This window comes from Papaver somniferum, chromosome 9, assembly GCF_003573695.1.
Source record: "Papaver somniferum cultivar HN1 chromosome 9, ASM357369v1, whole genome shotgun sequence".
In the NCBI taxonomy this organism is placed as follows: Eukaryota; Viridiplantae; Streptophyta; class Magnoliopsida; order Ranunculales; family Papaveraceae; genus Papaver; species Papaver somniferum.
The window spans coordinates 114,805,133-114,949,311 of record NC_039366.1 but is presented as its reverse complement, the minus strand read 5'-3'; the positions used below and the strand labels follow the sequence as shown (position 1 = coordinate 114,949,311).

Here is a 144,179-nt window from a genome sequence, read left to right as displayed (position 1 = left end):
TCCCCAAAAAATTAGGGTTTCGAATTAGGGTTTTGTATTTTGTTGTAAGCTATAAAAGGGAAGTGATGTAGGATGTTAAAGGTTGTTCTTGGTTAGACGAGAAACCCCCTAATTGGGTTAATTTAATTTGATTTCACTGTTAATTTTTAGGGTTCTTCTTTTGCAATTTTCGTTCACTGTTTAGTAGTTTAAATGTTGTGTTGTTCATGTTAATCATGTGTTGTTCCATCTGTTTTCTCATGTTCTGAGTTCACTGCTGAGGCTCAGATGAAGCTTTAGTGGACTGTTAGATAGTGGAATGCTAGGTTAGAGCCTTAGTGCAGTGTGTTGATTGAGCAATGGGAAGAGATTGATGCTCATAGTGCCTGTGATTGATTGTTCTGTCAAAAGACAGTCAATGCTAGGGGCAAACTAGTGAGCAAATTAGTTTTCCTCCCATTCTAGATGTATGCATAGGATTTTCAACTCAACCTAGGATCACATTGTTTGGCTAGGACACAAGGGTGGATTCAAAGCCTTAGCTTAACCCACATTTTGTTTTCACAGTCACTTGCAACTTAACTGTTTTTTTTTTTGCACTTCACATTTTGCTGTGCACTGAAGTCAGTGCACTGTCTCCCCTGCCCTTGGCTTAGGCCTTGGTTCCATTGTTCTTTGTTTAGTTTCATTGTTCTGTCACCTTCTCATAATACTTTTGTGTTGTTTGCTTTTGCCATTGTAAATTTTCATCCTTTTGCCCTGTGTTGCTTCCATGTATATACCATTGTCACTTTTTCTTTGTACATGTCATTGTAAATGCCATCCTTGGCCCTGTATGATTTAGTGCCCTATCTGCCTAGAGCCTGCTTTACCTTGTCTGCCTGCACAGCTCCTGCTCTCCCTTTCCCTGCTGAGCACCTGCCCTTTGCACTGCTGCTGCTACTACTTGCTGTTGCTGTGCTGCTGCTGTGCACTGCTTCTGCTGCTGCTGTGCACTGCTTCTGCTACTGCTGAAGCCCAGATTCATTACAAAAGCCCACTGTGGACTTAATCAAAGCCCAGGTGAAAAGCTAAAGCCCAATTCACAGTCACTGTTAGCCCAAGGCCCAGTGCAATTCAAAAGACCAAAAGCCCATAAGTTCACAGTCAATCCAAAAGCCCACTGAGCCCAAAACCATTTCATTGTTACAAAAACCCACTAAGCCCAAAGCACAATTAGAAGCCCAATAGCAATTTAGAGCCCAAATAGCTAGAAACTCCAAACACTCCCAATCTTTGTGGATCGACCCGTACTTGCACGAGCTACAACTGACGACCGTGCACTTGCGGTATTACTGTAGGCCCGTTTCATTTCGCTTCAATTTTATACGCTTTCCCGGGCCCACCACTGCTTCCCTTCTTCCTTCTAGATCGTCCAATCTCTCTAACATCATGTCTGTTGTGAGATTTTTCTCCCATGCTTCGGTCTTTGTGGTTGGCATGAGGATCTATGTTGGGATGACTGCTTTAGCTCCATAAGTGAGGAGAAACGGGGATTCCCCAGTGGAAGATCTTCTTGTTGTTCTGTATGCCCATAACACATTATGCAATTGTTCACACCATCGCCCCTTATGTTCGTCTAATTGTTTTTTGAAGATAAGGGCGAGGGTCTTGTTAGTGGCTTCCGCCTGTCCATTGCTTTGAGGGTATATGGGGGTGGATTTGTTCTTCCTTATTTTGAAAGTATCGAAGACCATGTCTATGTTTTTCCCCTGTAATTGCTTACCATTATCAGACACGATTTCTGCTGGTATGCCGAACCTGCAAATGATGTTCTGGAATATGAAAGTAAACACATCCACGTCTCTGATCCTGGCTAAGGCTTTAGCTTCCACCCATTTACTAAAGTAGTCCGTGGCTACTATCAAAAATCGTCTTTTCCCTGACCCTTCGACGAAAGGCCCGACGATATCTATGCCCCATTTTGCAAATGGCCACGGGCTATCTACAGAATTTAACATTGTTGCCGGCGCGTGTATCTTTTTGGCGAAGCGCTGACATTCTTCACACCGTCGGGACATCCTTGAGGCATCCTGTATCATTGTGGGCCAGTAATATCCTTGCGTTTTTGCTTTGTCGGCTAGTGATGTCATGCCGCTATGATTCCCTGCGTCACCATAATGGATGTCGTTTAGAATTCGATGCCCCTCTTTCCGGGATAAGCAACGTAGTAACGGTCCGAGGAAGGATTTCTTGTACAGGACCCCATCCCGGAGATCATATCTTCCTACTTTGGAGAGTATTTTCCTAGCTTGTTTATGATCCGCGGGTAAGCTTCCATTTTCGAGAAATGAATGGATCACCATTCTCCAATCATCTTCGTTGCTGAAGTCTTCGTCTTGATTTGATCTTGACAGGATATCTTCTTCGTCAAAATCGTTATGGATGTCTTCTCCTACCTGGTCTTCGATATTTTCTTCCACTGTATCTTGATTGGTAACGAAGGAGAATTGAGATGCAATCGAAGGCTCGTATACCCTTGTTATTTTAATAGCTTCGACGTTTTTATCCTTCAGCATGGATGATATATATGCTAGGGCATCCGCATGCCTGAGATCCCTTCTGCATAAGTGTCGGAACTTGATGTTCGGAATTTGTGATGTCAATGTTTGGACCAAGGCCATGTAAGCTGAGGACTGCTTAAACAGAAACAGAAATGTCCGTGCGGATCGGGTTAGTTTACGAAATTCATTACTCCAAGACAGAAAAAAAACTGCCCGAGGGCCACATAGAACTTTTAAAAATGCGGTTTCATTGAAGGTATGTGGATACGTGAAAGGATCCCTTTGAAAATGCACGTAGATATTTTTGAAAATTTTCAAAAACCCACCGGAAAGACAAGTCCGTACGAGATCTAAAAAATGTAAATCCATGGATCTAAGCAATAAATCTTTTAACCAGTTTGAATTGCTTCGACAGATACTGCCAGAGCTAATGAAGTAGAGCAATCATATGCTAATTTAATATGAAATCACAGGATAAGATAAATCTTTTACCGGGACGAAGTCCCTGTTTCTAGCGCCAAATTGTGAACACGTAAACCACGAAGGCATATATATGTTCACAAACAATGTTCGCACTCTAGGTACCGTCTCGCACTGATAATACGATTGCATTGATTTTTTGGCTCAAAACCCTCGGGTTTATCATAGCCTCATCTAATAACATCACGAGGGGCGTTTACGCAGGGGAAGATAAAGAAAACGAAGTATAAAAGTAAAACTCAAGGAGCGTTAGGCGAATATAAAGTGCTGAAATGCAAATAAGACTGGGATTTACGTGGTTCAGCACTAAGGCCTACATCCACGGGGTTGTTGTTTCACTATATACTTGATGGTTACAGGGATAGTCGAGTGACTTTGGAGTTTACATAGGTCTGTATACTGTAAAGGACTAACTTACACTCACAATCTCTCTCTCTCCTTCTCTCCCTGATTTTTCCGCTCCCCTCACTCTTGGTGGAGAGGGGGTATTTATAGGGTTAGAGTGTGGGACCCATTTCTGAGGGCCGTTGGAACCTTATCTTCTTGTGTTTTGTGTCCATCACGCGGAGGTCTTCGTTCATTACTTGATCACGCAGAGCCATCCTCGTTCGTTCCACGGGTTGATCGACACGTATACTGCTCAGAGTATTTAATGCGGGTAGTTGAGGCGCCTGCTCGTGTCAGACAAGTATCTTCTGCCCCTGTCACGTCCATGTCAGTTAACTTTCTCTTCACCGTTGATCTTAGCTTCTTTTGGGGATGAGATAAAGTAACTCTTCGGGAGTTATTTGGTGCTCCGCAGTATATCGTGTTTTCGGTGCATCTTTTAACTTCTGCCCTTAGATTTGTTCGGGCAAAGATCCGACGTCGCCGGGATAGGCTTCTTGGCTATGGGCGTGTGTCATCGTGTTTTGATGACTTTTCCTGCATGCTCTCCACGTATCTTCCTATATACACGTGTTCGATGATGAAATATGTACACACAAACCCCACTAAATTATAGCACCAATACAAGTCTTTCATTGTCATGAAATTATACCCAGCTGCAACTTTTATTTCCGACTGATTGGCATATGATAAATTCACTAACATCAACTCCAAATCAAACCCATTTCAGCTCCAAACTCGAGTTTCAAAACCACCAAAGCACAACGGCTTGTCCTTGTTCTTGTTGTTGTTGAATTCCTCTGCAAACCCACTTTAATCACCCACACAAATCAGGGCAGCAACAGCTTCAGTTCTTCCATGTTTCTGGTCCAAATCACCAACAAAACCATCGATATGAACCTGCAACTCCCTTATTTATTCATTACTCTCAACCTCTGCTGAACAGCCACAAACCCCACAGCTCGATCTCCGGCAAACGACAAGCAGAAATGTAGCGTCTGCTATTTTGAAATCATGAAGACTCGATCCCCTTTCTGCTTATAGACCTAATTTTTCTCCTCTTCAGTTGCACATGTGCGGTATTATAGTGTTGAAACACATAACCAGTGACAAGCCCATGACTTAATCATCCAACCCAGCTGCTTGTAGGACACATAGTATGTGGTTATATTTCCTTAGGCCCTGAATGCATAGTTGCTGAAAATCAGCGTCATCTCCTGGTTCCCTGCACCAACGTCCTTGGTCTCCAATTTATTGGCATGGCTCTTTTGCTGTTCTTTGAATTCTTTCACCAACAACAACCGTCATTTATTTCTCAAATTCACTTCTTTCCTTCAATTTCTATACATCACTAAAGCTTTCATGCTTTTCAGCGAAAATTTGCATCACTAAAGCTGACATCCTTTTCAGCGAAAATTTGCATCACTAAAGCTGACATGCTTTTCAGCTAGAGATGAAGAAATAAAATCAAATAGTGAGAAATAATCCGCCTTCGACAGCAATTGCACATGAAATGACACTTTTGCCATGTTTCTTCTTCTTTTGTTCCAAATGACTCCAAAGTACCTAAACACTCAAAAGAAAACATAAGATACATATTTTACAAGAAAACTTAACAAAGAAAGGATAAACAATAGATAAATATCAAGGTGTTTAGACACCTATCAAATTCCCCCACACTTAGACTTTGCTAGTCCTCGAGCAAATTAAATAAAATAATTCAAAATCATACATACAACTCCGTCTTTTCGAGGTTATGGTCACACTTAGCACGTATAACAGAGGTGTCCCTAGTGGACGAGTTAAAGTCTCGTGAAGGTTTACAAGTGGTATACCTACAAAACCTTTTACTCCAAATTCTAACTACCTGTGAAGAATCTATGAATGAATCCAAAATGATTACAGGAGGAAGTACCCTAATGTAAATCCAATTCATATATAAGTAAATAAAGCTCTACTCAGAAAGTTGAACAAACCACAATACTTGGAATCTAACTAACCACAATCACACATGAATAGATTAAGAAGATGGATATAGAGGTAGATGTTTGCGAATGTTGACTAAAGTCATTGGTGTTTCCCATATCTGTCTGAAGGTCACCGCCAAGATGAACCTATGACCTAATGGATTGAGATACTGGTCTGAATTCTAATATCAACTCAGTTGGCATATACAAGGGAACCAGCAGTCGATAATCCTAATTCTAGATCAACTCAGCTGGCAAATACAAGGGAACCAGCGGTCGATTTATTAATTGAACAATAATAATATTAACTTTTTTTCTTTTTTCACTTTTTTTCTTTTATTTTCGAATCGACAACATGATTAGATCTTTTGGATCCAAGCGCATGCTTCTTATCAGCAGATTACATGGTAATTCCCATGGATCCTGCATTCCACGCTTGTTTAGGCGTCGGAGACAGGGAGAACACACACATATTGCTATCCAAGTGTCATTTTTTTTTGTATATAAACTCTGGTTGGTCTAATTGGTCAGGTCCTTTTTTTTAGTAACTCAATCACTCTATTTCATCCTAGCAGTAATAACAGTTCGATGTTAGTGACCCATCAAATCACTTAGAGAAACAAGAAAATATTGCAAAAATAAAAACAGAAAGTGATATGGTGACATTCTGAGATATGGTAACAACTATCATGTTATTTCTAATACCTGAGCTCTGTCCGTCCTTTAGTTAATGGGTTCCTCAACTCCTGCAACCAAGATGGTTCCGTCCACTTATATTGGTAGTATCATCCTAAAGGCACAAGTTTCTAGATTTCAGAGTTTATAAAGCAATTTTTTTTTCTAATTGTTTTTTTTTTAACTAAAGACATCAACTCTAGAAACATATAAATGCTCCCCCACATTTAAACTTTACATTGTCCTCAATGTAAAATTTAGTCATTCAAAGTAAAGTTCAAGGTGGGAAATTCCACAAATGATATGCAGAACAAGAAAAATAAAGATAAAATGCTTAAAAATAAAAAGATAAAGATACAAAACCGGTGGGTTCCACTTAGCGCTTGGTTTAAAGTCGTCATCCCGACTTTCTACTCGCACACATCCTTAGCCAGCATCAGTCTCCTCAATAGCAAAACATGAGTACACATCACTTGGATATCTCATCACCTCAAAGATGTTGAAGTGAACGATCTCTCCGTCAAATTCCATTGTCAACGTGCCTTCAAAAACATCTATTTTAGTTCTAGCGGTTCTCATAAATGGTCTACCCAACAACAAAGGTGTAGACGAGGATGAGTTTTCATCACTCATATCAAGAACATAGAAGTCTACAGGAAATATAAGCTCAATGACCTGCACCAAAACATTTTCAACAACCCCTTTCGGGTAGACATTAGATCTATCAGCAAGTTGAATAACAACGTCGGTAATTTTGAGAGGACCAAGATTTAAAGATTCATAAATTGTAGCGGGCATAACACTAATAGACTCTCCTAAATCTAGCAAAGTTTTTGTAAACCTTGTTTTGCCAATTGTGCAAGGTATAGTAAAACTGTCGGGGTCTTTTAATTTATGTGGGAGTTTCTTTTGAAGATATGCCTAATCACTCTCCCCCACACTCATGACCTCATTACCAGTCAATTTGTGCTTGTTAATGCACAATTCCTTAATGGAATGTTCACTTCAATCTTCTTGAAGATCTCCCACATCTCTTTGTATAACGTATCCTCCTTTGACTTTTCAAACCTGCTAGGAAAAGGTGGAGGAGTAACATAAGTAGAAATAAGAGGTTTTGAGTTAGAATTGTTACCGAATCATCCTCTTTAGGGACTGCTTCGTCCACTTCTTTCTCTAAATCACGTTCATGGGACTCCGGTGATGCTTCCGGTTTCTCTACTTGTTTCCCACTTCGCAACTCAATAGCATTGACAGTCTCCCTAGGATTCAATGGTTGCGAAGGAAGTTTTCCAGCTGCTTGTGCTTCCAATTTGCTCACGGTAATAGCTAGTCGACCCATTTGTGTTTGCATGTCCTTCATAGCCATCTCCGTCTTTTGCTTATCTTGCACCATTGTGTTGAGAATGAGATTCAACTTGTCATCTATACTCATGCCTTGAGCATCTTGTTGCGGGCTTTGAAAGAATTGGTACCCACCTTGTTTATTGAAATGCGGATTGGTGTTAGAGCATTGCTCGGTCAAACTCGCATGTGCTGCTATCTCAAGCATGTTTGTCAAGTTTAGTTGTCAATACTATATGTCTTGATTTCTATACTACTTATAGCTAAGTCTCGATTTAGGACAGTTTAGTGTAGTTGAGCTCCAAACTCCATGGCGATCATCTTACGAAGAAGAAGAACTACTCAAGGAACCAGTGGAACTTCATCCGACTAAAAGGTATGTGGAGACTTGAACTTATCTATCACTCAAAAGTCTTTCTATCTCCTACTCTTGAGACAAAGTCGTATAAGTATGATAGTTTTCATACATACACATTTGCTATTTTGAGCCGAGTTTACTCGCCTATCTTTTTCTCGATATATGTGTTGGTAAGCTTTCGCTTTAACCACTTTTCATCTTAACCCGTGACAAAATTCATGATGACGTTTCAATCTTGAAAATATCTTTGATGACGATAGTTGTGAATAACAACTGTTATAACATTATAGAAGAGTGTTTCAATGATTGAAATGTAGAGTTGAGATTGCGTAACCAACTATGGATATTAGCATATATAGTGTATTCGCGCATTAGTGTATAAATACATGTGCCGAAAACCAAGTGTGTGCATACGATATTGGTGAAGGAGACAGGTTAGGTACGCGTACCCGTATGCGTACCAGCGGAAGTTTTCGAACCGAAAATTTCTGCTGAGTTTGTAAGTTTGCAAACTATTAAACCAGTCACCTTAGGTACGCGTACCCCACAGAAGTTTTCGACCGAAAATTTCTGCTGACTTTCTAAACTCAAATCTGGTACCTGTGGTACACGTACCCGTACGCGTACCCAAGCTTGTTATATTTCTCAAGTCGGAAGTTCATGAACTTAAACAATAATCAATAAGGAATGCGATCTTTGCAAACCGTAGATATATTGTTCATGAATTGATTCAAGTGAATCAACCCGATTTTGTTTTAATTGTGTCTATTCATAAAGACCTAAGCCAACTCTTCAACTAGTTCTTATGAGTCATTCGAACTAGTTATGTGAAGAAGATGAATACGGTTAATATGAAAGTACTCATATGGCTAACCATTGAGTAACTATTTGTGAACCAACTAAGTGTACACGTTTAGGTACGGTTACTCAAACCTAAATGAAATACATTTTATTTGTGTGTGACAACCTAAGTTTCGATCTAACGGTTGAAAAATATTAGTCTGGTTAAATCAGGTTTTTCATCTAACGGTGAATATTGAATGCTTTGTTACCGAGGTAACTTGGATTGCAAACCATGATTTGAAAACTATATAAAAGAGACATCTAGAAACTGGAAAAACTAATCCCTACACCTCATATGTGATACTAGTTGGTTTTGCTAGAGTCGATTCTCCTTTAACCTTAGGTTTCTTCTCGAGACCCTGTAAGTTAACGACTGAAAGACTTTATTGGGATTGTGAAGCCATATGAAACTACTTCTCTTGTAGTTGAGCGATCTGATCTTGTCATTTTCTATCGTACGAATTCAATTGAATAATTTACTTGAGATTATATCTTTGATAGGGAATATAATTGAATAAAAAGAAATCACAAACATCTTCGTCTCATCGTTTGTGATTCCGTAATATCTAGTTTCGCTACCATACGATTTAGATTATTATGAGGTGATTGATAAATCTAGGCTGTTCTTCGGGAATATAAGTCTGGGTTATCAATTGGTTCATGTTCACCTTGATTTTGTCTAAAGACGGAACAAAACTTTTAGGCTTATCTGTGGGAGACAGATTTATCTATCATCATAGACTTTTCTGTGTGATACAGATTTGTTTATTAAAGTCTTCGATTTTGGGTCGTAGCAACTCTTGGTTGTGGTTGAGATCAGCTAAGGGAATCACCTGTGTAGTATCCTGCTGGGATCAGAGACGTAAGGAGCGCAACTGTACCTTGAATCAGTGTGATATTGATTAAGGTTCAACTACAGTCCAGAACAAAGTTAGTTTGTAGTAGGCTAGTGTCTGTAGCGGCTTAATAGAGTGTGGTGTTCAATCTGAACTAGGTCCCGGGGGTTTTCTGCATTTGCGGTTTCCTCGTTAACAAAATTTCTTGTGTCTGTGTTATTTCTATTCCGCATTATATTTTGTTATATAATTGAAATATCACAGGTTATGCGTTAAGATCAATCAATTAGAATATTCAACCTTTGGTTGTTGATTTAAATTGATTGACACTTGGATATTGGTCTTTGGTACCATTCAAGTTTATCTCTCTAGTATTTGATAAAGACTCGCAGATTTCTATTTTCTTGAGTAAAGATCAAATCGAGAGATTGAGATATTAACTCTTTGATATACTTTTATCTAGATTGAGTCTGTCTGTCTAGTTGATTCTCTCGAAAGTATATTGGAGTTAGTCCATACAGATTGGTAATCGAAATATTGGGTGAGTTTGTTGGACCTCCGCTTTTTCAATTGGTATCAGAGCAGGCAAACACGTTCAAGACCTCAAAAATCTGTGTTTTCGGCGATATGACTCTATGGAAAAAGGTACTATCTCTGATAAACGCATCACCAGAAATAAAGACTTTCTAATAGGTCTATCAAAGAGAGAGACCCGTCAATCTCGGTTATGGACGAACCTAGTGTTCAAATGAAACAGACCAGCACTGACATGTGTTATCCTGATGAATCTAACTCTGTTGCTCAAGAGGAAACAACTAGAGAGAGTAAATTAATTCTAAATCTTGTTAGAATTCAAGCTGATAGATTCGAACAGTTAAAAAAACATGTCAATGTCCTTCTTGGTGTAGTAAAAGACTGTGGCTCCCGTGAAAAGGCTTCTTATAAGGAAAAACCTGAAATTCGATCAATTTGTATCTTACTTAAGGCAAAACTTAAAAAGGATGCTTCAGAAATTGAACATCTCTTGAGTAAACTCTCCATTCAAGAATGTTCAAAAAGGCCCTCTATACCATCTACTTCTACAAAAACTGAAAGAGCTCCAGTTTCAGAAGTAACTTCAGATTCTCTTCCCACTCAAACTGATCGACAAGGTATTCACACATCAATTGGAAGAGAGAAATCTCCAAACGATAATGTTAGGTCTACAATATCTAATCACTTCTGCGATCAGAAATTGTGTCTCTTTTGTGAATCAAAAGGGCATAGAGTGTAAACGAGGAAACCCAAGTTGAAAAACAAATCGTTAATTCAACTTCAACACACCTTAGATTTGATTCTTAAAGGTGTAACTGACATTCGGATGTCTAAACCAATTGGTTTTTGTACACGTCTTGTGTTTCCTACCAGGAAAGTCAATTCAATGAGTTCCTCAAATGTACAAAAACAGAATAGACATGTTGACAAATATCGTCCAAGAAGAACTCATATTCTCTCTCCTGTCAGAAATGAAGATAATGATAACCCTGATGTGAAACTTGCATCAAGTGAAGAATGCAGATATGAGAAGATGGATGACAACCATAAATTGATTATTGAAGGATATAATGAAATCATCAACAGGCTGACTACCCCATCTAGACAACACTCATCAGGTAAGAATCCTCACTATGTATCGTATTATGATGATAATAAGTTTTATGATAATTTTTCACATCATGAAAGCCTTCCTCCAAAGTACATAAGGAAGAGATTTAACCAAAAATAATATTCATTTGATGAGCTAAAAGCTCATACTTGTGCCACTTAATCACAAGGTTGAAATCTCTCGCACAAAAAATTTTGGTTGAGAGATATGCTCAGGTATACTTGTTGGCAATAGTATTTTCGGTTTCTCAAGCTATTTTTTTATCGTCTTTAGCATGAGTATCTTTGCGAAAATGCTTGCACAAGTATTTGTTTTTACTGTGATCAGTTTTGTTTTTGTTTTCGTTAAACTTGGTGTTACTCTTGTACTCTAAAATTGCTTCTCTTATGAGACATTTCTTTTGGAGTCTTTTTTATTCCCTCAAGTGCAAAGAGTTTTCTTTAAAGTCGTGTGCAAACGACTCTTGTCCTTCGTTTGGGTCAAGATTGATCTCGTACGGGCTACCCATGTGTCTGGCACGAATCAATTAAGGAAACCCTAAAAAACTTTGAAAAGGCGAGGGTACCCAAATATACCTCAATCTAAAACTTTTCCTACCTATAAGTCCTTTCTCCGAAAGTGATTGTCTATGGAATGAGTCGAGACAATACAACTAATCGATTCACACTTCTTGTGATCGTCTATGGATAAAAGATCGAGACAATACAACAACAAAGTATGTTACTTGATAAAAAAGTCCGGACTTAACCAAGCACAATAGGATTCGCTTATCAAGTAAATAGGAATTAACGTTTGTGTAATTTACTTTAATTATAATAAAACAATTATAATGCGGAAATATAAAGTAAATGACACGGCAAGATTTTGTTAACGAGGAAACCGCAAATGCAGAAAAACCCTGGGACCTTGTCCAGAATTGAATACTCTCAGGATTAAGCCGCTACACAAAATTACACCTAACTTCGTATAGTTGAGACCAAGCAACTAAACTTATAGTTCACCTAGTTCCGTCTGTATTCCCACGCCTCCGACCTTAGTCACGTACTTGGAACAATTCCTTTGGTTCGTATTCCAAACAGTAAAGGAACAACAAATCGGTTTGGTATCAACTCTATTCAACCAAGTGATATGAGTCGGACAAATGCTCTTCCGTTTATCTTAACATAAACTCCTTCGTCGGTTTCTTAGATCTATCTTATGTTCAATTACCGAAGTAATCGTTTAAGATTAAGCCAACAACACTATTAATCCAAAGAATTGTGTTGATGTCGATCTAATCAATTAATCAATCCAATATATCACAAAGATAAACCGATTATTAATTGGATCCTCTTTTACCGAAACAAGTATTGTGCACACCAAAGATTATGAACCCACAAATCCGAAATCTTCAATATCTTCTTTGTCTTAAAATCTTCTTAGATCTTCAATAAACACCTTCACACAATCAATTTAATCTCTTGTGATCAATCACACACAGAACGGAGTCTGTTAACAATAGATTATCACAATATCATCTTTACAACTAACAACAATCTAAAGATCCCTGTCGAAACTCTGAACTAGTTTGAGTGAATCTTATATCAGAAGAGAAGATTCTCAAGCATAAACAAACTAGGTGCAATCAAAGTTCAACCACCGTTAGTCAATCAAATCAAAGAACACAAAAGGTAAAACGCAATTATCTAGTTTCCCACCAACGGTACACTCTAGAGCTTCTCAATCCCAAAGAAGACTTTAAACTGAGCGATCGTAAGAGATTTCGCCTAATTTAGGTTACTCTCCTCTCCGAATAGGCGGCTACACCAGTAACAACACAACAAAGAGGAAGTCTGTTGTTATGAAGGATTAGTTTGCAAGAAAGGCAAACTTCAAGTATTTATAGACAAGGATGTTTGGACACCAAGGAATTTCCAAAACCAAAAATATTCTCAAGATATTCATTAAAGCACAAATTCGGTTTCCATAATTCCTGGAAATGCTCTGTCCAAAAATAATGATCGAAATCTCTCGGAAAATCTCTAATTAGTAAATGCACATTACTAATTCTTATCTCCCTACAAAATGAAGTTAAATACCTTAATTAAAAGATTCTTGACTTATTTATGTTTCGATCGTGGGATTCTCTTCCCTTAGCTATTAAGGAATAACTTTGAGCAATTAAAGAAATAAATATTCATAGCACGTGTTCAAAGTACGTCAACATCTTAACTTTATAAGTTCTATTTCACACTTACACCCTTGAAACCGATTTGCCACACTTCCAAACAAGTTTAGAATTGGTTCATCTAATTTTCAAGAACTATGTGATTGATCAAATAACATTTAATCACAAGCATGGGTTTAACGGTTCTACCAAAACAAGTTTTGGTTCTACCTTCCATGTGAGTATTGTGCATAGTCACACTATATTTCCAAAATTCGGTTGACTAGGTACTAGGATCTTCTCCCCACATATATATGGTATCTAACTTATATGTGTTGCACATGTCCATAGGATCGGTTCCCCTTTGCCTAAAAACGTGTTCCACATGTCCATAGGATCGGTTTCCCTTTCTTCTATAAACCTTGTTGCACCTCATACAAGTATCGGTTCCCCTTTGTGATGTACTGCACCTCTTACTAGGATCGGTTCCCCTTCCCCATATTTGGTCAGACAAAAAAATCACAAACCCGATCATACCATCTCAGGTGATTACTTAAGATCGGTTTCACTAACAAAAGTCATACCGATACATAAGTCAGACCCTTTGTGAATATTTCTACCAAGAACACAACAAGTCGTGAACGGTTATACTCAATCACACATATTGGTTGTTCATAAGATATGCAATGAATAACAAAACCAATAACGCGTGGCGATTTCCTTTTCGATTCACAAACAAGTTTATGAACTTACTTCCTTAGAACACATGTAAAACATTGTTCCCTAGGATGAAATCCTCACCTCATACCCATACATAATCACAATAGCATTCAAATGATTATGGCGATGTCTTATCTACAAAGTTTAATGGTTAAGCAATAAACCTCGTATTGTATTTCTTAATACTAAGTCTATCTAGAGTTTAAATATGCTTCGCATTTTTGTTTTCAATATGCACGACTTGAAAGATACGTTAGGGAATGAAACAGTTCAAGTCAGATATCACTAACCTCAAGTGGAAGGATGATCGTTGTCGTTGTAGCTCCTTGCTTCTTAACATCTTCAAGTCTTCTCAATACTTATAGTCTCAAATCCTAATACTTTCAAGCTAACCTATACGAAGTTGACTCTAGTACATAATCAAGCGACTCTTAACATGAGTTTTGATTCACTAAAATATGACAACCAAACTTGACATACCAACGCTTGGTGGGTTCAACCGAGCTATGCTCTAACAATCTCCCCCTTTGTCAATTTTAGTGACAAAACTCTTACATCATATGGATAAACAAATTACAATAATTCATTACACATATGCTTGATTCCCGAATTCAACAACACAGTAAACTGCTTACATTCAATCCTTGAAAATGCCGTTGTTGATATTATAATAACAAAGAAAATATTCCTCCTAAGGAATATAGGTATATATTCAATCCGCAGGTCTTTGTTATACCAATTCATATGACATGTTACTCCCCCTTAGTCTGTGCTTTCACTCTTTCGTTTAGATAAAACGTTTAAGCACCAATGTTCTTTTCCTTAGCGATACCAATCAATATAAAATCAATGCCAGTATCACTTGTTTACTCCATATATTTCTCCCCCTTTTTGTCACAAAATGACAAAGAAACGAAAAATAAAGGACAACACGAAAAGAATCTTACAAATCTCAAAAGACTTGCAACCTGTAGAGTTAGGCATGAGGGTTCCACACATCATGTTCTGATAACCAATATCAAAACCGAAACTACAAGTAGTTTTATTTTGATATGTTACCAAGGAAACAATTGTCCGAAACAATTTTTCCATTTTAGTTTAGCAAACCAAAAACAACTAAGCACCTTAGTCCCTTTGCTAAACCGATTGTACAAAAACAATCGCTTAATTCGATAAGACCAAAATAAAGATAACTCTATTTTTCTCATCAGGTTCTAATTATCCATAAACTTAGACCTTTCAATTTTCAACAAGACAAATACTAGGTTAGTTAACTAGCATTTCTTGTTAAGGCATTCGATTAGACTTGAATAACCAAAACCTCACTTCGATAAGTCTAACTAAGATCAGAATTAACTTAGTTTCTCTTATCCGGAATCGAATTGGACTAAACAACTCATCCCGTACACCTTTTATTTTGTTATGCCATAAATAATTCATACAAGCCAACATAAATTAAATTGCATAATTATTCACCTCAATCGGAAGCAATTGAAACAACATAGACACTAAAAGCACCGCAATTGCACCGAAATTTTGTAAGCCTAAACAATTGATACCACTCAATAAAGCAAGATAACAAAGTTTTTCTTAACCGGAACCAATTGAATCACACACATCCACACACACATCATGGAATAAAACATCAATTGAACCGAAATTTTGTTAAGCAAAAGCAATAAATATATATGAAATAAACTCAGGCTTTTCTTAAACAGGAAAACAATTAACTGACAAGATTGTTACCTCAATTTCGCATCCACTTCTCCAATAGATTGCATCTTCGTCCAGGGAGAATTGATATCGAAATATCATAATGTTGTTCATCCTTATGCCAAAACAAAAGAATAACAACAACCAACCTTACAGAGAAAGGTTGAAAATCGGTTTTAACAATTGCAAGCAAAGTTAAAAAACCGTCGAAACACATATGCTTTTATGCTAAACCAAAACCGATTCAACATATTGTGACTTTTATGCCTAAACACATATGCTTTACAATTCTTCGTATGGGGACCTCTCACTAGGATCGGTTTCCCCATATTGCACCTATCACTAGGATCGGTACCCCAAGTGTTACTTGTGACGGATCACAAAACTAAAATGTTTTTGACACAACTTTTGCATATGATGTCCGAATTCAGTGATTTTTGGCTCGTTTTAAACCGTAAAAACAAGAGATACACATATATGATCAGTAGATATAAACATCATAAACTCAAATTACCGTTTCTATTAAAACCTCAAATATAGATAGAGAAAGTATGAGTATAGAAGAAAGAAAATCTCCTAAAGATGTTAATTAGTCATATAATAACCGAGAGATCATGTGCTCAGTTTCATGTGCTTCCTCTCCTTTCAAAAAAGTGAGCACCAAGGTGAATATGCACATTCTAACACAACTAGGTTGTGTTGAGTTGATCCTTGTCTTGTTCGTCACGAGTGACTAAGACAGAATCATCATTCTTGACATCTTTCTTGGTTGTTTTCTCTTGTTCCAGTCTTGTTTTTCTCCTTTGACTTGTGATGAAGAGTGTCATTATCACAACCTTTACTAGTACAAAAGATTTCAGACATAATGTCTTTCTTTAGTCTTTCAAGAAGACTCTTGTAATTATTGTCACCAACAATTAACAGTTGAGAGTCATTCTTGTGACTAACTTTTGGTCCCTTATTGGCTATGGAGGACTTAGGGACCCATTTAAGTTGGGTTTCGCAGGATCAGCTTTCTCCTTCATACCATTAGAATCATTGTCCTTTTGAATATTTTGCGAAACACCCTTTCTCCAATTTGGAACATCAGATCTTGTTTTTGCATTTAAAAAGTCATCTCTCTTTCTATAATTGGGTCTTTTATGAAATGACCTTGTCGAGTGATATGCAAAATTTGAACTATCACTATAATAATTCTTTTGCCTAAACTTAGCATAATACCGATCTGAGTTCTTATGAGGAGAAAACTTAGCCAATTCGTTTGATACAATAGAAAGTGCATCTTGCATCTTACGAACTTTCCATCCCATTGCAAGTGTCCTTTGTTACCACTAATAACAATGCTTAGTATAAATATACGAAATATGATTTTTAATGTCCCTTTTTGTGGATCCTCTTGCATTGGAGCTCGCGAGTTTTCTTCTTCTTATCTTTGTTCAACATTATTGGTTTCTTGACATTAGCAGAAGTGCTCTTTGATTGCTGCTGGTTGAACACAATTCTTAGGCTTGACTGGTTTTACTTCTTTACAAGAAATATGAGAAACTTTTACATCGGTGGAAGCCTTTGGTTTATAAGAATTTGTAGCTTTAACTAATTTATATCTTTGCTAATATTTGAAGCATTTATTCCCTTATAGCCCAATCCTCGTGTATCACGATGATTTCTACTTGCTTCTAACATTGAGGTTAAATTGGTTGAGCTAGCATTGAACTTTTAAGGTCCAAATTTTCTTCTTCCAACATCTTGATTTTATCAAGAGCACTATCTAGATCAGCCTCAAGGTATTTTTCTCGGGATAGATATTCACCTTCTTTCTCTTCAAAACTCTTTTGTTGAGAGTTAATCCTTGCTTAAGATTCAGCAAGTTTCTCTTCCAAGGATTGAATCTCCAAGGAAGATGTATTCTTGAGAGAATCTAATTCCGTTGTCAATGAGGAAATATCATGAACAAGTTGTTCATTTTCATCTTGCAAACAACCTAATTCTTCTAGAAGTTTTCCTTCTCTTTTTAGCCCAAGAGTGAGTTCAGTTGCACAAGAGTCAAATATTCTTTTAACTCTTGTAGCTCGGAAGTTTTTACACTCATATGATCAACCTTTTATCTCCTACAAAAGATTTTTCGACTCGAGGTCCTTGATCATCAGTACAGGACTTAACTTAATCTCATCTTGAGAATATTCAGAAGTATTTTCAACTGAGCTCGTAGAACTCGATGAGGATGTCCCTTCTAAGCATTTTTTAAAATCAAAACTTCCAAAGTCTTGCAATACGTTAACTGAGTCCTTCTTAAGTTTTCGCTTTCGCTTAACTTTTTTTTGACTCATATCTTATAGGTTGGATCGCATCAAACACAGATTGTTAGATCTTTTCGTGTTTGCCTGCTTTGATACCAATTGAAAAGGCGAGGGTACCCAAATATACCTCAAGCTAAAACTTTTCCTACCTATGATTCCTTTCTCCGAAAGTGATTGTCTATGGACTGAGTCGAGAAAATACAACTAATCGGTTCACACTTCGTGTGATCGTCTATGGATACAAGATCGAGACAATACAACAACGAAGTGTGTTACTTGATAAAAAGGTTCGGGCTTAACCAAACACAATAGGATTCACTTATCAAGTAAATAGGAATTAACGTTTGTGTAATTTACTTTAATTATAATAAAACAATTATAATGCGGAAATATAAAGTAAATGACACAGCAAGATTTTGTTAATGAGGAAACCGCAAATGCAGAAAAACCCCGGAACCTTGTCCAGAATTGAATACTCTCAGGATTAAGCCCCTACACAAAATTATACCTAACTTCGTATAGTTGAGACCAAGCAACTAAACCTATAGTTCACCTAGTTTCGTCTGTATTCCCACGCCTCCGACCTTAGTCACGTACTTGGAACAATTCTTTTGGTTCGTATTCCAAACAGTAAAGGAACAACAAATCTGTTTGGTATCAACTCTATTCAACCAAGTGATATGAGTCGGACAAAGGCTCTTCCGTTTATCTTAACATAAACTCCTTCATCAGGTTCTTAGATCTATCTTATGTTTTAATTACCGAAGTAATCGTTTAAGACTAAGCCAACAACAATATTAATCCAAAGAATTGTGTTGATGTCAATCTACTCAACTAATCAATCCAATCTATCACAAAGATAAACCAATTATTAATTGGATCATGTTTTACCGAAACAAGTATTGTGCACACCAAAGATTATGAACCCACAAATCAGAAATCTTCAATATCTTCTTTGTCTTCAAATCTTCTTAGATTTTCAATAAACACCTGCACATAATCACTTGAATCTCTTGTGATTAATCACGCACTGAACGGAGTCTGTTAACAATAGATTATCACAAGATCATCTTTAGAACTAACAACAGTCTAAAGATCCATGTCGAAACTCTGAACTAGTTTGAGTGAATCTTATATCAGAAGAGAAGATTCTCAAGCATAAACAAACTAGGTGCAATCAAAGTTCAACCATCGTTAGTCAATCAAATCAAAGAAAACAAAAGATAAACCGCAATTATCTAGTTTCCCACCAACGGTACACACTAGAGCTTCTCAATCCCAAAGAAGACTTTAAACTGAGCGATCGTAAGAGATTTCGCCTAATTTAGGTTACTCTCCTCTCCGAATAGGCGGCTACACCAGTAACAACACAACAAAGAGGAAGTTTGTTGTTACGAAGGATTAGTTTGCAAGAAAGGCAAACTTCAAGTATTTATAGACAAGGATGTTTGGACACCAAGGAATTTCCAAAACCGAAAATATTCTCAAGATATTCATTAAAGCAAAAATTCGGTTTCCATAATTCCATGAAATGCTCTGTCCAAAAATAATGATCGAAATCTCTCGGAAAATCTCTAATTAGTAAATGCACATTACTAATTCTTATCTCCCTACAAAATGAAGTTAAATACCTTAATTAAAAGATTCTTGACTTATTTATGTTTCGATCGTGGGATTCTCTTCCCTTAGCTATTAAGGAATAACTTTGAGCAATTAAAGAAATAAATATTCATATCACGTGTTCAAAGTACGTCAACATCTTAACTTTATAAGTTCTATTTCACACTTACACCCTTGAAACCGATTTGCCACACTTCCAAACAAGTTTAGAATTGGTTCATCTAATTTTCAAGAACTATGTGATTGATCAAATAACATTTAATCACAAGCATGGGTTTAACGGTTCTACCAAAACAAGTTTTGGTTCTACCTTCCATGTGAGTATTGTGCATAGTCACACTATCTTTCCAAAATTCGGTTGACTAGGTACTAGGATCTTCTCCCCACATATATATGGTATCTAACTTATATGTGTTGCACATGTCCATAGGATCGGTTCCCCTTTGCCTAAAAACGTGTTCCACATGTCCATAGGATCGGTTTCCCTTTCTGCTATAAACCTTGTTGCACCTCATACAAGTATCGGTTCCCCTTTGTGATGTACTGCACCTATTACTAGGATCGTTTCCCCTTCCCCATATTTGGTCAGACAAAAAAATCACAAACCCGATCATACCATCTCAGGTGATTACTTAAGATCGGTTTCACTAATAAAAGTCATACCGATACATAAGTCAGACCCTTTGTGAATATTTCTACCAAGAACACAACAAGTCGTGAACGGTTATACTCAATCACACATATTGGTTGTTCATAAGATATGCAATGAATAACAAAACCAATAACGCGTGGCGATTTCCTTTTCGATTCACAAACAAGTTTATGAACTTACTTCCTTAGAACACATGTAAAACATTGTTCCCTAGGATGAAATCCTCACCTCATACCCATACATAATCACAATAGCATTCAAATGATTATGGCGATGTCTTATCTACAAAGTTTAATGGTTAAGCAATAAACCTCGTATTGTATTTCTTAATACTAAGTCTATCTAGAGTTTAAATATGCTTCGCAGTTTTGTTTTCAATATGCACGACTTGAAAGATACGTTAGGGAATGAAACAGTTCAAGTCAGATATCACTAACCTCAAGTGGAAGGATGATCGTTGTCGTTGTAGCTCCTTGCTTCTTAACATCTTCAAGTTTTCGCAATACTTATAGTCTCAAATCCTAATACTTTCAAGCTAACCTATACGAATTTGACTCTAGTACATAATCAAGCGACTCTAAACATGATTTTTGATTCAATAAAATATGACAACCAAACTTGACATACCAACGCTTGGTGGGTTCAACTGAGCTACGCTTTAACAAACTTCTTCCCTAAGAAACCTTTAAGTACTCGACCTATTGAGTTATGTAAGTCACGTACACATACTATAGGTTTTGGGTTGTCAAGAATGTTTCTTCTTCATCTAACTATGGTGATTTTGCAAAGGGATTTCTTGAGAAATGTTTCAGTTTCGAATCAAAAGGGAGGAAGAAAAGAACTCTGGTAGAAGATGGTGCACCCAATGCCTCATGCTACTATGCATACTCACATCAAGATGTTGAGACTGAGGATATGGTTTTCTGCTGAAGTGGTTCATGATTCTTAAATATTTTGAGAAAGCAAAGCTGCAACTTGTTGATACTATGAAGGATCTTGATGTGATTAGAACTGAGTTGAAAAAGGTTACTACTGACCTTGGTCTCATAAAGTCACATGTTAAAAGACTTCTCAATGAGGATATTTCTCTGAAGATGCAGTTGATGATATGAATCGCAAGTTCAAAGGTCTCGAAACCCGTGAAGCTGTCGAACGTGAACTTTGATGCAGCTTATGATCAGTTTTCTGGAAGACATTGTTTTTGTTTTTATTTTTCTAGGAAACTTCTTAAGAGAATTTTTATTCTTTTTTTGTTAATAAGGATAACTAGGGTTTGGAATAGCCATTATTGTGAGTACACATAGTTATGTCCAACGTTTTCATCTTGCAATGTTTTTAGATTATTTATTTAAATTCTAAAGTGATTTGGAAGATGATGTTTGCAGTATTAATCTTTATGGTTTATATATTGCAATATGTTATGGGATATGTGTGTTTGCATCCGTGAACTATTATTGTCCCATACGATTCAAAAGTTATCTCTTTCATATGTCGATATGCATGTATTGGTACAAGATCGATGAACTTTTGACAAACAAAGTTAAGACTATTATGTCAATTATTTGATGGAAGATAGGTTAAAATCTTTTGTTTACAAAGATTATGTCTATTATATGTCGTTTGCAAATAGTGGTGAAGATAGAATGAATCTTTGTATATTCCGCAGTATTGATCTTCCTTGATCCATATTTTATGTATATAATGTGCGGCTCCATAAGTCTTCTTATGTGAGCATTTCCAACTAAACAAATTATAGATTCGTTTATGATTAATTTGGTAGTGTATTCCGATTAAATTAATCTTGGGTTTGTGATTAGTTTAATTGAGAATTTTTGGATACAAAATCATTTTGTGGTTTTTGGTGTCCAAAGAAATCCTTTTTTTCTTGTAAAAATAAGGTCGCTCTTGTTGTTCTTTCGGGAATGACATCAAATGGGGGAGAGTTATTTTGAACTTACGCTTTTTCCATATCTTTGTGGGGAGTGCGGTTGTGGAATATTTTAAGGGTTATCTTGTATCTTTAAAAACTCCTTGATGAATGCATTTAGCTTCGGCTTTATGATTGCATCTAAACAAGTTGATATGTACTTTTCTTTGGTCTTGAAGCATCTCCGTGGAAATTTCATTAGGATCCCGTTTCCGTACCTTTGCCAATTTTATTGACAAAAAGGGGGAGAATTAATATGTAGTTCACACTACAAATACATATGGTTTACGTGTTTTACGGATCATTATGTAAGGGGGGGTGGTTTTCATGTTGAGATGAAATTATTGACTGAAGGGGAGTGATACATATCACCATAGTATTGTTGTTGAAGTTGTGATATAAGAACTTTAATACTGTGTAATAATACTATGACATTGTATAACAATGATCGAGAGATTTTTTTCTCATTATTATGGCTACGGATCTTCAATAACTATGATGCTGAATTGAACATCTATGGAATCATGGGAGTACTTGGAAAAGACGAAGTTTTCGAGTAATGTTGAAGCACCAAGGAGATCAAGCATGTGGACGAGAAGGTACAAAGTTTTATTTATTTTTTAATCCATATGTATTGGTAGTTTTGCCACTAAAATTGACAAAGGGGAAGATTGTTAGAGCATTGCTCGGTCGAACTCGCATGTGTTGCTATCTCAAGCATGTTTGTCAAGTTTAGTTGTCAAAACTATATCTTGATTTCTAGACTACTTATAGCCAAGTCTCGGATTAGGACAGTTTAGTGTAGTTGAGCTCCAGACTCCATGGCGATCATCTTATGAAGACGAAGAACTACTCAAGGAACCAGTGGAACTTCATCCGACTAAAAGGTATGTGGAGATTTGAACTTATCTATCACTCAAAAGTCTATCTATCTCCTACTCTTGAGACAAAGTCGTATAAGTATGATAGTTTTCATACATACACATTTGCTATTTCGAGCGGAGTTTACTCGCCTATATTTTTCTCGAAATATGTGTTGATAAGCTTTCGCTTTAACCACTTTTCATCTTAACCCGTGACGAAATTCATGATGACGTTTCAATCTTGAAAATATCTTTGATGACGATAGTTGTGAATAACGACTGTTATAACACTATAGAAGAATGTTTCAATGATTGAAATGTAGAGATGAGATTACGTAACCAACTATGGATATAATCATATATAGTGTGTTCGCACATTAGTGTATAAATCCATGTGCCGGAAACCAAGTGTATGCATATGTATGCATACGGTATTGGTGAAGGAGACAGGTTGGGTACGCGTATCCGTACTGAAAAATGGGGTATAACAACCACACCCAATATTTCGATTACCAATTTGTATGGACTAACTCCAATATACTTTCTAGAGAATCAACTAGACAGTCAGACTCAATCTAGAGAAAAGTATATTGAGGAGTTAATATCTCTCTCACTTGATTTGATCTTTACTCAAGCAAATAGAAATCCGCGAGTCTTTATCAAATACAAGGATAATAACTTGGATGGTACCAAAGACCAATATCCAAGTGTCAATCAATTTAAATCAACAACCAAAGGTTGGATATTCTAATTGATTGATCTTAACGCACAACCTGTGATATTTCAATTATATAAAGAAATATAATGCGGAATAGAAATAACACAGATACTAGAAATTTTGTTAACGAGGAAACCGCAAATGTAGAAAAACCTCGGGACCTAGTCCATATTGAACACCACATTGTATTAAGCCGCTACAGATACTAGCCTAATACAAACTAACTTCGATCTGGACTGTAGTTGAACCCTAATCAATCTCACACTGATTCAAGGTACAGTTGCGCTCCTTACATCTCTGATCCCAGCAGGATACTACGCACTTGATTCCCTTAGCTGATCTCACCCACAACCAAGAGTTGCTACGACCCAAAGTCGAAGACTTTAATAAAAAAATCTGTATCGCACAGAAAAGTCTATGATTGGTAAATCTGTCTCCCACATATAGACCTAAGAGTTTTTGTTCTGTCTTTTGATAAATCAAGGTGAACATGACCTAATTGATAATCCGATTAAGATCGTTGCACTTCTCTTGCAGATGTAGCAAAACTACTTCTCTTGTTTTGCTACTATACGATTAAGATTGTTGTGAGATATAATCTCAAGTCAATTATTTAATTGAACTCGTACGATAGAAAATGGCATGATCAGATCGCTCAACTACAAGAGACGTAGTTTCGTCTGGCTTCACAATCCCAATGAAGTCTTTCAGTCGTTAACCTATAGGGTCTCGGGAAGTAACCTAAGGTTAAAGGAGAATCGACTCTAGCAAACTAACTAGTATCACACAGAATGTGTGGGGATTAGTTTTTTCAGTTGCTAGATGTCTCCTTTATATAGATTTCAAATCAGGGTTTGCAATCCAAGTTACCTTGGTAACAAAGCATTCAATATTCACCGTTAGATGAAAAACCTGATTTCTCCAAGCTAATATCTTTCAACCGTTAGATCGAAACTTAGCTTGTCATACACAAATGAAATGTGTTTCATTTAGGTTTGAGTAACCGTACCTAAACGTGTTGTAGATGGTGTATTTTCGACAATGGCTAAATCGTAAACCCATAATTATACGAACCTCTGATCCATCAATCAGACGTGAGTATTGAGACAGGGTCTCTCATCGAATTCTCAACGGAGAGTACTTTCTCAGAGTACATGTAGATATGTAGTCTCACGACTGGACAACGACATATCTCATGAATACTGAACACTTTCAGTGATTATTTCTATATAGTATCACGAGATGGACGGCTCCTAGACAGCTTGCTCTGCTAGTATAGAGCGATAACGTCTTCAGGAACAAACAACGAGTTTACCCTGACTATATAAAGGATATGACTTACCGACAAGCTCATATCGGGATAATTAATGCTCCTAGACAGCTTGCTCTGCTAGTATAGAGCCACAAAGTTAATTATTCCTAATTAAGATTAATTCTGCGTGACATTCACTACTGAATTCCCAGAATAATCTATTATTGCTCCTATTCCATGGTCGAATCCACGACTGGTCCCATGGAATGGCAATAACAATTGCTCCTTTATTCCATGGTCGAATCCACGACTGGTCCCATGGAATGGCAATAAACAATTGTTCTGATTCTATGATCGAATCCACGGCTTGATCTCATAGAATAACAATAACTATATTATCTCATTACTCGATTTCATGATCGAATCCACAACTGGTCTCATAAATGGTAATAGATAAATCTTAATTACTCTGATTCTATGGTCGAATCTACGATCCCATGGAATGGTAATGCTCACTTTATTATTCTGAATTCGTAGTCGAATCCTCAGCTGATCCTATGAATTAATAATAAACATCTTATTACTAGTTTTGTGAATTATTCTCCACTGAATTCCACAATTAGTAATAAATAATCAACAACCGGGCGTCTGAGCTACCTCTAAGTAAGCCCCGATTCAAATGGTGAAAGTGTATTCAACGACGATACACTAACAGTCACCGCACGAACGAGTATTTCAAAATACAACGAAACGATGAACCTATGCAAAATAGGGAAGAAAATAATAAATAATTAAAAATATTGACCAGGGTGGGAGCACGGACACACGACCGACCGACCGTGTCGTGGTCAATCCCACGCCAGTTTTATATTTTTAATGCATTTTTATTATTTTCCATGATTTGATGAAAATTCTCTCATTTTATCAAATCTCCTTCGTCTCGAGGAAACTCCTCGGTTTCATGGTATTTTCATAAATCGTAAAAATAATATAAAATTAAGGAAAAAGTGTGGGGTGACCATTGGCCAACCGGCCATGCCTTGGTCCCAGCCGGCCCCACACCTCACGGTTCCTCATTATTTTATTATTATTATTATTTCTCTAATTTCATGAAAAAACTCCTTGATTTCATGGTATTTTGCCAAATCATCAAATAAATAAATAAAATTATGAAAACTTGTGGGACCGGGCCTAGCGGCCGGCCATGCCCTAGCCGGTCCCACACGCCCCTTGTTTTATTATTTTATTTTTTTTTCCTTGAATTCATCAAATTCCTTGATTTCATGGTATTTCTCTCAAATTAGGAAAAATTCCCTCAAATCATGAAAAATACTTAAAAAATAAAAAATTATGAAAACTTGTGGGACCGGCCCTAGCCGGCCGCCACGCCCGGTCCCACACGCCCTTGTTTTTATTATTTTAATATTTTTGCTTCCTTGAACTCATGAAAACTCCTTCAATTCATGGAAACTCCCTAAATTCATCAAATTTCAAAATTCATGAATTTTCATAAAATCATCAAAATATTATAAAATTAAGGAAAAGGCACCACGGGACCGTGGTCACGACCGGCCGACCATGCCTTGGCCTCGGTCCCACGCCTCCTTATTCCTTATTTTATAATTATTTTCCATCATCTCATGGTGTTTTCCTCAGTTTCGTCGAAACCCTAATTTTGGCATATTTTCTCGAATGGATGCTCAATTGCACGCAGAAAATATCAAAATTCTCAGGACTGAGACACGGACGCCTTGGGGACACGAGCACGCTATCTTGACCACCAAGATTGGCTCTTTGGCTTACAGAAGCCGGTCCCATCAAGTTTCACAGTTTTGACCTAATTTGCACAATTGCACGTATTAGGTCCAAGACTCTTCCAAACACTTTGGATTTTCATGAAGTGATCATCAGGCGGTCACGTGACTACCCAGGGCCGGTTTCATGACCCCATGGTCGGTCCCTCACTCCGTCATAATTAATTAGGTTTTCTCACCTAAGGCTCAGACGAGCATTTTCGAATAAATGATTAAACCAGCATTTAATCATTCTTTCACCAACAAATCGTCAACTCTTCAGGAGTTCTTTGTATTTGCTCACGTGAGCATATGGACACTACATGGTTGATCCACGGTCCCATGTAGTCGCTCCCTCCTTCGTCCCATGGTTAAATTCTGACGAACCATGAATTGATCATCAATTGATCAAATTAGGGTTTCTGAATCCAAGGATCATCATTCCAGATTCCAACCTTAATAATTTTACGACGACCTCATGGTCATTAATTTTATTAATTATGCTCGGTTCAACGACCAGTATTCTAATTAATATTTTTGGTACGCTGCCAATAATCCATCAGATGAGCAACACATGCTCAGACGATCAAATATTCAACAATTCATCACATGAGCAACACTTGCTCAGATGATAAATATTTGCTCAAACCAAGGAATATTGGTTCAACAATCAATATTCAACGATCCATCGAATGAGCAATACTTGCTCACTTCATCGTAAGAACTATACCTCTGTCTCATGACATGTTCAATCATGAGTTTCAGAACATCATGTTCAACTCAGCAACTACATGGACTCATCGTCCCATCAAACCACGAAGTCATCAATTGACTAACATACCACGAGACGTCAATCGTGTCACTTTGGGGGGATATCACTTAGGGTTTTGGTCTGGCGGTCTACGGCACGTGTGTTCAAACACACGATGGAATGTGAGCAAGTCGTGCAATCAGTTGAAGGAATTCACGAGGTAGTGGGTGGAAAATCGACCAAGTCTCCACACGTTGAGCAACTGGTTTCAAACACGATCTCCACTTCCCCACTCCTTGATTCCATCAACTGTCACACTTCATGGGTCATGGTGTCTAAAATTCCAGCAATATAAATAAGTCTCTGAATCATGATTGAATCATCATCAACAGTATCATCAATCTCACGTCTCATCGACAACACGAGATCATCAACTACTCTCAATTGAGCAATTTCAATCATTCAGAGCTTATCATATTCAGAATTCACACACCCACAATCTTTGATTACCATTGATTCCACACATTTCCCAGCTTCCCTCCTACAGATCAACCCATCCTCTCTTGTGACCGAATTTACTCTGGAACGGTCATTGTCTTGATTTAGGCCGGAGTACTACAGATTGATCTCTCGAATCTAAAGCACCCCCTTTGCAGCGGTGCATCTGTGTGAGGTTTAACATTTCGCTCGGTTCGAGGAGTCTCCTCCGTACGGTCGTCTCCTCAATTCCTTAAAAACCAGCAAATCGTTTTTCCCCATCTACAGATTGGCGACCACAGTGGGAGATCATTCTCTCGGTTGCAATCTCACAATTTCACAAGATGGTTGATCTCAGGTCAGGTTCAGTTACGAATCCTAACACAAACCGTGCTAGCACTAGCAACAACAACAATCAGAATATCCCGGAGACAATTCCGACCTCCAACACTGATGGTGGTGACATTACTCCTCCTCACGTCGAAGGTCATCCACTGTCCGGACGACACCCTGAAGAAGTCAGAGGAGATCCACCACCTACCATTGCTGATCTTATCAAAGCGCAGGAGACTCTTGCAAAGAATCAGACTGACATGGCTGCTACACAGAAGGAGCTGTGTAATTATCTCAAAACTCTTACTGACAAGATGTCAGAGAAAACTCAAGAGAAGGGAAAGGAGAAGGAGAAATCCTCAGACGACGATCCTGAAGTAATTCCAATCCATACAGTAGAAGACGACGAAGTCCGCAAAACTGCTGCAGACAACTCATCAGCGAAGGGATCATCGAATTTCATCACTCGCGAGGATCTGGAGCACCTCTTGGAGAACCGTGGAAAAGACAAAACATCGCATGTCCATCGTCATCAACCTCCTTATCCTGCCGCTACGCAGAGGATTCCACTCCCCAAAGGTTACGTTTCTCCAACCTTCACCTTATATGATGGAACTGGCAATGCTCGGGAACATGTCTCTCGTTTTCTCGAAGCCCTGGGAGAACATGAACATAATCATGTCGTTCGTCTCAAGGAATTCTCAAAGTCTCTGAAAGGCAGAGCATACACCTGGTATAACAACATCGCACCAGGGACTATCAACAATTGGGGAGAAATGGTTAACGCATTCTACAGGAAATACTTCTTCGTGTCAGAACAAGTCACCCTCTCCGACCTTGGAAGAATGTTTCAGAGGGTCAGTGAAAATCCCAATGATTATGTGAAAAGGTTCAGAGTCCAAGCCCTGGATTGTCATGACCCAAACGTCACGGAGCAACAACTGGTGGACTTGTGCATCAATGGCATGCTCCCGGTCTACAGGGCCTTGCTGGAGAACCTTCGATTCCAGACTTTCTCAGAGCTTCACGAAGCTGCGAAAGGTCGGCAACCACTGCACCCGCTCTTTTGGAAAGAGCAAAGTCTACAAAGACTGAGGATTCAAAAGACACTCGAGGAAGCAGGCGTTTGATCAACAAGCAGTACAACCTGCAACCTTCAACAAATGCTGTCGCAGAAGGGAGTAAGCGAAAACAGAACCACAACACACACAAGCAGACTTCCTCCACCCCTTCAAAGGCACACAAGAAGGAGAATTCGAAAGTCCCTCCTCAGCATACGGAAGATCCAGAAGCACCTGATTTTCCCTGTTCAATGGAAGAAGTTAATGAACTACTCGATGCCTGGATCCAAGATGGTGCAATCAAATTGCCTTATGTCAAGAAGGAACCAACTGAAGAAGCCATGGAAAATCCTCGGTATTGCCGCTTCCATAGATACGTCAGCCATCCCACAAGTGATTGCAAAATTTTGAAGCGCATATTCAAAGAAAAGGTCGAATCAGGAGAGCTCAACCTGGGGACTGAGGGAGTACACAAAAAACCCCTCCCAGTCAGAACTTTTACCATCTCTGAACCTCCTGTCAAGGAAGCGGTCCAATCTCTGATCGAACATGTCTGCGAGTTGTTGTATCTTTCGAAAGCTCAAAGGAAAGACATGTTTGCTGCACTGAACCACATCGTGTCCGGAAAACTGCTGATCCAAGAGACCACCACCGAACCTTCAGCCACCGACAAAGAAATGTATGACTGGGGACTGCTCACCACAGTGCACATTAAAGGAAATGAGTTCAAGAGGGCGTTCGTCGATGTTGGTACCGCTGTCAACATCATCCCTTTGAAAACTCTCAGAGCTGCTGGTATTACTCGACAGGAAGCCACCCACGCTCCCATAGCAATCAGGGACCACGAAGGAATCTCCAGAGACGCATACGGCTTCATCACTCTCAAAGTTACGGAAAGATTGATCTGCACTGAGGCCAAGTTTTTCATAATCCGGGAAGACCCTGGATACGACATGGTCCTTGGAAGAACTTGGATTCATGCTGGAAGGATAACGATGCCTTCAACACATCCTGTCATCGACAAGGATTCCGAGTCGAAGACGAAGCAGAGGACGCACCACGTTTGAGCATCTGGAAGAAGTAAAAACTCTGATGGGACTTACGCAGGAACTTGGAGAAAATCCGCACACCTTTGTCAGAAGGTTTCGAGCTCAGGCAAGTCTTATTCCTCCTCATGCTCCAATATTACCAATGTTCAGATACGCTACTATGGTCCAGGGACTTCTCCCCATGAACAATTTAGCAGTCATCAAAAGCTACGAGTGGGTAACTTCACCTCAGCAATATTACACCCAATGGTTGGGTTCAGAACTTCTTCAAATCGGTCACTCCATCGAGAGGTTTATTGTTGAAGACCTGGCTAAGCATGATCAACACTATGCTGGATACTCTCTTCCGCGCGAGTGTCCATATGTGCCACAATCGTGGAATTCCGTCAAACAGGGAATTCCGAATCAGCGGAAGATATTCAAGGCACGATCGACCAAGCCTAACAAGTTTCATGAAGGGACCTGGTTCTCAAAGCAGTTCAGCGCGGTCTTCATTCTACAAGGAACTCCAATTGGGAAGGACCATTCATGGTCGCTAAGTCCGTGGCCGGAGGATACTACAAATTGATCAACACAGATGACAGAACCCTGCCAGTAATTCACGAAAATTGGCTCAAGGCGTTTATCTGAAATTATTGGACATTTGAGGTATTGGGCGTTCGAAGCATTCATGGCGTTTGGATTTAACATTTAGGATTTTCTTTCATTTGTATTTCAATTCCTCCAAAACGTTTGCAATACTTGCAATTAGTATTTGAATTCAGCAATTTATCAAAATTCAGTTCATATTTCGTAAAAGAAAATCTCTATCAAATCTACAAGAAAATCCTTAACCATCAGTCAATCCAAAACCATCTAAATATCAAAACCCAAGTATAAACCTCACATCTCTCAGAAGTTCAGAAGTTCAAGAGATAATCAAAGGAAATCAGCAAGAAAAGGCTTTCGCTCATCAGCATCCTTCAAGATTTGCAAAGCCGCCCTCTCCTTGTTCAACTCCTCGGTCAGCTTGGAAATCTTGTCCTCCTTCTCCTTCACAGCATCATTGGGAAAGGGTATGTTCTTCTCACATGAATCCTTGATAACGTTTATTTGCTTGCGAAGCCATTTCACGTTGAGGCCAAGTCTCTCTGAATTCTCCAAGTTAAACTCCCAATCAAAGAGTATATCTGGAGTCACAGTATTCCTAGGTCTGGCACGCATATCACTCACGACACGCAAGATAACGCCTACTTGCATGGTTAAAGCATAAGCACGCCCAGGATTCCTGTCAACGATCATGTGGCCAAACTTCTTCCATATTGTCTCGTACAAGCGTGCATATCCAATGGGAACGTTGAATCCACCGATCAGTTCATGATATGGGAGTGAAGTGTCAAATGGAGGATCGAAAGCAACTCCTGCAGTTGGATATTCATACACTATTATACGGTTCTCAGTCACTGGAGCGGCTTCCACAACCAAAGCAATAATTCCTTCGGTATTCTCCGTTGCTGTCTCGGTTTCTTCTATCACTGAGGCAACAACCATCTGGGTTTCCATAACATCAGTAGCGACCTTCTCATGGCCTTGAAGTGCAGGGATGGTTGTCTCTTCATCAATAACTCCAGAATGGTTAGAGTTATCATTGTTGGCTCCAGTATCCTCAACTTCGGTATTTAGCACCTAATACGAAGATTACATGAGGTTAGAGTCACGAATCCAAAGGAGATTATGAAAAACAGTATACCATCAAGGCAACATCATCAAGGTTCATCATAATACATTCAAGGAACGAGCAAATAACATAAAAGTCATGAAAACACGTTTTACGATGAGTCCGTCTGAATAAACTGAACTCTGCTCTGTACTAAGAGACGAACTGGGACAATATACAAGGAATTTGAGGATGGGTCATATACCATTCTCTTCGTATGGATGTCCTCTTTCATGAAAACTGATGAACGAGCAAGTAGATGTGGCCAAAATATCAAGTGATGCGCAATCTGAAAAAGTCCTGGAAGTCTCCTGGAAGTTTACTATTTCGCCTTTTTCAGGCTCTGAACGTGCTCAAAACTTAAAAATCTTCTTTAAAACTTGGAAATTTTCCGGGCTTGAATTTGCACATGCAGATCATCAAAATCCGATTCCGGACGAAGATTCTACGACATTTTACTAAAAAGCTGGGTTCCGAATTTTCTGACGACGAAATTTGACTAAGTTTTCATATACGCACATGGATTCACATTCATTCATTCAAAAATCAGCACTTTTATACTTCTAAAAAGGTACAGGGTATATGCTTACTTGAGAGGTATCCAAAGCATTCAAGGAGTTGGGATTGTCCGTGTCAACGATGGGAGGATCATTACTTTCATTCGGCTCCAAATCCTTGGCACCGCCTGTGTCTCTATTCTCAAGAGACGGTCGAGTAGCAGCACTCTCCATTTCCATAACGACATCCTCCTGGACATATTCTCAAACAATTAGCGTTTCATCAATAAAGCATCATAATCGAACATGTGAAGAGATACTTACAGCTTCTTCTTCATCGCTCAAGTCAGGAATTGCTTGCTCAGAGGCGGAGAACCGAAGACCATCAATACTTGATGGAGCAAAATTCTGCAACGGAATAACAATATCGGTTTCAAGATCCTAATAATATGGGCGAGAAAGAGTCACAACGAGGAAAATATTGGAAACTCACCAAAGCACCAACTGGGGACTTTACGGTATTAGGTAACAGCTTATAACCTTTATGCCTGCCTTCTCCGCCATGAATAACCGCCTCAGTCTCTGAGAAATCTACACCGATTCGAGGTCATATTACGACCGTCCTGTGGTGAAATCCAGTAATATAATCAGAATACAGTTCTATAATTTCGTGAAGATTATATGAAGAAACATACCTGAGAGCATCCTGGAGACGACTTTCGTTATCACCAGAAATACTTCAATCTTGGTCGACTGGAATCATCTCAGCCGAAGGAAGATCCTTGAATGGAGGTCTGGGAAATCTTACAAAGCCACGCAAACGCCCAAGTTGTGATCCCAGAATTCTACATAACCTGGGGTTACATAGGCGAATCTATCAGAACCAGGAAACCAGTAGCTACTCCCTTCCACGTGAGTATGATCCAAATGAGTCCTGAGTTGCTCAACTGATGGCTTCCTTCTCCGTATGGTTGGAACACACTGATCCATACCCATTTGTCGAGCTGCCTATCAATATTATACTCCTCCACTGAAAGCTCTCCAAACGTGGCTGATAGCAAATGACCAGGGGTGCAACTCAACATGAAAGATCTTCGCCATCACTCAGATGCGCACCAGATCAAACTCGTGCTTTCTCCAGTATTGAAAGTCATCGGCTGAGAAATATAATCAGGGACTGACACCCACGGGCGAAAATTGAACTCAGATTCTTCATCTAACACATCAATGAAGCGTATTTTAGAACGAGGCTGCTTTGTGGACCAACGCATGATCCTAGCATTATCTTTCTCAGGGAAAGTATGGCGCGCATCAGTATTCGGTCCTTGCAGAACATTACGTGGAATAGGCGCATAATTCTTAAAGTGCTCCCACATCAAAGCTTGAAGAAACATCGTGTTGGCATAACACTCAATCTTCATAGAGCCGTTCGACACACTGGAGTCTATAATCAAGGAGTCCAGGTTGTAATACAAGGAGCCTAAGAACAAACTACCTATCGGAAGTTGCTCACCTTGAGCCATCTTAATAGCAAAGGGAATCACAAAAGGCTTCAACAAGTTTCCATGTCTTCAAAAAGTCTCTGGACAACCATAAACATAAGAAAGCAGCAATGGGTAACATACCGTCGATGGGTTTATCAGAAACCTCGTCTTTGGGCCACCAGTGTGTCAACCAGGAAGCATAATCCTTTACTACCAGCCTTATTCGCTTTCTCCATTGCAGCTGTCAAGACATGAGAAACGACGGTCTCCTCATCTGAAAGATCCCCAAGGAGATTGCCCGTGATTGGGAGATGCATAGGGCTGCCATGTCTTCCAAGGTAATGGTGAACTCTCCCCATCTACATATGAAAGTGTGAGTGGGGATGAACCAGCGAGCAAACAGAGCCACAATATCGCTTGCGTCGTGAAAAATGAACAACTCTCCAGAAGCTTGAATAGCTCTCGTCACCTGCGCCTGGTCAAGCATAGTTCTCACATGAGGAAAACCCAACATATGCCTCGCCCAGCCAGCAAATTTCTCCAAAGGTCGTCGAGAAATCTTAAACTCTATGATTGATGGGGCGAAGATCCCTCGTTCAAGGAAAAACCGAATCACTGTCTTAGGAGTCACCAATTTCTTCTGAGTAACAGTTCTGGGATTTATCAAAAGACGATACGCTGGAGACCTCAAATGTTGATCATCTCTGGAATATCTTCTTTGAAGAATGCATCATCTATGTTCGGACATTCTTAATCCCAGGGTTTCGTCTTCGTGTCCCCCAACAGAAGTTTCATCCATGCATGTCTCATCTCTAGAGATATCATCATCAACGCAAATCTCTTCCCTTGAGGCGTCGTCAGCTTGGGAATTGGTCATCTTTGCTGAGTAGCTGAAAAGGTTCACACTACATTCTACTTCAGTATGCCGTCCAGATATAAATCAAGGAAATACAAGCAAAAATGGTAATTCTTAAATCTTACCTTTTATACTTCCACTAACAATAGTGATAGTAATGCTAGAGTTAACACCTCAAAATCGTTCGTCTCTTCGAAAACTGCAAAAACGAACGAAACTTTATTAATTTCCGAAACTGATTTTTCATGAAATCACGGACACAATTTTCATAATGTGAATATTCACACAACTGACCTATGAAGTTTATAACAATAAAATATTTCATCATAAATATATTGTCTATCTTCGAAGGTTCCTCAAAACACACGCTTTGATTTTTCGAAAAAAGCAGCAATTAATGCAACTTGCATACATAAACTCTCAAGGATTTTATTTAATGAAAACAAACTCATGAAAATAAAATATATCATCATATTTTGCACAATATATGTCACGGCTGCATATATATATAAAAAACTATTTTTCCTTCGTATCGTCGTTATTTGTCTTTAAAACGAAGGTTTATTTCAAAATACTGTGAAAGCTCACATCTCATACATATGATAAAGTTTTGTATTTACATGAAATCTCATAAGAAAAATTTATCACTGGACACAAGTTCATCATATGAATTTTCCTTCGAGTCGTCGTAATTTCCTTTAAAACGAAGGATTATTTCGATTTCGTGAAAATTTACTCCTTTTATGAAAACCGTGGTACACATGAGAAACTCATACACTAAGTTTTATCACTGGACCTAAGTTCATATATTAAAAAAAAAATCTCTCCTAAATCAGGGATTATAGTTAGTTTTCAAAACTAACGATCGAACGAACATACGTTTTCAAAAACGAGGGTTTTTCATAAAACTCACACCAATATATACAACATGTATATGGTTTCATCATGACCAAAACATGAACAACTCATGAAGGTCAACATCACAAACATCAAAAAAAAAAAACGCACGCACCTGGTCGGCCGGAAGTTGGCCGACGGCGACGGCGGCGACGATCAGGTGGCGGCGCAACTTCAAGCTTCTCCTGCTGGCGTGAAGGAGGAGAGGTGATGAGAGCTGGACGTGGAAAAATTAAAAAAAAGGATTAATTCCTTTTATACAATTTTTTTTATTTCCAAAACCTAATTTTCCAAGGATTTCCTTATTGGGCCGGTCCGCGAATCCTAACCGACCACGACTCGTCGTCCAAACCAGCGGTTCAACACCAATTTATGCTCATCAAACGACGCTTCAATCATGACATTGAAGCCTTCATCAAGTCGTGGTTTGCTCATGCTCTCTAAATCCGGTAACGTCTCAACTTACGACTAAGTTCAATTACTGGTATTATTATTTATGGCCGGAAAATCACCATTTAATGCTGACTGAGGAACACAGCTTTCCTCAGTAAGCAGAGACTTAATGTAGATGGTGGATTTTCGAAAATAGCTAAAATCGTAAACTCATAATTATACGAAGCTATGATCCAGCAATCAGACGTGAGTATTGAGACACGGGTCTCTCATCGAATTCTCAACGGAGAGTACTTTCTCTCAGAGTACATGTAGATATGTAGTCTCACGACTGGACAACGACATATCTCATGAATACTGAACACTTTCAGTGATTATTTCTATATAGTATCACGAGATGGACGGCTCCTAGACAGCTTGCTCTGCTAGTATAGAGCGATAACGTCTTCAGGAACAAACAACGAGTTTACCCTGACTATATAAAGGATATGACTAACCGACAAGCTCATATCGGGATAATTAATGCTCCTAGACAGCTTCCTCTGCTAGTATAGAGCCACAAAGTTAATTATTCCTAATTAAGATTAATTCTGTCGTGACATTCACTACTGAATTCCCAGAATAATCTATTATTGCTCCTATTGCATGGTCGAATCCATGACTGGTCCCATGGAATGGCAATAACAATTGCTCCTATTCCATGGTCGAATCCACGACTGGTCCCATGGAATGGAAATAAACAATTGTTCTGATTCTATGATCGAATTCACGGCTTGATCTCATAGAATAGCAATAACTATATTATCTCATTACTCCGATTTCATGATCAAATCCACAACTGGTCTCATAAATGGTAGTAGATAAAACTTACTTACTCTGATTCTATGGTCGAATCTACGATCCCATGGAATGGTAATGCTCACTTTATTATTCTGAATTCGTAGTCGAATCCTCAGCTGATCCTATGAATTAATAATAAACATCTTATTACTCAGTTTTGCGAATTATTCTTCACTGAATTCCACAATTAGTAATAAATAATCAACAACCGGGCGTCTGAGCTACCTCTAAGTACGCCCCGATTCAAATGGTGAAAGTGTATTCAACGACGATGCACTAATGGTCACCGTACGAACGAGTATTTCAAAATACAACGAAACGATGAACCTATGCAAAATAGGGAAGAAAATAATAAATAATTAAAAATATTGACCAGGGTGCTGGAAGCACGGACACACGACCGACCGACCTTGTCGTGGTCAATCCCACGCCAGTTTTATATTTTTAATGCATTTTTATTATTTTCCATGATTTGATGAAAATTCTCTCATTTTATCAAATCTCCTTCGTCTCGAGGAAACTCCTCGGTTTCATGGTATTTTCATAAATTCGTAAAAAATAATATAAAATTAAGGAAAGAAGTGTGGGGCGTGACCGTTGGCCAACCGGCCATGCCTTGGTCCCAGCCGGCCCCACACCTCACGGTTCCTCATTACTTTATTATTATTATTATTTCTCTAATTTCATGAAAAAACTCCTTGATTTCATGGTATTTTGCACAAATCATCAAATAATAAATAAAATTATGAAAACTTGTGGGACCGGGCCACTAGCCGGTCCTACGCGCCCGTGTTTTTATTATTTTAATATTTTTTTGCTTCCTTGAACTCAGGAAAACTCCTTCAATTCATGGAAACTTCCTAAATTCATCAAATTTCTTAAAATTCATGAATACTTCATAAAATCATCAAAAATATTATAAAATTAAGGAAAATGGCACCACGGGACCGTGGTCACGACCGGCCGACCATGCCTTGGCCTTGGCGATCCCACGCCTCCTTATTCCTTATTTTATAATTATTTTCTATCATCTCATGGTGTTTTCCTCAGTTTCGTCGAAACCCTAATTTTGGCATATTTTCTCAAATGGATGTTCAATTGCACGCCAGAAAATATCAAAATTCTCAGGACTAAGACGCGGACGCCTTGGGGACACGGGCACGCTATCTTGACCGACCAAGATTGGCTCTTTGGCTTACAGAAGCCGGTCCCATCAAGTTTCACAGTTTTGACCTAATTTGCACAATTGCACGTATTAGGTCCAAGACTCTTCCAAAAACTTTGGATTTTCGTGAAGTGATCATCAGGCGGTCACGTGACTACCCAGGGACGGTTTCATGACCCCATGATCGGTCCTTCACTCCGTCATAATTAATTAGGTTTTCTCACCTAAGGCTCAGACGAGCATTTTCGCATAAATGATTAAACCAGCATTTAATCATTCTTTCACCAACAAATCGTCAACTCTTCAGGAGTTCTTTGTATTTGCTCACGTGAGCATATGGATACTACATGGTTGATCCTCAGTCCCATGTAGTCGCTCCCTCCTTCGTCCCATGGTTAAACTTCTGACGAACCATGAATTGATCATCAATTGATCAAATTAGGGTTTCTGAATCCAAGGATCATCATTCCAGATTCCAACCTTAATAATTTTACGAAGACCTCATGGTCATTAATTTTATTAATTATGCTCGGTTCAACGACCAGTATTCTAATTAATATTTTTAGTACGCTGCCAATAATCCATCAGGTGAGCAACACATGCTCAGACGATCAAATATTCAACAATTCATCACATGAGCAACACTTGCTCAGATGATAAATATTTGCTCAACCCAAGGAATATTGGTTCAACAATCAATACTCAACGATCCAGAGAGTGAGCAATACTTGCTCACTTCATCGTAAGAACTATACCTCTGTCTCATGACATGTTCAATTCATGAGTTTGAGAACATCATGTTCAACTCAGCAACTACATGGACTCATCGTCCCATCAAACCATGAAGTCATCAATTGACTAACATACCACGAGACGTCAATCGTGTCACTTTGGGGGATATCACTTAGGGTTTTGGTCTGGCGGTCTACGGCACGTGTGTTCAAACACACGATGGAATGTGAGCAAGTCGTGCAATCAGTTGAAGGAATTCACGAGGTAGTGGGTGGAAAATCGACCAAGTCTCCACATGTTGAGCAACTGGTTTCAAACACGATCTCCACTTCCCCACTCCTTGATTCCATCAACTGTCACACTTCATGGGGTCATGGTGTCTAAAATTCTAGCAATATAAATAAGTCTCTGAATCATGATTGAGGGATCAACATCAACAGTATCATCAATCTCACGTCTCATCGACAACACGAGATCATCAACTACTCTCAATTGAGCAATTTCAATCATTCATAGCTTATCATATTCAGAATTCACACACCCACAATCTTTGATTACCATTGATTCCACACATTTCCCAGCTTCCCTCCTACAGATCAACCCATCCTCTCTTGTGACCGAATTTACTCTGGAACGGTCATTGTCTTGATTTAGTCCGGAGTACTACAGATTGATCTCTCGAATCTAAAGCACCCTCTTTGCAGCGGTGCATCTGTGTGAGGTTTAACATTTCGCTCGGTTCGAGGAGTCTCCTCCGTACTGTCGTCTCCTCAATTACTTAAAAACCAGCAAATCGTTTTTCCCCATCTACATGTATACACTTGGTTGGTTCAAAAATAGTTAACCGAGGTTAGCCATATGAGTACTTTCATATATACCATATTCATCTTTCTCATAACTAGTTCAAATGACTCATAAGAACTAGTTGATAGAGTTGTTCAATTGCTTAGGTCTTTATTCATAGACACAATTGAAACAAAATCGGTTTAATTCACTTGAATCAATTCATGAAAAATATAGCCATGGTTTGCAAAGATTGCATTCCTTATTGATTTATTGTTTTAAGTTCATGATCTTCCGATTTGAGAAATAATCAGCTTGGGTACGCGTACGGGTACGTGTACCTTAGCTACCGGATTTGAGCTTGGAAACTCAGCAGAAATTTTCGGTTCGAAACTTCCGTGAGTACGCGTACGGGTACCTATGGTGACTGGTTTTCCAGTTTGTAAATTACAAACTGCAGCAGAAGTTTTCGGTCAGAAAACTTCCGCCAGTACGCGTACGGGTACGCGTACGCGTACCCAACCTGTCTCCTTTACCAACGTCACATGCACAAGTGCACACAATTGGTTTCCGGCACATGGATTTATACACTAATGTGCGAACACACTATATATGCTTATATCCATAGTTGGTTACATAATCTCAACTCTACATTTCAATCATTGAAACATTCTTCTATAATGTTATAACAATCGTTAATCACGACTATCGTCATCAAAGCTATTTTCAAGATTGAAACGTCATCATGACTTTCTTCACTGATAAAGATGAAAAGTGGTTAAAGCGAAAGCTTACCAACACGTATTTCGAGAAAAAGATAGGTGAGTAAAGTCGGCTCGAAATAACAAATGTGTATGTATGAAAACTATCATACACTAATCTGTCCTAAACCGAGACTTAGCTATAAGTAGTCTAGAAATCAAGACATATAGTTTTGACACCTAAACTTGACAAACATGCTTGAGATAACAATGCATGCGAGTTCGACCGAGCAGTGCTCTAACACGTACGCGTACCAGCGGAAGTTTTCGAACCGAAAATTTCTGCTGAGTTTGCAAGTTTGCAAACTGTTAAACCAGTCACCTTAGGTACGCGTACCCACAGAAGTTTTCGACCGAATTTTTTTTCTGAGTTTCTAAACTCAAATCCGGTATCTATGGTACACGTACCCGTACGCGTACCCAAGTTGGTTATATTTCTCAAATCGGAAGTTCATGAACTTAAACAATAAATCAATAAGGAATGCAATCTTTGCAAACCGTGACTATATTGTTCATGAATTGATTCAAGTGAATCAAACCGAAAATTGTGTTTATTCATAAAGACTTAAGAAATTGAACAACTCTTCAACTAGTTCTTATGAGTCATTTGAACTAGTTATGTGAAGAAGATGAATACGGTTAATATGAAAGTACTCGTATGGCTAACCATTGGTTAACTATTTGTGAACCAACTAAGTGTACACGTTTAGGTACGGATACTCAAACCTAAATGAAATACATTTCATTTGCGTGTGACAAGCTAAGTTTCGATCTAACGGTTGAAAGATATTAGCTTGGTTAAATCAGGTTTTTCATCTAATGGTGAATATTGAATGCATTGTTACCAAGGTAACTTGGATTGCAAACCCTGATTTGAAAAATATATAAAGGAGACATCGAGCAACTGGAAAAACTAATCCCCACACCTCCTGTGTGATACTAGTTGGTTTTTCTAGAGTCGATTCTCCTTTAACCTTAGGTTTCTTCTCGAGACCCTGTAGGTTAACGACTGAAAGATTTCACTGGGATTGTGAAGCCAGAAGAAACTACTTCTCTTGTAGTTGAGCGATCTGATCTTTTCATTTTCTATCGTACGAGTTCAATTGAATAATTGACTTGAGATTATATCTCCGATATGGAAAGATAAAAAGAAATCACAAACATCTTCGTCTCATCGTTTGTGATTCCGCAATATCTAGTTTCGCTACTATACGATTTAGATTATTGTGAGGTGATTGATAATTCTAGGATGTTCTTCGGGAATATAAGTCCGGGTTATCAATTGGTTCATGTTCACCTTGATTTTATCAAAAGACGGAACAAAAATTTTAGGTTTATCTGTGGGAGACAGATTTATCTATTATCAAAGACTTTTTTATGTGATACAGATTTGTTTATTAAAGTCTTCGACTTTGGGTCGTTGAAACTCTTGGTTGTGGGTGAGATCATCTAAGGGAATCAAGTGTGTAGTATCCTGCTGGGATCAGAGACGTAAGGAGCGCAACTGTACCTTGAATCAGTATAATATTGATTAGGGTTCAACTGCATTCCAGACCAAAGTTAGTTTGTAGTAGGCTAGTGTCTATAGCGGTTTAATATAGTGTGGTGTTCAATCTGGACTAGGTCCCGGGGTTTTTCTGATTTGCGGTTTCCTCGTTAACAAAATTTCTGGTGTCTGTGTTATTTCTATTCCGCATTATATTTTGTTATATAATTGAAATATCACAGGTTGTGCGTTAAGATCAATCAATTAGAATATCTAACCTTTGGTTGTTGATTTAAATTGATTGACACTTGGATATTGGTCTTTGGTACCATCCAAGTTTATCTCTCTAGTATTTGATAAAGACTCGCAGATTTCCATTTGCTTGAGTAAAGATCAAATCGAGAGATTGAGATATTAACTCTTTGATATACTTTTATCTAGATTGAATCTGACTGTTTAGTTGATTCTCTAGAAAGTATATTGGAGTTAGTCCATACAGATTGTTAATCGAAATATTGGGTGAGGTTGTTAGACCCCCGCTTTTTCAATTGGAAACTGCCACTTGCTTGTTGGCGTAGCTGAAATTAGGATGATCATGCCAACCTGGATTATATGTGCTGGAATATAGGACATATCTTGGCCTTTGCTGATTTTGGTACATAACACTTGCTTGCTCAACTTCTTTGGTGTATGATGGTATTACAGCCGATGTTATTTGTTGCATCATCCTCTCCATGTTACCCATCCTATATTCCAAATGTGAAGAATCACCAACTTCATTCACTTTCCTTACCATTGGTTCATCTCGAGTGTAGAATTGTTGAGTGTTTGCAGCCATGTTCTCTAACAACCTTGTAGCTTCAGCAATGGTCTTGTTGGCGAGTGCACCACCACTTGCGGCATCGATCAAATTTCTATCATTAGATAGCAACCCCTCATAGAAATATTGAATCACAAGTTGATCGCTGATTTGGTGGTGTGGATAGCTAGCTAAAAGCTTTTTGTAGCGCTCCCAATGCTCATAGAGAGTCTCTCCCGATACTTTCCTAATACCACAAATCTCCTCGCGAATCACAGCTGCTTTTGATGCCGGAAAATATTTCTCAAGGAATAACTTCTTCATCCCATTCCAAGTGGTTATACTTCCAAGGGGTAAGTAAAAGAACCATTCTCCTGCAACATCTATAAGGGAGAAAGGAAAAGTTGTCATCATAGCCATGTCGGCATCTGCGGTTTCTTGCTTCAAACTAGTCACAACATGAATTTGGGCAGCAAGTGAATCAATTGCGGCTTCAACTCAATGGTTCCATTCAGCTGAATACATAAAGGTTGTTGGTCAAGGTTTGGAGAAGTGAGCTCCTTGAGTGTTCTTGGAGCAGGTGGACGACCTCCCATTGTGTTTTCTTCCTCTTTGTCCGAGTCCGAGAATTCACTTGGTGAAGAACGAGGAAGTGGAGTATTCACTGCTCGAACCAAGTCTTTTAGTAAAGTGCCCAAACGAAGACGTATATGAATTGAACTTGGTTTTCCCTCTCCACGCATTCACCAAACAAATGGTACCTGAAATAAGATTTCTAAAAAAATGATTTAATAAACAGAAATTGTAACTAAAAACAAAAATATAAACTAAGAATAAAAATAACAACTAAACTTTTCACTGCCTCCCCGGCAGCAGCGCCAATTTTGACGAGGTGTCAAACTCCCAAATAATATTTTCTACTTCTCTTTACACTAGTAAGTAATATAGTGAAAGCAGATTCGTCTCAAGGGAGGTATGAAGCAAAAGTTGTTATGCAAATACTCATAGCAAAGATGATTTTGTGATTCAAAAATTATGAAAATTGTAAACTGTATTCAAATATGAGATGGGGTTGATTAAGGATTCATTCTAAACCACGAAATATAAACCTAATTGACATATAGCCACGTTCTTCGCATTATCTCGTTACTAACAATCCTAGGATAATTAGTACGCTCAACTATCCCGTTATTAACTCCGAAGTTCACCGGACACGGAAGCGCTCGACTACCGGATTCTATTTATTCAAGTTACCTAGAGGTACGCTTACTATGTATGATTCAAACAAGTGCTCTAAGTTTTGTGATATAAGATTGTTCCTAATGATGAATTCAAAAGCTTGAATCACCTAATAGTGTCAATATCTACATACGGTACTTAACAAAGTCTCATCATCAATACCCATATATCGCTACTTGTGTTTATTTGCTCTAGACAATTACGGGTCGAAGAAAATCTAAACTAGCAATAAAAATATGGATCAATCATTCAATTTCGAACTTAAACAATTAACACATAACTCATAAACAATATTAGCATAGTAGAAATCAAACAATATCGGAAATAATGGCGAGAAAACGACCTATTGCATATCAATTAGAAATCTATATTCCGGGCTTTGAAATCGTCCTTAATCAAAGATAGGTTTAGCTCCTCATAATAATAACAAAGGCTTAAATATTGTTTAAAAAGAAGAAAAGAGAGTTGAGAATAAACCCAGGCAGCAAATCAGTGTTGCTGCCGTGTCTTCTCTGGGACTTTAATAAAATAGTTCACAGGCGCCTTCTCCCGTGATCCAAAAGTTAGGGTTTTCAGCAGTGTTTCCGAGCTCCTTATATATATAGCTCTGCACCTGTAATTTCGTGACCTCAACAGACCCAACCATTCACAGCATACACAAATACATGTTGGCTTCTAAAGCAGGTCCAAGCCAATGCCAAACGCGACCAATGAATTATGTTAATCTCAGCTTCTAAATCGCGTCCTAGCTGCTGTCTATAAGCTCCCGTATACTGCCTGGAACCATGGCAACAACACCAGCTCTTTTAACTGACTTCTCAGCACAAAACAGACCTAATTCAGCACCAAGTTGACCACCAGAACTCAGTCCACAAAATCTGCAGCAACCCTGGTTAATGCTCAGCTTAATAACTTTCCTAAATCAACTCCAGGCTCGAGCCAAAAATACCAAACATCAAGCCATATTTGTCTTGTTCTTTCAAGCTTCAAACATCTCTCAAAACCCACAACAAATACCCACCTGCTATCACTGAATTCTGTACACAGAATACTTCTTCCTTGTCTTCATAACCAACAGCTGCAGTATCATTATCATCTTCCCTTCACTGTCGATTTCTAAACCCACAACATCCTTGAATCCCTTACACTCAGCTTTAAACTCATAGCTCACTATCAATTGAGATAATGTAGTTGAACAGCTGCAACAACAGCTTCCTTGTCGCCTCTATGAATTCCAATCTCAGCCAAACCATTAACATCATATCAATGACACAGACCCATACTTCCACCAGTTCAAGCTCTAGTAAACACCCATCAATCTCAGGCCACAGTAACGTCTTCTTCACTGATTTCCGGCAGCAAATCAAGCTCAAAACTCAACCAAAACCCCACTGAATTATAGCACCAATACAAGTCTTTCATTGCCATGAAACTATACCCAGCTGCAACTTTTATTTCCGACTGATTGGCATAAGAGAAATTCAATAACATCAGCTCCAAATCAAACCCATTTCAGCTCCAAACTCGAGCTGCAAAACCACCAAAGGACAACGTCTTCTCCTTGTTCTTGTTGCTGTTGAATTCCTCTGCAAACCCACTTTAATCATCCACACAAATCAGGCCAGCAACAGCTTCAGTTCTTCCATGTTTCTGGTCCAAATCACCAACAAAACCATCGATCTGAACCTGCAATTCCCTATATTTCTTCATTGCTCTCAACCTCTGCTGAACAGCCACAAACCCCACAGCTCGATCTCCGGCAAACGACAAGCAGAAATGTAGCGTCTGCTGCTTTGAAATGATGAAGACTCGATCCCCTTTCTGCTTATAGACCTAATTTTTCTCCTCTTCAGTTGCACATGTGCGGCATTCTTGTGTTGAAACACATAACCAGTGACAAGCCCATGACTTAATCTTCCAACCCAGCTTCTTGTAGGCCACATAGTATGTGGTTGTATTGCCTTGGCCCCTGAATGCGTAGTTGTTGAAATCAGCGTCATCTCCTGGTTCCTGCCACCAACGTCCTTGGTCTCTACTCTCTAATTTATTGGCATGACGCTTTTTTTCTTTTTTGAATTCTTTCACCAACAACAACCGTTTTTTATTTTTCAAATCCACTCATTTCCTTCAATTTCTATACATCACTAAAGTTGTTATACTTTTCAGCCAAAATTTGCATCACTAAAGATGACATGCTTTCAGCCAGAGATGAAGAAATAAAAGCAAATAGTGAGAAATAATCCTCCTCCAACAACAGTTGCACATGAAATGACACTTTTGCCCTGTTTCTTCTTCTTTTGTTCCAAATGACTCCGAAGTACCTAAACACTCAAAAGCAAACATAATATACATATTTTACAAGAAAACTTAGCAAAGAAAGGATAAACAATAGATAAATATCAAGGTGTTTTAGACACCTATCACCAAGTACCAAAGCATTTAAAAGGCTTAGCTCCATCATTTGCATCATGATTAGTATGCAAAATTATAGGACTATGATCAGACGCTATTGGACTTAAGTGTGAAACTCTAGCATTAGGAAATGTTGAAATCCAGTCTGATTGAGAAGAGGTTGGACAAGAGAATGGACAAGAAATTAACAAGCAGGTTTACTATGCCAGCCACTATAAAACTATTGCTCTTTACAACGGATCTGCCATTGCCTACCATACTTTGCATTTGTTTCAAGAGCATATTCCTTGTGCGCACTCTCTTGCATTTCGGAAGATTTTGTTTTTAACGGTTGAAATGCCGTTGATTTTCGACGACTGATTTTCAAAATAGTAAATATGGTGGAGTTATACATTTCGAAATGTGCTCATTTTTTGTGAGTATATAGAGATTTGTAACATGAATATATCCCTAAAGCATTAACTTCAATTACGCTACCGTTTGGTTTTTGTTAAAAAAAAATACGGTCCAAAATGTGAGATAGTGTGAAAACAGTAGTGTGAAGGGATCCTTCCTATTTTTTAAATTAAAATTTGTCTTACACGTGTTATAACTTATAAGAAATAATTCTTTACTATCAAACAATGTCTTTATTTTTCATTTTGCATTTATAAAACTTTACACTTGTTATCTAGGCCAAAAGATGAGAAGTTAAATGAGACACTAAAAGAGAAACAAAATGAAAGGTACTGGTATAAACAGAACTTCACTTCTCTAGAAAAGGTAAGGAGAGAAATTGGATATATAAATTTAGAGAAGACAGGTTTTGTTAGGTTGGTGTGGATGCTGGAGTTATAGTTTGGAGACCATGTTTCCTCCACTGAGAGTCGGGTCCCTAACCTCACAAAACTTCCCCAGAACTGTGGATTAACAAGGTGGTTACTTATGGTGTGGGTCCCGTCTCTTGTGAGAGGCGGGATAGACCGTGAGATTCAATCTAAAACCTCGTTGAGACTAACTTGAGGCATATCCATTAGGAATGAAAGTCTAAAACCTTGTTGTGCAAGTTCTTTGGTAAAGTCAAAAACAAATTTTTGCATCTTTCGAAGATTTTTTCGGAGTCAATGGAACTAAGAATCAAAGACAGAATAAGTTAATCAGAAAAGCTTAGGCAAGATAAACAACGATAAAATAGAAGAGATCAAAATGAAATAGAGCTACCTTGAAGTTGGTGCAGTTTGGGGAGAACGCTTCTACTAACAAACATGGTTGTAAAGGGGAAGATCAGAGAAAAAGAAGAGTTGGAAGAATAAAATTTAATGAAGTAAATATTCTGAGGGGTCGTTGAAAATGTTTTTATACCCAAGATAACCAATTGGAGTGGTGAGAGGTCATCAACGTAGTGGAATTAATGACATGTTGGTTACTCGAGAAAGAAATAAAGACGTAGAGACGGTCATGTGCGAAAAAGACAGAGACATGGCGATGGTTTTAAAACTGCAAATTTCTCTTCCCATCCTACGCTTGTTCGGATGATAAGAGAAGGGGTAAAATGTGTGGGCAGAAAATCACATCACCACGCGGAAACATCGCCTAGCATGAATACGAGAGAGTTACGTTGGCGGTAAATACTGAATACATCTTTTAACAACACTTTTTCTGTTTCCTGGATAGCTACCAAGCGTGCGAGATTGAGACATATGGAATACACTAACATGGATATACATTTAAGTTTGAAATGAGTATTTAAGCATTTACTGAAAAAACATAACGGTCAGATCGTAAATCTACAGTCTGATTAAATAGGTTATGAAAGGTTATACGATGAGACACAGAATATTAGTGACAGCTTCAGCGAGTACTGATGGGATAATTGGATAGTGAAGATGAACCCATCTGAAAGTCAACTACAGTAGAAAGCCTCTCCGAGAAAGCCAGCAAGCGAAGTGAGTTGTCCTACACTAACCAAATTTTCATATAAATGGAATCGTAAAGAGTGCAAGAGGGGTTGATTTTTTTAGAGTTGAGAGCGTACTGAGAAAGAGAATAGTGGAGAGCATTTTTTGTGACGCCCACAACTATGATACCTGCTTAGCTAATAGGATTACTGTTATAGCAATGCTCGATCGAACTCGTAAGCATTGCTATCTCAAGCTTCTTTTTCAAGTTTAGTTGTCAAAACTATAAATCTTGATTTCTAGTCTACTTATAGATATTCTTAGAGCATAGCTCGGTTGAACCCACCAAGCGTTGGTATGTCAAGTTTGGTTGTCATATTTTAATAAACCAAAACTCATATAAGAGTCGCTTGATTATGTACTAGAGACAACTTCGTAGAGGCTAGACTAGAAAGTCTAAGAATATGAGACATACAAGTATTACTCGAAGACCTGAAGAATGTGAAGAAGTAACGAGCTACAACGACGACATCATCCTTCCTTTTGAGGTTAATAATATTGACTTGAACTATTTCATTCCTAACGTATCTTTCAAGTCGTGTTATATTGAAAACATAATTGTGAAGTTTTGAATGATTATTTTACTCTAGTAGTTAGACATACTCATATGATCATAGTATTAAGGAATTAAACTACGAAGTATAATGCTTATCTTTTGAACTTTGTAGATATGACATCGACATAATCGTATGAATGCTATTGTGATTATGTGTATGGGTAAAGATGAAGATTTCATCCTAGGAAATAATGTTTACATTTTTTTAAAGGAAGTACATTCATGAACTTGTTTTATGAATCGAAAGGGAAATCACTAGGCTTATTGGTATTGTTATTCATTGCATATCTTTGGATTACCAATATGTGTGAGTTAGTAGGACCGATCATAATTTGTTATGTATCTTGGTATAACTAATCACAATGCCTGACTTATGATTTGGTATGACGGGTTTTGATTAATTAGTGTAACTGATCCTAAGTAATCACCTGATATGGTATGATCGATATTTGTAATTGGTGTGACCGATCCTAGTAATTGGTGTGACCAATCACAAAAGAGTTGTGTAATCGATCCTTGTAATTGGTGTAACCGGTCCTAGTAATTGGTGTAACCGATCCTGGTAATTGATCTAATCGATCCTAGTGACTTGTGTAACCGATCACAAGCAATACCATGAGTATATGGTAACCTAGCGATGTACCCATTCCACTAATACAGTCCAAATCGAGTTCTCCTTGACATATGACCACTTCCACCTGATGATCATGAACCTGACGGATCTGACGTTGTTGCTCCACTAGCACCCGATAAAGTACCATATACGTCCTGGTAATTGACGTAACCGATCCTGGTAACTGACGTAACCGGTTCTGGCAACTTGTGTGTCCGATCACAAGTAATCCATATTAAGGTATAACCGATCCTAGTGATTGGTAGAACCGATTGAACCCATGATTTTGATTTGATATTTGATCAATTACATAATTGTCTTGGAATACAGATGAACCAATTCTAAACTAGTTTGGAAGTGTGGTATAATCGATTCCAAAATTGTAAATATAAAAGAGGATTTAAAAAGAAAAGATGGCAACATACTTTGAACACGAACAGTAACTCTTATCCTTTATTGTTCAAAGTTATTCCTTAATTATTCAAGGAGATCCCCATCCGAAATAAATTAAGAATCTTTTAATTAAGGTTGTTAATTTTATATGCTTTAATTACCAGCAATTAAATGCATATCTCTAGAAAATAAAAATTAGTATTGTGCATTTACTAATTGGAAATTTTCTATTGAGAGATTTCGGAAAATATTGGACAAAGCATTTACAGGAATTATGGACACTGATTTGGGTATTTATTGCATATCTTGAGAATAATTTCGGTTTTGGAAATTCCTAAGTTTGCATTTCTAGCAAACTATCCTAAGAGCCATGCAAACTTCATCTTTTTGTTGTTTCTAGTGGAGCCGTCTATCCGGAGAGGAAAGTACCCTAATTAGGCGAAATCTCTTACGACCGCTCGATTAAAGACTTCTGTGAGATCAAGAAGCTCTACGAGTACCGTTGGTGGGAAACTAGATAATTGCAGTTTATTAGTTTTCGATTGATTTGATTGACTAACGTTTATTTAACTTTGATTGCACCTAGTTTGTTTATTCTTGAGAATCTTTTCTTCTGATATAAGATTCATTCAAGCTAGATCGAAGTGTCGACCGGATCTTTAGAAATGTTTGTAGATCTAAAGACAACTTGTGATAATCCATTGTTAATAGACTCCTTCTGTACGTGATTGATCACAAGAGATTCAAGTGGTGTGTGCAGGTTCAATTGAAGATTAAAGAAGATTTGAAGACGAAGAAGATTTCTTATTGGTTTCTCATATCTTTGTGTAGCACAAACCTTGATCAGTTGGGATCCAACTAGAATCGGATTTATTCGATTGTTTAGTTGCGTTAGATTGGCATGACTTTATATTTTCTTGTTGGATTCTATATTGATTGATTGCAAATCTAAACTCTGCTACTTCGGTAGTTGTTGGATAGATTGATCTAATCAGGCAAAGGAGTTTATTAGATTAAACGGAAGAGATTTTGCATATGACTTGAGATATCTTTATCTGGAAAGAATCAAGGGTTATTTTGTTTTTGGTACTCAGGTTTTGTCCAGGTTTTGAGTTTGGTTTAACATTTGTCCAGTTTGGTGTTTGGTACTTGGAATTCGCATTGACTTCCGTTGACCACGTTAAATCTTGACTTTTGTTTATAAATTATTGATAAATTTATATAAAATTAAAATGTGAAACCAGATTACAATCATACCCTTCACTTTATTAAAATTTACATTACATCAAAACCATTTAGGCAAACTCATCTTCTCTTAACACATCACCGTCTGAGCCACCACCATTTTGGCACCCATTTTAGCCAACTGAACCACATCACCACTGCCTGCTCACTTTCTTAGCATAAAGCTCATTAGCTCAGCTAACCTAAAAATACATCTAGTCACATCAAATTCACAACCACAACCTCTGAAACCTAACTCATCCACCATCTATGTATCAATCAACCTCAAGCTAGGTCATTGCACCACCAACTCAACAGACTCAGATCCATTGTTCTTCTCTGCAGCAAACCACACCACTTCCATATTTCATTCCTAACAAAACCCATCTTCTATTTAAATCAACAACAACCCTATCTCTCCATTGCCATTATAGTTTCATGACTCTTCTCAACCTCAGAAATTAGATAAACCCACAGGAACAACTCTAATCTTAAACCATTTCTCTGCCAGAAATTACCCATTTCTCAATCTTGAAATCAAACTCCAACCATCAAAAACCGTAATTTTCATTCTTAACATTAACACAACCATTTTCACCTCAATTACAGCAAAATCATATAACAATTCGTCATGTCACTGCCATCGACTGCAAAACGTCATCATAAATCTTAGCACCATTAATGGAAACCACCAAGATGCTAACCCCTAATAACAATTAGTCCAGAAGAAAACTAATTGTATATTCATCTATCTTCTTCAAATACGATATGTAAACCATAATTGAAACAATGGAAAGGAAAACATATCACATATACAAATTCTCAATTCACTTCCGTGATGATTTTTGACAACAACATCCCTAATATCCACCAATTCCTTCCCTAATTCAGAAAAACTCTAATCTCCCATCAGCTTCTACAGTATTTCGAACCTTCAAAAATAACGATTTGGTTCAATTTTAAGATACGTACCAATTATAAATCGTTCAATTATAAATCCAAGTTTCAATCTCAACTCAAATTCAAACAAGAGATAGAACCCACAAAATTGTTACTCCACAATGAAATTGATGTTCAAATTAAAAACCCCAAAACCCAAGATAATACCAATCAGACGTTCCTGATAATGATGTATTTGTATGATGCTCCTGATGATGTATTTGGTGCTTTTAGATTCTAATCAACAACCAACAGTACCTTTACGAGTTGAAGCATTTTAAGCGACAGTGCAAAACCACCCCATGTTTATTTGATTTTGGGAAATCAACATCTATTTTTTGTTGTTTTTATTTCTTCTGATTCTTCTGTTAATCGCAGTGGTGTGGTGGAAGTGAAGAGGGCGAGCGGTAACTGGATCGGTTTTCTGGTTTTCTGAGATTAAAGTGGTTTCTTTGAGGGGTAAATGAGTAGAATACTTGATAAATAATAGCAAAAGAGAAATAGAAAATAGAAAACTAAAAAATAATTAGGTCAAATAAAGTCAATCACAGTCAACGTGGAATCCAAGTACCAAACACCAAGCTGGACAAATGTTAGTCGAAACTCAAAACCTGGACAAAACTTGAGTACCAAAAACAAAATAACCCAAGAATCAATAGAGTTGTTACCAAACAGATTTGTTGTTCATTTACTGTTTGGAATACGATCCAAATGAATTGTTCCAGTGTGTGCACTTATTGATGTCTGAAGCGCAGGGATACTGAAGAAACTAAGTGACCTAGGGTTAGTTGTTTGGTCTCAACTATACGAAATTGGTTTAGATTTCGTATAGAGGCTTAATTATGAGAGTATTCAATTTTGGACTATGTCCCAGGGTTTTTCTGCATTTGCGGTTTCCTCGTTAACAAAATCTTGCCGTGTCATTTACTTTTCCTTTCCGCAATAATAATTTTTTTTATTATAGTTTAAAGTAAATTACACAAACGTTAACTTCGTATTACTTGATAGTGATCCTATAGAGTTTGGTTAAGTCTGAACCTATTATCAAGTAATCACACTTTAATTGTTGTATTGTCTCGATCTCGTATCCATAGACGATCACACAAAGTGTGAATACTGATTTGTCGTATTGTCTCGACTTTGTCCATAGACAATCACTTTCGATAAAGAGGACTTATAGTTGGATATTTTAAAGATTGTGGAGTACCCTCGTCTTTTCAGCTATGTCTCGGATTTGGATAGAATGTGTAGTTGAGCTTTAGACTTCACGGCGTTCATCGACTGAAGACGAAGAACTACTAAGGGGAGCTTGTGGAACTTCATCAACAAAAGGTATGTGGAGACTTGAACTCATCTATCACTCAGAAGTCTATTCTATTCTATCTCCTATTGAGACAAAAGTCGTATAGCTTTATCGACTTTACACTATACACATTTGATATTTCGAGTTAAGTTTAACTCGCTTATATTTTTCTCGAAATATGTGTTCGTAAGATTTTTGCTTTAACCATGTTCATCGTTATTCTTGACGAAAGTCAAAAGATGATCATGTGAAAATCACCTGGTAACATCTTACAGGATTTGTGTGAGACAGTCATTTGGTGTAGGCTCGGAATATTTCGTATTGATCATTCGATCATTTGACAATTGCTTATAAGCTAAGATTTTGTGTGAGATAGCTATATATTGTCGTCTTCTAAGTATGTTTCAATGATTGAAATGGGAGTTAAGAGCTAAAACCCATGTATGGAAACATTACGGTTTGTGTACTTAGTGTACGAATTGTTTTGACGAAATTCAGGACCGGAAGTTTGCATACCCGTTTGCAAACTTATTCAACTGTTTAAGTCAGGGTACTTAAGTTTGCATACCCGTTTGCAAACTGATTTAACTGTTGAAGTCCGGGAACCAAGTTTGCTTACCCGTTAACAAACGGTTTCAACTGAATTAGGTCCAGAGCTAAAGTTTGTGCACCCGTTTGCAAACTGTCGGCTTGTGACCAATGTCCAGAACTTAAATTCGCGTACCCTTTTGCAAACTTAAGTGGTTCTTAAATCGGTTAAGTATGATTTTATACTCATGAACAAATACATTTATAAATTAAGGAATGCAATCTCTGCAAACCGTGGATAAAATATTCATGAACTGATTCCTTTGAATCAATCTGATTTTGCTTCAATTGTGTCTTGTATACTTCTATGAGAATATAAACAATTAAAAAACTCTATGAGTAACATAATTAGATTCATTTGATTGATTATCAATTGATCTATAAGTGTTGAGATGAACAAGGTTAAGAGAAAAGTGTTCATATGTCTAACTTCGGTTAAGTGTTATTGAGCCAACTTAATATACACGTTTAGGTACGGTTACCCATATCTAAATAAAGGTATATTTCATTTGTGTGTAACAATCTAAAGACCATATAACGGTGGAAAGATATTAGCTTGAATCTTAAATCAGGTTTCATTTAACGGTGAATATTGAATGCTTTGTTACCAAGGTAACATTGATTGCAAACCCTGATTTGAAGACTATATAAGGGAGAACTCTAGCAACTAGGAAACCTAATCCCCACACCTCCTATGTGATACTAGTTGTGACTAGAGTCGATTCTCCTTTAACCTAGGTTTTTCCTAAAACCATTATAGGTTAATGACTTAAAGACTTCATTGGGATTCTGAAGCCAAACCTAACTATTTTCTATGTAGTTGCGTGTTCTGATCTTACGTGTTCTATCGTATTGACTAATATCTTCTCTAAGATTTTCTCGAGATTTATCTCTGATAGGTAAGATATAAAAAGTAATCACGAAGCTCTTTGTCTCATTCTTTCTGATTCAACAATAACTTGTTCTACTACCATATAGTTAAGTTATTGTGAGGTGATTGATATTTCTAGGTTGTTCTTCGGGAATATAAGACCGGGTTATCAATTGGTTCCTGTCACCTTGATTTATCAAAATACGGAACAAAAACTTTGTAAGTATTTCTATGGGAGACAGATTTATCTATTCAAATAGAGTTTTCTGTGTGAGATAGATTTTTTTTATCAAGTCTTCGACTTTGGGTCGTAACAACTCTTAGTTTTGGGTGAGATCAGCTAAGGGAATCAAGTGCGTAGAGTCCTGCTCGGATTCAGAGGTGTAAGGAACGCGACTGTACCTTAATCAGTGTGAGATTGGTTAGGTCTCAACTACATTCCAGTCCGAAGTTAACTTGTAATAGGCTAGAGTCTGTAGTGGCTTAATACAGTGTGGTCTTCAAATATGGACTAGGTCCCGGGTTTTTCTGCATTTGCGGTTTCCACGTTAACAAAACTTTTGGTGTATGTGTTATTTCTTTTCTGCATTATATTTTCTATATAATTGAAATATCACAGGTTGTGCATAGTTCAATCAATTGGTAAATCCAACTTTTGGTTGTTGGTTGAAATTGAATGACGCTTGGATATTGGTCTTTGGTACCATCCAAGTTATTTCTCATATTGATCCGGCTCACAGATTTCTATCTGTTCGATTGCAGATTGATTTGAGAAATTGAGATATAACTCTTGGATATATTTTCGTTGATTGAGTCTGACTGTCTAGTTGATTCTCTTGGAATTATATTGGAGTTAGTCCATACAGATTGCCTGAACGAAATATTGGGTGTGGTTGTTAGACCCCCGCTTTTTCAATTACCACCTAATTGAAGCATCAAATATAGATTATCTATTTAATTAAGAATCAAACCTACAAAAAAAATACTAGTCACAAAACAAACCCATACGATCTAATATCATATAACTGAAAGTATCTCGATTGATATTGATATATTAATATCTAATATCATTTACAGATTTAACAAAGAGTACATATATAAAATATACATAAACAGCTCTAATTCAATAATCTTTAAACTAAAGAAACTAATATCCTCGCGCAAACCGTTTCTTCTGATTACTGTAACTGAAGTGGGAACAAGTGAGCACATCATCTGAAAAGGGGTAGCCAATGGAAACATACATATCTTTCAAGGAATCACCAATGTGCTACTAAGATATAAATAATTACAGTACAAAATCAAGAGAAAATATTAAACACCTCTGCACATAACACAACAATCGGTAGAACGTACATACGAGTAGTTCCCCCAGATATCAATATGTATATATAATATTGCGAATACCTCTGATAAATAATATTGCAAATACCGGTAATAATCTTTTGTTTTATCTCAATTTTCATTCTAGCATGTCATTAATAGTTTTATATCCAAATTGGTCATCGAAGATGTAGGAAGAGTGGCCGAAAACTGGTCAGAATGTTACCTGAAAAATCAACTCAGATCATCGGTCAACTAGCGGTCAACGGTCAGACTAACGGCAAAGCTAACGGTCAACGGTTAAACTAACGGGCAACGCCAACGGCAAAACTAACGGTCTGCTGTCAACTAACAGTGAACTCCCATGTTAAAGTCAAGGTCAAGTCTTGGTCAGAGATCAAGGTCATGTCAAGGTTCACACTTTGGTCAACTGGGTCAAGTCAGGTGAATCGGTGAGTCAGGTCCAGTCTAACTGATTTGACTCAGTCAGACAAACTAAGTCAGATGAGAAAAATGCTAAACAAATGAGTCGACTAAGATGACTAGGATGACTGGCTCAAAGCTTAAGTCATCCATACATGCCATAGGCCAAGACATTGTACTAATGAACCATAAACTAAAATTCCATCTATGGATACACTTCTTCCACCTCAATTCAACAATCACACTTTTTAAACTTCAATTCAGGTAACACGATACCTTCAAGTTAAATCTCTACCATCTCATTTCAACTCAACTTCTCTGATCATCTCCATGACTGCACCACATAGATCAGTTCATTCTCTCATTCATGCCTGTGTAAACTACTATTATCAGCTGAACAACTTCAAGTGCATACTCACACCAACTGACTCAATATCAAACAACTTACACAATCAATAATTTATAACTTCTTTCATCTCTTTCTCATTCTTCTCATACCATCTGTAACTGCAACACAGCTTACTCAACCAACACCATGTTTCTCTAGCTGTACGATAATTGAACATCAATTCCATCCATACTATATCTTACCTTAACAACAGTTCTCACAACATTAACTCCACTATTCATATATCCTCAACACTTCTTGGCCCAATAAAAAAAATATAGCTTCATCTTCTCTCATGCTTGAATTTCAACTTCAACACCTCAGCAACCTACGCATTTGCAACCCATCTACCACCAGATCGTCTCCAACTACAGTTGCAATATAAACTCCCATTAATGACAATCTCATTCCCTGTTTTGGTATGAAGTTTGTACCAAATCTCTCAAACAGTAGACAACCAATATTTCTACATCACACCAGCAACTCCCTACACTTCTTCTCAGCTTCAGATAGGTCTTCTGACTCATAATGAACAAACATAAAACTCATGATGGATCGTTCAATAGAAACAACACCAGCAAGATACTCAACTCCAATACCTTCTTATGAATTTCTAACTCATGCCTTATTCCTTCATTCAATTCCTCATAGACCCATACTTCTAATTCTTCTCTTGATCCATCTCAATTTATCAATCACATTAAAACAACAACAGACCATCACATACAATACAAATCAGAATACAGTCACCATCCTCAGTTTCAACTAAAATTCAATCTGAATGCAATTTCCTACTTAGTTCTATTTCTTTCTTGTCATTCGGCTTAATTATATTTCTTTCTTGCAAAACCCTAAATGCAATTGCCTACTTAGTTGTTTGTTACTATATTTCACTAAGAGGGACCCTATAGGAATTTAGACAACATCCATAAATATTTGGATATAGGTTCAACTATACTGATTTATATTCCATCAGATAAGTAAGTCTCCGCACAAATTTCGATTAAAATAGATAATGACTCTACATATATGTAAAGGTACTAAATAAGTTTCTAAATGAATTTAGTATCTATCATAATTGCCAACCTCACTATCTTTCCAATGTTGGATTGATTACGAGTTCATAATTTAAAACAAATATCCTCTAATCTCTGTCAGCTTCTAAATTATAATTTAATTGATTTGATCTACAATTATTACTTCATAATACACAAGCACAACAAGAAAATCGATCAATCAACCAAATGAATCTTTTACTTCTTTGTGGATTTTATTAAGATTTATCTCACAATCCCAACCTGGTTCTAAACTAATCTATTTATGTAAATGACACTGAGTACTATCTATTGTTTCCCATGTAAGATCTAATTATAGTGAGCTCTGATAGAAATTTGTGACCCCCCAACTATGACACCTGCTTAGTTAATATGATCACCACCTAATTGAAGCGTCAAATCTAGATTATCTATTTAATTAAGAATTATACCTACAAAAAAAACTAGTCCCAAAACAAACCCATACACTTTGATATTATATAACTGAAAGTCTCTCGATTGATATGAAAATAATAATATATTGTTTTACAGATTTAACAAAAAGTACATATATAAAATATACATAAACGTCTCTAATTCAATAAGCGTTAAACTATGAAAATTGATATCCTCGCGCGCACCATTTCTTCTGATTACTGAAAATGAAGTGAGCACAATGGAAACATATATATATATTTCAAGAAATCACTAACATGCTACTAAGGATAAATAATTAAAGTATCCTTACCACTGCTTAAGTCGGAAGCGAAGATATCTCAAGTCATACGCAAAGGCTCTTCCGTTTAATTTAATAAACTCCTTTGCCTGGTTAGATCAATCTATCCAATAACCACCAAAGCAGTTAAGTTTAGATTCGCAATCAATCAGTATAGATCTCAACGAGAAATTATAAAGTGATGCCGATCTCACGCAACTAATCAATCGAATAAATCTGATTTTAGTTGGATCCCAACCAATCAAGGTTTGTGCACGCACAAAGATATGAGTACTAATAAGAAATGTTCTTCGTCTTCATCAAATATTCTTTAATCTTCAATAATAACCTTCACAACACCACTTGAATCTCTTGTGATCAATCACACACTGAACGGAGTCTGTTAACAGTGGATTATCACAAGATGTCTTTAGATCTAACAACAGTTCTAAACATCTCGTCGATACCTCGATCTAGTTTGAGTTAATCTTATATCAGAAGAGAAGATTTTCAAGAATAAAAAAACTAGGTGCAATCAAAGTTTCAACAACCGTTAGTCAATCAAATCAATCGAAAACTAATAACATTGTTATTATCTAGTTTCCCACCAACGGTACTCGTAAAGCTTCTTGATCCCACAGAAATCTTTAAATGAGCGGTCGTAAGAGATTTCGCCTAATTAGGATACTTTCCTCTCCGAATAGACGGCTCCACCGGAAACAACAAGAAATGCAAACTTAGGTAATTATAGACCAAGGATGTTTGGACATCAAGGAATTTCCAAAACCGAAAATATTCTCAAGATTTGCAATGAATGGAAAAATTCGTTTTTCCTAATTCCAATAATTGCTTGTCCAATATTTCTGAAATCTCTCAATAGAAAATCTCCAATTAGTAAATGCACATTACTAATTTTTATTCTCTAGAGATGTGCATTTAATTGTTGGTAATTAAAGCATATAAAACCAAAAACCTTAATTAAAAAATTCTCAATTTATTTCAGCACAGGATCTCCTTGAGTACTAAGGAATATCTTTGAACAATAAATGATAAGAGTTATTGTACGTGTTCAAAGTATGTTGACATCTTTTCAATGTAAATCCTTATTCATATTTACATGGATTTACATTCTTGGAATCTCATCAAAAATAACATACAAGGATCAATCGGTTCTACCAATCACTAGGATCGATTATACCTTAATATGGAAATACTTGTGATCGGTCACACAAGTTACTAGGACCGGTTACATCGGTTACCAGGATCGATTCCATATTTCCATGGTATTACTTTTGATCGGTTACACCAGTTACCAGAACCGGCTACCAATTACAAGGATCAATTACACAACACTCTGTGATCGTTCACACCAATTACTAGGATCGGTCACACTAATTACAAATATCGATCATACCATCTCATGGTGATTACTTAGGATCGGTTACACCAATTAATAAAAACCAGTCATACCAAATCATAAGTCATGCATTATGATTAGTTACACCAAAATACATAACATAGTTACGATCGGTTCCACCATCTCACACATATTGATCATCCAAAGATTTTCAATGAATAGCCGGACCAATAAGCCTAATGATTTCCCTTTCGATTCATGAAACGAGTTCATGAATGTACTTCCTTTAAACGAATGTAAAACATTGTTTCCTATGATGAAATCTTCACCGTAACCCATTCACATAATCATAACAGTATATACAAGATTATGTTAATGTCATATCTACGAAGTTTAAAAGATAAGCGTTAGACTTTGTAGTCTAATTCCCTAATAATATGATCATATAATTATGAAAAATGTCACATCACTAGAGTATTATACAATATATACAGCTTCGCAGTTATGTTTTCAATATAGCACGACTTGAAAGATACGTTAGGAATGAAACAGTTCAAGTCAATATTACTAACCTCAAGTGGAAGGACGATGTCATCGTTGTAGTTCGCTACTTCTTCACTTTCTTCAGGTCTTCGGAGTAATACTTGTATGTCTCAACATCCCTAGACTTTTTAGCCTAACATAAACGAAGTTGACTCTAGTATATAATCAAGCGACTTTAGATGAGTTTTGACACCCTAAAATATGACAACCAAACTTAACATACCAACGCTTGGTGAGTTCAACCGAGCTATGCTCTAAAAAAAATCAACATTCATAATTTTTAAACTTCAATTCAGGTAACACTACACCTTCAAGTTAAATCTCTACCATCTCATTTAAACTCAACTTCTCACTCATCTCCATGATAGCACCACGTAGTTTAGTTCATTCTTGCATTCCTGCCTGTGTAAACTACTCTTATCAGCTGAACAATTTCAAGTGCATACTCAAACCAATTGACTTAATATCAAACAACTTTCATTATCAACAGTTTATAACTTCTTTCATCTCTTGCTCATTCTTCCCATACCATATGTAACTGCAGTACATCTTACTCAACCAACACCATGTTTATCCAACTGTATGATAATTGAGTATCAATTCCATCTACACTATAGCTTTACCTCAACAAGAGTTCTCACAACATTAACACCACTATTCATATATTGGCCCTCTAAAAAAATGTAGCTTCATCTTCACTCATGCTTGAATTTCAATTTCAACACCACTGCAACCTGCATCTGAACCCATCTACCACCAAATCATCTCCAACTGCAGATGCAATATCAAGTCCCATTAATGAAAATCTTATTCCCTGTTTTGGTATGAAGCTTGCACCAAATCTCTCAAACAGCAGACAACTAACATTTCTACATCACACCAACAACTCACTACACTTCTTCTCAGCTTCAGATAGGGCAACTGGCTCATGATGAACAAACATCAAACTCATGAATCGGTCAATAGCAACAACACTAGCAAGTTACTAAACTCCAATAGCTTCTTATGAATATCTAACTCGTGCCTTATTCCTTCATTCAAATCCTCGTAGATCCATACTTCTAATTCTTTTTCTCTTGATCCATCTCAATTTATCAATCCCATTGAAACAACAACAGTGTATCACATACAAATCAGAATACTGTCACTATCCTCATTTCAACTACATAGTCAATTCAACATCCAGACTAAACTCCCTATCCTCGCTAACCATTCTGTAAAATGATCATCAATAAATTCTTCATGTTCTTCACCTGCAACTTGAATTTCATGAACAATTATTTCCTGAATTTCCCTTGTTCTCCCTCAATTTCATAATTTCCATTCAAAACCCTATTTTTCAGTTCTTCCTTTCAAAAAAGTAAATCAATAACTCAATTTCAATCAACCTTATTTATTTTATCTCCTTCATTTGTAGTTTCTCAACTCATGAACCCTAATTTTCAATTTATTAAAACCCTAACCTGATGTTCGATCTCCTAAAGAAAACTAAAACTAAACCCTATACGACCATGTACACCTCAAGTTAGAACAATCCCACCTATAATATATCAACTCAATATAATTTCATAAAGAGAAATCAATCAATTCAAAACCCTAAATTAGCTACCCTTTTCATTTTCTTCTTCAAAAGCTCAATCGACTTCAGGTCCACTATCAACTTCTTCTTTGTTCATCATCTAACAACATCTTCTCTCAGTTTCGGTCTCATAATCTCAACTGTTAGAATCATACTCAAGATCACAACAGAGGGAACGAGAAAGAAGAAGAAAAGAGAATGAAATTCTCTTCGATGGAATTCGATAAAACCAAAGTAATAATACTGAGGCACCCAGACGATCTGTTATTGGCAACCAGAGAAAGTTAATATAAAAATTATGACTGGGTGACTTAAGCGGATAATCGAATGTCTTAAATGGTTGTGCATGTGAAATAACTATTTTACCCTTCATAATAATTGGATGATTTCTTCTTCGATTGATGACGCGTTCACGTAGTCCGGTTCGTATAATTTTTCGAGATCTATCAAATGGTACTAATTTTATCTCCAGATTATTATTTGTTTAATTTCTATTAATTAATGTTCATGTTTGACTAATCGAGTTATTAACGGCTAAATCATCACTTGACCGGTTCAATAGCGTTGATGAGCTTACGGATCTTTACATTCTTGTATTGCACTGAGCGTTTGTAATCATCTTCCGTCCATAGTGAAACCACCCCCGTGGATGTAGGTTTTAACACCTAACCACGTAAATCGCATATATCTTGATATTTGCTAACTTACAAATCTTAGCGATGTAACTTGAATGTTTGCTTGATACATGTGTTTGTAGCTTGAGGATTGTTCATTGGATGTAATGTGGGTTTTTCTATAGCTACTTCGTTATTGAGAATAATTAATTTTCTTCGGAGAATAACTATTTGATTAGAATAATGAAGCTCTCACAATCCTCAATTGTAAGGCCTATTACCACTATGATCGAATGAGATATTCTTGGAATTGATAATGATTTATATTAAATCGATGAATGGGTACTTGTTAATAATGTCAAATTGTAGCTTTATCAGTTTGATTTTATTACTTTGAACCTTTAAGGTTCTTAGATGCAATTAGGGTTCGTATATGAAATTGGGGATTATAAATTGATCCTGATGGTATTGCTAAAAGAGGATTAGATAATAATCTTGTTGGATTTTCTTGGGTGATTTTGAATCCATTCATGGAGATATCCATACTTCCTTCATCAACTAAACATGTTTTAGCTAATGTTGTGAACTTGTTGTAATAATTCCTACACGAATTAATCACGCGAAAGACGATGAAGAAGATGGTTCCATCATGTCCCCGTGGTTTCCACATATAATAAAGGGTGTATATGTCTTTTTATCGCACGTGTCATCTCACACGTGTGCACATATTGACTACTTAACATTGTTTGATGGAAAGTTGGACGGCCGTGGCATATTACCGAAAAATGGAATATCGGGGTTTTCAACAGATGACACCAAATTTTGGGCATATGCACAATTTTCCTTTGAAATACTGCACTTAAAATGCATGGTCCTCGTGTGTTCCACACCACCTTATTTTCTTCCCAAACTTTTCGAACGAATGATACTTGAGAATTCTCATTGTTGTTTTCAAATGAACTGGGTGGTTTGAAGTTGAATCATCCATGGCTGCTAATCTTATTCTTGATCAAATTATTGCTTGCTAACGTGATAGAAAGGGCAAGTAGGAAGAGGTCTTATTTTCTTTTCTTTAGGTATCATGACGGAAGCTAGCCTGAAAAAGCTGTTTGATCTATATTACAAAAAAATAGGAGGAGGTCTACATGTAGACAAAGAGTCTCTTAATCCTCTCATGCAAATTGTCCCTTCCGGGACACCCAACAAAAATCTCTCATGCATATATGCCCTGTTAACTCATTATAATCATAAATGGTTTGTTTGTTTGCATCGAGAACAAAAAAAAAAAAAAAAAACTGTCTTAATCATTTTTCCTCTAAACTGTCTGAATCATCATGTCTCATCGTATTTGAATACATATCTAATGCAGTTCTTCTCTATGAAATTAAAAGACTTCACATACCAACTACACCAAGTAATTCCTTTTTTATATATTATCATGAAGTTCACTGCCAAAGTATGCATGACTTGTTAGAAAAACGGTCTGATTCGTTTTCGTATTGTGGTTTTGTTTATGTGATTTGGATGCCACTGCCTTTAGGACCAAGATGCTACGTACTCATACATCTATGTTGTTAGGTTCTGGGAGGTTTTGGCCTTGGTAGGCACTGTTGTATTGTTTACTTTCCGTGGGTTTAGTGTGCCAGCCGGCATAGATATTGCTCCCTACCACTTTGGATTTTTTTTTTTTTTTTGTATTTGGTTCATTTTCCAGATAAAAATTTGACTTAGAAGTGTTACAAAAAATCGTTCTTTATTATCAAAATGTGTCTTTTTTTTTTCATTTTGGATACGTAAAACTTAACTCTTGTTAACAGAGACGCATTAAAAAAATCTCAAAGTTGATTCAGTTAATATACTTTCGTTCCTCACCCAAACCTACATCCTCTGAAACTCTATCTTTGGACAACTGCACCTACAATAATTCAACAACCATAATATATATCTCGATGGAAAGATAAGTAAAGGAAATGAAATATGTAGGGAAAAAAAAAGTGAACAATGCACCATAAGAGAAAACTTACCTCTTTATCCCAATCGGCACGCCAAAACATGATTAAGAGAACGATAGTCTGAAGACCCATCCCAATTTGTAATCCAATCCAAAGTCCCTTCACTCGTAAGAATGACATCCGATGAATATCAACGTGAAATGTATAATTAATTCTAGAATCTTAAAAAATAAAAATAAAAGCATCCAATCTTAAGATACATTGCAACACATAATTTTAAGAGACAATCTAAGGGAGAGCTTACCTCTAAACCCCAGTCTAATTTGAATCCCATAAAGACGCCAACGGGCAACCCGATGAGATAGTAGCTTATGGAATTTACGTAGGCTACAACAGCTTGCCAACCAGCTCCAATGGCCATACCTGTGAATTCAAATATATACACGTATGTGTTATAAGAATTTGCCAGTTGGCTATTGCATTTGCATATTCAGAACCGAGTTCTAGTCGAGTTCTTATCAAGTTTTACAAACCTGATAAAACGGGTAAGACGGCGCAGAGTAAGATTGAAATACATAAATATGCGACTAATGCACTAACTTCTTTCATAACAATCTTGTCATCTGTAAAGAGTTTTGGGAAGTCGTATCTCGTTATGAAAATAAGGATGGCAAAAGCAGTCTGTGTGACTAGAGCAATTGAGACTGTAACCCAAACAGAAAATTTTGCAGCTGCTGCATTTCCTGCTCCCAATTCGTTCGACACCCTTACGCTGAAAAAGATACGAAAGAAATGAGTAAACCATAAGCAGATAGATATCAAGTGAAAATGTGAAACCCTATTTATCAATAAGTTCAAATGAATACCTGACAGCAGCAATATATCCAAGTGGTACCATAAATATCCATCCTTCGACATTCAAACTACAAACGAGAAAAAAAAAACACATTTAATACAATGCCATCCTAGGAAAAATAATACAATGTAGAAAAAGAAAATTGCTCTTTGTACACTGTTAGGACAAGCTCTGGCACTTGAGGTCACACCGTACGTTGGACCAGCTTGATTAGCCTATCAATGTGTATACACTTTCATCTAACAGTATAATGGTGAAGATCCAAACAGTACAATGTTCTTTGCCACTCCATTTCATACCAGTGCACTTATTATTATTATTATCAACCGTTAGAGCACATACCAGATAGCAGCAGCATCGACTTTAACTTCAGCATTTTTAAGTACGCCGGCAAATACAAGCAGAACCATAACTGTCCAATATTCCAAGCTGTAGAATAAATACGAATGGGCAACGGTTAGTTTGGTCTCGCCTTTGAAGCTACTTGATCGAACAACTACTTGGTTACATGTAGTCGAACATTTCAGCGAATAAGCGAACAATATCAAATGAATCGAGTTATGGTATGCAACAACTACTTAGCAAGACTGCCAGTGGAAAAACTTGTTATATTATGAGACTAAACTATGTTGCCACATTTATTTCTACTACCCTTATTGACTTCTCATAATTTCTCCGGCTAGGTAGACATGGATTTTTGTTTAGGGAAAGAATCGCATTTAACACGGCCTAGACTCATATGTCTTTTGGTCTTGATACTTGGGAGCCATCTCGAAAAAAGTAAATGGTTCTACATCCAAAAGGCCAAAAGAGTGTGTGCCTATTAAAAAACTGTATTTTGAACAAAAATTAAGAAAAACTCGAGAGAGAGAATGCTAACCAGAGCATGACAGCTGAAGCCAGAGACAACCAGAGAAAATCAAGCAATTCAGTAAAAGCCTTCCATGAAAAACCACTCCAAGTATCCTTGCAGCTTCCAGAGACAATATAAGCATATTGAAGAACGACAACCAAGACCCATGAAAAATTCAAAGAAGCTGCTGCTCCAACCAAACCCCATCTCATGACACAAAACCAACTTAACGGAACATGAATAACTAAAACCACAAATGATATCCAAGCTAATGGCATGACTTTACTTTGCGCTTGCAAGAATCTTTGCATAGGAAAATTCAGTGCATACATGTATAATTGTGGTATCATCCATATAGAATATGTACCGGCTAATTCTGCAATCTCCTGTTTTTGGCCTAAAACCAGTAGAATTGGTGTTCCAAATACCGAGATTAGTGTTAATGGTAATGCTGTTCCAAGCAGAATGACCCATGATCTTTGTAAGTATATCCCTAGAATTGTTAGTTTTTCTGCTCCATATGCTTGTCCTCATAATGTTTCTAATGCACTTCCCTTACCCGTCTGCAAAACAAAAAAGGAACAATCAAGAAAGGGAGAGATAGATGAGAGTGATAGATAGATATATAGAGCGATAGAGTACCATGATGCCATAGGTGAGACCAGAAATGACCAAGTTTTGGAGACCAAAAGCAGCAAGCTCAAGTGTACCAACATGACCAACCCATGTTTGAGTGATGAAAGCAAGAGAGAATTGAAATATTGCACATAAGATGCATGGTCCTGCTATGTACCATATGATCTTGTTTTCTTCCCAAACTTTTCGACTAAAGGATACCTGATTAGAATTTTCATTTCGGTTTGTTAACAGAGGAACTGAGTAGTTTGAAGTTGAATCATCCATGGCAGCAAAAAAATCTCTCTCTCTCCCTAAAGCTTACCAAGTGTGTATTTATTTGACAACCTATCTCGTTGACAAAATAAGAGTGTGAGAGAAGATTATTCTTGATCAAATTGTTAGTTAAGAAAGCATTCCTATTAATATAGCAGCTAGCTTTATAACCGTCAGTAAACTGTGTATTTAAACACAGTTAATCTCCAAATACCTTTTATGTCCCTCTTTCCTAGTTACCAGGTTATAGAAGTGGACTCTGCTAGATCATAAATTCATAGATGCTTGGGCGTCAAATTCAGAAACCAAATTTTTTTACTTTGTCAAGATTCAAGTTTTAATTTAAATATGCATGATTGAACCGCGTACATGGATTCAGTTATGTCAACAAAAACATTTATGACCATCTGTTCCGCTTCACAATATATACTGTTCAAGGGAGTTGAGACCCATCCCTAGTGGATCTTTGGCTGATTGCCACCTTCGCGATCTTTTACCAATAAAAATCAGAATTAAATTGATTATATGTGCTTGCTCATATTAATTCCTCTTCAAGTTCCTAGCAAATAATAATCAATGCTGCACATCCAATTCAGTGGAGAGTTTTATGTAATATCTTGGTTGTTGCTGTCCATCATTAGCATATATGCATGCTTCAGTTGTGGAACGTTCGTCAATTGTCTTGTATTGATGGAAGAAAATACTATCTCGGTTAATCCTAAAAAAGAGTTACTATAGCTTTTCATTTGGCCCTATATTTCACTTGACTCATGCAAGCTGAAGGTATTTGGTAGTATTAAAGATTAATTAAAGATATCAGTTATTCGTTAAATACAGGAATATCATAAGAACTTGGAGATTAACTTCTTCTTTTTTTCTAAAGCATGGAGATTAACTGTTGTTAAACGGTTATAAAGCTGTAGAGCTGAAATTTTGTTAGGCCTACGTATTCTTTTCTTTTTTTTCTTTTTTTTTTGTAAATAGGAACCATGTATTGAAAAGAAAACCAACCTGAAAAGGCTGTTTGATCTACTATATTACAAAAATAGAAATTGGTCTACATATATAGACAAAGAGTCTCTTAATCCTCTCATGCAAATTGTCTCTTCGAGACATCCAATAAAAATCTCTCATGCAAATATGCCCTCATAACTCATTATAATCATAAATGGTTTGTTTGTCTGCATAAGAGCAAAAATAACACTCTGTCTAAATCATTTTTATTTGGTAAACTGTTTGAATCATGTGTCGCTGTCTTTGGTTACCAATCTGTTGCAGTTTTCTATGAAATTGAAAGACTTCACATACCAACTACACCAAGTCGTTCCTTCATTTTCATATTGTGGTTTTGTGCCACTGCCTTTAGGAGACATCCAAGAAACATGATGCTACTCATACATCTGTTCTGTTAGGTTCTTAACTTTGGAGAAGTTCTTTGGCCTTCGTAGGCACTGTTGTATTGCTTATGAAACTGTTAAGCAGGAATGTCTTCTAAATTATTGTCATTGGTGTATAAATGCTTTGCTTTCAAAATTCTTTTTTGGTTAACTTCTTGGTTAGAGGTAGTACGTTACATAATTTCTGACTCAGCTTTAAAGTGTGCTGTTACATTGGTTAAAATCAAAAGTCCAAACAGGAAAGGAAATCTATTGAATAAACAGAATTTACTACTCATTTAGGAAGTACAATTAGAGAAATACAAGAATTAATAAACAAAATTGTGAAAAATGGATATCTGTGACAACAATGTGTTGTAGACAAAAATTTACAGGAGAAATCTGCAAAAGAAAAAACTGCTCCCCTTCATATAGATTCAACTAGTTCTTTCTTTTTACAAAGTAAGGCAAGTGACAAACCTCCAATGGAAGATCTAACCGAAGCAAAAAATGGGACCACATTGGTAACCAGGGGTGGGTTCTCTCTGTTGCGGTGGAATCCGCATCGTCACTGGTCCCACACTTGAATCCCCCGGAGAAAAACTGCTCTGATGACACTGGGAACATATTGAGAAGCAACAGTGAAATGGCAGGAGTGGATCAAGTGCAAATTACAAAATGTGAAATATGGTCAACTGAGTGGGAGGATAGCAGAACAATGTTGAACAGTTTAAAGAATCAAGGAAGTGGTAAGTGTTGCATCTCATAACAAAATTGTGTGCGCCAGAAGCTCCAGCCCAGATGATAAATCAACGGAATACCCAAATTTCCTTATTGGGTTTGTTTTGAAGATCCAGAAACTGCTGCAATCTCAAACCTGATTCAATATATTCATACACAATATATAAACAACATTTTCGTTTCAAAAACGTGGGAAAGAAAGACTGGAATAAACTGACAATTCCTCAGAAAATATGGATTAGTTCGAGAAATTAAAAGAATGGGGCAGAAACTGCCTTGTTGATAATGAGGGATTAGCGTACTACAGTAAAATTGAAACCTGAATCACTAAAAATTAAATTTTCAAATCAATTCAATTCACTTGATGTCCCAAAGACAAGGGGTCATACCTCAGTGTCTTCAGATTCTAAACATTCACCAAATGTGCCTCGGAGGATGCTGAAAGGTCTTCTCTTGATTGTGACCTTCTACTCTGTAGCCTCATCTGACCTCGAGGGGCCCAGGAGGATCCCATCCCATTATTGTCAAATTGCATCTGACCTAAGCTACCCGAGGAGTAACTATGCGCGACACTGCTAGTTGAAGGGTGCAAAGAAGATTCCATGAGCTGGATGCTGCTGCCTCCCAGCCCATGTCCCATGCTGAATGCTCTCTGCTGGGAACCTGAAATGGTAGGACTCAGCGGTGTCTTTGTCTTCCCATCTCCTAAGTAACAAATACGGAACGCCTTTAGAGAAAGAAAAAACGTCACCGGCAGAAATTAATATCGAATATATCATATCAAGTACCATATGTTGGGAGAAGACAACTCATTTATTGGATGAAGCTCAAAAACCACAATTACAATGAGAAAATGGAAAAATGTGCTAGTCAGAACAGATAGAAAACAATCACAGCGAACAAGACTAGATCAAACCCAATATCCAATTTGCAAGCCCGAACTCGTGATTTGCTATATCAGTAACGTCGCAAGGATACCAGAAGAAGCTCAGTCTCAGTCTTGCAGGAGCCTCTATTTCGATTATGTAATGAGGATAGTATACTGCCTCCTACTTCTAATGTTTATTGTTGAAACACTTTAACAGTAACAAATGCACCTAATCATGTTAATGTATCGCATATTTTATTTTGTTAGAAAAAAGAGAAAGAAAATTGCAATTTGGTAGGCATGAGTTAGGTCATAGATCAGCTGAAATTTCTGGTAGTTGGTGGTACAGAAGTGAACTATAAAATGAGAGAGAAAAATAAAATTAATTTCAATGTTGATCAAGGAAGCGCTATTATTTCAATTACTTATAACTTTCTATACTGTTATGAGATGGAGCCAATACAACTGCATACATGTCATAAAAGAAACTGATAAACTGACAATTAATACTTGTGACGCCTAAAAAAGATTTACTTCTAATATGCCATGGAAAAACACTAAAAGCATGTTACTGACTTCTATAAAGAGATTACCAGCACTGATAGGATTCCATCGCTGGAATCTGAAAGCAGAGATAGCAGTTCCACTGTTTTGCCTGATGATAGGAAGATACGGCCTTCGGAAAAAAATTGGCATCCAATTGCCAACACATGATAGAGCACAAACTAGAAATATAAGTGAGATTAACAGCATGGCAATAAGAATGGCTGGAGTTATCTTCACTTTTAGAAGTCTGTACCTAGGGACCTCCAACCCAGTTGGAAATGAACCTCCGGCTTCCAATAGAGCCACCCCAAGTGTCCAAGTAATACTACCAGAACCAATAACGACTTGTGTGTCTCTAATCTGTAAGCCCTCTCTCAAGAGTGACACAATATATGGAGCCCTAAAGCAATACTGTTCTATAAAAGGTTGGGGAGCAACACTCTTTTTTGCAACTTCCCACGTCTTTTTGCAGAATTCCTGACCCTTCTGCAATATGTCATCAAGTTTTGCTTCAGGGGTTAAATTAAAAAATCGAAACACCACAAAGAACCCAGACATTGCATAAAACTGCCCGCGTGGGCGAGGCATACTATCACTTAGAGCACACGGTTGTGTCTGACAATCAATTCCTCGGCTCAAATTTGACCACTCTGACAAATTGACCGTCACTTTCGAAAGGGCAGCACATTTTTCCCAATGTGGTTCCCCAAGCAACTGGACTGCTATTCCACGTTTTCCTCCTTTACCCAAATTCTTTCCCGCAACTAAAGGACTCTCACCTCCTTTGGCTACTGGGATGCACTGAGAACAAACGTATTTCTCTTTGTACCCTGATTGCAAACATGGATGCTTAATTTTAACCTTGCCACTAAATAGATCTACCTTACTAATTCCACGAATCCTCTTCAGAAGATGAACCACAGATTTGTCAAAGGCATCATTCAGTCCATAGCCTGAGAGAGAATATGCAGTGAGATGATGGTTTATGGCTCCGATACTAAGGTTTAAACTGGTGTCATCCTGCACTTGTTCTTTGGTCTCAAATGTAACTTGCAACGATGAACCACCCAAATCGAGAGCACCAACTGTTGCCTTCACTGGTTTAGACCCAAGCAACCCCATGTGGTAGTTAAGAGCAACCCATCCATAATAAGCTTCCTCCATGCCACTGATAATCTTAATCCAATCTCTCCGGCACATAAATGATGATTTCCTTAGTATGGACCATGCCTTATCCATAAGCCAGTCTGAATCTGATCGTGGAAGCCTACGAACCCCTGCAGTAGCATAAAGGAAGAGAGAAGTACTCTTGTGAGCATTCTTAGGTATTTGCCTCTCGGCCCAGTTAAGAAGTGGCTTTATTGCCGCCTTCAGGCCACTTGTATTGCGCACCAGCTTATCAAACCCAGGCTCAGTTTCCATCCGCTGATAGGCCCGCCAACCCTTGGAACTAGATTTTCTGTTAATATCTTTGGGTATTGATGTCAAGACAATTGGGAGACTGCTTTCTTCTTCGTGATGGATAAGAGACTCGTATACATAAACTCGAGTGCCTGTACTTCCACAATCAAGTACTACATAAAACTTTGATGCTTCTTTAGACCAGTATGGACCAACATATCTTGTGAATATAAATACCAAGAAGAAAAGTACGAGTAGACATAAAATAGCCATGACTGTTCGCGTCCATCTCCTCCTTATAGACTGAACTACAGAGAAGGTTTTCTCCTTTGAAAAGCTCGAACCACCATTTTGTCTATCTAAAGAGCGGGACAATTTTGCCCGAACAAGACTTTGGTTGATACCAAAGTCTAACTTGCCTTCTTCAGGGTCATGCTTTCCAGATGTTGAAAACTCCTGCAGGGATGATGCCTGTCGCATATTGCTATCCTGTCTGGGATTGGGTAACCCAAAACCATTAACTGACCTGTTCTGAGCGACAATCCTGATGATGCAGAAGGTACAATTGGAGACTGTGAGATGGTCACACGACTTGCTGCAGCGGAGAGACCCAAAACAAAGTCCACAATATTGTTATGTGCCATTTGGCAGAAGACGGGCATGCTTCAAACCTATCATTATATTCTAGAATTTTGGTTGGCAAACACATGAAAGGACTCTTGTTTCCTCTTATCCACTTAAAATTAGACTAATGAAGGAGTCAAAGACTTCTTTGTTTTTCTGCCCTCAGTTTCAATGATTATATGTTTCTTCTCTTTAGCAGCTCCGAGTGGTGACAAGAGATTAGATATGTATGAATACTGCAATAATTCCATTCCAGAATTCAATCAGCCGAGAACCAATAAGATAGCTTATATAATTTTAGAACAAAGAATACAAATTTGTGCATATTGATCTCTTAGACCTAAGAGAATGTAGAGAAAAAAGGTGTCTTTTCCATGCAAATTTGCAATCCATATCAGAAGTATCTTTAGGGAGTTATCCCATATTCATCTATATAGATAACGGCTAGACTTTCACTTATCGAGTTATAGACTAGAAAGAAACCAGCAAGTGTCAAGTTTTATTACCAAGACACTCAAGTCTTGAATCACCATTTTCACATATCCACTTAACAGTAGCTCCTTAACATAACACAATAATCGATTAAAAATTTATGCGGAGAGTCATATATTACAGAAACTTACATGAGTAGAATACAACTCTGTATCTAAAATATTACCTACCACAAGCAAATCTTTTAAAATCTTGTGAGCAAAATGTAAGTGAATACCTAACTAAAGTTGACAAAGACAAACTGATTCTTGGCTGGCAACAAAGGATGGAATTTCCCTCTCAATCAATTTCATATTCTCAACTGAAGTCATATATATAAAAAAAATTATTATTTTACAATTGTAACTATTACCTAGTACTAGTAGAATCCCTAAACCAACATTCAAAAGTTGACCACTACCAGTAAAACATAAGCTACATTCAATTTTACGTTAACTAATATGAATAACACCAAAACCCCTTTTCCCCCAATTTCCTACTCAACAGAATCCATCAAATCCTTGAAATGACTACAGTAGTAAAGGAACTAACCACATTGCAGACGAAGATCAAAAATATAATCCGAAAAATGTATATAGATCTCTGAAAATGAGTTGATATAAAAATAACCTAGATCAACAAAATCAGAAAAAAAAAAAAGAGTAAAAATAGAATAAAGAGGAGAATAATCAGAAGAACTTACAGAGACAGCTAGAGATATCTTCCAAAGTTCAGAACTCAGTAAATCAAATGACTCTCTTTCGAGATTTTCAGAGGTACAACGTTAATATTAAAAATTAGGTTAATCTGTGTCTGAAATTGAGAACCCCAACTAACAAAACTGGTCAGATCGAAGAAAAGTTGCTCATTCAAAACAGACTCGTTTTTTCTTGTGTTAATCCTCTTTCTCTCTCTCCCTGCCACGCGTACACAAGTGAGCGCGAGAAGGACTTGAAACTGAATACGCTTCTGTTGATGTGGAGTCTCTGTTCTGTGATGGAAATGACACCAGTTTTGAGGTCTCCAATTAGAAAATGACAAATGGAAAATCACTGGTCTGAATTTTTACAATAAATGTGCCACATGGAGATTTTTGATTGGATGATTAACGTGTCGAGAATAGAAAAGAAAAGACACCACTTGGAAATAATAATGCATCGCTAAACACAATTAAGATACTAATTAGTAGTGTAAGCCAGTTTTGATGGTTGAAATTAACAATCAAAAGATGATATTACATAAAGGAAAAAAAAAAAAGACAAGCAGGAATGCAACATCCGGGAAGACTATTAAAGTCGTGAGTCAACAGATGCATTCCTTAGCCATTTCTATTTGGAAAATGATATATTGAGAAGAAAATTACATGATTTATAAAGAAATACCACTATTAGTGGTGGGTGATATCAATTGAGTGATCCGATGATCTGGATGTGTTAATATTTATTTGTCTTATATGAAGATAAAATGTTTGATGGGGACATTTTTTTGAAGGGGGCATGGGGACCAATGATATATTGACACGTGCACTTGATATTAATGAATTATGTTTCCAAAATATAAAAGAAGTGTATTTTTGGAGAGAAAATTTGTTTTCTGTGTTGGTATTTTTGGAAACATAATTCATTAATATCAAGTGCACGTGTCAACATATCATTGGTCCCCCATGCCCTCTTCAAAAAACGCCCCCCTCAAAAATTTTCTCCTATATGAAATAGTATCATCCCCAAATAATATTGGTATTACCCTTTATAAATCGTGTGCTTCATTTCGGTTTTGCCTAGAGCACTAATAAAAGGTGGGCCTCTGTTAATATTGGTGTACTCCTCTCTTTTAGTGCTTCGAGAGAACCTAGGTGAACGCTTCCGTCAATTTAGTAATGTTGTTTCAATCTTTGCTACTCAATCTTTTTTTTTTTTTTGAAGCATGAAATTTATTAAACTACTAAGGAATCATTACACAAAGTTAATAAATTCCCCAAAATTCATCAATTACAATTAGATTGGTAAGCCTTGAATCTTCATCAACATGATATTGGAGTAGAATAGCCGTCTTTGAACAGGAGTTGCATCGATGGAGGATGTTGGTGTCGAAGGTCGAAAGGCCTTCGGTCAATGCTTTCCACAAGAAAAGTTGTATTGTTGATGGACATCGCAATGTCCGCAAGAACTTAGATGGAGGTAGAGGTGTTTGATGCAGTTGATCAACGTTGCTAATCAAGTCTTTGTATCTTGTTGATGCTCCTAGTGATATCTGTCTACTCCCTTGTTTTTCTGCTTGATTCATAACTTCAAATTGAGTTTTTAGCATTGATTGCGTCTTGAGGTAGTCCCGGCCCTTGAAGGATTAGTACTAATAGTGCTATTACAAAATTACTAAAATACTGAAATATAAATACAATGTGTTACAGACTCAATTAGATACTGTTATCAAAAAACTATAATTGACTAAACTAAGTGATAGTATTACAGATTTAACCTATTGTAAAGAAATGAAGAGATGGAAACAACTTGCTGAAAAGGTGAAATACAAAGAAATTGACTAAAAATTGACGAGTAAAGGTGTTGAGTTCATCGGCACATACGCATACAAGGCATGTGTTGTGCTTGTTGTCGTGATACAAGATGAAGTTGTAGCTTGAAATATTCTTGATTCCATCAAGGAGAAGTTTAGTATGCTGCTAGATGTGATAACCTTAGAATTCACTAGACTTTTAACATGACCACGTGTGATTTTTCTGCGAGACAAAACTTTCTAGAAAATGTTTACGCGAATGATCCTTTTATTAGGCGGCAAATAAAATCAATTTGGGTTTCAATGGATAAGAATGTTCAAAATATAGACATAGGGGCACTTAATCTATGTTAGAATGCAAAAATGCCCTTTTATTAAGCTCATTCCCCATCTCATAACTAACCTACATCTGATTAGAAACCAAAAACAAAACCTAAATCTGATTCATAACCGTTTTTTTTCTCTCTCATTCTTTTCCTCCATTTTCCATCTTATTCTTCTCCAACTCGTTGCAACGACAATTAGTCATAGATTCTCCAAAAAATTCATCATACATTAAAATCTTTGTTTCAAAAACAGCCAATGGTGGCGCTAAGTCAAGGGTGACAATTGGGTTTTGTGATACAGAGAAAACTTGGAAAAAAAAATTAGCACATTGTACAAGCTATAAGAAAAGATGATTTTTTATTGGCAGCAATGGGTAATAAACAAATAAGACGAGATAAAAGGGTTTTTGGTTGAAAAACAAATAAGACGAGATAAAAAGGTTGGGGTCCTTTAATTCCTTTCAACTAAAAAACAAGTCTCGAAAGTCTACTTCCTTAAACTCACATAGTTAAACATAGTACTAGGTACGAAATTAAACGTAAAGTTCAACACACTAACTAGTAATGAATTATCAAATAGTGTTATATTGAATCTATGAAGTTTAAAAGATAAACGTTATACTTCATAACTCAATATACAAAAGTTGTATAAAACAACTAGCATATACCTCCTTGGCTCTAAGACCATAATGGAATGATCAAGTCACTAATACTAGATATACATAAATATACTTTATATTTTGTGCTTTCAATTTAAAAGACTTGAAAGAAACATAAATAAAAATGGAACAAGTCAAGTCTATATTACTAACCTCGTTGATGTGCTCGTTGATGACGTTACATCTTCAGGTTCTTCAGAGTACCACGAGAAAGTCTCACCATTTTTATTGTTTCTAGTCTAACCTGAAGAAGTTGACTCTAATAATATAATCAAGCAGCCTCTGGTTTTGGAGCTAAAATATGACAACCAAACTTGGCATACCAATACTTGGTGGGTTCAATCGAGCAATATTATTAAAGTCCTGATAATGAAGCATGTTCACATAGTTTTTTATTTTATGAATTACACTACTATGCCGGTGAGTTTAGTTTTCAAATAATTTTTCACATATGATTTTCCGGATGTGCCACCAAATAACTAGTGTTAGGGAACAATGAAATGACCAAATCTTGCCAATGTTGTTGTAAGCAATCTTTGATTGAGAAGCTTCGAAGATATTCCCTAACATTTGGTTCAAAATAGATGCAGCTGATGAGAAGATAAGAGTTGGTTTCTTTTTCTTGATCACACATAACACAATTCATGTTTATATCTTACTTGAATTGACACATTTAGATGTTTACTGCAAAAATGTTCTAATGACATTTCCATAGAAAGTAGTGTTACACTTTTTGTGAAATCTCCGTATGTCAAAGTTTTAGCCAATTTTTTTCTTGCATCTGATTTGCCGAAGGATAATATTTCCTACTTTTAGTCGGTTCTCTATAAATTGAGCTAGTTTATTTTTTCCATCTTTGAGAATCCTTATAGATAAAATTTTCCTGAACTTTCTCCCATTGGAAATTTTAATTAAGAGCTTTAATATTCCTAGTATTAGTACTTTTTTTTCTTATGAGATCAAAAAAACATGAATTTTTTTATTTTAGTTGTAATGCTTTTGTTGATTGGTATTTGTGTTTCCGGTGGTTCCTGGTCATTTGTTATGATATCCTTCCCACCCAGTTCCCATACGTAGTACTGCTTAACCACTTGAAGCCATTCTTAGTTTCTGAGATATCATCTGCAAGAGGATCTTTTTTGTGGAAGTATTTGGCTCTAGAGAAATCATCTACAAGAGGATCTTTTTTATGGAAGTATTTACAACCTGGGATTTGAACCCACGTTACTTGTAGCACAGTTAACATCCCTCATGCCAATTTTGTCAGTAAAGAAAGATTAAACATTTTGAATCTTTAAAACCAATACCACATGTTTTTTTGGTTTGCATAGCTTTTTGCAAGAAATTTTAAGAAATACAGTTGTTACTTGTTTTATTCCAACAATAATTTCTCTGAATCATGTTGATTCTATCATAAGTTTTGTCTGAGGGTTCAAAAAAGCTCATTTGGTATTAAGTAGTATGTTGGAAAATTCGATTATAGTTGGGAATAAAAAAAACACATGTAAAATGGTGTACCACTGAATTTAAGGATATTTTGGTTATTTTATACAATAATTAGACCCTTCCAAATAATTTCACGAGTACATCAAGAAAATAATTATAATTTCAGGATTCAATAAGGTTTTAACACCGTAATCGAATTCAAGAATTGTACTTCCTTGATCCCGACCAAGAACACGATTATTAGAAGTTTTTGATGATGTTATTAGAAGAGAAAGAAAATATCAAGTTTTTTATATGTGTTTGAAAGAGAAACACTACACACTATTTATAAGGGTTTTGCATCTCCTTGAGATGCATGTTCATCACCAAAAGTCACCTTCAATATGCATCGTTGTTGGATATTGGGAAAGGTTGTGTATGTTCTAATTGAAAACAAATTTGAATTAGGTTTCCGGATCCAGAAAAAAATTCTAGGGTACAATGTCCCATACCTTGCTAAGGGGTGCTTCCCCTAGTCCTCTGCGACCTGATCGAGGGCTGACACCCCTCGGGGTCTCGTTGTAGAACAAAATTCATCATCTCATGACAAGTTAGAATCTTCACTTGTAATTGAAAAGCGGGGGTTTAACAACACCACCCAATATTTCGCTTAGCAATCTGTATGGACAAACTCGAATATACTTTTAAGAGAATCAACAAGACTCAATCAATTAAAAGTATATCAACGAGTTTATATCTCTCTCTTGATTTGATTTCCTCAAACAGAAACTGCGAGTACTAACCAAATACAAGGAATAACTTGGATGGTACCAAAGACCAATATCCAAGTGTCAATCAATATCAATCAACAACTGTTAGGTCGGATTCTCCAATTGATTGATCTAACGCACAACCTGTATTATTTCAATTATAAAGATAAAACAATATAATGCGGAAATTGAAATAACACAAACACCAGAAATTTTGTTAACGAGGAAACCGCAAATGCAGAAAAATCCCGGGACCTAGTCCAGATTGAACACACACTGTATTAAGCCGCTACAGACACTAGCCTACTCCAAGCTAACTTCGGACTGGACTGTAGTTGAACCCCAATCAGTCTCCCACTGATCCAAGGTACAGTTGTACTCCCTGCGCCTCTGATCCCAGCAGGATACTGCGCACTTGATTCCCTTAGTTGATCACACCCACAACTAAGAGTTGATACGACCTAAAATCGCAGGCTTTAACAATAAACAAATCGGTCTCACACAGACAAGTCTATCAAAGGATCAATCTGTCTCCCACGGAAAAACCCTAAAGTTTTTGTTCCGTCTTTTGATAATAATCAAGGTGAACAGGAACCAATTGATAATCTGGTCTTATATTCCCGAAGAACATCCTAGATTAATCAATCACCTCACAACAATCTTAATCGTATGGTAGCGAAACAAGATGTTGTGGAATCACAAACAATGAGACGAAGATGTTTGTGATTACTTTCTATATCTTGCCTATCGGAGATATCAAATCTCAAGCCAATCAATCTGATTGTACTCGTAGGATAGAAGATGCAAGATCAGATCACACAACTACGATAAAAGTAGTATCGGTCTGGCTTCACAATCCCAATGAAGTCTTTAAGTCGTTAACCTGGTTTTAGAAGAAGAAAACCAAAGGTTAAAGGAAAACCGACTTTATTACGCAAACTAGTATCACACATAAGGTGTGGGGATTAGTTTTGCACAATACTAGATGTCTCCTTTATATAGTCTTTCAAATCAGGGTTTTGCCTTGGTAACAAAGCAATCAATATTCACCGTTAGATGAAAACTTGATTTAGATTCAAGCTAATATTTCTCAACCGTTAGATCGAAAACTTAGCTTGTTATACACAAATAAACTGCACGCTTCTAGGTTTATTAACCGTACCCAAACCTGTACATTGTTGGTTCAACAATAGTTAACCAAAAGGTTAGTCATATGAGCATTTCATATCAACCATGTTGTTCTTCACCATAAGTAGTTCAAATGACTCAAATGAACTAGTTAGAGAGTTGTTCAATTGCAAGGAAATCTTATGTAACTACACAAGACATAATTGAAACAAAGATGATTTGATTCACTTGAATCGGTTCACGAACTTTTATAGCCACGGTTTGCAAACTGCATTCCTTAGTCTTTTTAAAGTTTAAGTTTAGAAATCATCTTCAGATTTATAACCTTCTTAAGTTCGCACACTAGGTTCGCGGACTTAAGCAACCGGCAGAGTTTACAAACTCCAACAGAAAATCTCGGCAAGAGACCTTCCGCCGGTTCGTGGACTGGGTTCGCAGACTGGTACTCACGCAACTAGTTTTTCAACTCCAGCAGAATTTCTCGGAATGAGAAGTTCGGCAGTTCGCGGACTTGGCAACAAGCCATTCTTCCGGTTTCTCTTGATCAACAAAGTTCGCAAACTTTGGTTCAAGGAATAGGACTTATACATAAATGTGTTTCCACAACAATGCTTATGTCCATCATTGGTTATGTGATCTAAACTCTCATTCCAATCATTGAAACATTCTTAGAGGACGTTATACAGTTGTTGCACCATTTCTCATCAAAGCAATTTTCAAAGTGATTTAAACATATCATGACTTCCGTCACTAGGTAAAGATAAACTTGGTCGAAGCGAAAAGCTTACCAACACATATTTCGAGATATAGGTAGGCGAGGTACACTCGGCTCAAAATACCAAATGTGTATAATCTAAGTCTATATATATAGCATACGACTTTTTGTCTCAAATGTAAGAGATAGAGTAGATAGACTTTTGAGTGACAGATAAGTTCAAGTCTTCACATACCTTTTTGTCGAGAAGTTCCACTGGTTCCTTGAGTAGTTCTTCTACTTGTATGATGAATTGCCATGAAGTCCTTGAGCTCAACTACACTTTTTATCCTAGTCCGAGACTTAGCTATAATAGACTAGAAATCAAGACTTATAGTTTTGATCACTAACATTGACAAACATGCTTGAGATAGCAACGCATGCGAGTTCTCCCGAGCAATGCTCTAATCTCCCCCTTTGTCAATTTTAGTGACAAAACTATCAATACATATGGAATACAAAAAAAAGATAAAGACATTTAAGTAGCTCCTATTCCACATGTCTAATCTTCAACATTCCTCGAAATCTTCGTCACTTCCAAGTACTTCAATGATCCTAAAGGTTGTAAGTTTAGCATCACCGTTGTTGAAGATCCGTAGCTATAACAATGAGAAAGCATCGGTCTCGATCATTGTTATACAGTGTCATAGTATTATTACTCAGCGTCAAAGTTCAATTGTATCACAACTTCAACAATAATATTATGGTGATATGTATCACTCCCCCTTAGTCAATACTCCATCTCACATGGAAACCACTCCCCCTTACATAATGACCTGAAGACCATATGTATTTGTAGTGTGAACTACATATTAATTTTCCCCCTTTTTGTCAATAAAATTGGCAAAGGTATAAGAACGGGATCATAATGAAATTTCCGTAAGAGACATTTCATGATTAAAAAGAAGAACACACATCATCTTATTTAGATGCAATCATATAGCCGAAGCTAATAGCATTCATCAAGGAGTTTAAAGATACAAGATAACCCCTAAAATTCCACAGCCGCACACCCCTCAAGATATGACCATTAAGCACAAGTTCAAAAGAACTCTCCCCATTTGATGGCATTCCCGAAAGAACAACAAGAGCGACCTTAATTTCAAAAGAAAAGAAGGATTTTATTGGACATCAAAAACCATAAGAATGATTTTTTTATATCCAAAAACTCAATCAAATTAATCACAAGTAAAACCCGTGACTAATTTAATCGGTATACACAATCAAATAAAACACAAAAACTGATCAATTCAATTATTTGTGCTCAACATAAGAAAACTCATGGAGACACAAAAATACTCAACTAGATTAATTACAAGAGAACCCATAATTAATCTAATTGGAATAACCAAACTAATTACGAAAGTAATCAATTTAATTGTCAATTGTTTTGCTCGACATAAGAAAACTTACGGAGCAATAACTAAATAACCAAACAAGATGATTAATTTAGTTCAAAATGCTCAACATAAAGTACCTTACGGAACAACCAACAAAGCTAATCAAAAATAATCAACTTGGTTGTATCGTGCTCAACATAAGACACATTAAGGAGCCTCACATTAATACATACGAATATGGATCGGGGATGATCAATACTGCGGAATACATAAGGATTCATTCTATCTTCAATCATTATTTTCATAACAACAATAATAGACATAGTCCTTGAAAACAAAAGATTTTAACCTATCTTCCATCAAAATCATTGACAATATAGGCTTAACTTTTGTATTTGTCAAAAGTCTATTCATTCTTTCATCAGTACATGCATATCGACATAAGAAAGACTTTACTTTTGACACGGTATGGGATAATAATAGTTCACGGACGCTAACACACATATCCCATAACAATATATAAAACCATAATGATTAATACTGTAAAAATTATCTTCCAAACAAATTTAGAATTCAAACCAATAAATCTAAAAACATGAAGATGAAAACGTTGGACATAGCTATGTGTAATCACAATAATGGTTATCCAAACTCTAGTAATCCTTCAAAAATAAGAATAAATTCTCATAAGAAGTTTCCTAGGCAACAAGACAAACTCGTAATGCACATACAAGATGATTTATCCTTATAGGGTAGAACCAATCTTTTTCGCATGGATTTACACCAATAATGGCTACCAAATGCTATAAAAAGATTTTCTTAACAAAGAAGAACATAGAAAGTCAATAACGACTATGCACCATAGTTCACAAAGGATGATTGTGAACATTCAAGAATTACATAGCACTGCGTACTACTTTCCATTCTTGAAATTCCTTCTTTTTGATTCACCAACAACATTCTTTTAAAAGCTACAAATTAGCTTAGAAGAGTAGTACTCCAAGAATCCAAGTGCCCAAGATCAAGAGAAGTGGAACAAGTGCAACGAAACGGAGCAAAATACTCAAAAACAAGAGACAGGACAAATACCAATCTTAACTCATCCAAATTCAAGGTTTCTCATCTCCATTTTGAAGAGAATCCAAAGAGGAAGAGAGTACAAAAAAGAATGAGGTCACTCCGAGTTTGGACGAAGAAGTTACGGCCAAAACAAGTTTACCGAATATCGACGTCAAGTATGCATACGGGTTTGCAAACGAATTTTCGTATCCTGGAGCAGTATGCAGACGGGGTTTGCGAACTTAAACCCCTGAATTTTGGTTTTAAATGATGTTATGCATGCTTGGTATGTGTACCATGAAGTACAAACATCCCGAACTAATGTTTTCAAACCTAAACATTTAAGAACCTTAAACACAGATCAAGTTAGGTAGAAATGAACGATAAGCAAGGTACATGGATCATATAAGTACTCAAACAAGTAATAAAAACATAAAACTTGCTCAAGTTTATAGACATACCTTTTTAGAAAAGTCCAATTGAATTCTACCGCCTTACCGAACATAATCTGTGTGCCCCAATTCTCGTGCTTCCCTCACCGTATACATAACAGGGCATTCCTTGGTGAGGATGCACTTACAACACAATCATTTGAGTTGGGGTGAACAATGTCTTGCTCACCACAAGTGACCTTTGGATTATCATGAAAGAGATCGCTTTTAGAACCTTTCACATCCAATTCCATTTTTCCAAAAAACTTGTTAAGTTCCAACATCATGGATACTGCCTTCTCCATAGTCATGGAATTTTCCGGAAGATAATTCCTTTTCACATTAAAAGCATCATTGGCTTTCTTTGGTACCCACTTCTGAGTGCGTTTAGGAACAACCGGAACCTTCTTCCCATTACTCTCTTCAAGATTTCTCGGAAGAGAATTGGATCGACTATTCTTTTGTAAGTTAGTATTTCTCCAATTAGGAGCATCGGATATTGTCTTCGTCTTTACAAAATTATTCTTTTGATAATCATTACAATTGTGAAAAGACTTCGTATGACGTTTATAGGCGAATCTAGGATTATCACAGTACTGATTCCTTTGCCTAAAGGTTGGACGTTTACAACCCGTAATGTCAAGAGTGTTAGCCTTAACATATGATCCCGGTTTAATAACTTCTTTTGACACCCAAACAAGAATATCATGAAGTTTTTCATTCTTTATACGAAAACGACATCTTCTTTTCAGGTGACTTTTGTTTCCACAATAATGATAAATATAAGGAACGTTCTTACCCGGATTCATGTGTGCTGGTTTTGGAGGTTGATATACTTTGCTCATTTGAACCTTAAATGTCGGTGAAGGTATTTCACTTTTTCCATCTGTGGAAACCTTTTGTTGAGAAGAATCATTAGCTTTGACAAATTTTACCTCTTTGCTAAACTTAGAGCATATATTCCCTTATAGCCCAATCCTCGTGTATCACGATGATTTTTACTCGCTCCTAGCATAGTGGTTAATTTGCTTGAACTAGTATTGAACTTTTTCAAGTCATCTTCCAACATCTTGATTTTATCAAGAGCAGCAGCTAAATCAGCCTCAAGGCGTTTTTCTCGAGCGAGATAAGCGCTTTCTCTGTCATCAAAACTTGTTTACTGAGAGTTAAACCTTGCTTCAGATTCTGCAAGTTTCTCTTCCAACAAAAAGTACTTTTGATAAAGATTATCACATTCAAGTGACTTCATACGTAGGTTTTCCTCAGAATCCTTGAGGATCGATTCGTTAGAACGATTTGAAACATAAACACCTGCGTAACATCTTCTTAATTTCTTGTTTTCACAACAGAAAGGAGTCAGAAGAGGAGTGGCATGAGAAGTTGTCATATTCTTGTTTTCTAACGAATTAAAAACCTTCACATACTCAGAGACTTCCTCATCAACATCTCTATCAATATCTGAATCACCTTCATTAGAAAGTTCATCCAATTGTTCTTCTAGGTGTGTTTCCCAGACTTCAACAGGTTTTACATTAAGAGAATGTTTAGATACTGACGTAGATGTGACAGTCCTCTCCGGTGAATCCAAGATTTGAAAATCATCTGGTAATTTATGAACAGGTACGTTATTAGAGATAGACTCGTCCATAATCAGATCGCTACAAACACAGATTTATGAGGTCTTAAACGTGTTTGCCTGCTATGATACCAATTGAAAAAACGGGGGTCTAACAACACCATCCAATATTTCGCTTAGCAATCTGTATGGAAAAACTCGAATATACTTTTAAGAGAATCAACAAGACTCAATCAATTAAAGTATATCAACGAGTTTATATCTCTCTTGATTTGATTTCCTCAAACAGAAACTGCGAGTACTAATCAAATACAAGGAATAACTTGGATGGTACCAAAGACCAATATCCAAGTGTCAATCAATATCAATCAACAACCGTTAGGTTGGATTCTCCAATTGATTGATCTAACGCACAACCTGTATTATTTCAATTATAAAGATAAAACAATATAATACGGAAATTGAAATAACACAGACACCAGAAATTTTGTTAACAAGGAAACCGCAAATGCAGAAAAACCCGGGATCTAATCCAGATTGAACACACACTGAATTAAGCCGCTACAGACACTAGCCTACTCCAAGCTAACTTTGGATTGGACTGTAGTTGAACCCCAATCAGTCTCCCACTGATCCAAGGTACGGTTGTACTCCCTACGCCTCTGATCCCAGCAGGATATTGCACACTTGATTCCCTTAGATGATCTCACCCACAACTAAGAGTTGCTACGACCTAAAATCGCAGGCTTTGACAATAAACAAATTCGTCCCACACAGACAAGTCTATCAAAGGATCAATCTGTCTCCCGCAGAAAAAAAATAAATTTTTTGTTCCGTCTTTTGATTAAAATCAAGGTGAACAGGAACAAATTGATAATCCGGTCTTATATTCTCGAAGAACAGCCTAGATTAATCAAACACCTCACAACAATATTAATCGTATGGTAGCGAAACAAGAAATTGTGGAATCACAAACAATGAGAAGAAGATGTTTGTGATTATTTTTTATATCTTGCCTATCGGAGATATCAAATCTCAAGCCAATCAATCTGATTGTACTCGTACGATATAAGATGCAAGATCAGATCACACAACTACGATAAAAGTAGTATCGGTATGGCTTCACAATCCCAATGAAGTCTTTAAGTCGTTAACCTGGTTTTAGAAGAAGATAACCAATGGTTAAAGGAGAATCGATTCTAGTACGCAAACTAGTATCACACGTAAGGTGTGGGGATTAGTTTTGCACAATACTAGATGTCTCCTTTATATAGTCTTTCAAATCAGGGTTTTTCCTTGGTAACAAAGCAATGAATATTCACCATTAGATGAAAACCTGATTTAGATTCAAGCTAATATTTCTCAACCGTTAGATCGAAAACTTAGTTTGTTATACACAAATGAACTGCACGCTTCTAGGTTTGTTAACCGTACCCAAATGTGTACATTGTTGGTTCAACAATAGTTAACCAAAAGGTTAGCCATATGAGCATTTCATATCAACCATGTTCTTATTCACCATAAATAGTTCAAATGAACTAGTTAGAGAGTTGTTCAATTGCAAGGAAATCTTATGTAACTACACAAGACACAATTGAAGCAAAGATGATTTGATTCACTTGAATCGGTTCATGAACTTTTATAGCCACGGTTTGCAAACTGCATTCCTTAGTCTTTTTAAAGTTTAAGTTTAGAAATCATCTTCAGATTTATAACCTTTCGCGGACTTAAGCAACCGGCAGAGTTTACAAACTCCAATAGAAAATCTCGGCAAGAGACCTTCCGCCGATTCGCGGACTGGTACTCGCGCAACTAGTTTGTCAACTCCAGCAGAATTTTTTGGAATGAGAAGTTCGGCAGTTCGCGGACTTGGCAACAAGCCATTCTTCCGGTTTCTCTTGATCAACAAAGTTCGCAAACTTTGGTTCAAGGAATAGGACTTATACATAAATGTGTTTCCACAACAATGCTTATGTCCATCATTGGTTATGTAATATAAACTCTCATTCCAATCATTGAATCATTCTTAGAGGACATTATACAATTATTACACCATTTCTCGTCAAAGCAATTTTCAAAGTTATTGAAACATATCATGACTTTCGTCACTAGGTAAAGATAAACTTGGTCGAAGCGAAAAGCTTACCAACACATATTTCGAGATATAGATAGGCGAGATATACTCGGCTCGAAATACCAAATGTGTATAATCTAAGTCTATATATATAACATACGACTTTTTGTCTCAAGAAGTAGGAGATAGAGTAGATAGACTTTTGAGTGACAGATAAGTTCAAGTCTTCACATACATTTTTGTCGAGAAGTTTCACCGGTTCCTTGAGTAGTTCTTCTACTTGTATGATGAATCGCCATGAAGTCCTTGAGCTCAATTACACTTTCTATCCTAGTCCGAGACTTATCTATAATAGACTAGAAATCAAGACTTATAGTTTTGATCACTAACATTGACAAACATGCTTGAGATAGCAACGCATGCAAGGTCTACCGAGCAATTCTCTAACAGTAATGTTCATAGTTTTGAACGCAGACGTTCTGACTGTATTCTGATCATGATCAATATATTTTAACTTTCCAACAAGAGAATTTCTGGAAAGAGTTGCAAGGTTATTTCCCTCAACGATGGAATGCTTCTTAGAATCGTATCTAGATGACAGCGATCTGAGAATTTTCATCACAATATCCTCTTCAGGAATAATCTTACTTGATGCAAAAGATGCATTAACAATTTCAGACACTTTGTGATTAAACTCATCAAAAGAATCTTCATCTGCCATATGAAGGTTTTCCCAATCACAATTTTGGTTTTGAAGCCTAGCTTCCTTTTCACAAGTATTCCCTTCAAATATGGTTTCTAAGATATCCCAAGCATCTTTAGACTTTGTGCAAGTAGTCACATGATGCTGGAGCTCTGGGGTAATGGCATGGATGATAACCTTTAATCCATAGAATTTTGCTTTACAGCAAGAATCTCGGCAGCATCATATTTACCAATATCCTTTGGAGCTGTTACATCGCCTTCTGTAACTTCCGGAGGATCATAGCCATTAACCACATATACCCATGATTGAAAATCACGCGCTTGAATAAATGCATGCATAGCAATTTTCCATCATAAGTAATTTGAGCCATCGAAGACTGGTGGTACGTTTATAGAGATAACACTTCTGCCCATATTTAGATCGCTACAAACACAGACTTATGAGGTCCCAAATGTGTTTGCCTGCTCTGATACCAATTGAAAAAGCGGGGGTCTAACAACCACACCCAATATTTCATTCGGCAATCTGAGGAGGACAAACTCCAATATACTTTCAAGAGAATCAACTAGACAGTCAGACTCAATCTAGAGAAAAGTATATCAAAGATTTTATATCTCAATTTCTCAATTCAATCTGCAATCAGAAAATAGGAATTTGCGAGCCCAATTGAATAAGAGAAATAACTTGAACGGTACCAAAGACCAATGTTCAAGTGTCAATCAATTTATATCAACAACCAAAGGTTTGATTATCTAATTGATTGATCTTAACGCACAACTTATGATATTTATATTATATAACAAAATATAATGCGGAAAAGAAATAACACAGACACCAGAATTTTGTTAATGAGGAAAACCGCAAATGCAGAAAAACCCGGGACCTAGTCCAGCTTTGAACACCACATTGTATTAATCCTCTACAGACACTAGCCTACTACCATTGAACTTCGTACTGGAATGCAGTTGAGACCTAATCAATCTCACACTGATCAAGGTACAATTGCGCTCCTTACGTCTCTAAACCCCAGCAGGATTCTACGCACTTGATTCCCTTAGCTGATCTCACCCACAACCAAGAGTTGCTACGACCCAAAGTCAAAGACTTGATAAACAAATATGTCTCACGCAGAAAAGTCTATTGGAATAGATAAATCTGTCTCCCACAAAAATACATACGAGTTTTGTTCCGTCTTTTGATAAATTAAGGTGCACAAGAACCAATTGATAAACCGGACTTATATTCCCGAAGAACAGCCTAGTATTATCAATCACCTCAGAATAATCTTAATCGTATGGTAGCGAAACAAGATATTGTGGAATCACAAACGATGAGACGAAGATGTTTGTGACTACTTTTAATCTTACCTATCGGAGATAAATCTCAAGCTAATCTTAGCAAAGATAATACTCAATCACGATAGAAGAAGTAAGATCAGAACACGCAACTAAAGAGAAAATAGTTGGGTCTGGCTTCACAATCCCAATGAAGTCTTCAAGTCGTTAACCTACAGGGATTCGTGAAAAGCCTAAGGTTAAAGGAGAATTGACTCTAGTCGCAAATAGTATCACACAAAAGGTATTGTGGGGATTAGGTTTCCCAGTTGCTAGAGTTCTCCTTTATATAGTTTTCAAATCAGGGTTTGCAATCTAAGTTACCTTGGTAACAAAGCATTCAATATTCACCATTAGATGAAAACCTGATTAGATTCAAGATAATATCTTTCAACCGTTAGATCAAACTTAGCTTGTTATACACAAATGAAATGTACCTTCATTTAGGTTTAAGTAACCGCACATAAATGTGTACACCACGTTGGCTCAACAGTTTTTAACCTAGGTTAGCAATATGAACACTCTCATAAAAACCTTATTCATCTTAACCATAACTAGTTCAAATGACTCAAATGAAACTAGTTAAAGAGTTTTTCAATTGTTATATTCTCATAGAAGTATACAAGAACACAATTGAGGCAAAATTGGTTTAATTTACTCGAATCAATTCATGAACATTATAGCCAATGTTTGCAAAGAATGCATTACTTAATATATAAATGTATTAGTTCATGTCACAAACGATTTTAGAACTTTAACCACTCAAGTATGCATATCGGTACGCATACCTAAGTAGCCGGTCTGAGTTTGGATTCGCCAGTATGCCCACGGGTACTATACCTTAGTACACTTCCAAAACCTAACAGAAATTCCCGGACCTATACCTTACGCAAGTACGCGTACCGGTATGTGTACTTGGTACGCATAATTCCACAACTACAAGTATGCATACGGGTATGCATACTATAGTTCCGGTCATGGATCACATACATGCAAGAATGTATACTATGTTCATAATCCAATAGTTCTAAACTCTATTTCAATCATTGAAACTTTCTTAGAAGATGACAATAGCGGTTTCACACATTATTAGCATCAAAGCAATTTTCAAGTTATTGAAATAATCATAACGAAACATTCCAAGTCTACACCAAATGATTGTATCACACAAAACATGTAAGATGTTACTCGGCGATTTTCACATGTTCATCTTTTGAATTTCGTCAAGAATATAAGATGAACTTGGTTGAAGAGAAAGCTTACCAACATGTATTTCGAGAAATATGTAAGCGAGTTAAACTCAGCTCGGAATCTCAAATGTGCATAGTCGAATACTATATAGTAATATGACTTTTGTCTCAATATAGGAGATAGAGTAGAAATAGACTTTCCAATTGATAGATGAGTTTTAGTCTCCACATACCTTTTGTTGATGAAGTTCCACAAGCTCTCCTTAGTAGTTCTTCGTCTTTAATTGATGAACGCCGTGAAGTCTAATGCTCAACTACACAATCTATCCTAGTCCGAGACATTACTATAAGTAGACTAGAAATCAAGACTTATAGTTTTGATCACTAACATTAACAAACAAGCTTGAGATAGCAACGCTTGCGAGTTCGACCGAGCAGTGCTCTAATAGCTCCTAGTAATAATAAGGCTTTTGGCAGAGTATTTTCATTCAAATCCATCTGCTCCATATTCAGCATCTTAAAAATGTCTTAGCAAGCAACTCTACTTGAAAACGCGGGGGTACCAAAATACACCACCAAATTTTTCTTAGGAAATCTGTATGCACAAACTCAATACAACTCTGAGAGTTCAACTCCATCAAGGAATATTATCTAGAGTTATATATATATATATATATATATATATACATTGCAAATATAACGTTTACATAATCGAATCCGTGAACCTAATTAGAAAGACATTACTTGGACGATACCAAAGACCAATGTCAAAGAATCAATCATGTCGTATCCAACAAATTAACTAAGTCGGATGTATCTACTATGATTGATTAACGACAACCTACAATATTTCAATTATAAAGATAAATAATATAATGAGGAAAAATAAATAACACAGATACCAGAAGTTTTGTTAACGAGAAAACCGCAAATGCAGAAAAAACCCAGAACCTAGTCCAGATTGAACACCAAATTGTATTAAGCCGCTACATACACTAGCCTACTACCAATTAACTTCGGACTGGAATATCGTTGAGCCCTAATTGATCAAGTGAGCAGCTCAACAATCGATCAAGATCAGGATACTCGATTTATCAAGGAAGGATAACTGGACCTGTCTTCACGAACCCCTATGAAGTTTTTGTAGTCGTTAAACCCTAAAAGGGTTACGAAGAGGACGACTCTAGTCACAACTAGGGCACACCAAAAAGTAGTGTCAGGATTTAAAGATCCCAGTTGCTTGATGTTCCCCTTTTATAGACATTCAAAACATAGGTTGCTTTAGGTTTAAGCTAAGATAGCTTTGGAACCAAGCAATCAATGTCCACCGTTAGATGAATTTTTGAATTTGATTTACGTAAACAAGATATACACTCTGGTTAGGTGAAACCTTATCTGAACCGTCTATAAATACTATATTCAAGGTGGTTACCCGAAACTAGCCGATTTGAACTTAAAAGCTTAATATTCATTTTCATGAACACTTAAGACATTAATCTTGAGTCACAATCATAAGTCTAGTTTTTTTGGAGAATTGATCAAATGCTAATTATCTCGTAGAAATAATTTAATCGCACTTGAAAATAATCGACATGATTAGTAGGTGTACAAAGTACAAATACCATAGGTGTTCGTGAGTCAGGTCAGTCACAGTACGTGTAACGGTTTGTAAGCTAACAAGCTAAACCAAGTTTTAACAGAACTAGTTAGGTATACGTACCGGTTTGGATACCTTAAGACTATGAACAGTTCCGGAGTCCACAGAACTATTTTGGTACGTGTACCGGTTTGGATACACAACCGAATTCTAGAACACAAAACTATGTTGGTACGTGTAACGGTTTCGATACTAACCCAGTTATGTGACCATGGTTCCTAAATGGTTTGCGTATGAGTATGCGTACCGATCCGGTTCACGAGTTAAAAATATCTTTACATGATGTGCATAAGAATACGTGTACCACAAATTTGCAAGTCGATATATAGCTACTCCGCTACTTGTACGAGTACATGTAATACGAATTCATAGTTATAACTGTTTTCCTAGTTTGTAAGACTGATAACACTGTCTTGTATCCGAATCCATAGTAGTTCTATATTTCTCTCCAAATCGATTCGAAACATTCCCGAAAAACATCAATGACACATATCAATGTTCCAGGCTATTTTCGAATGATAAAACTTGAATCATGATTTTGATTGCGAACAATAAATTTTCCTTAACCGAAATTTATCAAGTATGAACAAATGTTTATTAAGCTTAGTTAGTATATTTCGAGAACTAATTATCAAGATAAACTTTACTCGAAATTCTTGTATATGCATAATAATTTAATTAGCTATGCGACATTGTCTCAACGATAGAAAAGTGAATATAACTTGAGAAATAGGTGGTTCAGTCTTCACTTACCTTTTGTTGATGAAGTTCTCCAAAAGCTTCGGTTGACCTTCGCTTTCAAACGGTAGAACGCAGTGATGACTGTCGTGATCCATTGTTTCTCAACTACATTTTTATCCTAGTCCGAGACTTAACTAGTTGTAGACTAGAAATCAAGATATAGTTTTGACAACTAAGTTTGACAACAAGCTTGATATAGCAACACTTGTGAGTTCGACCGATCAATGCTCTAACACTACTGATATTTTTAATGAAAAAACATTTGAGTTTTGCAGATTAACTAATTGACAAAATGAGGAAGTAATTTTTTACATGATATCCGCCATATTAGTGATAAACCTCCCTAGATTTAGTGAACAAAATGTTTCCATTTGCAAAGAAAGGAAGAGAGATTATTGAGCTCAGTGACGGAACCAGGACATTTTAGTCCTTGGGTCAAAAAAAATAATCCGACATTCACAATTCTTTGCTTTTAACCGTACTAAGTTACAATTTGGAGTTTTTACCTTTAAATGCAAGTATTACTATATTTTTGGTATCTGCACCAGTATATTAAAAGACAGCCTCTCATACCCGTTGACAAATACAAGTTAGAACATATTTAAAAAAAAAATCAGGTTAGATCAAAGATCATGTACGAATACATATTATCGTAATTAGCAAGAGGTGAAAATAATAGTGACAAGTATACCGAGTTTGCATTCCAGTAGATGCAGTGGCTCACCAATATACAATATATTAGGAAAGTCAAGCGAGTACACCCTGAGAATGAAGGAAACTTGTATCCCTGCTAAAACATGATAGTTACAAAGCGATCTTAACCACAACTGAGGGTAGTAAAATGCAAGTAAGGCTTTATTATGCTTATTCATGACATTTTTCACAAAAACAAATCTTAACTACCATGATTACTGCATGAAATTGAGCATTCTTACTGATTTATGTAAGAAAGATAATCTAAGCAAACACGTTTAACAGAGATATGGGCATATGATATTTGTTTTTATCTATAATCTAATCAAATGAAAGTTTTTAGTCGCATAACATAACAAATAGATACTAGCCGGTAAAAAAAATCAACAAAGTAGTTAAATGTACACCAGACAGTCAAAACCATTAACAGATACAAAAAGAACGTGCACGTATTACATTAAACACTAGTATAAAACCAAAATAGGTCACATAATGGAAACATACAAAAGCTTACCGTTCGCAAAACTAGACAAACTCGTCGCAATGACCACATCATGAATCTAATAGGCAAAGTGTAAATTATGCACAACATCGGACCCCTTTTTCGAAAATGCACCATCATGGTATAGATATGCATTAACAAAAAAATGATCTTCCGATAGATTTTTGTTATAGACAATATACATTCTTAATTACATCAACTTCAAAACAATAGTGCGGAGGAAAAATAATCATTCCCATAAACCCAACCTGATGTTAAACTATTATGCATCTTCTCAATTTTCTTATATGCACACAGGTATCAGTGTACAACCATCCCTACAACATGGCTCCTTTTCTTGTCTAATAGAGTAGAGACTTTAAGACCGAGAAAAAAAAAAGAATTCAAACTCTGACTGGAAACCTATTGTCGGGATATATTTTGATACAAAAATATTAACAAGAGTATAAGATAAACTTTGTCGAACTTTACATTTTTGACCCCCTAAAGGAAAAAAATTCAACGTTGCGACTATGTTTTCCACCGCAAATAATACAAATTCTGAAATACCAAAGTCTATTCTAAAAAAATATCAAAAACAAGTGGGATTTTTCAACCCCACTTGTCCCCGGTCACTGGTTGAGCCTATCCTTGCTAGCTTAGAAGACTATAAGATTATTATTTTATTATTTTTCTCCAACTAGGCAGATAATACTTTATTTACATAAGGCTGAAAGCTTGAGCAGTAAGAACTTATTTTCAGTTGCTTGTGTTACTTTATTTTGTTCCTTATCACACATTTACATTTTTATTATATAAATTACAACCAACAGCAAAAAAACCAAACATTGAAACCCAAACATACCAATTTGATGCGGTCCGAAAATAGTAAATGAACAAAACAAATGAAGAAATTCTGATTTGTAATGATCTGGATAGACAATCACCATAACAACCTTTGTTAGTATCCAGATCATATAAATAGAGAGATTATCGAATAACTTGAGAATTGATGAGTGTCAAATATTGCATATTTCTACACCTTTTTATTGGCAATTAACTCATCTTTTGCACTTTAAAATCATATATTATTCCAAATTTTGTATTTTCATTGTTTTCAAGAGTAAATACTTTTACTAATTAACTTTGTGTTTTTAGGTACTAAATAAAGCTTGGATGAATAGAGAAATCCAAAAGAGAAGAGAATTGGTGGCAACGGAAGAGAGACAACACACGCTAGAAGGCAGTGAAGAATATTGTTTGCACCTCATCCGCAAGTGAAGAATGTTGTTTGCAAGATCCAAAACTAGGAGTGGGATTGAGATATTAGCTTTGAAGAAGCATTAGTCCTGGAAGAAGTGAAAGAGTCCAAACCCATATTTGCACCCGAGACATCAACATTTGATACATTCGTTATACACTCTAGCCACCCCTCTTTCTCTCCAAAAATTGCCCAGAAACATCACCTTCACCTCTCTTATCTCTTTCACAGAACCAATACCTTCATTTCACCTCCTTCCATCACTTACATCCCCGACAAATCTCTGATCACAACCACCTTCTCAAGAGCCATCAATCAACCTCCTAGTCTCTATCTATCTCTATCATAGCTCCTCCTCCAAAACAGTAACCCTAGAAGCTATGATTGGGAGAGATAGAGTTAGGGTTATCTTCAATAGCTAAAGCAAACATCAAATCAAGAGTTGCAGGTCTGAATTGCAGAAAGGGTTTGTCAGAAAACGTGTTTTGAGTAAGTGAGTATTCTCTAATTATCGAATTCTAGTGATTGAGGAGAAATTTGTGTATAAATAGGGAGGAGATTGTAGAGAGAAAGGCATGCCCGGATTAGCCGGTGCACCAAGATGTAGTAGTTTATGTTTGCTTTCAGTATTATCACGAGGTTCTGATTTCATAGTTAGGGTTTAGATGAAACCATTAATCTATTGCTAAGTTTAATTCAAGTTCTGGTATTATTCTTGTTATACTGTAATGTTTTGGATAAATATAATCTGAGCACTTCAGCATTTTTCTCTCACATTGTACGCCATATATCCATTGTAGTCAGAATAACACTATGTTGATTGTGCTGCAACTCATGCTTAACTGATTGTTGTTCGATCCTTTGACTAGTTGTGTTTTAAGTAAACAGTTAGTACTTTGGAGGGACACTTTAGTTGCGATTAGAATATCCATATCAGGATTGTTTAATCATCTAAGTGATTGATCTGCGGTTAGATGTTTTGTGAGAGGAAAAATAATACTAGGATTAGGTAATTATCTTAGTGACACTAAACCACCCTCCTGAAACCACCCTTTGATGTGCGACAGACTAGAATCTTCACTGCTATCTGGATAGTCGACAGAGCCTAGAAGTTCATCGATGTTCGTACAAGGGAAAAGAACATTATTGAGACTGAATTGACTTAATATATGTTAAGAGGTGGATTCGACTGTCCTAGCACCCTATTTATCTGCTTATTTAGATTACTCTTTGCTTTCATATTTGATTATTGTATTCCTAGCATCATCTTTACCAACATCTAGCCGTATCGGCAAAAAAAAAAACCTTTTTGATTACTCTTTGTTCTAAGTCAGTTGTAGTAAGACCATAGTTTCAACTCTACACCCACCTTGTCCTTGTGGATCGACATGTATATGCATTATACACAATAAGGCACTGTGCACTTGCACTTAATTGTAGGTACTGTTTACAAGCCTACCAAACATTTTACATAATTATTTGGAAAAGAGAATTATTATCCTAAATTAACATTCAGTTTGAATCAATACTTTTGACGTATTGACTATTAAAATTTTAGAAATAATTTTATGAAAGGGACATTTTGAAATTCGCCTACATGTTTTTTACTTGATGCTCCTCGTAAGTGCTTCAAGAGACTACTCGACCTCAGTTCATTCCGATGTAGTTACTCACCAAACTGAGCATTTCATGGTGAAATTATAGAGCATCCCGAACCACCAGTAAAACAATAAGTGCTTCACTCAACTGCACAAAATGAATAAAGTCATGGTATTTATGTTCGAGAACCCCCAAATTGGGTCAACATATGATAGGTGCATAATTTAGATGTTTTGAATGTCAATTCCATACTTCTTTTAATTATATTTCTTGCATTATACCTTGTTATTACGTTCATATTTTTCAGTATTTGTTAGAATGAACCAATCAAAAGAAGTAGAAATTGCGCTTATAAATGAGCAAGAAAGTGAAGTCTACTAGCGGAGAATGAGTAAGGACTAAATAGAATTCTTTCAAATACATGATTTATTCTCACTAACTTTTAGAGAATTAAAATATGAATCCAATGCAAAAAGTATGAAGTCATTCTGAGTTCAGATGAAGCTCAGCTTTGATTTGGTTTTTGTTGGTTGTTGGGCCTTATTGAGCTTGGACGAATACAAAAGAAAAAGTTGTATTTTGGATTTGTAAATCAAGGAAACTTGGTCCCAATAGGTTTCCAAACCATAGGAATATTGGATACTTGAGGGGAAAGCATTTAAGGCTATATAAAAAGAGATCTAAAGCTCAAATAAGGCATCAACCATGTACATGAGAGAAAAGAGAAACACCATGTTGGTTTTTCCCTTAACAGGAAACCATTCTTCTTCCTTTGTATATTTTCCATGGGTTTTGAGAAACTCATGATTAGGTAACTTTCTTATTGGTCGGAGATGTAGTTGGAAGTCTTAAACAATATAAATCAATCTAGCTTGTTAGTTTTAATATTAATGATCTCTCTTATGGCTTATGTTTTACTGTTAATATCACAGTGTATGAATGAAGATTAATTCATTTAAAGTGGAAACTGAACAATAATGTATTATATCTAAAGCTAGACTAGGGACTGATATATGGAATTGTCGGTGATCTTGTATTTGCTCGAGAAAGTTCTTTTATTTCTTTCCGTCCAAATGGTCCACCAGATTGCAAATGTAAGTAATGCCCAAAGCTTCCATTTTTTTTATTGTGTTTCTTCTCGCAGCTTTAATATAATCTTGCAATACTCAGTTGAAATTAAAACTCGAAAGGAAATAGTTCCATGGTAGCAAAGAGACCAAGTGAAAAATATCATTTTTTCTTATTTGATTTGATTGATTTGACCATAATTTGAACAACTTTCTTATGTCTCTATAATTGAGTAGACAAAATTATATATTTTGACGAACTTGATTGTTCATTATAACGTATTTGCAAATAAAACCAAATTATTACCTTAAAAGAATTAACCATTGAAAATCTATGAAAACCATTTGAAGAAAACATTTTTTGGTAAAAAATAAATTAAATTAAATTAAATTAAATTAAAGGTTAGCATACTTAATCAAATTTATTATCTTTTATTTTTTATCCATTAAATTATCTAATAACTGGCTTGTCAGTACCCATCGATTACCAATGATCTTGAATTGGTAATAGGAAGATCTTAATGAAAATGGAATAGAATTATCATTAAGATCATGAAAATGGAATAGAATTTTCTGGTGAACCAATATATGATATTGATTTGGAATATGCTATATCAAGAAAATGTAAACAACAATTTAAAATAAGTAACCCTAATAATTAAAGCCTACTGCTAAACTTTGTTCAAGCTACATCTAAATGAGAAAACATTATATGTTGATGTATGTAGTCTGGGGCACAAATTAATTTAGATATTTCCTAATAATATTAACTTGCAACGTAACGGTAGTAAGGATCATTCCCAAGTGAAGTTGTGTATTATTTGTTGTTGACTTATAATGTAACAAAGGGGAGACTGTAATGAATTAAACTAAAAAGAACTAACTTAAAAACCGAAAACAAAGCGAATAAAGGTTGAGAGCCGGTGAGAAAATACTGGTTAGAGGTTTCATCTTCCATGACCAAACAATCTCGTCAATTGATTCGAGTTAACGTTCAATCCTTATCAAACCAATCACCCCAGAGCATCCATCACATGCTTACTCTGATAAAACTCCTTGTATCATCAAAGGTGCAAGAGTCAGTCTTTGAATCTTTCTCAGTGAATAACTAGGTGTAAGAGCAACTCAAATTTTAACCCAATAAAAGCAACGACCTACATGAGTTTCAGGTTACTCTAAGCGCCAGCGTAAGGGCCACATAGATTTAACTTAAGTTAAGCTTTTATACATAATCGCATGGAAACATCTCGTCATTAACAACTATGTTGTGCACCTTATGGTTAGAAATCTAAAAAAAATTCTTTTATAATTGGTCTGTGAATCGTTTTTTTTTCGTGAGAGCTTTTCTTTGGAGTTGGTTAGAAATTTATGAGCATCTATTGTGTAATAATTTTTTTTTTTGATGGGATATTATGTAATACTCCTAGTTTGTTTCGGTATATCTTTTTGTTCTTTGCTTGTAGTTTTACTCTCTTGGCAGTTGTTTGGCTTTTTGTGAAGCATTATGTTCTTTTCAATGAAAATATCCCCTTTTAGTAAAAGAAAAAGTTATAGAGACATCAAGAAAACCAAGGCTCTCTCTCGCAACAGGCAGCCCGTCTAGCTCAGTTGGTAGAGCGCAAGGCTCTTAACCTTGTGGTCGTGGGTTCGAGCCCCACGGTGGGCGAAATGCATTTTTTTTCTACCGTATTTTCTTTGGTAACATACAGTATGTTTTAGAGACTAGTTGAGCGGCCCTACATCTGTTACATTTTACGTCGAGAATGATTCCAAGGCTATCCATTTTGTAAAGAAACTACTGTGGGCTATGCCATACCGACACTGATTCATATACTAATAATTCCAATACATGTGCGAAAATCTGTTCCAGTACAATTTTTTACACTTTTAGTCATTTTTAGTAAGTACAGGTTTGAAAACATTAAGCTGGCCCCTGCTACAAACGATACTTTAAATTGACACACAAAAATATAGCCAAACCAATTCCAGAGGTCTGCATATCCACTACAAAATTGCAGCTAACAAACAAAGCCGCTAAAGGCGATAGTTTACCAAGGCATGCACTGCAAAACATACTTTCAGCACATCACTTTAGAGTTTAGACAGTGGAATTCATACATCTTTTTTCCAACATTTCTCATTACTTAGGAACATTCAACCGAGTCCATTGTCATCAAATCAGAAAAAGAAAAGAAAATGAAAAAAGGTTAGGACAATGCTTCAGCCATACAACAAATTGACAAACACCCACATCTCCAAGTGAAGCTGCAAAATAAATTGGTCTCAGTATGGGGTGTTCGGTACATCTTAGCTGTTGATGCTGATTTGAAGCAGATGACAGGATTGACTTGTGGCCAGTTATTGATGAATAAATTTTACATTCAGCCTTAAAAATAAACAAGCAAACTAATAATTATAGTATCAACCACCCCTATTATATATAACTAGTAAAGCTCTCAAGAGTTTATCATTTTCCAGAGGCTGTTGCATATCTCTATCGACGATGATGAATCTGTTGTTTCGAATTCAAACATTTCCACAGTCCTTTTTTCTCTTTCCACGATATCTGTACTTCAATTAAGGAAAAAACAAGAGTAGCAACTCAACTTAACTTTCCACCATTATCAATGGAATAAGAATTAAGTTGATGGCCTCATCAATCATACAACAATGGATATATTCTATAAGACATTTCTCGGAAAAGGATACGGCCAGAAATTTTTGTTCCAGTATCCATATTTGGAATGATATTAGTCACAGATGCATACATTGACAGCTTCCTCCTGCAGTAAAGCAAACTTATGTCAGTGTTCCACATTCAAAAGCATTCAAGGATAACTTCAGCCTATCCCCTTGTTTTCATTTCTCCCCAATTTTAAAATGTATCACAAGAACCATCAAGAGTCATTGATTAACTTAGGAATGGAAACGGATTAATGTAACTGTTATGAATTGCAGGAGACGAAGAAAATGCTCATTATCACTAGCTGATAATTGAGTCTAATGAATATTGTTTACTACATATCTAGCCAACCTAGTGTTCGTGTCGCCAAAAGAGAAATTGCTCGTTATCACTAGCTGGATAATTCAGACTCATAAGTAGTTGATTAAACATAACTGGTGTGCGTGCAGAATGAATCATTGAAGTGGCAAAATAAATAATGAAGACTTACAGGTGCAGGACAATAAAATCATCAAAATACTTACTGTTCTCTAAATTCATCCTTATCAGCTTTCTTCAAGTTCATCTCTCGTTCTACAATTGAAACCCTCTGTTGCTCCAGATCATTGATCTTGTCACTAACAATTGTGTAAATTGAAAACAAAAGAATATCAGTAACCAAAACCACTAAAGCTTTTAGCCATAACTCATCAGGAACACCTCAAAATCAATGGAGCACTCATCTAAGCTTCTCATGAAGTGAACTTTCTCTATTAAGTTCCTCCTTGTATTCTTTTTGGAGAGAATCCAACTCGGCATCACTAACAATTTCACTTTTTGCATCAGTTATCCTTTGCTGGCATTCATCTATCTTCTTCTGATAGACTGCATCAGAAAAGAGGTTGTCAAGTGGCTACAAAATATAAAAGTAATGTTGTAATTGGTCGTTCACAAAAACAGGAGAATCCGAAACTCAGATACAGTAAACAAAAAAAGATTCCAAAATGAGGTTTCTTCACATGAGATGTTTTAGATATTATATCTAGTTGAACTACTTGAGTTACGAGAAATGTCATGAATCCAAGTGGAAGAAATCTTTTTACAGACTCGCAAAAGGGCATAGAAATTATAGGAGGAAAACTGAACAAACCTTCTAAAGAATTCTGAATCTCGGAAAAATCCCCGTCACAAGATGATCGAAGCAATTTGACACTGTCACTACATTGCATCAAATTATTGATATCCTTTTTGTTCTGAAGAACTTTAACAAGATCATCACAATATGACATGAGGCTGGAGACACCAATTTTTGTAGCAGTCTCGCCCATTGTATTTACCAGATTCACTTCCTCTCTAAATATCTGAAAGAAGAAAACACTTACCATCAAGGATAAAAAAAACGTAAGACATAAACTTTATGCATGACCTAGATCATATTCTCCGAACCCTTACTAACTAATGAATACATATATTTATAAGATTTTTGGGGATAACTGTGGAAATCGTAAAACAAATGAAAATAGCCAACTCCAAATTAAGATCACCAATAAACTCATAACCATATGAAACAGCCAAGCTGACCGTGACTACATAAACAACCAAAGAACAAAAAGCAAAAGAAAACCAGACTTAACAAATATAAGGTTTTATGGAAGAGTTCTTGTTCCATCTGCTTTAAACACTATACCCAGTGAGCAGATGAACTGTTACCAAATCCCCAAAACAATAACTAACAAAATTGATAAAGGTCGGAGATTTTCCGTAAGGTTCAAACAGCACCACCTAGGAGTCTATCAAAAACTACAGAGCCTTAACCAAGCTTTCTTAACAAAACTGGCATAGAGACTAATTCAGCCTAACAACCAGTTGTGGTAAATTAAAATGTGCTAAGTACTCTCCACAGATGAAACTTGGTATGACAAACTGGTACCTAATCTTTACTCCCTAAGCACCCCTAATTTCTTCCTTCAATGTCCTCTACCCACCTTGATTCCATAATTAATGGCTTTAACAACGGTAAATAAGATTCGAGATTTCAGAGTTTATTCTAATACAAAGAATAAGTGAATTTATTTGACCTTTCACGGTTGGTAATACCTTTCTAGGAAGCAGAACGTTTTCTCCAAAATCTGAAGTTTACTTAAAAAAAGACAGACCAGGGTTTAACAGTTTCTCAGATGATACTGGGAGATAATCCTGAAGTCGGAAAGAGAACACAAAAAGAAAAACATCTGCCAACCTGAATCAGATAGTTATAACAAATTCTAACTACCAAATGGAAATTTAATAACATTCTCGGCTTCTCTACCGAAAACTGAACAAAACAAACCTGGTTAAAAGATTACCTGACTTGGGGATTTAACAGCGTTTAGTGATTCCTTTATTTGATAACAGTGAATAATGAATTATCAAAATTTCACCAATTTTGTTTTTAGGGTGTTATTCTGTTAACCCTTCTCAAGACAAGTGAAGAGGGAAAATATGTTGCAACTCTGAGTCTCTGATTAGTATCATAAGTAGTAGTATTAGCTACGTTTAACTTCTTTAATCTTTACACTCAGTCATACACTCTACTGGCATTAAAAGTTTCTCAAAATTCCGAATTATAATTTGATTTGGCTTTTGACATTGACCATCTCAAAAACATGAACACCATATTATCCGAGTACGACTACTTGTAAGATAATGTAGCAGTTTCTAATATTTTTCGGCTGAGAAGATGCATAGCAAACAAGTTTTAGTGGCACAGAACATTTGAAATCGTCAAATGACCAAGTAGGTTCCTTAATGCATAATATACAATCAGATCAGGTGTAACAATTACTTCATAGATTGATAAATGACAATCATCATCCTCATGATTTAGCAATATTCAAAAAAGTACCCCCTTTTATCTCTCTAATAACGTCCCTGAAACTAGAATCATGGGCCAGTACATGGTTGGCATCCAGTAGTCAATTGCTGTACAACACAAGCAAGACCCATCCTTCTCTCGGAATGCCAATTCTTTTTCCTTACTTCAGTATGTATACATATACAGTGTAACTCTACTACTAGATTTAGGGTTTATGTAGTCGAGAATGTTACCTGAAAATGAAAAACTATGGCTTTACTCCACTTGAAGAAAGTAGCAATTTGAAACCACCAACAACCAATCTGAAATACATGTATAGATAAACCCTTTATCAAATTTAAACAAATAAAAGTAAGAGATAAGTAAATGATTAGAATAAGAAAGCTAGCAGAAATTTCAAACCTGGGATTTTGATACTTGAGAATACCCCCTCTTTAAAATTTGCTGGTACACACAATGCATATGCGGAAAACCCAAAGACTAGACTTCAGCAGTGAAATGAACGAAAACACCTGAAATCCCAGGTGAGGAAGAAAAAACCTAATCTTTTGTTTGAAAATCACTTTGATTTAGGTGTTCTCACTTTTCATACTAATGGCGATTGGGTTTCATCATCTTTTCAATTCTTTTTTCTATATATAAAAATGTGAACAACTAGAACAACGGCGTCAATATGTCCGAGTGGTTAAGGAGACAGACTCGAAATCTGTTGGGCTTTGCCTGCGCAGGTTCGAATCCTGCTGTTGACGTTTTTTACGAACGGTTTTTTGGGACCATGGTCTTATTAGGCCACTTTCTCTATAGTTATAAGGGGTGTCCTAAAATATGGAAATGACTAACCTATCCTTAACCTAACTTGATTTAAAACTAACCTAATAATCACATATATATATAAATAACCACCACCTCCACCCACCGCCGCCGCCACCACTACCTACCATCTCCGACCACCACCACCTCTCTATATATACATATATACCATCAAAATATGTATATATATATCGTTTTTGGTCGAAAAAAATGAGAAGTAATCACCAAAATGAGTTGAAAATGGAACTTGTACAGAGAAGTTCGGTTAGGAATTATGTGAAAAACTCTGTCGAACTAACCGAACTCAACTTTAATGGAGGTTTTTCTTTTTCCAGAGAAAAGTTCGGTTTCGTCGCAAAAAGTTCGATTTCGTCACAAAAAATGTCCCACCGAACTTTGAGTTCGGTTACGTCGCAAAAAAAATCGTTTCGTCGCGAAAAAATGTCTCAACCGAACTTTGGGTTCGGTTACGTCGCAAAAAATGTCCCAACCGAACTACATTTGCAGAAACAAAAACTCCATTAAAGCTTTGGTTCGGTTGCCTGTGATTTTGGATTTATTAACCGAACTACATTTGCAGAAAGTTCGGTTACATGTTCTTCATATAATATAACCGAACTTTATTGACTTGGTTGAAATTTTTTGTTACAATTTTGATTTTGACGATATTTTAGGTCATTTATAACAACATTCACTAAGTTACAAGCATATTTCGGTACCGAGAGAATGTTTTTTCTCCATATTTACCCATCTCAAAATAATTTTTTTCTCCATCTTCTTCTTCTATTACTTTGGTCACTCAATAATTCTATTTCTTTTAAATACAATCATCTATTAATTTAACCTTAATCAATGATTAATCACATTAACTAATCATTATACAAAAATAATCAGGAGGATAATTTTGGTATTAATATAAATATTTAGATAAGGGGTGACCTAGATTTACTTCTAATATCTTACCCAAAATAAAACAATGGTCCCCAAAAAAAGGCTGATCCCAAAAAACCGTTCTTTTTTTCTTCTGTTGACGTTTTAAATATTTAATGTTTTTTTCCTTAGGCTTTGCCTGCCCAGGTTCGAATCCTTCTTTTTAATGTTTTTCTTTTTTTAGAATGTGCAACCGCAGAAGTTCTGTCATTTTATTTTTTTTCCTTTTTGAAGCAATAGAAGTTCTGTCTTGAAAATTTATGGAGCAAGCATGAGCATGTTCCGTATATGGATTGCATATGGATTTAGTCGTTTGTTTGATGCAGGCCAAACAAAAATAAGTTAAATAACCTTGATTGGAGATAAACTAAAAATATTGCACCCCAAAATCTTCAGTGTCTTTGGCATCTAGAAAGAGATCCTGATATTGCATAGGCATAAAGAAAATGTTAAAATCTGTGATATGACTTGATATGATTCGGCTTAACCTGCTTATATTAACACCTAAAAGCTGAAGTTTCCATAAACATGATTTCCATGTAAATGGATTAAAAAGGGAAGAGGAGTGCTCAAGATTTATATCTGCAAAGGCAGGTGACCAAGAACTTCTGTTTGCTCAACAGAGAAGATCATATGGTCGGTCCGGTTATCAGCCGAACCGGCCACCTGACGGTTACCAGTTGCTGAACTGTAACCGAGCCGATCCATAGCCGGTTCGGTTTGAAAAGATGCCACTAATATAATCTGTACATGAACCTCGGAAACCTCTTCAAAATACTCGACATCACTGGGACTGATCTGCCCCTGTTAACTCATGACTTGTATTACTCTGAGCATAGCAGTCTTTGCATCAGTTGTTGCAATGACGTTATCTGGTAGCTTATGCTCAGGAAAATACTTGCAGTTAAAACAACATGAGAATAACATCTTTCATTGCACACAATTAAAAGGCTCAATCTCGTTTCATAAAATTATTAAAACTAGGTTTAAAGTAGCACACAGAATATTCTAACCTCCATTTCAGCTTTTTGCTCTTTTAAGTATGATGAAAATTGGCAGCTCAAGTGCAAGCATATATGACCAGCGTTACCTGACAGGGCTAATACAAAATTTATGGCCTGTTTATATCTAACAAAAAGTGAAGAAACCCACAAGGCAACCCTAAGCTCTTCAAGTTGTTCTAATATTTGTAATTTATTGAAATAACAATAGTAAATTAAATTTTTGCCTGCATAATGCAGTTCAGCATTGTCTGTAAGTCCCTACAGATAAGTTCTGCATTGGCCATATATCTGGTATCTGGACAAGTATAGAATGTACTTCTGGTTCCCTGCCCAAAAAACGGAAATCACACAAAACCAACTTGGCTGGGATAGCTATATTAATTCATTTTTTGCTTGAACTGAGATTTGCGTATAAAACACAGATTACATCAAACAACACATCTATGTGTTAAAGATCGTCAAACTGTGTCCAATATTGATTAACTTTAAAATTCTTAACACAATGAAAATAAAAAATACCCAGGTTTCTTAGTTGCCTTCAAACTACTTGCCATCTGAAGTTCTGAAATCCTCACCTTGCTACATAGTCAGCAGGATTAGCAAAAAATCCTAAATGTCATCACTTGGTGTTTCCAGATTTGAAATATTCACCGCACTAACACGTTCTTCCTCAGGTAAGATGGACCAGTTAGGCGATTGCACAGCTCTCAACCATTTGAAATCATCCACATTTGCCCAATTTCCAGTCTCTTCATCAAGACTTGAATCTTTAAGGTCTTTATCAATTCCTTCATAACGCAACAAATAAGGAGCAAACCTCACACTATTGCAATCCTCAATTATTGGTCTACTCCGAACCCGCAGATAAAAATCTGTCTTCTTAGCATGATGAATCCTCATTTGATGAGACGCCATCATAAACAAGCAATCCTCAGCTTGTTCAATAAGAATCGACCCCATAACAGGTCCTACGTAAACACGACAATTCCTCAATCTATGAACGTAAAGTGCTCTAAAACAACCAGTTACCCTCACCTCACACGAATTTAAGTCCGAGAGAGTGAAATCTCCTTCTTTTGAACTCCCAAAGCTTTTCACCAAAATGACTCCCTCTTTGTTACGAAACCCAGGAGAATCCCGAACTTGAATACTACATTTTTCAGCTAAAACCGAATCAAACCCACTGTTTTCATTCTCAATTGTAACCACATTACCCTGATCTTTCTTCGCAGCAGTAGATTTATTCCTAAATGAGAATTTCTTCTTAGGTAATAACTCATAATTAACACTCTCTAATGTTGCTTTCAAATCAGATATAGTTTTAAGAGACGCCCGCACTTCATAAGAAGGCAAGAAGTATGAGTTTTCTGCAACTAGTTTCTCAAGCTCAGAAATCGAAATCGATAGTTGGTCAAGATCGGATTTCAGATTAGCTTTTGATTCTGAATCAGTAACAAGACGGCATCGGTTGATTTCAGTTTCGATTGATTTTTTAGATTCATAAAATCGATCTGTAAATGATTTAGTGGATTCAAAAGCAGGTAAATCGTTTGAATCAGACTTACGTGAGACAGCTTGTTGAAGACGAGATTGGTGGAGATTCGAGAGGCGTTCAATCATCGCAGCATGTTTCTTTTGAGCAATTGTATCTTGGGGTTTATCTGCTGGGTTGTTTGACTGATTTTCTTCCATGGAGTTGTCGATTTGTGCACTAATCTTTGTCTCCTTCGTTTTCTCCTCTCTCACTCGTTCTTGCACTCCTCTTGGAACGAAAAAAATACAGATGTGGAATGTGGACTGTACAGCAAATTGCGGTCGAGAAATTCTACCCGACCGAACAAAACCCGACCAGAACCGATCCAAAAAGAGAACTTTGCTATTTGGTCCACAATACCCGACCCACCTTAATCGTTAGTCCAGCGGGAAATAACATTTATCTGGAGGTCCAGAAAAAGGTTTGAACAGCGAAAATTACTTCTTTACCCATGATATTTCACGTGCGAACACAGTCACGTTTCTCCTAAATCAAGATTCAAAGCCAACATCGATATAAACTAGGGCGCTCAGTAAAGATCAAAATCAAAACGATCAACGATTTAACCCCTGAAATCGAAAACTCAGAAATCAAAAGTAACCCGAATCTGAAAGGAAATCATCAATAGGATCATTACAATCTTCATCTAACCTAAATCATCAAAACCCGTAGATCTGAAAATTGATTTCTACTCAAATCGACAAAAATGGTTATAACAAGAACAAATGAAAGAAGAATAAATTAGTTTTGGTTGTCAACCTAAATCAAAGAAGAAGAAGAAATCAATTGAATCAGCATCAAATAAAAATAAGAAAATATATTGATACTCAACCAAAATCAAAAAAATCTGGGTTTTCATCCAAAAAAAAGGGGTACTAATTCTAATTTGTTTCTATCTGTGAAATGTTTTTACTTCTAATTTTGTTTATTTTTATACCAATTTTCTTATATGATCCTACAGTACATACATATCAGTATGTACTGATAAAAACCCCTTGATATGTACCGTCCCTTTTGCTGCATCTGATCTTACAATACATATCAGTATGTACAAACCAAAATCCTTGATATGTATTGTAGGATATGAACCATCGGTACTTTATCTTACATAGATATAAGGTACATATTAACATGTACTGCTTAAACCTTTGTATGCTTGATATGTACCAGGTAAACCCTTGATATGTATTGTATATTTTGAAATTTCCTCATATGATCCTATAGTACATACTGAAATGTACTGTTAAAAACCTTTGATAAGTACTGATCAAATGTTGTGTATGATCATACTCATACAGTACATATCAATATGTAACGCATGTATCATAGTCTTTAACTTTTGCAGTTCATATTATGTTCTGTATGATCCCACAGTACACATTAGTATGTACTGTTAGAAATCCTAGTTTATATTTTGATATGTGCTGTTGAAAGTACTTTGTTGTTGAATTAGTACATATCAACATGTAATGATGGATATATATGACCAGTTCATGTTATATCTAGTAGATATGGGTTAATCTTATGTTGTAATATGTACTAACATGCAAATTGGTATGTACTAATCGAAAAACTGACTTTTAACAAAATTCATATCCACCGTTAAATATCAACATGTACAGTTGGATAAGTTTGTAATTTAGGTTTCTGATGCTTGTTGATTATACAGGTAAATGACTATGTGGGCTTGTGGTGCTTGTGGTAGCTTTGTAGTCAATGGTGCTGGTGGAGGTGTATACGCTAGGTGATAGTGCTGGAGCTGGTAATAGCTTTGCTGGTGAGCATTGATATAGTGCTGATAAGGGAGTTGGGGTTGGGTACGGATCGGTAATTGGTTACGGGAGCAGTGTGGCAGTGGAAAACTAGTAGTTGTGGTGTTCGTTTAATCCTTTGTTTGCTTAGATGTTTTTCAATTGTAACTAGCTAATGAAGATTTATTGTACAATAAGTAATGTTTTCTCCTTTTTTGTGTTTTGTATGGTATGTCATGGTTTATGAGCAATATTCTTCTCAACGAAAAATGTCAAAAAAAAAAATTGATCTATAAAGTAGCTTATGTACGGATATTGATATATACTGAATCATTTTGTTGTGTTGGAATTTTTTTTGCAAGTAACACAATGGTTGAGTACGTTATCGTCTCTTATATTATTTTTCCCGTCATTATTTTGTAATATTTTGCAATATTGTACCGCTGTTCTAAATTCTTTGTTTGAATTTATAGTTTTGCAACATACTAGTCAGCATGAAGACGATTGAAAAAGAGTATGAAACCTCTTTAAGAAAACAGCAGTACATATCTGCAAAAAAAAGAGTATGAAGCCTCAAATACAAGCAGTACATATCTGCATGTACTGTAAAACCTTGCGCGCAAATAAGAAACTGAAATTTTAACTCAAGACTATTTTTAGTACAAAAAGGTCTACAATCTAGTACAACAGGGTTTACAGAAAAAAGAAAAAAAAAACTTAGCTTCAATATTTCTTATAGTACTGCAACATACTAATCGTATGAACTTGAAATAAAAGACTAAAAAGAGTATGAAGCCTTATCTAATAGCAGTACATATCTACCCGTACTACAAACATGGTACTTAAAAGAAAATTCTGCCATAAACATAACTTATCCAGCTTTAGTACATATTGTATCACCCGGTACATATTAATATGTATACAGTGAAACTTTAGTACATATCTACTGAGCGAAAACCTAGTACATATTGATATGTACCAAGTGAAATTTAGTAGATATCACACATTTGATATCATCTCCTTGTTTGATGAGCACGCTGATGGTGCCAACTCCTGCAGACCCCATTATGCAATATTAGGTAAACATCACAGAGAACAAAATAATAATAGTAAAAAACAAAAGTTTGAAAACAAAAATAAGCCCAAATGACAGTATGTATCAATATGAATCACTACGTGTACAAACATCTTAGTTGACTATCTTACCTAACCTAGTACATATCGATATGTACTGAGCGAAAACCTAGTAGATCTCGATATGTACTAAGTGAAATCCTAGTAGATTTTGAGTGATTTTGTCTAGAATTAAGTGCAGTTTCTGCAAAGACTGATAAGAATATCATTGCAGAATATGTACCTGTCATTGCAGAAAACTGTTTAAGCCGAGAAAGAACTGCTGGATCTAATGCACGATTACGAGCAACGCCATTTTCATAAAATCCAAAGATGATCTGACACAAGCAAGAAAGTAAAAGAAAGTGTATCAACAGAACATAATAAAGAAATGCAGCAAACTTATCTTACTTTCTTCATATGTACATTCAGAAAACCATTGAACTCTCATGCTTCTTAGAAAAGCAAACACATCATAACATGTAAATAAGTTGCTTATTAATTTAGCAAACAAATATCAGGATTTGAAGAAAAACACATTACAAATTCACGTAAACAGACATAAATGAATTTAGTACATTTTAATATGTATTGAGTAAAACCTAGTAAATATTAATATGTGCTGAGTGAACCCCTAGAACGTATTAATCCAGTCAAAAATATGTTTTGGCGAAGATGATCTGATTGTTACAAGAATCCCAAGAACAAGAAAATGATTATATTAAGAACACAAGCAGATATGCATATTTTGGAGCTGTACCAACAATAAATATATTGCAAAGTCTATTTAAATGAAAATATCAGACATGTATTCATTTTCTTCTCAGTACATCAAATTATGTACTCAATCGATAAAACAAAAACAACATAGTAGATCCATAAACCTAAAGATCGTACACCAAAATCACTATAGAATCCAATCATACACTCAAGTTCACTCTCGGTACATCAAATATACACTGTATACTCAATTCATATGCTACAATACATATTTTATAATACTCACTACATATCCTACATTATATATCCTATAAATGATGCGGCTTTACCGGAAAAAAATCCAATTTCATTAATAGTCATACAAGTCCTAACTAGAGCTTAAAGAAGCAAAAATTTATGTAAAACTTATGTTTCTCTAGCACTAATTTCATTCTAAAAACCCAATATTTATCACCGGAGGACCAACCGTGTCTTTCTTTTAATAAGTTGATAATTCTTCATCACCTACTTGGCAATCAGGCAAGAAAGTCATTTTTATATGACATATCAATAAACACAAAGTAAATGTTCCTCCACCATTATCATCAATCCAATCATACATTTAATTTGCAGAATTAGAGTAAGAGTCTAATAAATTAGGTTAAAATTCCCTAAATATCTTCCACAAGAATGGAAGATCCATCGCTGTAAGTTCAAGATAAAATATGTACCATCAAACCAATTGAGATCCAAAATCAAACCAATTGGAATAATTCAAAAATAAATCCCTAAAATACACGATTATGTAAAATCAATCAAAAAACAAATCTAAACTTAGATCAACGACAATGGAACCCACTTACCAAAATATATTTGCTTGAAAACACGACTCCATCAGAGATCCTAACGAGTTCACAATCTTCATATCTAGATCAGAGCTCGAGCAGGGAAAGGAAAATGCAAATGATGATGATAAGATTTAACTCTCCTTATTGTTTGATGTGAAGGGTATTATGGGCATCTGTGAAAGAACACATTACTTGTGGTGGACCAGCAGTAAAGAATTTTGGTCCAAAAACATGTTTTTGGACTACCGATTAAATAATTTCTATGAGTGGATTAGACAGTAACCGGGTTCTCTAAAATAGGATTAACTAGTAATTCCTAGATCCAAAAAAGTCTTTTTTTTTGGATGAAGAGTATTACATTAACTAGTTGGAAGTCTAAGAGCAAGGGATGTGGAGTGAGTGTTCTCATTCAATATGAATGAGTATCACTCAATTTGGTCAAATTAGGTGCTACTATAAAGTGAGAATACTCACCCATTCACCAATAATCATCCATACACTCATTGGAACGAAAGAGTGGGCGAAAGGGGAGACTAAGCGGCTGGTCTTTAGCCGTTTGGGAAAAAAAAACATGTTGAGCGGCTGAATATATGCCTCTTAAACCTATTTTTAGAGTTTTATTAATTTAAAACTCTTGGATACAGGACCCTCCGTTAGGTTTTATTATTAAAAAAGAAAAAAACCTGTGAAGATGCATATATTTAGCCGCTTGGGGAGAAAAAAAATCTCCAAGCGAATAATCATTAGCCGCTTAGTCTCTTTATTTTGCACTTCCATGGTCAGAAAAATCCTCTTTCACTCAACCCTCACTCAATTTGGCAGTGAATGAGTGTTAAAAACACTCATTCCATAGCCCTTGCTCTAACAAGATAAGCTCCAACAACATACTACTACATTAATTGAACAGGTTGTTGTGTTAGCCTACTAGCGAGCCTCATGGGTAACCTAGCCAAGGGAGTCGAAGCGGATGGGGGGCTGAGATTGTGTCACAAGGGGGGCAAACTAACTCTACCTTTCATGTTAATTTCTGCAATATTACGTCATTGGGGGCTCGAACCTAGGACCTCCTGGAACGCATGAAACTTTGGGGAACGGGATGACCAGTTGAGCTAAGTACCCGTTGTTAACGATTATTACATAAACTAGTTGGAAGCCTAACAATCTAGGCTCCAACGACATACTACTACATTAATTGAACATGTTGTTGTGGTAGCCTACCAGCGAGCCTCATGGGTAACCTATCCAAAGGAGCCGAAGCGGATGGGAGGCTGAGATTGTGTCACAAAGGGGGAAAACTAACTCTACCTTCCATGTTAATTTCTGCAATATTACGCCATTGGGAGCTCGAACCTGGGACCTCCTGGAACACATGAAACTTTGGGGAACGAGGATGACCAGCTGAGCTAGGTGCCCGTTCTTTTAAACCTTTTCTTTTTTCCGATATAAAGCCTCTACAATAAAACTTCGATAAATTAATAGCCTTTGGACCAAAGAAAATTATTATTTCGGCAAAGTTATTAATTTATCGAGTTAAAATTGAACTTATACAAACCTAGTTTGGCCAGATAATTTTATTATTTCAGGGAAGTAATTAATTTATCGAAGATTAAATTCATCGAAGTTCTACTGTATTTTCCATTAACATCATCAAACAGTGACTTAAAAATCAATTTTTCATTGACATCATCAAAAGTTACATAAAGATTAAGCAGATCGAGAAATAAATTGTGATAAGAAAAATGTATTTGAAGTAGTGTATAATTGAATATTCATAACCATCAAAAAAAAATTACAAGGAAAAGAGAAGGAAAATAATAAGAACTACCTAAAACAAGCATGATAGAACCGATTAAATCGGAAAATGGATGGTTTTCAAGGGATAACCCGGACTATTTGATAGATCTTTTTTTTCATTAAGAGTTGCTCCATTGAAATAAGAGTTGTTTGCTCCATATCTTGACCGACAATTTGAAGGTACCAGTGACCAGAGATTGTCATTATACTTGAAAAACGCATGAACTGAAACTAATTAAAGTAAAACAGAATTACTATTACAGCTCATTCGGTTGGGAGAATTCGAAACCTAAGAATTAAGTTATGGGGTAATCCAATTTTTGGAATTGAATTCCAAGGAATTCGATTCAAATCCTAAAAGTTCATGTTCGGTTGAGGCAATTCAATTACCTTTGTTTTTACCACGAAATCCAATTTCATTGCACTATTGGACCAATACAATGGAAATCCACCGTTTTTTAGGGAATTGGATTCCTATGAATTAAAATTCTTAATTACGCAGAGTTTATTTGCCCCGTTCAGATCAAGGAATTGGGTGCATTCCCTAGGAATTGGATTACCCAACATCCAATTCCTTGAAACGAACATGTTAAGGTAAAGGCCAAAATCATAGTAAAGGCTAGAAGCATTTAAAGTGCAAACAATAAAAATAAATCTTGAAATCTAAAAACTCAAAGAAATGACGAAATAAAGGAAATCTAAAGATTAAAACTTACAAAACTAAAAATCCTTACTCAGACTAGTCCCAAATGGATTAGATCTGAGCAAAGAGGTCGAAGAAGGTTAGCTTTCTTTTTTTGTGAGGAAAGGGGAGAGAGGGGAGAGATTTTTTTTTTCTATTTTGATAATAGTGAACAGTTGATTAGGTTGATTAAGCTTCCTTTTAATTGATTTGGTTTTCTTGTGTATACTACGATTATCATCTCTAAATATTGATAACTCGAAAATGCTAAATTGCGCTGGGTTGATTGATAGCCAATGTTCATCTTAACCTGTTATCTCCCTTTTTTTTATGATAAGAGATTTATGAGTTGGGGAGCCTGGGATTATTGGATGGAGTTGCATAAGGGATTTCCTTCTCTAGAATTTCTATACGCAATAGTGCAAATTAGTTTAGTTTATGGGCTAATACGATAATTTACTGGGAAAAAATGTTCTTATTCAATTTTTAACTTTAGTTTTGTTAATCTAATTGTTTGATGAATGATTGATCTAGTTTCTTATTGTTGGTTTGAAATTTGCCAACTCTAATGCAATGGGTTCATGATAATTCTTTTTATATATGTTTGTTTGAAGTTGAATTAATCAATTAGGGTATTTATATTTGGGGATTTTCCTTAATTAAGGTTCTTGAGAATTTTGAGATTTTATCTTGTATCATCTTCTTTTGCATTGATGAAGTGGATCGTTTTATTCTTTGTATGACTTTGATGATTTTTTTTACTTTTAACTGATTCAATATGAGATTGAGATTGGGGTTTCTAATTTGTCAAAGTAGGATTCTTCTATAGTTATATAAGGAAATATGTACTTTCACTAACTGTGGAAACATGAAATATTAAGGGCTTTTGAGTCTTTTTAAGTGTGATATAACGTGCCATTTTCACAATAAAGATCGTTAGACCGTTTTTCGGAAAAACGGGATAAAAATGATTAAACCTAGAGCATTTTAGAAAGTTAGAAAACAAACGGGGGAACTTTGAAAACATATTATTATTGTGGGGAAACTTTCAAAAGTCCCTTTCTTTCATTTAGTTATCTACTAGCTAGTTTGACTACTGACTAGTTTATTTTGTAAACACCGATATATAAGTGAAGTTTCTATAACTCTCAAGTTACACAAAACTGGGTATTTTGAGTTTTAATATTATCTCTTGATTCCCATATCTTCTTATACTTATTTTATACTTTATGAGTGGATACTAATAAGAGTTATATCCTATATTGGGCATCAGAAGCTAGTGTTTGATCCTTACGTTTCCGCTGTTAACAGTCTTGCAGATTAGGTGTTCAATAAAAATTTACAATAAAAGAATCAATACAGCCTCAAGTTCCACAATTTAGTGAGAAAAATTATGATCGATGGAGCATCCAGATGAAAGTTTAGCTTGTTTGGTATGTGTTGAAATATGTTAGTATTTGTACGCATCTCTTGTTTGAGGATACTAAAAATGCATTCTCAAACTAGATCTCAAGTTAAACTTCTAAAAGTTTTGAGCGAGAATGTTTCTAATGAAACCATCGATCTTGATGATACCCTCAAGAAATATGGAATTGAAAATAAGGGAAATGAAAACATAGGTCTGAATGAAGATGTGTCGTCTCATGCAGGAGTCACAGATCTTCTTGTCCAAAACAGTTTGGATACTAAGATTGACATCTTCAATCTTCATCAAGTTCTCCTAAGTATCGTTGAAACTCATCATAAACAAGAAGCACTACTAAGAACTGTTATTTGTAACCAAATGAAGCTAATTAAACTTGGAATCGGTAATAGGGAGTATGCTCGCAATATTAATCGTAAGGTTAATGCTTTAGCCTATGAACACAATCAAGGTACTGTTTATCGAATTCGGAAAATTAGTCGTGATGTTGTGGATGAGGATCCCGAAAAATTTGAGGATATTGAAGATGATCTCTAAATGAGCTGACTCTAAGATCAAACTATGAAGAGACCAAACAATAATTGATCGATCTCAAATTTTGTGTAAAGTTTATTCAACTATCAATAATATGAATGATTAGGTTTTTATTTTAAATTCTTTGTGTCATTGTTTTGGTAGTTACGATTGCATTCTAGGGTTAGTTTACTTGGTCTTAACTATATGAAGTGGTAGGTTCGGAAACCTACAATAAAATACTGCAAGTGCACAGTGTCTCACTAGTAGAACAATGTCAAGTACAGGTCGTTCCCACGAGGAGTGTGAAAATACTACTTCTAACTAATACCAAGACCAAATAATCAAATAGATAATGTTTAATGAGTTTTCAGAAATTTGAAACAATAAATAATTTTAACGAAAAAACAGAATGATAGAAGGTTGTTAGGATTTTCGGTTTCCACCAATTAATTATGCAAACTATACTAATCTTTAAAAATCTATTCCATGCATTTTCAAATATGGTTTCTCCGCTCTAGTTTTCTTCGCTTCATGAGTAGTGATTCTAAAGCATTACCTATCTATCCTTGCATACCACGTCTAGGGATTTAGCCGAAGCACGAAGTATCAATTCAAAAGCATAAATAATCAAGAAAATCACATGAACAATAAAATACCAAGCTATATGAAGAAAAACTACTAGTCATTTAAATCATTATTGAGCATATAAATGTAGAGTTTACACAATTAAATTGGTTTCTACCCAAACCCTAACATAACTCTAGCTAGCCATGGCTTTCTCAAAAACCATAAACATATTAAAATCAAACTTTAGCTAAAGATAAACGAAGAATCGAAAACAAAACTCCAAAATCCCTCTCCTGTTTCTCTTCCAGCTCTGTGGCCGGGCGCCCCCTAGTATATTTTGGAAAACCACATAAATATAGCTCACAAATGAATTCACGTTTTCTTCTTCGTCGCCACATCACCTCCCAATAGAAGTCTGCCACATGTCATGAAAATATAAATTCACCCAATGATGTTGTGCCGCGTGTCATAATATGACGAGACATTGTAAAGTATCACCGAATCTCCACTTTCCATAGTATATGAATTTCATTTAGAAAGCATGATATTTTCTTGCATGTGTTGGGTCCCACCTTAACTATATTTGCAAAATGACGTCAGTTGACTTAAAATATTCCTTCAGATTCTTTATACAAATATAGCAAGAGAACTTATGTAAGGACAAGATATATTAATCTTTCCCTTTTCTTCATTTGCACGTGGTCATGGAGGTGATATTCTTCCATTCTTATGCTAACAATAATAAAGTCACTCTTGACCAATCTTAGGTGGCATTAGTGTGCTGACATCGACTCTCTTCACCATTAAGTCTCACATTTTGATGTTTATTCGCTGGATGATCGAATTCACTTGTACTTTCTGCAAAAGCACTAAAATATTGAGTCCTAGCTAATATAAATATGGGTATAAAATGTAGCACTTTCGTGCTTATCAACACCCCCACACTTATATTTTGATAGTCCTCGAGCAAAACAAAGAATTGACCCGCTACACAGCTGGTCATATGAATATAGAGACCCGCTACACAGCTGGTCATATCATTTTTTTTTGTTTTTTTTAGACCCGCTGCACAGCTGGTCAAATAATAAGATAAAGAGAGAGAGACCCGCTACACAGCTGGTCATAGAAAATACCATACAAAAGACCCGCTACACAACTGGTCATGACCCTAAAAACCATAACGATAATAATATTTTTTTTAAGACCCGCTACACAACTGATCATTTTTTTAGACCCGCTACACAGCTGGTCATAATTTTTTTTTTTAAATCCTAACCAAAGTGCCACTCCCCCACACTTAAATATTACATTGTCCTCAATGTAATTGAGTCATCCAACGTAGAAATCAAGGTGGGAAATTATAAATTGCAAAAAAAAAAAAAAAAAAGATAGAGAAAAGGGAACAAATATTATGGGTTGACTCCCACGAAGCGAAATGTATTGTTTCCCTGCTTTCAATAGCACATAATCTCAAACAAAATGAAGTTGATACCCCAAAGTAAGCTGCCAATCATATATATAGAGTCTGAAAAGTTGGGGATCAACCTAACCAATCCGGTCAGCTGAAAATATGCACCTGCAAAAACTATAATCATCCAAAGATATATGTGAATCCATTCCCCATAAATAACAATCCTTAGTAATCAATCCATGCATTGTCAGGATATGTAAATCATTCACACAAAGAGGTATAAATTTTTCAATAGCTTTTAGTTGAGGTGCACGCCCTAAATCAGGTTCTAAATCAGCGGAAATAACTTTTATGGCTGATATTGGTTCCAGTTGAGCAAAATAGGGCACATGAACATATGTTGGCTCAAACGGAGCAATAATATCATGACTCATAGACCCGTTATCATCTAAAACGGTTTCATTATCAATATCATCAAGACAAAAATTTTTTGAACTTAATGGCTTAAAGGTCATGGTCGAAACTTTCTCGACTGATGGAACTAGTCGAGACTCGAACAAAACTAGAGGTTCTAGTTTGGATTTCCATTTATTAGTGTCTAACAGCGGTGTGGAGTCTAACAAGGCATTGACATCACAAATAACACTATCGTCATCAAAATCATACCCAAAATGAGCTAAGCAAACCTCTAATGGATCTCCCAAGTGGCTCTTGCAAATATCTTGCGAGTGCTTACTTTCTTTTCGCCCGCACTTCAGACTAAAGTACCTAAAAAAAAATCAAACAAACTGCGTAAAAAGAACTAAAAGAACAATAAAAATAAATTATTTACAAAAATTAAAAATAAGCTATATACAATGATATCAACTAGCGAGTATTTTGCTACCACTCCCCGGCAGCATCTCACTAGTAGAACAATGGCAAGTACAGGTCGTTCCCACGAGGAGTGTGAAAATACTACTTCTAACTAATACCAAGACCAAATAATCAAATAGATAATGTTTAATGAGTTTTCAGAAATTTGAAACAATAAATAATTTTAACGAAAAAACAGAATGATAGAAGGTTGTTAGGATTTTCGGTTTCCACCAATTAATTATGCAAACTATACTAATCTTTAAAAATCTATTCCATGCATTTTCAAATATTGTTTCTCCGCTCTAGTTTTCTTCGCTTCATGAGTAGTGATTCTAAAGCATTACCTATCTATCCTTGCATACCACGTCTAGGGATTTAACCGAAGCATGAAATATCAATTCAAAATCATAAATAATCAAGAAAATCACATGAACAATAAAATACCAAGCTATATGAAGAAAAACTACTAGTCATTTAAATCATTATTGAGCATATAAATGTAGAGTTTACACAATTAATTGGTTTCTACCCAAACCCTAACATAACTCTAGCTAGCCATGGCTTTCTCAAAAACCATAAACATATTAAAATCAAACTTTAGCTAAAGATAAACGAAGAATCGAAAACAAAACTCCAAAATCCCTCTCCTGTTTCTCTTTCAGCTCTGTGGCCGGGGCCCCCCTAGTATATTTTGAAACAACACATAAATATAGCTCACAAATGAATTCACGTTTTCTTCTTCGTCGCCACATCACCTCCCAATAGAAGTCTGCCACATGTCATGAAAATATAAATTCACCCAATGATGTTGTGCCGCGTGTCATAATATGACGAGACATTGTAAAGTATCACCGAATCTCCACTTTCCATAGTATATGAATTTCATTTAAAAAGTATAATATTTTCTTGCATGTGCTGGGTCCCACCTTAACTGTATTTGCAAAATGACGTCAGTTGACTTCAAATATTCCTTCAGATTCTTTATATAAATATAGCAAGAGAACTTATGTAAGGACAAGATATATTAATCTTTCCCTTTTCTTCATTTGCACGTGGTCATGGAGGTGATATTCTTCCATTCTTATGCTAACAATAATAAAGTCACTCTTGACCAATCTTAGGTGGCATTAGTGTGCTGACATCGACTCTCTTCACCATTAAGTCTCACATTTTGATGTTTATTCGCTGGATGATCGAATTCACTTGTACTTTCTGCAAAAGCACTAAAATAGTGTCATTAGTCAAAATATTGATTCCTAGCTAATATAAATATGGGTATAAAATGTATCACTTTCGTGCTTATCATGAAGTTGATTTTAGTCTTTGTATAGCGGCTTAATTGTGAGAGTATTCAAAACTAGACTACGTCTCAAGGTTTTTCTGCATTTTCGGCTTCCTCTTTAACAAAATGTTATGTCATGTTATTACTTTTGCTTTCCACAATTATAATCATTGTTTTTATTATTAAAATTAAATACACTTGTGCGTCAATCAAACACCGGGGTTTGATCCCTAGTTAGGTTCGGTTTCGATACCTATTATATATACCAAGTGTATACCTTGTGGTTGCTATCTTCTTGACAGTCTCTGTCTATATTAATTAGATCACCCAAGGTGTGTGTCATATAGGTTGATATCGGAAAGAATATGGTGTACTTGGCCCTCGTTATTTCAGATATCCTTAGAATCGGTCTCAGTAAAGATTTTTTTTTAAGGAATCGGTCATAGGATAGATCCTTTGACTCCTTTTCAAATATGAAACAAGTTCCGCAAGTCTATTTCCTTAAACCATGTGAACATAGTTTTCTAGATATGGAATCAACCCGAAATCTCAACACACTAAATAATAACGAATTACCAAATAATGTTATGTCAAATCTACGAAGTCCAATAGATAAACTATGTGTTTGTACCCAAAATTACTTTTAGGCACTAAACACGATGATTTGATGATGATTATTGAAAATTAGGGTTAGAAGATGATAAAAAATAAATAAGAAGACAAGAATTTAACGTGGTTCAGCAAGTTGTGCCTACATCCACGGAGAAATCCCGTAGGGGAGATATTGTATTGATATGAAGTTTACAATAATTGTGGTTAGCTAACCTAGGATTTCAATATCTCATTAGGGTTTATGATACATGTATATTTATATATTTTATATAACCCTAATTCTGATACAAACTTGATACGGAAGCAACTTGGGTAACAAGATTTCTGGAAACTTCTGGAATCTTCTTTAACGGGCTTTTTGGGCTAGATTCGCGGGCTTCCGGTGTATTTTATAGACGGTACAAACACTATGCTTCATAACTCCACGTGCTAAAGTTATATGGAACAAATATTATATCATTTCTCGACACTTTGATCATAATAAAATGATAAAGTCACCAATACTAGAGACACGTAAACAAACTTCGTATATTATATTTTTAAATATAAACCGACTTGAAAGAAAAGTAAATGAAATGGAAAATATCAAGTATGTGTTACTAACCTCGAACAGAAGGATGATGTGTTCGTTGATGCCGATACGTATTCAGGTTCTTCACAGTAACAAGAGCTGAAATCGCGGGGGTATAACAACTACACCCAACTATTTCGTTCGACAATCTGTATGGACTAAACTCCAATATAATTCCAAGAGCACCAACTTAATGAGTCTCAATCAAGAAAGATATTAAAGAGCTTTATCTTTTTTTCAACACAATCAGTAAATCAAACATATAGGAATCTGTGAACCTGATTGTTATGAGAATAACTCGGATGATACCAAGTCCGAGTGTCAATCAAGTTCTATCCAACAAACAAGGTCGGATTTATCAACTGTGATTGAACAACGCACAACCTGTGATATTTCAATTATATAAAGAAAATATAATGCGGAAAAGAAATAACACGGACACCAGAAATTTTGTTAACGAGGAAACCGCAAATGCAGAAAAACCCCGGTACCTAGTCCAGACTTGAACACCACATTGTATTAAGCCACTACAAAATCTATCCTACTACAAGTTAACTTCGGACTGGAATGTATCTGAGCCTTAACCAAGTCTCACATCGTTTAAGGTACAATCGCGTTCCTTACGCCTCTTGAATCTCGCAAGACTCTGCGCACTTGATACCCCTAGCTGACGTCCTTTACATCCTATAAGTTGATACGACCCAAAGTCGAAGACTTATAAACAAATTTGTCTCCCATAGATAAGTTTATTCTATTTTTGGTTTTCGTCTTAAGATAAAGATCAAGGTGAACATGAAACACAACTAATAATTTGGTCTTATACTTCCGAAGAGCATCCTAGAAATATTAGTCACCTCACAATAACCCAACTGATATACATAAAAAGTTATTGTGGAATCACAAGATTCTGAGACGAAGAAACTGTTGTAATTACGTTTTATTTCTTACCTATCAGAGATAAATCTCGAGAAAATCTTAAAGAAGATTAAACTCAATACGATAGAAAAAGTAAGATCATGAATCCCAAGTGAAGTCTTTAAGTCGTTAACCCTAGTAAAGGTTTTCAGAAGAACTGGAAACCTAGGTTAATGGAGAATCGACTCTAGTTTGCAACTAGGACACACGAGAGTGCCAGGATTAGGTTTCCCAGATGCTAGAGTTCCTCCTTATATAGTCTTTCAAATCAGGGTTGCTTACAATCAAATATAAGATAGCTTAGTAACAAAGCAATTAATATCCACCGTTAGAAGAACTCCGGATATAAAATTAAATCTATGTTTGCTTAGAAAATAAGCAATAAATCTCCACTGTTAGAGGGTTTAGCTTGACACAAATGAAATATACCTATATTTAGATATGGATGAACCGTACCTAAACGTGTATAACAAGTTGGCTCAATAACAGTTAACTGAAGTTACCCATATGAACACTTTTAGCTTAGCTATATTTATCTAACACTTCTAGACTCAATCTGATAATCAATCAATCATGATAGATAATCAAATGTATCTAAGTGTGTTTTAAGAGAGTTGTTCAAATGTTTACTATCTCATAGAAATATCCATAAAGCATTTGAAACATATTCAGTTTGGTTTTTAAGTGTACAAAGTACTTATACAAGAACCAATTCATGAACATAATGCCACAGTTTTCAAACCGAGTTCGCATACCTTAAAAGCATTGAAATTCAGGCACTTTAGTTCGCAAACGAACCTGAGTTCATGTGCATAGACAAATGTTTTGCATACAAAGTGTGTGAACAACTTGTCATAACTGTCGGTTTAGAACTTACCCACTTAGTTCGCAAACTACAGTTTCAGACCTTTCCTAGTCTTGCTGTTCGCAAACACAGTTCGCAAACAATAGTTCTATACCCAACATGTAAACCTGTTCGCAAACAAGAGTTCTAGAACCTACTAGTATTTCACAGTTCACATACTGGTTACACATACTGTATTGTATCTAGACATTAGAAGTAGTCCAAAACTCTCGTTAATCGATTTGAAACATCCTTAGAAGACAACTCTAGTAATCTTACACATACCAATAAGTTCAAGTAATTTTCAAATGATTATTTGATCAATATGAAACATCCCAAGTTAACATCAAATGGTTGTCTCACACAGATCATGTAAGATGTTCAAGGTAATTTTCACATGATCATCTTGACTTAATATTTAGTTTCCAACAAATGAATTATTTACAACTAAAATTTTCAAGTAGATGATGAAGCATTCTAAGATTTAAACTCATATTTCGAGAATTATATAAACGAGAATTATATGACTTAGTCTCATTAGTATATAGAAATGAATAGACTTCTGAGTGATATATAAGTTTTAGTCTCCACATACCTTTTGTCGTCGGAGTTCCTCCAAGCTCTTAAGTAGATCTTCTTCTTCAATTGGTGAACGCCGTGAAGTCTAATGCTCAACTACACACTTCTATCCTAATCCGAGACATACCTATAAGTAGACTAGAAATCAAGATATAGTTTTGATCAATTAAACTTGACAAACAATCTTGAGATAGCAACGCTTGCGAGTTCGACCGAGCAGTGCTATAACAACCTCCCCCTTTGTCAATTTTAGTGACAAAACTATCAATTTATATGGATTACAAAATAAATAAACTATGTAGCTTCTGATCCATCATGCTTGATTTCCTTGGCTCTTCAACTTCCTTGAATTCTTCGTTACTTCAAGTTCTCCATCGATTCTGAATGTGTTCAACTCGGCATCATTGTTGTTGAAGATCCGAAGCAATAACAATACAAAAACAAATGTTCTCAATCATTGTTATTCAATGTCATAGTATTATTATATAAATTAAAGTCCAATTGTATCACAACTTTGAAATAATACTATGGTGATATGTATCACTTCCCCCTAGTCAATACTTCCATCTTTTGCATAATAGGTGGAACATATAGAATGGAATCCATTCCCCTTTACACAATGATCTGTAAACCATATGTATGTAGTGTGAACTACTAAATAATTCTCCTCCTTTTTGTCAATATAAATTGGAAAAGGTACAAAAACTATGGGATCGTTATGAATTCTCAAAAGATAATTCATGTCTAAAGAAGTATATCAACTTTTCTTTAGATGATTTCACATAGTCGATTCATCAAGGAGTTTATTAAGATACAAGTTAACCCATACAAATTCCACAACCGCTCTTCCCACAAATATATAACAATTAAGTACAAGTTCATTTAAGAACTCTCCCCATTTGATGTCATTCCCGAGAGAACAACATGAGCGACCTTACTTTTACAAGAAAATAAGGATTTCTTTGGACATTAACAAATTACATGGATTTGTATCCAGAAAACATCGAATAAATTAACCACAAGAAGATATTTTTGATTAATTTAACCGGAATCATTGAACATAAGAAAACTTACAAAGTAAATACAGTACTTTCACATAAAGTGGATCAGGGAAAGATCAATACTGCGGAATTTCTCAAAAACTTCATTCTATCTTTTATCAATATATACATAAAGACATAATATACTTAACTTTTGAGCATTTATGAGATAATAGCACAATTCAAGAATGTAAAGGCACATATATCTCATAAGACATTTGCAATATATAAAACCAATAAGTTTAAATACTGCAAGTTCATCTTCCAAAAACTTAGAATTTAAATAAACAAATCTAGAAACATGCAAGATGAAAAATGTTGGAAATAGCTTGTGTAATCACAATTTATGTTATACCAAATCCTAGTTATCCTTATCGAAAATAAGAATAAATTATTACAAGAAGTTTCTTAGACATTATAGAGCTTTCTCAAGGCGTCTACAGAAAATTCCCTTTCATTATTGAAAAATTCATTGATGATGGGATCATTCAATTCTTCTAGGTCTTCAGAGATGTCAGTTAACTCACTAAGATCTCTTTTAAGTTCACACAAGGTGTTCTTTGTCAGAGACAACATTTGTTCGTTATGAGTTATCCTCTATAAGGAAAGAATGATTCGATTTTTCAAATCATTTCTTTGGGTAATAAATTTCTTCAGAGCATCCCTAAAATCATTATCATGATGACAAACAGACAAAAGGCAGTTAGAAGAAGAACTTTTTTCATCTCCGGAAGACTTCTCCTTCTTTTTCCTTGATGATTTGATTCCTTCACACAAAAAAACATTAACGACTTCTACTGCATCCCTTTTTGTGGTACCTCTGGTTACATGAGCCATGATTCTGTATCTTTAAGGGAATAACAGAGTGAAAGATAATTTTCAAGAAAAAAGGAATATATGAATGGGATACTAGATACACCGAAACCCTAAAGAGTTTTTTGTATCAGGACGGTGAAAAAGTCTTCACGGTCCGCGACCCATATAATAAAAAAAAATCCCGATAATATGTCATACATTCTACAAAACTTATCTTACATGTCCTTATGTAAATTTCTCATGATTGTAGCTATATATATCGATTTAACTCATTTTTTGCTCAATAAACCCAGGTTAGAGCACAAGAAATGTTGATACACACATCAAGTCTTTGCAGACTGGAAACGATGTGTTTGATAATAAGTGTAATACAAGATTGTGTATGATTTTGAACATTTGGAGAAGATTCACTAAGAATAAAAATCTTACTTATTATCCATTCATGAGAATAATTAAATAAATTCAAGATATAATGAATAAACAAATACTAAACAGAACTTGAGCAAACTTGATGCAATCCTCATATTCTCAAGTTAATAATGAGGACGCAAACATCACTACAATTAGGTAGCAACGGAGTGATAAGAATGATCAGTACTTGTGTCACAAGGTGACGTAACAAGGTTTATTGTATAAATTGACTCCATACCTCGTCTGGATCTGATTCTTCGAGATTTCTTCCCAGCCTCTGAAACTCCATGTTGATTGCTTAAAGCCAGATTCATCATCTGCATGTCATTCTGAAGCTTGACAATTCTCTTGTTATTCTTCTTGAATTTCCAATACTTACTTTGAACATGATTTGTATTTCCACAAAATAAGCATTAGAGAGAGGAGTTCTTGTTTTGCGGATCATCCTCCTGTTTATAACAACATTCTTCATCCACCTTTCCAGAACCGGCGGGAACAAAAGAATTGTTCGTGACCACGGTCTTGTTCTTGAACCCAATACCACTTGTGTTTCCAAAGAACTTCTGACCAAATAACATTGTTGAAATCTTGTTACAAACTTCTAGACAGCCTTTGTAAGTCACACTTAAGAGTATCAATCTCTTTTTCTTTTGGAGATAGGGTTCTGGTGAATTCATCGCTAAGTTTATCAAACTCAAGATTTTTCATCTGAAGCGATGATTCAAGATTCTCCAATAATTTTTTTTAGTTGAAAATTTTCTCGGTGAATTTCTTCACTTATATCCAAGAATTCCAAAATATCAGTGTCAGACTCGTATTCTGAATTAGAATTTGAGTTAACACAAGTTTCTGCAGAGAGAGCAGAATTTTCTGTGCAAACTTCAGAAGTATGCGCATAATTGACATACTGACAAGATTTTACTTCTTGTATTGTTGAATCATCTGGAACATTGAAACAAGAACGCCGTTTCTCAGATCTTCTGCTTCTCTTCACAATATCTTTAATTTGTTGTGTAATCAAGGACCTGTTAAGATCAACAAGATCTGTGTAACATTCATTAGCCCAAGACAAGTTAGTTTTAGAGCACAGCTTGGTTGAACTTACCAAGCGTTGGTATGTCAAGTTTGGTTGTCATATTTTAGTATCAAAACTCATCTAGAGTCGCTTGATTAAATACTAGAGTCAACTTCGTTTAGGTTAGACTAGAAATTCTAGGAATGTTGAGACATACAAGTATTACTCCGACGACCTGAAGAATGAGAAGAAGTAACGACTACAACGTCGACATCATCCTTCCACTTGAGGTTAGTAATATTGACTTGAACTTGTTTCATTCCTAATGTATCTTTCAAGTCGTGCTATATTGAAACCATAACATGCGACGTTGTATATAAATAATACTCTAGTAGATAGACATGATCATAATATTATGGTCATAGTATTAAACAATTATATTACGAAGTATAACGCTTATCTTTTGAACTTCGTAGATATGACATCGACATAATCTTGTATATTGTTTTATGATTATGTGTATGGGTTAATGGTGAAGATTCATCCTAGGAAACAATGTTTTATATTTGTTTAAAGGAAGTAAGTTCGTGAACTTGTTTCACGAATTGATAGTAAAATCAATAGGAATATTGGTCCGGCTATTTATTGCATATTCTTTGGATGACCAATATGTGTGAGTTGGTAGAACCGATCTTAACTAAGGTTATGTATCTTGGTATAACCGATCACAATACCTAGACTTATGATTTGGCATGACCGGTTCTGGTAATTGGTGTAATCGATCCTAAGTAATCACCATGAGATGGTATGATCTGAAAATGCGGGGGTATAACAACCACACCCAACAATTCGTTTGGCAATATGAGAGGACTTACTCCAATATACTTTCTAGAGAATCAACTAGACAGTCATACTCAATCCAGAGAAAAGTATATACAAGAGTTTATATCTCTATCTCTCAATTCAATCTGCAATCAACAAATAGAAATTTGCGAGCCCGATTGAATATAAGAGTAGTAACTTGAACGGTACCAAAGACCAATGTTCAATTTCAATCAACAACCAAAGGTTGGATTTCCTAAATGATCGATACAATGCAAAATTTCTATTATATAACAAAATATAATGCGGAAAAGAAATAACACAGACACCGGAATTTTGTTAAGGAGGAAATCCGCAAATGCAGAAAAACCCCGGGACCTAGTCTAGCTTTGAACACCACACTGTTTTAAGCCGCTACAGACACTAGCCTACTACCAATGAACTTCGGACTGGACTGTAGTTTAACCCTAATCAATCTCACACTGATTCAACGTACAGTTGTGTTCCTTACGTCTCTGATCCCAGCAGGATACTAAGCACTTGATTCCCTTAGCTTATCTCACCCACAACTAAGAGTTGCTACGACCCAAAGTCGAAGACTTGATAAACAAATCTGTCTCACACAGAAAAGTCTATTGGAATAGATAAATCTGTCTCCCACAAAAATAGCTATGAGTTTTTGTTCCGTCTTTTGATAAAGCAAGGTGAACATGAACCAATTGATATACCGGTCTTATATTCCCGAAGAACAGCCTAGTATTATCAATCACCTCACAATAATCTTAATCGATTTACGAAACAAGATATTGTGGAATCACAAACAATGAGGCGAAGGTGTTTGTGATTACTTTTTATCTTGCCTATCAGAGATATAAATGTCAAGCCAATCTTACGATTGCACTCAATCTCGGTAGAAACAACAAGATCAGATCACGTAACTACAGAGAAAATATTTGGGTCTGGCTTCACAATCCCAATGAAGTCTTTAAGTCGTTAACCTACAGGGTCTCGTGAGAAACCTAAGGTTAAATGAGAATCCACTCTATCTATGCAACTAGTAACACACGAAAGTGTGGGGATTACGTTTCCCAGTTGCTAGAGTTCTCCTTTATATAATTTTTCAAATCAGGGTTTGCAGTCTAAGTTATTTGGTAACAAGGCATTCAATATTCACCGTTAGATGAAAAACCTGATTCAACCAAGCTAATATCTTTCAACCGTTAGATCGAACTTAGATTGTTACGCACAAATGAAATGTACCCTCATTTAGGTTTATGTAACCGTACCTAAACGTGTACACCATGTTGGCTCAACAATAGTTAACCAAAGTTATCCATATGAACACTCTCATATCAACTTTGTTCATCTTAACCATAACTAGTTCAAATGACTCAAATGAAACTAGTTAAAGAGTTGTTCAATTGTTATATTCTCGTAGAAGTATACAAGAACACAATTGAAGAAAAATCGGTTTGATTCACGTGAATCATTTCATGAACATTATAACCACGGTTTGCAAAGATTGCATTCCTTATTATATAAATTTTTAAGTTCCTGTACATAACCGATTTTAGAACTTTAACCTTCAAGTATGCAAACGGGTACGTATACTTGAAATACACGGACCAAGATTGGGTTTCGCCTGTATGCAAACGGGTACACGTACTTCCAATCCTATCAGAAATATTCGGACATGAACCTTACGCCAGTACGCGAACGGGTGCGCATACTTAGGTTCCCGGATTTCTCAAGCCAACAGGTACGCGTACGGGTACGCATACTATGGTTCCCGGACATGGATTACATATGCGCAAGAGAACACAACATGTCATATCCAATAATGGTTAAGTGTTCTAAACTCTTATTTCAATCATTGAAACTTTCTTAGAGGATGACAATAGCCGTTTTCACACACTATTAGCATCAAAGCAATTTTCAAGAAACATTCCAAGTTTACACCAAATAATAGTATCACACAAACCATGTAAGATGTTACTCGACAATTTTCACATGATCATATTTTGACTTTATTCAAGAATATAAGATGAACTTGGTCGAAGCGAAAGCCTTCCAACACATATTCCGAGAAATATGTAAGCGAGTTAAACTCAGCTCGAAATCTCAAATGTGTATAATAGAAAACTATATCATAACACGACTTATGTCTCAATATAGGAGATATAGTATAAATAGACTTTCCAAGTGATATATGAGTTTCAGTATCCACATACGTTTTGTTGATGAAGTTCCATAAGCTCTCCTTAGTAGTTCTTCGTCTTCAAATGATGAACGTCGTGAAGTCTAAGGCTCAACTACACAATCTATGTCCTAGTTCGATACATCTATAAGTAGACTAGAAATAAACTAAAAGTTTTGATCACTAACATTGACAAGCATGCTTGAGATAGCAACGCATGCGAGTTCGATCGAGCAGTGCTCTAACAATCTCCCCCTTTGTCAATTTTACTGACAAAATTGTCAAAAAATATGGATTACAAAATAAATAAAACTTTGTAGCTTCTCATCCAAATGCTTGATCTCCTTGGCATCTTCAACACGACTCAAAATCTTCGTCACTTCCAAGTAATCCATGATTCTAAACGTGTTCAACTCATCATCATAGTTGTTGAAGATCCGTAGCGATAACAATGAGAAAACAAATGCTCTCAATCATTGTTATACAGTGTCATAGTATCATTACACAACATCAAAGTTCAATTGTATCACAACTTTGACAATAATACTATGGTGATATGTATCACCCCCCCTTAGTCAATACTTTATATCGACATGAAAACCACTCCCCCTTACATAATGATCCGTAAACCATATGTATCTGTAGTATGAAACTACACATTATTTCCCCCCCTTTTTGTCAATATAAATTGGCAAAGGTACGAAAACTAGTGCGATCCTCATGAAATTTTCATAGAGATACTTCATGACCAAAAGAGAATAACATACCAACTTATTTAGATGCAATCATATAGCCGAAGCTAAATGCATTCACCAAGGAGTTTATAAAGATACAAGATAACTCCTACAATATTCCACAGCCGCACTCCCCACAAAGATTTGGAAATTACGCACAATTTCAAAAGAAACTCTCCCCCGTAAAATGTCATTCCCGAAATAACAACAAGAGGGACCTTACTTTTACGAAAAAAGAAGGATTTCTTTGGACATAATCAAATCACATGAGAACATGAATTTGTATCCAAAAATCACAATTGAATTAGCCATAAAAATGATCAACAATTGGTCGTGCTCAACATAAGAGAACTTATGGAGCAACACAATATATGCACAGAGATGTGGTTCAAGGAAAGACCAATACTTCGGAATAAACAAAGATTCATTCTATTTTTCATCACTATTTGCACAATGACCTATAATATACTTAATCTTTGTAAACAAAAGTTTATCCTTTCTTCCATCAAAATAATGACATAAAAGGATTTACTTTTGTATTCAAAAGTCCATTCTATCTTTTATCAATACTTTCATACCGACATAATAGAGATAAATTTTGAACAAGTATGGGACAGTCAAGGTTCACAGATGTAAACAGCATATCCCATAATCAATTTGCAATATATGAAACCATAAAGATTAATACTGCAAAAATCATCTTCCAAATAACTTAGAATTTAAATAAATAAATCTAAAAAGATTGAAGATGAAAACGTTGGAAATAAGTATGTGTACTCACAATAATGGCTATTCCAAACCCTAGTTATCCTTCTTAAAAAACACAAGAATAAAATTCTCATAAGAAGTTTTCTAGACAAAATCAAAAAACAACTCTAAAAGACAAAGAGAGACCACAAGAAATAATCAGAGTTCCGGTACGGAGACTTCACTGGTTCCAAGACCTTCAAGCTTGTGACAGATGGAATTAACTGTATCTTCAGATACAACATTGAGACGATCCTTAAGTCGTGTCTTCATTAGAGTAAGATCAGAGTTGACTTTTATCAATTCAGTTCTTAACACATCTAGATCTTTCAGAGTGTTAACAAGCAGCAGCTTTGCATCATTAAACAGATTGATAAAGTTTTGAACAACTTCATTAGAAATCTCTTCATCATCCTCAATATCTGAGAAGTTATCAGGAGATTGATCGAGAAGACGTTTCATCAACTTCCACAAGAGTTCATTTCTCCTTCTCTTTGAGTGTGAGACCAAAACCCTTATCAAGAAAACCTCTTGGAAAATTACAAGTTCCCGAAGCTGATGCCATTCTTGACAGAAAAAGTAGCCTGGAGTATGCGTATTTTTCTAAAGTAGGGTTTGGTATTTAAATGGTTTCACAGAAATCCATAGGTTAAGGTTTCCAAGGTCGGTTCGTGACATGTAACAAGGATACCCGTACGAACACAAACTTGGCCCATTATTCATAAATGACTCAAAAAGAGAAGGACTCAAATAAGACGACTATTCGGCGATAATGTTTGCCTATGTGAGAAAACTCACGGATCTTAGCTCAATAAAAATTGTATTATTATAGAAAAATAATTTTAGAGCAAGAGTAGCAATTTTGGCACAACAAAAAGATTTAAGATTAAGAAAACAACGATTTGTCAAAAACAAAACACAAATACTTAAGCAGAAATGTTTGTGAATGATCATCCTGAAAAAGCGGGGGTCTAACAACACTACCCAATATTTCGCTAGAAATCTGTATGGACAAACTAGAATATAATTTTAAGAGAATCAACAAGACTCAATCAATTAAAAGTATATCATCGAGTTTATATCTCTCTCTTGATTTGATTTCCTCAAACAGAAACTGCGAGTACTAATCAAATACAAGGAATAACTTGGATGGTACCAAAGACCAATATCCAAGTGTCAATCAATATCAATCAACAACCATTAGGTCGGATTCTCCAATTGATTGATCTAACGCACAACCTGTATTATTTCAATTATAAAGATAAAACAATATAATGCGGAAATTGAAATAACACAAACACCAGAAATTTTGTTAACGAGGAAACCGCAAATGCAGAAAACCCCGGGACCTAGTCCAGATTGAACACACATTGTATTAAGCCGCTACAGACACTAGCCAACTCCAAGCTAACTTCAGACTAGACTATAGTTGAACCCCAATCAGTCTCCCACTGATCCAAGGTACAATTGTACTCCCTACTCCTCTGATCCCAGCAGGATACTGCGCACTTGATTCCCTTAGCTGATCTCACCCACAACTAAGAGTTGCTATGACCCAAAATCGCAGGCTTTGAAAATAAACATATATGTCTCACACAGAAAATTCTATTAAAGGATCAATCTGTCTCCCACAGAAAAACCCTAAACTTTTTGTTCCGTCTTTTGATAATAATCAAGGAGAACATGAACCAATTGATAATCCGGTCTTATATTCCCGAAGAACATCCTAGATTAATCAATCACCTCAGAACAATCTTAATCGTATGGTAGCGAAACAATATGTTGTGGAATCATAAACAACGAGACGAAGATGTTTGTGATTACTTTTTATATCTTGCCTATCGGAGATATCAAATCTCAAGTCAATCAATTTGATTGTACTCGTATGATAGAAGATGCAAGATCAAATCACACAACTACGATAAAAGTAGTATCGGTTTGGCTTCACAATCCCAATGAATTCTTTATGTCGTTAACCTGGTTTTAGAAGAAGAAAACCAAAGGTTAAAGGAGAACCGACTCTAGTACGCAAACTAGTATCACACGTAAGGTGTGGGGATTAGTTTTACACAATACTAGATGTCTCCTTTATATAGTCTTTCAAATCAGGGTTTTGCCTTGGTAACAAAGCAATCAATATTCACCATTAGATGAAAACCTGATTTAGATTCAAGCTAATATTTCTCAACCGTTAGATCGAAAACTTAGCTTGTTATACACAAATGGACTGCACGCTTCTAGGTTTGTTAACCATACCCAAACGTGTACACTGTTGGTTCAACAATAGTTAACCAAAAGGTTAGCCATATGAGCATTTCATATCAACCATGTTCTTCTTCACCATAACTAGTTCAAATGACTCCAATGAACTAGTTAGAGAGTTGTTCAATTGCAAGGAAATCTTATGTAACTACACAAGACACAATTGAAGCAAAGATGATTTGATTCACTTGAATCGGTTCATGAACTTTTATAGCCATGGTTTGCAAACTGCATTCCTTAGTCTTTTTAAAGTTTAAGTCCAGAAATCATCTTCAGACATATAACCTTCTTAAGTTCGCACACTAGGTTCGCGGACTTAAGCAACCGGCAGATTTTACAAACTCCAGCAGAAAATCTCGGCAAGAGACCTTCCGCCGGTTCGCGGACTGGGTTCGCGGACTGGTACTCACGCAACTAGTTTGTGCTCAACATAAGAAAACTCATGAGACACAAAAAATACTCAGCTTGATTAATTACAAGAGAACCCATAATTAATCTAATTGGAATACACAACCAAACTAATTACGAAAGTAATCAATTTAATTGTCAATTGTTTTGCTCGACATAAGAAAACTTACGGAGCAATAACTAAATAACCAAACAAGATGATTAATTTAGTTCAAAATGCTCAACATAAAGTACCTTACGGAACAACCAACAAAGCTAATAAAAAATGATCAACTTGGTTGTATCGTGCTCAACATAAGACACATTATGGAGCCTCACAGTAATACATACGAATATGGATTAGGGATGATCAATACTCTGGAATACAAAAGGATTCATTCTATCTTCAATCATTATTTGCATAACAACAATAATAGACATAATCCTTGAAAACAAAAGATTTTAACCTATCTTCCATCGACATAATTGACAATATAGGCTTAACTTTTGTATTTTTCAAAAGTCCATTCATCCTTTTACCAGTACGTGAATACCGAACACGAACGACTTTACTTTTGACAAAGTATGGGACCTTCAAGTTCACGGACGCAAACATACATATCCCATAACAAGTTGCAATATCACAAATCATAAAGATTAATACTGCAAAAACATCATCCTCCAAATATTTTTAGAATTTAAAACCAATAAACCTAAAAAATAATACAAGAAGATGAAAAATAATAGCTATGTATAGTCACAATCATTGCTATTCAAACCACTAGTTATTATTCCAACTAAACCAAAAAGAAGACATACTAGGCAAAAATGTCTTTGAGAAATTCTATATCATTCCCGAACTCCTTGTCGTCAACAACCATTGGAATATAAGGTTCGTGGAGGAAGGAGTCAATACCAACAAACCGTCTTGGCTGATGATGTCGAACCAGGGCTTTCTGAATTTCCAAAGATCTTAAAACACAAGCCTTTATTTCAGTAATCTCCTTTCTTACTTCCTTCAACTCATCAAGAACATTGGAAAACTTCTGAGAGTTAGAAGGGACAGCCCTTGGCTTTCTTGTATTTCTCATTTTTCTTTTCAGGGCAGGAGTTACTGGAGATTTCTCTTTTTCCTTGATTGATGGCTTAACAATCATGTTGACATCTTTTCCATCCAAAGACATGATGCTTGGAGAACATTTATAAACAACTGGTTTTTGTGAGTGGAATTCACAATCTCAACAAGTAGTCTTAAGATATAAAGGATATCAGAGAGGAAAAAGGAATGTAGGGTTCGCAACCTTTTACACAGGTTCGTGGACGCCCAATTCTAAACCCTATAAAGAGTAGAATTGTCGATAATAACCCTTTACTTTATTTGATATACAAGAAACACAAACCTAAGAAAAAAAACTTTTTTTGAAGCCTGAGCAGTACACAATCTCCTCTTTTGATCAGGAACATGAGATAAGATTTACCAAACAACACAATTAATTTGTGTTGTGGTGAACAACAATTTGTCCACCATTTTCCTCTTGAGAGGAATCCTCTGACTTTTGTATATCAAAACGATTTGACCATACCTTCTTCTCTAATGGTTTAATTTTGTCTTTGGAAACCAACTTCTTAGTCGAAGATAAAATCCTACATACCTCAGCAGTCTTCTGGGCAAGTTTAAGCTTCCTTGCCAATCGATTTGCTCTTCGTTGAAGTTTGTTGGCGTGCCTCACTTGATGCTTGTACTCGTAACATCTTGATAGTTCATGACCCTTTTGAGAACAAAACGAGCAGGTCAAACTTGGATAGTATTCAGGCATCTGTGGTGTGAACGCAGCTAGACACATAGTGGATCCCGAAACATTAAAACCAGCGTTTCCAAAGGATGGGTCAATTGATTCTTCCAGCTTGATTGTATTCTCCTCTTCACCGAAACCATCAAGGTTGATATATGTATTACTACAATTATCAAAATCAATGTTTTTACATAGAAGACTGACACTTGATTTTCTGTCTTCATCAGAATCATAGATCTCAGACATCTCCTCAAGTGTTACAGCAAGACCTTTGTTCCCAGTGTATTTTCTACGATTTGGGCACTCGTTTGAAAAATGACCAAAACCTTTACAGTTAAAGCATTGTGGCATATCCTCGTCATCAGCCTCGTCAGCATCCCTGTTTTTAGGAGGGACGCGATTGTGAGGTTTATCTGACGACCTAGGTTTGTCTCTTGAAACCGTTTACTTCTCTTCAATAGAAGATCTCTATACTGTCTTGTGATCAAGGAGACTGATTTGTCAAGATCTTCATCCGAAAAATCATCCTCAGACTGATCATCCTCAGAGACATAAACACTTTTACTATTATCAAGTAATTTAGTGGTCCTCTGTGCTTTAAAGGCAACATCCTTTCCGATTTTGGATGTATGCTCATGATCAAAGATCTTTAGCTTTCCAACCAATGTATTTCTGGAAATATTATCAAGGTTATTTCCCTCAACGATGGCATGCTTCTTAGACTCGTATCTAGATAGCAGCGATCTGAGAATTTTCATCACAATGCCCTTTTCAGGAATAGTCTTACCCAATGCAAACAATGCATTAACAATCTCAGACACTTTGTGATTAAACTCATCAAACGTATCTTCATCTGCCATACGAAGGTTCTTCCAGTTGGAATTAAGGTTTTGAAGCCTAGCTTCCTTTTCACTGGAGTTACCTTCAAATACGGTTTCTAAGATATCCCAAGCATCTTTAGACCGAGTGCAATTAGACACATGATGCTGAATATTAGGGGTAATGACATGTATGGTAGCATTCAAACCATCGGAATTTTGCTTTGCAGCATTTATCTCAGCAGGGGTGTATTCACCAATAAGTTTGGGAATGTTTACATCTCCAACTGCCACAACGGGAGCATCATAGCGATTAACAACATATACCCATGATTGAAAATCACGTGCTTGAAGAAAAGCTCGCATAGCAATTTTTCACCATAAGTAATTAGAGTCATCGAAGACTGGTGGTACGTTAATAGAGATAGCACCTCTGTCCATAGAGTCAGATCGCTACAAACACAGACTTGTAAGGTCTTAAACGTGTTTGCCTGCTCTGATACCAATTGAAAAAGCGGGTGCCTAACAACACCACCCAATGTTTCGCTTAGCAATCTGTATGGACAAACTCGAATATACTTTTAAGAGAATCAACAAGACTCAATCAATTAAAAGTATATCATCGAGTTTATATCTCTCTCTTGATTTGATTTCCTCACACAGAAACTGCGAGTACTAATCAAATACAAGGAATAACTTGGATTGTACCAAAGACCAATATCCAAGTGTCAATCAATATCAATCTATAAATGTTAGGTCGGATTCTCCAATTGATTGATTTAACGCACAACCTGTATTATTTCAATTATAAAGATAAAACAATATAATGCGGAAATTGAAATAACACAGACACCAGAAATTTTGTTAACGAGGAAATCGCAAATGCAGAAAAACTCCGGGACCTAGTCCAGATTGAACACACACTGTATTAAGCCGCTACAGACACTAGCCTACTCCAAGCTAACTTCGGACTGGACTGTAGTTGAACCCCAATCAGTCTCCCACTGATCCAAGGTACAATTGTACTCCCTACTCCTCTGAACCCAGCAGGATACTGCGCACTCGATTCCCTTAGCTGATCTCACCCTCAACTAAGAGTTGCTACGACCCAAAATCGCATGCTTTGACAATAAACAAATCTGTCCCACACAGACAAGTCTATCAAAGGATCAATCTGTCTCCCACAGAAAAACCCTAAAGTTTTTGTTCCGTCTTTTGATAATAATCAAGGTGAACAGGAACCAATTGATAATCCGCTTTTATATTCCCGAAGAACAACCTAGATTAATCAATCACCTCACAACAATCTTAACCGTATGGTAGCGAAACAAGTTGTTGTGGAATCATAAAAAATGAGATGAAGATGTTTGTGATTACTTTTTATATCTTGCCTATCGGAGATATCAAATCTCAAGCCAATCAATCTGATTGTACTCGTACGATAAAAGATGCAAGATCAGATCACACAACTACGATAAAAGTAGTATCGGTCTGGCTTCACAACCCCAATGAAGTCTTTAAGTCGTTAACCTGGTTTTAGAAGAAAAAAACCAAAGGTTAAAGGAGAACCGACTCTAGTACGCAAACTAGTATCACACGTAAGGTGTGGGGATTAGTTTTGCACAATATAGATGTCTCCTTTATATAGTCTTTCAAATCAGGGTTTTTTCCTTGGTAACAAAGCAATCAATATTCACCGTTACATGAAAACCTGATTTAGATTCAAGCTAATATTTCTCAACCGTTAGATCGAAAACTTAGCTTGTTATACACAAATGAACTGCACGCTTCTAGGTTTGTTAACCGTACCCAAACGTGTACATTGTTGGTTCAACAATAGTTAACAAAAAGGTTAGCCATATGAGCATTTCATATCAACCATGTTCTTCTTCACCATAAATAGTTCAAATGACTCAAATGAACTAGTTAGAGAGTTGTTCAATTGCAAGGAAATATTATGTAACTATACAAGACATAATTGAAGCAAAGATGATTTGGTTCACTTGAATCGGTTCATGAAATTTTATAGCCACGGTTTGCAAACTGCATTCTTTAGTCTTTTTAAAGTTTAAGTTCATAAATCATCTTCAGATATATAACCTTCTTAAGTTCGCACACTAGGTTCGCGGACTTAAGGAACCGGCAGAGTTTACAAACTCCAGCAGAAAATCTCGGCAAGAGACCTTCCGCCGGTTCGCGAACTGGTACTCACGCAACTAGTTTGTCAACTCCAGCAGAATTTCTCAGGATGAGAAGTTCGGCGGTTCGCGGACTGAGTTCGCGGACTTGGCAACAAGCCATTCTTCCGGTTTCTCTTGATCAACAAAGTTCGAAAACTTTGGTTCAAGGAATAAGACTTATACATAAATGTGTTTCCACAACAATGCTTATGTCCATCATTGGTTATGTAATTTAAACTCTCATTTGAATCATTGAAACATTCTTAGAGGACGTTATACAGTTGTTACACCATTTCTCGTCAAAGCAATTTTCAAGATGATTGAAACATATCATGACTTTCGTCACTAGGTAAAGACAAACTTGGTTGAAGCGAAAATCTTACCAACACATATTTCGAGATATAGATAGGCGAGGTATACTCGGCTCGAAATACCAAATGTGTATAATCTAAGTATATATATATATAGCATACGACTTTTTGTCTCAAGAAGTAGGAGATAGAGTAGATAGACTTTTGAGTGACAGATAAGTTCAAGTCTTCACATACCTTTTTGTCGAGAAGTTCCATCGGTTCCTTGAGTAGTTCTTCTACTTGTATGATGAATCTCCATGAAGTCCTTGAGCTCAACTACACTTTCTATCCTAGTCCGAGACTTAGCTATAATAGACTAGAAATCAAGACTTATAGTTTTGATCACTAACATTGACAAACATGCTTGAGATAGCAACGCATACGAGTTCGACCGAGCAATGCTCTAACACATCCAGCTAAGAACGATAAGAGAATAGCATAGAAAATCAGAGAAACGTTTTGCCATCAAGTATACCTGAATAAATCTCACTCTGTTAGGATTTTTCTTGAGAGTGAGGTTTCAATCTTGTGAATAATTAACACAAGTATGAGCCTTGAGCTCATCAAATAAACGTTGTTTCCGGTAAAACCTCTTTCTCCTGAACTTTGGAGGAAACTCATTATGATGTGAAAAGTTATCATAAAACTTGTTATCATCAAAATACGACGCATATAATGGATTCTTACCTGAAGGATTTTGTCTAGAGGGAATTGACAGCCTATTGATAATTTCTTTATATCCTTCTATTATCATTTTCAGGTTGTCTTCCAGATTTTCCTTGCTTCCTTCTTCTGGTACCTTTTTCACATCATCAACAACATAATCTCCCTTCTTAATTGAAGAATATCCATGAGTTCTTCTTTGACTAAATGGTTTAGGAAGACTGTTTCGCATTTGAACATTTGAGGAACATATTGAACTGACTTTCCTGGTGGGGTACACAGAGTGAGTATTGAAACCAATAGGTTTATACATACGAATGTCAGTTACACCTTTGAGAATTAAATCTGAGGTGTGTTGAACACGAATAATAGAATTGTCATTCAACCTAGAATTTCTTTTTTGTTTATCATACCCTTTTGAATCACAAAAGAGACACACTTTCTGATCACCTGAGTGATTAGACAGAATAGTCTTAACACCATCGTTAAGAGAATTCTTCCTTCCATGTGATGTGGACATTCCTTGATTAGAGGAAGACACAGACACATCTTTTTCAACAGGAAGGGATTTCGATTTTGCTTCTGAACCAGAAATTTTTCCAGTTAAATCAGAAGCAGTTGGTATAGTGGACTGTTTGGAACATTCTTGAATAAAGAGCTTACTCAAAAGAAGTTCAGTTTCCAAAGCATCCTCTTTGAGTTTTCCCTCATGCAAGGTCTGTGAAGGACAGACAGAGGTGGTTTCCTCACGTAGGATTTTTAGAATAGAGTCACGCTCATTTACCATACCAAAAAGAACATTGACTTTGTGCTTCAATCGATTGACCCTATCAGCCTGGATTCTAACAAGTTTTAGAATCACTGCACTCTCTTTGTATGCATTCCTTTCAACTTCAGAGTCAGACTCGTCAGTAAGGTAGTCGGTGAAATACTTGTCAATGCAAGTCTGTTTCGTTGGAACACTAGGTTCATCTATATTCGAGATTGACAAACCTTTCTCTTTAATAGATTTTATGGAAACAAGACTTTTGTTTCTGGCGATGTGTTCATCAGAGATAGCACTTCTGTCCATATCATATCGCTACAAACACAGATTTATAAGGTCTTTAATGAGTTTGCCTGCTCTGATACCAATTGAAAATGCGGGGGTATAACAACCACACCCAACAATTCGTTTGACAATTAGAGAGGACTTACTCCAATATATTTTCTAGAGAATCAACTAGACAGTCAGATTCAATCTAGAGAAAAGTATATACAAGAGTTTATATGTCTATCTCTCAATTCAATATGCAATCAGCAAATAAAAATTTGTGAGCCCGATTGAATATAAGAGTAGTAACTTGAACGGTGCCAAAGACCAATGTTCAAGGATCAATCAACAACCAAAGGTTGGATTTCCTAATTGATCGATACAACGCACAACCTGTGATATTTCATTTATATAACATAATATAATGCGGAAAATAAATGACACAGACACCAGAAATTTGTTAACGAGGAAAACCGCAAATGCAGAAAAACCCCGCGACCTAGTCCAGCTTTGAACACCACACTGTATTAAGCCGCTACAGACACTAACCTACTACCAATGAACTTCAGACTGGACTGTAGTTGAACCCTAATCAGTCTCACACTAATTCAAGGTATAGTTGCGTTCCTTACATCTCTGATCCCAACAGGATGCTACACACTTGATTCCCTTAGCTGATCTCACCCACAACCAAGAGTTGCTACGACCCAAAGTCGAAGACTTGATAAACAAATCTGTCTCACACAGAAAAGTCTATTGGAATAGATAAATCTGTCTCCCACAAAAATAACTATGAGTTTTTGTTCCGTCTTTTGATAAATCAAGGTGAACAGGAACCAATTGATAAACCGGTCTTATATTCCCGAAGAAACACCTAGTATTATTAATCACCTCACAATAATCTTAATCAATTTACGAAACAAGATATTGTGGAATCACAAACGATGAGACAAAGGTGTTTGTGATTACTTTTTATCTTGCCTATCAGAGATATAAATCTCAATCCAATCTTACGATTGCACTCAATCACGATAGAAACAACAACATCAGATCACGCAATTACAAAGAAAATATTTGGGTCTGGCTTCACAATCCCAATGAAGTCTTTAAGTCGTTAACCTACAGGGTCTCGTGAGAAACCTAAGGTTAAAGGAGAATCCACTCTAGCTATGCAACTAGTAACACACAAAAGTGTGGGGATTAGGTTCCCCAGTTGCTAGAGTTCTCCTTTATATAGTTTTTCTAATCAGGGTTTGCAATCTAAGTTACCTTGGTAACAAAGCATTCAATATTCACCGTACATGAAAAACCTGATTCAACCAAGCTAATATCTTTCAACCGTTAGATCGAACTTAGCTTGTTACACACAAATGAAATGTACCCTCATTTAGGTTTATGCAACCGTACCTGAACTGTTGGCCCAACAATAGTTAACCGAAGTTATCCATATGAACACTCTCATATCAACCTTGTTCATCTTAACCATAACTAGTTCAAATGACTCAAATGAAACTAGTTAAAGAGTTGTTCATTTGTTATATTCTCATAGAAGTATACAAGAACACAATTGAAGCAAAATCGGTTTGATTCACGTGAATCATTTCATGAACATTATAACCACGGTTTGCAAAAATTGCATTCCTTATTATATAAATGTTTAAGTTCATGTACATAATTGATTTTAGAACTTTAACCTTCAAGTATGCAAACGGGTACACATACTTGAAATACCCGGACCAAGATTGGGTTTCGCCAGTACGCAAACGGGTACGCGTACTTCCAATCCCAGCATAAATATTCGGACATGAACCTTACGCCATTACGTGAACGGGTGTGCATACTTATGTTCCCGGATTTCTCAATCATTCAAACTTTCTTATAGGATGACAGTAGCCGTTTTCACACACTATTAGCATCAAAGAAATTTTCAAGTTATTGAAATAATCATAACGAAACATTCCAAGTCTACACCAAATGATTGTATCACACAAACCATGTAAGATGTTACTCGGAAATTTTCACATGATCGTCTTATGACTTTCGTCAAGAATATAAGATGAACTTGGTCAAAGCGGAAGCTTGCCAACACATATTCCGAGAAATATGTAAGCGAGTTAAACTCAGCTCGAAACCTCAAATGTGTATAATAGAAAACTATATCGTAACACGACTTATGTCTCAATATAGGAGCTAAAGTAGAAATAGACTTTCCAAGTGATAGATGAGTTTCAGTCTCCACATACCTTTTGTTGATGAAGTTCCACAAGCTCTCCTTAGTAGTTCTTCGTCTTCAAATGATGAACACCGTGAAGTCTAAGGCTCAACTACACAATCTATATCCTAGTCCGAGACATCTATAAGTAGACTATCAATCAAGACTTATAGTTTTGATCATTAACATTGACAAACATGCTTGAGATAG

The 144,179-nt window shown here is 36.1% G+C and overlaps 4 protein-coding genes and 2 non-coding genes across 7 annotated transcripts; 2 read left to right on the top strand and 4 right to left on the bottom strand.

Moving 5' to 3' along the window:
- Positions 1–44,799: 44,799 nt before the first annotated feature.
- LOC113312445 (protein DETOXIFICATION 33-like) lies at positions 44,800–67,430 on the bottom strand. Its single transcript, XM_026561198.1, has 10 exons — positions 67,170–67,430; positions 67,087–67,090; positions 66,555–66,978; positions 66,017–66,103; positions 65,685–65,741; positions 65,352–65,590; positions 65,123–65,241; positions 64,891–64,977; positions 64,726–64,781; positions 44,800–44,932 (listed from the first exon to the last, which is right to left on the bottom strand). Exons 1-10 carry the CDS (start codon positions 67,428–67,430, stop codon positions 44,800–44,802), a joined length of 1,467 nt encoding a protein of 488 aa, XP_026416983.1.
- Positions 67,431–69,049: 1,619 nt separating this feature from the next.
- On the bottom strand, positions 69,050–74,380 carry LOC113309918 (probable apyrase 7). 2 transcript variants are annotated; one of them, XM_026558439.1, is made up of 5 exons: positions 74,149–74,380; positions 73,998–74,048; positions 70,997–73,210; positions 69,925–70,240; positions 69,050–69,671 (listed from the first exon to the last, which is right to left on the bottom strand). In XM_026558439.1, exons 3-4 carry the CDS (start codon positions 72,828–72,830, stop codon positions 69,942–69,944), a joined length of 2,133 nt encoding a protein of 710 aa, XP_026414224.1. In that variant the 5' UTR covers positions 72,831–73,210; positions 73,998–74,048; positions 74,149–74,380; the 3' UTR covers positions 69,050–69,671; positions 69,925–69,941. The 2 variants fall into 2 exon arrangements, with proteins under 2 accessions (XP_026414224.1, XP_026414223.1); XM_026558438.1 differs by lacking the exon at positions 73,998–74,048.
- Positions 74,381–99,820: 25,440 nt separating this feature from the next.
- TRNAK-CUU lies at positions 99,821–99,893 on the top strand. Its single transcript has one exon. It is a non-coding gene; the product is annotated as a tRNA-Lys (tRNA).
- A 436-nt stretch (positions 99,894–100,329) lies between these two features.
- Positions 100,330–104,360, bottom strand: LOC113309060 (kinetochore protein SPC24 homolog). The gene is made up of 7 exons (XM_026557488.1): positions 104,146–104,360; positions 103,977–104,045; positions 102,040–102,250; positions 101,633–101,774; positions 101,435–101,536; positions 100,937–101,010; positions 100,330–100,793 (listed from the first exon to the last, which is right to left on the bottom strand). Exons 1-7 carry the CDS (start codon positions 104,203–104,205, stop codon positions 100,684–100,686), a joined length of 768 nt encoding a protein of 255 aa, XP_026413273.1. The 5' UTR covers positions 104,206–104,360; the 3' UTR covers positions 100,330–100,683.
- Positions 104,361–104,410: 50 nt separating this feature from the next.
- On the top strand, positions 104,411–104,492 carry TRNAS-CGA. Its single transcript has one exon. It is a non-coding gene; the product is annotated as a tRNA-Ser (tRNA).
- A 2,370-nt stretch (positions 104,493–106,862) lies between these two features.
- Positions 106,863–108,267, bottom strand: LOC113307983 (tubulin-folding cofactor C-like). The gene has a single exon (XM_026556450.1). The coding sequence runs from the start codon at positions 108,177–108,179 to the stop codon at positions 107,097–107,099; it is 1,083 nt and encodes a 360-aa protein (XP_026412235.1). The 5' UTR covers positions 108,180–108,267; the 3' UTR covers positions 106,863–107,096.
- Between the last annotated feature and the right edge of the window lie 35,912 nt (positions 108,268–144,179).

Excerpts from the sequence above, each read along its gene's own strand:
- LOC113312445 (XM_026561198.1), bottom strand. The coding sequence starts at position 67,430 with ATGGATGATTCAACTTCAAACTACTCAGTTCCTCTGTTAACAAACCGA. Across the intron at positions 64,978-65,122 it reads AATTAGACTGGGGTTTAGAG|GGACTTTGGATTGGATTACA; the intron begins GTAAGCTCTCCC and ends TTACGAGTGAAG. Across the intron at positions 64,782-64,890 it reads GTGCCGATTGGGATAAAGAG|GTGCAGTTGTCCAAAGATAG; the intron begins GTAAGTTTTCTC and ends GAATTATTGTAG.
- LOC113309918 (XM_026558439.1), bottom strand. The coding sequence starts at position 72,830 with ATGCGACAGGCATCATCCCTGCAGGAGTTTTCAACATCTGGAAAGCAT. Across the intron at positions 70,241-70,996 it reads ATGGAATCCTATCAGTGCTG|GAGATGGGAAGACAAAGACA; the intron begins GTAATCTCTTTA and ends TTTGTTACTTAG.
- LOC113309060 (XM_026557488.1), bottom strand. The coding sequence starts at position 104,205 with ATGCATTGTGTGTACCAGCAAATTTTAAAGAGGGGGTATTCTCAAGTA. Across the intron at positions 101,011-101,434 it reads AAGGATGAATTTAGAGAACA|GAGGAAGCTGTCAATGTATG; the intron begins GTAAGTATTTTG and ends GCTTTACTGCAG. Across the intron at positions 100,794-100,936 it reads TGGAACAAAAATTTCTGGCC|ATATCGTGGAAAGAGAAAAA; the intron begins GTATCCTTTTCC and ends ATTGAAGTACAG.
- LOC113307983 (XM_026556450.1), bottom strand. The coding sequence starts at position 108,179 with ATGGAAGAAAATCAGTCAAACAACCCAGCAGATAAACCCCAAGATACA.